The 101274-nt window shown below is 38.9% G+C and overlaps 4 protein-coding genes and 2 long non-coding RNA genes across 34 annotated transcripts; 3 read left to right on the top strand and 3 right to left on the bottom strand.

The window, feature by feature from the left end:
• Positions 1-2424: 2424 nt before the first annotated feature.
• On the bottom strand, positions 2425-13546 carry CLK1 (CDC like kinase 1). Of its 2 annotated transcripts, XM_026002586.2 has the most exons (13): positions 13081-13546; positions 10945-11105; positions 10401-10629; positions 9315-9405; positions 8850-8916; positions 6631-6747; positions 6376-6542; positions 5483-5577; positions 5258-5387; positions 3836-3918; positions 3274-3353; positions 2912-3002; positions 2425-2795 (listed from the first exon to the last, which is right to left on the bottom strand). In XM_026002586.2, the coding sequence occupies exons 2-13, from the start codon at positions 11103-11105 to the stop codon at positions 2652-2654; spliced, it is 1455 nt and encodes a 484-aa protein (XP_025858371.1). In that variant the 5' UTR covers positions 13081-13546; the 3' UTR covers positions 2425-2651. The 2 variants fall into 2 exon arrangements, with proteins under 2 accessions (XP_025858371.1, XP_072598811.1); XM_072742710.1 differs by lacking the exon at positions 9315-9405 and having other exon boundaries at positions 13081-13254.
• LOC140595983 (uncharacterized) lies at positions 13356-16440 on the top strand. The gene is made up of 2 exons (XR_011998006.1): positions 13356-13622; positions 15755-16440. It is a non-coding gene; the product is annotated as an uncharacterized lncRNA (long non-coding RNA).
• Positions 16441-16545: 105 nt separating this feature from the next.
• Positions 16546-30691, bottom strand: PPIL3 (peptidylprolyl isomerase like 3). 2 transcript variants are annotated; one of them, XM_026002584.2, is made up of 7 exons: positions 30571-30691; positions 29764-29845; positions 27687-27761; positions 26963-27056; positions 25285-25352; positions 20998-21116; positions 16546-18100 (listed from the first exon to the last, which is right to left on the bottom strand). In XM_026002584.2, the coding sequence occupies exons 2-7, from the start codon at positions 29764-29766 to the stop codon at positions 17974-17976; spliced, it is 486 nt and encodes a 161-aa protein (XP_025858369.1). In that variant the 5' UTR covers positions 29767-29845; positions 30571-30691; the 3' UTR covers positions 16546-17973. The 2 variants fall into 2 exon arrangements, with proteins under 2 accessions (XP_025858369.1, XP_025858370.1); XM_026002585.2 differs by lacking the exon at positions 27687-27761 and having other exon boundaries at positions 30571-30673.
• Positions 30679-53950, top strand: NIF3L1 (NGG1 interacting factor 3 like 1). 26 transcript variants are annotated; one of them, XM_072742711.1, is made up of 9 exons: positions 30682-30790; positions 31069-31208; positions 32123-32239; positions 32335-32795; positions 33642-33804; positions 35302-35428; positions 37422-37560; positions 47352-47435; positions 49382-51638. In XM_072742711.1, exons 4-9 carry the CDS (start codon positions 32360-32362, stop codon positions 49564-49566), a joined length of 1134 nt encoding a protein of 377 aa, XP_072598812.1. In that variant the 5' UTR covers positions 30682-30790; positions 31069-31208; positions 32123-32239; positions 32335-32359; the 3' UTR covers positions 49567-51638. The 26 variants fall into 26 exon arrangements, with proteins under 26 accessions (XP_072598819.1, XP_072598812.1, XP_025858368.2 ...); XM_072742714.1 differs by having other exon boundaries at positions 30740-30847; XM_072742718.1 differs by lacking the exon at positions 31069-31208 and having other exon boundaries at positions 30679-30790.
• On the bottom strand, positions 53079-99438 carry ORC2 (origin recognition complex subunit 2). 2 transcript variants are annotated; one of them, XM_026002570.2, is made up of 18 exons: positions 99240-99438; positions 95770-95850; positions 94329-94432; positions 93731-93874; positions 84929-85018; positions 79685-79774; positions 79017-79048; positions 76005-76056; positions 72957-73150; positions 72021-72119; positions 68201-68310; positions 65868-66000; positions 64962-65058; positions 61759-61905; positions 60989-61160; positions 58003-58064; positions 57073-57191; positions 53079-54801 (listed from the first exon to the last, which is right to left on the bottom strand). In XM_026002570.2, the coding sequence occupies exons 3-18, from the start codon at positions 94423-94425 to the stop codon at positions 54715-54717; spliced, it is 1725 nt and encodes a 574-aa protein (XP_025858355.1). In that variant the 5' UTR covers positions 94426-94432; positions 95770-95850; positions 99240-99438; the 3' UTR covers positions 53079-54714. The 2 variants fall into 2 exon arrangements, with proteins under 2 accessions (XP_025858355.1, XP_025858356.1); XM_026002571.2 differs by lacking the exon at positions 99240-99438 and adding an exon at positions 98385-98626.
• On the top strand, positions 56921-65588 carry LOC140595984 (uncharacterized). The gene is made up of 2 exons (XR_011998007.1): positions 56921-57320; positions 64743-65588. It is a non-coding gene; the product is annotated as an uncharacterized lncRNA (long non-coding RNA).
• Positions 99439-101274: the final 1836 nt, after the last annotated feature.

Below are 101274 nucleotides of genomic sequence, written 5' to 3'. Positions count from 1 at the left end.
GGGTGGCTCAGTTGGTTGAGTCCTGGCTCTTGATTTTGTCTTCGGTCATCTCAGTGTTGTGGGATTGAGCCCCCTTTTTGGACTCTATGCTCAGCATGATCTGCTAGTCCCTTCCCACCCCACTTTTTCAAATTAAAAAAAGGGGGGGGGGGCACCTGGGTGACTCAGTCACAGCTGGGGGTCTGACTCCTGATTTCAGCTTGGGTCCTGGGATCAGGCTCTAAGTGAGCTTTGTGCTTGTGAAGTTTGCAATTTTTTCCCTCTCTCTCTGCCCACCCCCTCATGCATACACACTGCTCTAAAATGAGTAGGTAAATCTTTCAAAAAAAAAAAAAAAAGTACTATCATTTAGGGTTTACTCAATAAAAAAATTCAGACATCCTCTGCACAGGCAACTTTTTAGGGGAATTTAACTGTAATATTCCTTAGTTTTACAAATAATATAGACAAGCATAGACTTAGGGGCATTCCAAAGGCCTGCAGCTAGTAAGGGCTAGTTTTGAAACTATGAGCTCTGGAGTTGAGATCCTCATTCTAGCAGCAAGAATTTATATTATGGCCACAAATCTGCTTAATTTTTAAATTTTTAAAAAAACTCCACACTCGCTTCATCAAACAGTATAGGAACTGGATATCCATATACAAAAAGATGAATTCTTCACAAAAATTAACTCAAAATGAATCAGACTTAAATGTGAACTACAGAACTGTAAAACTCCTACAAAGAAAACCCAGATGATTGATCTTGGGTCTTTTTAAAGACACCAAGGGCATAACCCATAAAGAATTGACCACTTCTGCTCTGTGGAAGACCATTTCAAAAGAACAAATCAAGCCAGACTAGAAGAAAATATTTGCAAGACATATCTAATAAAGGACTATCCCAAATACACAAAAAACTCTTAATATATTCTTAGTATTTGATCTAGGAATCACTCCTTGTTATCTACCTAAGGGAATTGGAAACTTATGTCCACACAAAAACCTGTCTACGGGTATTTTCAGCAGCTTTATTTATCTTGAAGCAAGTAAGATGTCCTTTAGTAGGTAAATGGATAAGCTGTGGTACATCCAGACAATGGAATACTAATTCAGAACTAAAAGGAATAAAGCTATGAAAAGATGGAGGAAACTTAAACACATATTACTTAAATGTGAAAGGCTAAACACTACAGGATTCCCATTATAGGACATTCTGGGAAAGACAAAACTACAATGAAAAAATCAGTGGTTGCCAGAGTATGGATGGGGAGTGGGATAACACGGAGAATAGCTTGAGAGCAATGAAAATGCTCAGGATACCGTAATGACAGACCCATGTAATTATCCATTTGTACAAACCCACAGAATGTAATGCACTAAAAGTGGACTAAAAAGTATTCTATGGACTTTATAGGACTATGTCAACATAGGTTCAACTTTAATAACTGTACCCATTGGTGAGAGATGCTGATAATGCAGGAGATAATACATGCACAGCAGTGGTGGTGGTGGTGGGGGAAATGGACGGGGATGACAGAATGAGGACAACAGGAGGTACACAGGGAATCTCTGTTCTTTCAATTTTGCTGTGAACCTAGACTCTAAAGAAAAGACAAATTAATTAAAAAAAACCTGCCGGAGCCTTAAATGGATCACGCTTAAATAAAACCATGGACAAACACCTCACTTACTTGTAACTTGATATTTCTGACTTGGCTATAAAGCATCCGGGAAGCTTTATCTTTTTTTTTAAAAAAAAGATTTTGGGTAGCCCGGGTGGCTCAGTGGTTTAACGCCACCTTCAGCCCAGGGCCTGATCCTGGAGACCCCAGATTGAGTCCCACATAGGGCTCCCTGCATGGAGCCTGCTTCTCCCTCTGCCTGTGTCTCTACCTCTCTGTCTCTCATGAATAAATATAAAAAATCTTTAAAAATAAATAAAATAAAAAGATCTTATTTGACAGAGAATGAGCTTGAGTACACAAGCAGGGGGAGGGGCAGAGGGAAGGGGAAAAGTAGACTCTCCTGCTAATAAGCAAGGGAGCATGACAATGGGGCTCAATCCCAGGACCTGAGATCGTTACCGGAGTTAAAGGCAGACCCTTAACTGAGCCATCCAGGTGCCCCTCTGGAAGCTTTTCTATCATTCGTTATTAGTCTTGAATGAGCACAGGACCTAAAGCCATTTGCAGTACCCTACTGGGGGGTGGGGGGCAGGTAGAGATAAATTTGAGTGGGAATAAAGGGAGAAAATAAAATTGGGGCCAATCTCTAGTTCTTTGTATCCTGTGAAATTTGGGTTTATTACATTTGGTTTTAAGAAGCAAGGCATAAAAGCCCCAATGTTGGCAATCCCTAAAGTGGAAACAAAGCTATCTTTCCAAAGACTTAAGGAAATATACAGGAAGAAAAACGGTGCTAAAAACAAACTGTACAGTCTTATCAATTTCATAAGCACAAAAATTTATTTTGAATATATCATTTTATACAGTAATTACTTGAAAAAATGTTCATTACTTTAGCTATTTAATGAATCAAATTATCCAAGCAAAATAAACATGGCAATACAAAAATGTAAGAAATTTACAAAAGCTATACAAAATAAATTATTTAAAATTAGACTGATACAGTCTGTAAAATCTCTTCAGGAGAACTATACACTTACAAATCTATGTAGCTTTCTTTAGGGGGTAAAAGAAAGGATGCTTTAAGGCTTCTTTGAGAGTAATCCTTTTAGCTGGATCATACTCCAACATTTTCTCAATGAGGTCAAAGAGAAGCTCATGTTCAGCATCCTGAGAGAGCATAAATTCCTGAAAAGAAAAAAGTCAACAGTCCTTTCAACCATCCTTCATTATAATTTTATTTCTCTACCATAAAGAGAAGGGAATCTCAAAGTTTTAATCATATAGCAATGGCTCAGGCTCACCTTCAGAGGTTTACAGCGCCGTGAAACGTATCTGCCAGCAGAACTGTGTTCATCCCAGTCTAATCGATCGTGATGGAAATATTTACGTTTCCTAAAAGTAAGTCAATACCCAGTCATTTTTATGTCAACCATGAAAACTTAAAACATCTAGTGAAAGTGACTGGTTTCATCATTATGCTTTTATAGATCAAAGATGAACACTTTACTAGAGACTTGAAAAGATTACCCTAGTTACTGCCTTCCCAACAAAGTAACTGGAGTGAAAAAGAATGTCTAACACTTCATTGTTTCAATGAAGTTCCAATCAGAATATAAGACCAAGTGGTATAAAGGATGGCACCTACTCTTAAATAAAAACATACCTGGTTTTCTGTATCATATGTTTTGGTAAAGGTCCAAGAATCCTTTCCATCATTGCCAAATGCTCCTTACTATCATGTGTCTAAAACAATAAACAAAACTTGTTAAGCACACCGTGTGCCTTGATTTCATTTACATAGCTGAATTTCTAGTCCATAGAGATCAAAAAAGGTGATCATAAAAAAGGGCAAACTCTTATCAAGTTACAGCTGCAAAGTATTAAGGCCCACAGAACAAGCTCACCAATGATTTCTCCCCATAAACAGAATTACTGTTTATATTTTAAAATGTTTTAAATAAAATGATAAATTATGAAGGAAATACCCAATAATAATAAAAAAAAATAATAAATAAATAAATAAATAAATAAATAAATAAAAAAAATAAAAAATAAAAAATACCCAATAGCATCAGTTACAGACTTATTTCTTTATACTTCACAAGTAAGTCTATAATAAGGGGGGGGAAAGCTGCTTAAGTGTGTATACTTTGCTTTTAAGGGCTCATTTACATAAACAAGCACCTTTTTTGAGCAAAGCCTTGAAACAAAGCACTGTCACTTACTGGAAATACTGTAAACCCAAGGTAGTATTCAATGAGAATGCATCCTATACTCCAGACATCACATGGCTGGGACCATCCTAGGGCTGTAAAGCAAAAGCAAACAAAAAACTTCAATATTTCTTAAAGACATTAAAACAACAACAACAAAAAACACAACAAGCCAGCATACAATTTAATGTCTGAGCTAGAAATACCCTAAGGAATCACTTAAAGTGTATCGTAATAGGATAACATGAATTAGGGCTCTGGAGACCTCTGGTCAAGTTCCAACTCTAGCCCACTCTTTTTGGGACTAGTGATTTGGGGAACTATTCCCACCCCCCCCAGTCGTAATTTCCTAACCAGTAAAATGAGAGTTACCTACACCATCCAAGGACTTGACAAGAAAAGTGTCTGAGATATAATAGGTGTGAATTATATTCTAAAATCTCATCACATTACATATATGCAAACTCAATTCCAGGAAAATTAAGACATTTAACTCAAAGTATTAGAGCTATCTGGAATAAGTATGAGCTTAAAATCCTCAATGTGTTTTATTTATCTTTTTTTTTTTTTTTTTAAAGATTTGAGAGAGTATGCATGAGCCATGGTGGGGTAGGGGTGGCGTGAGGGTGTCAGGGAAAGAGGAAGTAGAAGCAGGCTCCCTGCTGAGCAGGGGGCTTGATGTGAGGCCCCATCCCAAGACTCTGGGATCATGACCTAAGCTGAAGGCAGACACTTAACCAACTGAGCCACCCAGGTGCCCCAATGTGTTTTTAGACTCAGAGAGAGACATCATGCACACAAAAGCTAGAGGAAGGCAGAGGGACAAGCAGACTCCCCACCAAGCAGAGAGCCCAAAGAGTGGCTCCACCCCATGACCCTGAGATCATGACTTGTGCCCAAGTCATATGCTTAACCTACCAAGCCACCCAGTCACCTCCTATCCTTCATGTGTTTTAAGTTAAAATTTTTTTTTCGGTATTTTTTTTAAAAGATTTTATTTATTTATTTATAAATAAAGACAGAGGCAGAGGGAGGCAGAGACACAGGCAGAGGGAGGAGCAGGCTCCATGCTGGGAGCCCAATGTGGGACTCCATCCTGGGTCTCCAGGATCAGGCCCTGGGCTGAAGGCGGTGCTAAACCGCTGAGCCACCCGGGCTGCCCCAAGATAACAATTTCTTTTTTTTTAAGTTAACAATTTCTTAAAGAGAAAATTATTAAAAACAAACAAAAAACCACAAAGAATAAGACTAGAGCTATAAACTTTAAAGTTGGCTTCAGTAAAGATATATGCAGGTTCTCAAAAGCACAATTCAGAAGCAAGTTACCTAGCACCTGGGGGTGGTGGTGGTGTCTGCTCCCCGCCCCATGTGTGCAGGCATTTGCACACAATCTCTATTAAAATAATAGTAATAAAAAAAGAGAAAGTAACTTACCCAAAATAACTTCAGGCGCCCTATAATGCCTTGTAGATACCAAGGTACTGTGATGTTCATCATCATAGGTTGCACTTCCAAAGTCTACAACTTTAATATCTGCATTTATTAAGGTACGTTCATCACGTTTCTAAAATCACAAACAATGGGTTAAGGAGGCATGATATTAAGAAGGCACAAGATATTAACTTCAAACCATGAAGATAATACACTGAGAAGACTTACCATTTTGGGATTATAAGCCTCTGTGTAGTCAGATTGCACAAATAAGATGTTTTCAGGCTTTAAGTCTGTGTGAGTCAACTTGTTACTGTGCAGAACTGAGAATGAAACAGAAAAAGTTGCTGTAACCTGAAAATCAAAAACCCAACCAAACTCAAACTCAAAAGCCCTACAACAAAAAAACCTGATGCCCTTTCTACATGTCCAAAATTGTCAACATTCAGTAGCCTGCTAGAAAACCACCCACTACCCTCAAAGTTAGTCCACTGCCAGCTAACTGCTCAAAAAGTATAGTAGTATTTTTCTTCAGGAAGCAGAGATTTGCCAGTTTCCAATGACGGCTTGTAATATTTGTAAAATTGTGTGGATTTCTTCTGGTTGGCAAAGTATATAGTCTTATTAAGAATAGCATCAATGAAATTTACTGAGAAAAAAAGATTTACTGAGAATATGAGGATATTTAATATTAGCATAAAGCATTAAAAATATTTTTAGCCATTACTTAGAAAGCAGATACATAAAAGCGAGATTATCCTACTTGATACTACATTGATAAAGAAATGACTAGTCAAGGAAAGATATGAATCTAGACATCACCAGAGATCATGAAAACAGTTATCAGAACCATAGTAGCAAGTGTTCTGGAAGAAGTAGGATAGTTATAAATAAATACAGCTAAATTTGTCTTTCTACATGACAATGTATTATATCAGACAATATACTACTTAATGAAATGCGAAACTGACCAAGAGCTTATCATCTTTCTCATCCCTATTCTTAAGTCAGGCTTCCATAAGCTGTATGTTAGATCCCATTTTTTCTTAAAGATTCAAATTAGTCTGCATTAAATTAGTCCCAATAACCTCAAGTTTCTTAAAGATATGCCAAATACTTACAATTCACTGATTTGCATATCTGATATGCCATCTTCCTGATATGATCCAGACGAAACGGCAGAAAACCATTTTCTTTAATGAAGTCGTAAGTACTAAGTCCTAGTAGTTCAAACACAATGCAAATGTGACCATGATGTTCAAACCACTCCAACATCTGGACACAGCGGCTATAAACACATGAAAAATAACTGAGTACAGCCTCTCACAATTTAAATCTACCTGAGAGCATTTTCTGAGTTCTACTTTGATACTTACAATGTACTGCTGGGGTCTGTTGTATTCAAGTGTTCCAGAACTTGTATTTCTGAGCGAGCAGCTTCACAGTATCTATCCACATTTTTAACTATTTTTACTGCTACATGTCTACCTCCTCTGTTAGAGAAAGTTAAAAAAAAAAAAAAAAGTTAAGAATTATGTTCTCTCTGAAACGACTGATGTACTATATATTGGCTAACTGAATTAAAAAAAATAGGGGATTCCTGGGTGGCTCAGCGGTTTAGCACCTGCCTTTGGCCCACAGTGTAATCCTGAAGTCCTGGGATCGAGTCCCACATCAGGCTCCCTGCATGGAGCCTGCTTCTCTCTGTATCTCTCATGAATAAATAAAACTTTAAAAATAAACTTAAAAAAAAAAAAGACATCTTCTTCCACTTTTCTACCACTCTTTTCAAACTGTACTACTACTACCACCATTTTGTTTCCTTGCATTTACTGGCTAGCACTAGATTTTATCTAACTAAAACTAAGTACTCTCTTCTAATTGCAACTCAATGTAAGCAGTGATAATGATCCTCAGGTATGTGAAAGAATCAGTTAACACAAATACATGCTGAATGACCCAACTGCTTTTCATCAAACCACCACTCATATGAATTCTTTCTTGGTCGTTCAATTAAACTATATATTAATAGTCGAAATTTAACAAGAATATTGAGGTATCATTATTTCAATCTGTAGTCCAACTATAAGACTCAAAACATGTAAAAACAATTTCTTCTTGTATTATCTGTCACCAGCAAATATTTACTCAAAATTTTTCATTTTAGGGATGCCTGGGTGGCTCAGTGGTTGAGCCTCTTTGCCTTTGGCTCAGGTCCTGATCCCGGGATCCTGGGATCGAGTCCCACATCAGGCTCTCAGTAGGGAGCCTGCTTCTCCCTCTACCCCTCTCTCATTAAAAAATATGTAAAATCTTAAAAACAAAAAACAAAAAACCTTCCATTTTGTCTCAGTTACCAGAAAAGATGGGTATGGGAGGGGCCGTAGTAATGAGCTCTACTTCTCAGAGCTTCACTAATAGTAGGAAGCCTTTTCTAATTCACTCAGAAAAGCTCTGCCCTTCAGAAGGAGAAGTAATTCCAACAGGAAACAAAGCAAAGGAAAAAAATTTTTTTACACTATCTCAAATTTCTGTCAGTAGTTTAAAAGGCGTTAAGTAGGGGGATCCCTGGGTGGCTCAGTGGTTTAGCGCCTGCCTCTGGCCCAGGGAGTGATTCTGGAGACCCGGGATTAAGTCCCACGTCAGGCTCCCTGTATGCATGGAGCCTGCTTCTCCCTCTGCCTGTGTCTCTGCATCTCTCATGGATAAATAAAATCTTTAAAATAAAATAACATGCATAAGTAAAAAAAAAAAAAAAGGCATAAGTATTAAACATGTGATGCCAATTTAGAAAGAGTTCTCACCCGTGACTGTGTTATCAATTATAGCATCTGTATGTTATGAACTACAGTATTTTCTAAAAATACAGATTCCTAGCTAACTACTCTGTAGATGACATCAATATGCCTGGGCTAAGTGCCGTTCCAAATACTCCTAACATAAAAAACAAGATTGTGGGGAGTTCTGATTTAGATCACTCATCTGGGGGGTATGTGTGTGTGGGGGGGGGGGGGGGGGAAGAGGAGATAGTCACAACTGTGCCCAGTGGGACAACAAAAAAATACGCTCTAAAATAGTAAAATCTGCTCTCAACTCAAAATTAAGGGCTACATACACTATTGCCCTTTAAAAAAAATTTTGGGGGCAGCCTGGGTGGCTGAGCAGTTTAGTGCTGCCTTCAGCCCAGGGTGTGATCCTGGGGCCCCAGGATGGAGTCCCACATCAGAATCCCTGGATGGACCCCGCTTCTCCCTCTGCCTGTGTCTCTGCCTCTCTGATTAATAAGTAAATAAAAATTTTAAAAATAAATATAAAAAAAATTTTTTTTCATTTGAGAAAAGAGAAGGAGCAGCACATGGGCTTCATCCTAGGACCCTGAGATCATGACCTAAGCCAAAGGCAGATTAACCAAGTAAGCCACAGGCATCCCTAAAGGGTTGGTACTTTTTACTAGGAATTTCCTACATCAAAGAAAAAAAAAACCAAGGGACAGGATTAATAGTGTATCTATCATAGTCAGAACATATTCTAAAGCTAAGCAAGTTTTCTATTACTGCTGACAGCCCCAAATGCAATCACAAGCTAGGAAACTTACGCTTTATGATCAATGCACTCCACGACTTTTCCAAAAGCTCCTTCTCCTAAAGTATCAACAATTTCATCTAAAAAAGAGAAATAAATCTCAGTTATACCAGGAAGTGGAAACAGTTTACTTAACATAATAAATGCTACCAATACAGATTATTCTAGTTGATGCTACAAATTTCCTTATCACTAGACATTTTATTGGTCAACACTGTCAAAAAACATTTATAACTATTTTTAGGTCTAATTTCATTCTTAAGCTCATTTTATTAACTTGATTTACTGTTTTTGGAACTTCTGCTTAACAAATATTAAATTTCTAAAGAAAGAAAAAAAACACAATCCCCGCCCACCAAAAGAAATGGAAAACAAACAAAAAAACAGAGAAAGAAAAAAAGATTTCCAAATCCCTGAAATCTTTATATATAGATTATGTTATCTGAAAAGTTAATAAGTGTTGAAAAATATTCTATACATCTTGCACTTAGTACGTCTCCACTCTGACAGATCAGGTGACCCTCCTCATCATCCTCTACACTCCTGGTTCTTTTCCTTCGGTGACTCTTCTGGAAACGTCAAGTGGGCGGCACCAAGATCATCCAGCCAATCAATATACCCGAGTGAATTCAGGGCAGAATACGAAATTCATTCAGCGGGGAGATATTCAGGCATTCAGATACACGCCAGGCCACAAACGGTTGGCAGGAGCAATTTCAAATTCAGTCCCCAGAAATTCACAGGGCACATAGTTTATGTTAACAGGAGAAAAACATGGCAAGGAACAGATTTTCAGATAAGATACTCAAAGTGGCAAGGCAACAAAACATAATACAATTGTTTTTCTTAAAAAAAAAAAAAATGCTAAGTTGTAGCATTCACTGAAATATAATTTTAAGTTTCTAGTGTTCTAATTTAATGTTGCAAAATCGTAGGATGTAATATTTACTTGGTCAAAGTAGGCTGTGGCCAAATTAAGATTTCCTAGCTAATCTAAGAAAACAAATATCGAAACAGTAAATAAAATTAAAGTCCTAATTTTGGGGAGAAAAAAAGATTTGGCATACAAGAATAACACTATACCATTTAAAACGTCATCTGAAATGATCTGCAAATTAACCCATAAACTGTAATGTTCATATCTGTTAAGTGATTTGCTTAGTGAAAAAAAAATTAGAGCATGCTTTGCTAGAAAAAGGCATGCCTAACTAAACCCTCAACCATACAAAAATAAAATGCCTATTCTACTTTTGTGATAAAACTTCAATTTATTAAAACAAATCAGATTTCTTGAACTACCATAAAAATAAACTAAGTTAATTACTTCTACTGACTCACTGGAATAACAATTAGTTGCCAACTAGTAATAAAACCTGTTACTCTTAACTTAATATGCACTGTATTTCAGGAATTTCCTATTCAATGCACAAACACAGAAAGAATCCAAGTTAAATTGAGATGACTTCTTTTTAAACAGAACTTTCTCAAATGATCAAACACAAATCAAGTATTCCTGTTCCATGTGAGAAATAAACTTTAAAAAATATTTTAAAAGAGCTCATACCCCATGTGAACGATGGTGTGAAGTACTATGGTGATTCCTGTGTTTGCTTTTATAACTACTTCTTCCACTTCTCCCAGAAGACTTGCTACTATGGTTCTGATATCTGCTTTCATGGTCTCTATGGCGATGTCCAGGTTCACATCCTTGACTGTAGTCATTTCTGTATTCATCAATGTAGCGTCGACTATGATAATCTTTCTCATTTATGGATCTACTTTCCAAATAATGGCTAAAATATAAAAAAACCTTTTTAATGCTTTATGCTAATACCAAATATTCTTAAAATCGCAGTAAATCTCATCAAAACACTAATCTTAATAAAACTATGCTTTCACATGAGAAAAAATCCACAATTCCCCCCCCCCAAAACACAATTTTTACAAACATTACAAGCCATCATTGGAAACAGGAATGGGACTCATGGCTAAGTGATACTGTAATTTTAGTCACGAAAATAAACCCCTCCCCCTTTTACTGATATAAGGGACATACATTCTAATGAAATCTATTTTTATATGGAGACACTTTAAAATACCATCTTTACCTATCAGATGTTTTAGAGTGATTATATTTGCAGCGCTTGTTCTCCCGGGCACTGCTATGCGATCTCTTCCTTCTTTTATGACTGCTGCTGCTTCTCCATTTTCCGCAGTCCCAATCTTTTTCATCCCAGTCAGGACAATAAGTTCTCTTTGAGTGTCTCATCTGTATAAAAGACAAGTTTTCCCAGGTAAGTTGTATCCCACTTGTCAACACTGAGTTTAGTAAAACTCTTCTTCGCAAATTCACTCTAGCTATAACTTTTTCAATCTTAATTTTTTAAAAGATTTTATTATTTTTATTTTTTTAAAGATTTTATTTTTAAGTAATCTGCACACTCAGCATGGGGCTGAACTTACAACCCCGAGAAAAAGTCACATGCTTTGACTTAGAAAGGTGGCCCTCAACTGTTCTTTAAAATCAAAGTTCGAAAGTCGTTGTTAAACAATCTAAAAAAAAAAAAATCACTCAAATCCAATTAGTGCACTGTGCCAAAATGTGGAGTCCAAACTCTATTAATAGGCATTCTGCCATTATCCACCTTATTCTAAGATTTACTGAAAGCACTAGGAAAAGAAAAAAAAAAAAAGAGGTGGGGAGCCAGAAAATCCAATTTACCAACTTTGGTAAGATCTTACCCCTTTTCTGTCAGCAGCACAAAATTACTACCCGTCCACGTATCTAACTCGCCTCATTCAACTCCAACTCGAATGCAATCGTCAATGTTCTTAGCGACAGAACCCTCACTACTATTTCTCCGTGAAGAAGATAAACGGATCAAACTACCAAGGCCTTTTTTCATACACAGAAGTCAACGGTGGCATTTAAAAACCACAATATACCATCTTTTGAGGTACCCAGCACACGCTATACCCAGTAAGACCTAGCTTATTCCGAAAGCAATCTTACAAGATCAACTTGGGGGAGGGGAGCACCTTCCTTTCAATGTTTTGAACAGAAATTCCTAATAACTTGAAAAAACAAAACAAAACAAAACAAAACAAAACAGGGCAGCCCGGGTGGCTCAGCGGTTTAGCGCCGCCTACAGCCCAGGGCGTGATCCTGGAGACCCGGGCTCGATCCCGCGTCGGGCTCCCTTGCATGGAGCTTGCTTCTCCCTCTGTGTTGTGTCTCTGCCCCCCCCCACCGTGTCTCTTATGAATAAATAAATAAAATCTTAAAAAAAAAAAAAAAAGAATGAGGGAGGACATCCCTGGGTGGCTCAGCGGTTTAGCGCCGGCCTTCGGCCCAGGGCGTCATCCTGGAACCACGGGATCGAGTCCTGCATTGAGCTCCCCGCAGCCGCCTGCTTCTCCCTCTACCTGTCTCTGTGTCTCTCATGAATAAATAAAACCTTTAAGAAAAAAAACAGTAGATAGCATCTTTTCACCTCAACCACCGTTCTTAACAGTACTAACTGAAGGGACGCCACCACGTCTTTGCACATAAACTATAAACCAAAAGGCTCCAGCTGTTCCCTAGAGGTTGGGGGCAAGGGGGCGCAAAATTCTATAGCGCAAGACGTCTCATAACCTGACTCGTCTCCCACGCACCTCCGAATATACCCTATTATTTCTGCTTCTCCGGGCTCTGCGAAACCTGATTTTGGTTAACGCCACCGAGAGCAAGGACACTCGCGACCTTCACTCGAATCCTTTAAGACTCGACTAGACGTTAGGTGATACCGAGTCCTGTCAGGTCAACGTGATCTATTTGCTGCGAACACAGCGGCTTACGGGAGAGCGACACGCACATCCAGGGACCCAAGTACACAGCACCCTCAACAGGAAGCCTCGCCTCCTCCGCCCCGCCGCCATCTTACAGCTCCGCCGAAGCGGCCAAGGCCGCCGCCGACAAAATGGCGCCCGCGGGCCCCTGGCCCGGCTCTCCCCGCCCAGCCGTCAGTCAGGCGCTAGGCCCTCGCCAGCGTCCGGGGCGTTGCGGTTTAAGGAGAAAATCGCGGCAACAGGCTCGGCGGCGCTAGGAAGACAAGCAGGCTGCCTTCACGCAACCCCGGGAGGCGGCGGCGGGGGGGGGGGGGTCGTCGTGCCGGAGATTACAGGCAGCAAACAAGCGAGAGGGCATCACCAGGAACAGAAAGAGGGCCCTGACACCTAGCCCGCTTCGTCCTGCGTCTTACCGTCCCGGCCAGACAGTCCAAGCCGAAAGAAGCAAAGCTTGCAACGCGACAACGGGGAGGAGCTCAACTGGCTGCGACGGGCTCCGACAACAAAATGGAGGTGACAGCCGCAGCGTCGGGACTCGATCGAAAACACTGGTGACGCCGCGAGCGCGTCTCGCCGCAGGGCGGGGCGGGGCGGGGTGGGCGGCGCTAGCGCGCAGGGACGGCCGGAGGCCCGGTGGCCGACGAGTGCGCAGGCGCCGGGGCGGGAGCCCGAAGACCGAAGGGGGAGGTGGGAGGTCTCTCCCGGCGGCCCCGGCGGCCATGTTGGGCGCTCTGGGTCTGAGGCAACCGTGGAGGTGCTAGAGAAGACTCTCGAATGTGCTTGGTAGACGTGGCAAGGAGTGAGGGAAGCGTGCTACTAAATCTGTGACCTGAGTGCAACCACGCAACAATCCTTAAAAAAAAAAAAAAAAAAACCACGACGTCCATCATATAGTCATAAATGAGTTAATCGTCTGGATTTCGGCTTTTGCTAAGGTTCTGAGATTTAAAACTAGGTAAGTCTTTAGTAGCTGGGAATCAACATACCCTGAAATTAGATTGGAGAGATTTTTTTTTTTTTTTTTCATAAGATGTTTTTCATGAGACACAGGGACTTGATCTCCGGACTCCAGGGTCACGCCCGTGGCCCAAGGGAGATGCGCAACCGCCGAGCCCCCCGTTGCGCCGAGCCCCCCGGGCGACCCTCGTGGTGTTAAATGTTGCAGAAATGAATGGGCAAGAGCTTGGAGACAGGAAATGGGGACCTTTCACAGTTAAGCATTTTGGCATAGAGTCCGTCCTCTACATGACCTCTAAGAGGGGAAATGGAAGGGCTTGAAGAAAATGTCAGGAAACAACCTGAACAACAAAATCATCAAACTATACTTGGATAGACTAGTCACTGCCAGTCCTAGCCCCGTGCCCTCCACAATTTTGTGTTTTGCTCACTCGTTCCAAACTTAGTGGAAAATGTAAAAATTATCATTTTTAAAGATTTTATTTATTCATAAGAGAAAGAGGTAGAGACATTGGTAGAGGGAAAAGCAGGCTCCATGCAGGGAGCCTGATGCTGGACTTGATCCCAGAAGCCTGGGATCGTGATCCCAGCCAAAGGCAGACGCTCAACCACTGAACCACCTAGGCGTCCAAAAACGTATAAAATTAACTTACAACCAACCATAATTTTACTAGCTGTTGCACAGGAGAGCAACATAAGTAGCCAGCCCTACACAGATGCACAATTATTGGGTAAAAAGTGATGAGGAATATGTATTTCCAAAATTCTATGGTAGTTTGCATTTCTTAAGCCCCTTCATAAGATTTGAAGATGTTTTAAAACTATTAATACTTAAATCTTTATGGGGGCCAGGGTCACTAAATAGAAGATAAATATTTCTCAGAGGGAGGAATTCATCACTATTAACTTGTGAAATTCAGGATCTATTTAGCATTTTTCAATCTTAAGCAAACCTAAGGAATCCCTGCCTTTGGAGAATAGTAGCTAATCATAGTGAGCTGGTTATTGTGCCAAGCACTGTACATACATTCTCAATGCTAACAATCTAGGAGATGGGAGAAAGGCATCAACTATATTGTGCTTTTACAAGTTGTGAAGGACTGCAGAGAGAAATTTAGAAATCACAGATTACAAGGGTGAAAGATGATGAACATTGAAAAAAATCTTGTGTATACTACCAAAATTAGTTTTCGAAATGGTTTTAAATTTACTCATACCTAGGCAATTACTAATTTGATATTTACCCAAAATTTCATTTATGAACTTTTTTTAAAATTTTTATCCGTTTTTTAAAAAAATGTATTCATGAGAGACACAGGCAGAGGGAGAAGTAGGCTCCATGTAGGGAGCCTGACGTGGGACTTGATCCCAGGGCTCCAGATCAGGCCCTGGACTGAAGGCTGCCCTATTAAAATATTGTGTTCCTAGTGCATACTGTTGGTTTTGAGGTGGCACTGTCCCCCCGCAATTCATGTTTAGTCTTGACTCCTACTACCTCATATTGTGACTTATTTGTAGATAGGGCCGTTACAGACCTACTTAAGGTTAAAATGAGGTCACTAGGGTGGGCCCCAATCCAATATGACTGATGTTTTTCTTCTTGAAGAGATTACTACACACTCACTGAGGAGATTGTGTAGAAGATGGTCATCTACTAGCCAAAGTGAGACCTTAGTGTAAACAACCCTGCCCACAACTTGATTTTTTTATTCATGAGAGGCAGAGGGAGAAGCAGGCTCCACACAAGGAGCCAGACATGGGACTCCATCCCAGGTCTTTAGGATCAGACCCTGGGCCAAAGGTGGCACTAAACCGCTGAGCCACCCCGGGCTGCCCTAGATTTTCTTTTTTTAAAGGCAATTTATCCATCTGGAATTTTGCTGCATCACCATGTGAGTTGAAATTCTTTTGCTATTTTTCTCCATATAATTTACTGGTTATCTTAACACAATTTATGGGATAACTTTTCCCTTTAATGATTTTGGATTGAACTCCCATATACTATTCTAGCCATATCTCTTGCACCAATTTAGTATCTGGAGCTTTATAAAATGTTTGCAGCTAATCCCTTTTTCATTATAGCTTTATTTTTACTTATTTTTGAAGTTTTTTTTTTTTTAAATTTCACAGCGAGCATAAGCAGGGATAGAGGGAGAAGCAAGCTTCCCACTGAGCAAGGAACCGCATGGGAGGATGGATCCCAGGACCCTGAGATCATCATCAAAGCTAAAGGTAGACACCTAACCAACTGAGGCACCCAGGCACCCCTTACTGTAGTTTTATTTTTAAAGATTTTATTTTGGGGGCATCTGGGTGGCTCTGTTGTTAAATGTCTGCCTTTGGCTAAGTGTGTTTTACCTCTGGTTAATACATGGAACAGACTCAACTGCTAATGTGATGTGTGAACCAGCCAATTCTGTGAGTGGACAGAAAGCAGTGTTATGGATCTTGATCCTCATGATGCCTCTCAAAGGCCCAAGATGGGCAGCCAGTCTTTCTATAAGATCCTTATGGCTATCACTAAACAGACATTATAAGGATGAGCTCTAAAAACTAAAAACCCACCATATTGATAGCACGTAAAAAAACAAGAGCAGGGTTGTTTTTTTGTTTTGTTTTAAGAGCAGGGTTTAGAATTAAAATTGACAGAATGCCAGTCAGTACAAAAACATCTTGGCAATCAGTAAAAGCCTCCTAAGAGTAATGACAAAAACATTCAATGTCATTCAGTTGGGAGAAAAAAAAAATCAGGTATAAGAAAGTGTCAAAACAAATTTTGGCCCAAAAGAGGCTTTAATATGGTCTAGAAATCTAAATGACTAAATTAGAAGGCTGAATCAAAACGTGAGGGCATTAGGGGTGCCTGACTGGCTCGGTAGGTAGAGCATGCAATTCTTAATCTTAGGGTCATGAATTCAATCTCCATGTTGGGCATAGAGTTTATTTTTTTTAAAAAGTGAAGACATTAATATAATTGGCACATCAGTTTAGTAGAAGGTATAGGTGGTAATAAGAAATTATTACAAGCTAACATCCAAATTATAATTAAGAAAGAAAATATTAGTTAGATTAGCTATCTGTAGAAATGATACAAACCAAGAAATGCTTGGCATCAGTTTTAGTAATACCAAAATCTAATCAAAGTGATGGAAGCAGATCAAAGAATACGGTTTTGATGAGATCAGTGATATAGCCTGATAAATTATGAGGCCTGATTAGGTGAGAGCCTTATGGTGGAGATAAATGTTAAGAGAACAGCTTCTATTTACTCACTACAGAACACTTACCAGATGCCAGAAGCTTTACATTGTTTCATTAGTCCTCACAATAGTCTTATGAAGGGGATGAGTCTTTAGGGATGAGAAAATCTGGGAGATGGTAACCTGCCTAAAGTTACTAGTAGGAGGTAGAGTTGTGATTCAAACACAATCCAGGACTCTCCAACTGGTGCTCTTAGCCAATTAGTTGCATCTTTCAAACAGATCACCTGTAGAATTCTGTCCTACAATACTGTATATGATACGTTTTAAAAAAAGTTCTATGGACAAAGGAATTGGGAAATTGAGTGCTTACTGTACTCTAGGACTTCTCTGAGCCTTTACTGTAATCTAAAGACCACAGAAAATAGCAAATGGATTGGCTGGCTGCCTTTTCTAGATCATCTCTATCTTGTCCTTACTCTAACTGCACAAAGTGAATAATTAATGCAAAAGACTACCTCTAGGACGTGGACTAGATATGGCAGGAATATGCATAGTGCTCAAAAATGCCAGGATTTGGGCAGCTTGGGTGGCTCAGCAGTTTAGTGCCGCCTTTAGCCCGGGGCCTGATCCTGGAGACCTGGGATCGAGTCTCACGTCGGGCTCCCTGCATGGAGCCTGCTTCTCCCTCTGCCTGTGTCTCTGCCTCTCTCTCTCTGTCTCATGAATAAATAAATAAAATCTTAAAAAAAAAAAAATGCCAGGATTTGAGGCTCAGCATTTAAAAATGAATGTTTGTGGGCAGCTGGGGTGGCTCAACGATTTAGCTCCGCCTTCTCCCCAGGGCAATGATCCTGGAGTCCTGGGATCCAGTCCCACGTCAGGCTCCCTGCATGGAGCCTGCTTCTCCTTCTGTCTGTGTCTCTGCCTCTCATGAATAAATAAATAAAATCTTAAAAAAAAAAAAAAAATGAATGCTTGTATGTAACCAAAAATTAGAAGAGTTTTTAGAAAATTAAACTTAAATAAGATCTTAGCTATAAACAAGCAGAAGGATGATGTAATCTTTTGACATAATTAAAACTGGGTAAACCACAATAGGTGTGTTCCTTAAATAGTCTGCCAAATATTTTTCCAGATCTATTATAGCTATTGTGCAAATGGATTGGCATGAATAGTTATGTCCTTAATGTGTACGTCATTAAGAGGCCGGTAGGTCTTCTCATTTACTGGTAACTTCTCCAATTCATCTAGAGTTTCTAGACCATCTATTACCCTGAAAGAGAAATATAAATGTTTGAAAATTTCCATAGATTGAAACATAATATCCAAATACCTATAGCAATTACAGTTTCCTTAATTAAGAAAAAAGAACCATGTCTCATAGTTCTTTGCATTCCCTAGTTGAATATGCAATAAAATACTGATTTGATTTTCTACCATGGATATAAGCCAAAATTCAGAAACAAAAATTCATTTTTATGCCTTTAGACAATAGCAGTGACTAGGAATATTACCACCAAAGTATTCCCACAGCATAGCTACAAGTGGGTCTAATATAACCAGTCATAAGATTTTCTTTACTAGAGGAAATACTCAGAGAAAGTATGTAATGGTGACACTGTTACTAATTAGTATTGCCCTATACCCTACACTAAAGATCCTGAAGTGGGTGACCATTTTGCACTTTATTTAAATATGGTGTTTTTACTTTTTGCATCTGGGCAACAACAAAAAGCACTAACAATAAAAGAAGGAAAGATGGGAACTTAAGCCCATTTCCAGGAAGCGTATTTCCACGTTACCACAAATATAAGAAAATATAGAGAGCTATCCTTCTGGCAAGTGGTCTAAAACATTTGCTAAGGAAAGGTGGATTTATTTATATATTTATTTATTTTGGAGAGAGCAAGTGAGAGAAAGAGCACACAAATGGGGAGGGGGGGGGAAGAGGAAAGGGAGAGAGGATCTTGAGCAGACTCCTTGCTGAGCAGGGCATCTGATGTGGGGTCAAACCCAGGACCCTGAGATCATGATCTGAGTGAAATCAAGAGTCACACACTATGAACTGAGCCACTGAGATGCCCCAGGTGGCTTTAGGTTATATCTCTTAGTGCAACTCTAATCAATTTCCAAGACTTACAGCATAACTTACAAAGATAACATTTACATTTTATTTTGCATTTCTACCAACCTTTTGAATTCACTCCCAAATGTAGAACCAAGTATTTTTTTAAGATTTGATTTATTTATTTGAGAGAAAGAGAGCATAAGCATAGGGAGCAACAGACTCCCTGCTAAGTAGGGAACCTGACATGGGGCTTGATCCTAGGACCCTGCGATCATGATTTGAGCCAAAGGCAGATGCTTAACAGACTGATCCACCCATGTGCCCCCTCACTAAGGTCCTTAAATTTTAAGTTTCAAAAGCTTCCTCACCTTTTGGGTCAGAGAAACAGAGGACATAGGAAACAGATCTCAAGCAAAAAGGGCATGTAGAATTGAGTCAAGTTAAGTGTTTGGGACATGGGCACCTTTGAGAACAAATGGAAAGCTACATGCCATCTTCCAAAAAATTATGTGTGTATACACACAGAACACATAACTTCAAGGAATTAAGAAACCTACAATTAAGAATCTTTGTTCTTAACTGTCTAGTTGTCACAAATCTAGTGATATAAATCCTGGTAGTTAATGATTAATGATTCTGGGTTAAAGGAGAAAACAAAAGGAAGGGAACCTGAATTATCTACATCCAGGCAATTACTACTAGAGGCTGTAATATTTCACTAATTTCATTGATTATTAATCTGTAAATTAGACATTTATATAGAATGAAAACTAAGAGTTGCTGAGTCTTCGATTTTTAAAAAAATTTTAAACAGGCCCATTTATATCCATTTTTAAAAAAGATTTTACTTGAGAGAGAGAGAGAGGGAGCATGAGTGAAGCGAAGGGCAGTGGAGAAACAGACTCCTTGTTGAGCAGGGAGCCTGACTCAGGGCTTAATCCCAGGTCCATGGGACCACGACCCGGGTCAAAGGCAGACGCCCAACCAGCTGAGCCAACCAGGCACCCTGAGTCTTCTAGTTTATCTAACTTGACATCCAAACTGTTAAAAGAAACCCTACAACTGTGCCTTGGTTTATTGAGCACAGTAAATGTTTGTTGAATGAACATTTGACAGGTTGACATTTTGCTGATTTATAAAAGCAATTCCCAGGCATGGTGCTAATAGTGGATATTCTGGCACAGTCTGCTGAACAACTACCTAGAATCCAGTCTCCCCGCTTCTTCTTCGTCATAGAATCCTGATTTTATTGAGACTGGCAATGTGTTTCTGAAAAACATTTCCTACCCTCCCTTGTAGGTAATGAAGTCCACAATGTTAAGTTCTGGGTCTTCTAGGAAAGCTATTTAAGGGGCCGACTTGTGGAGCTTACTTAAAAAAAGAAAAAAATACATATAAATAGGGACGCCTGGGTGGCTCAGCGATTGAGCGGCTGCCTTCAGCTCAGGGCATGATCCTGGAGTCCAGGGATCGAGTCCCTCATCGGGCTCCTTGCATGGAGCCTGCTTTTCCCTCTGCCTGTGTCTCTGCCTCTCTCTCTCTGTCTCTCTCATGAATAAATAAAATCTTAAAAAACACACAAAAACATATAAATAAAGTAAAACTTAAAAAAAAGGGACTGACTCAGCTGGCAAGCCCCTTTTGCCCTTCCTCCTTCTTTCTGCCTGGAACACATGTTCTGACTGGAGCTATGCTGCCCATATTATGACCATGAGGTGAGCATGAGGATGGAAGAGAAAGGTGGTTGAGGAGAAAGAGGCGCCTAGAACACTGGTGACAGAAGCCCATCTTAGCCCATCTTGTTAAGGCCCCTATTTTTCAGATCTGTTCATTCCTGCAAAATGTGATTCATAAAAAATACATTACTGTTAATTTGCATAACAGTCCAAAGAAAGGGAAAAAAGTATTTGCTCCTATTTTACGAAATAAAGAAATTAAGGCTCAAAGAGGTTATACGTTCCCAAGGTCACAGTGCTGGTAAGTGGTGGGCTTACCAGGTGTATTTAGCTTTCATACTGCTCTTTCAATATTATGCTATCATAGTCTCTCATATGCAGCCCTTGCATTGAAATTCCAAAGAAAACTATAACCAAAATACTCACTTTCCAAATACTGTATATTTCATGTCCAAATGTGGCTGCTTGCCATAGGTGATGAAGAACTGAGATCCATTGGTGTTTGGGCCATTATTAGCCATTGATACAACACCCCTAACATTGTGCTGTGAAAGACAGGCCAAAATATTTAATTGTGTGGTTTTTTAAAAAAATTTTATTTATTTCTTCATGAGAGACACAGAGAGAGAGAGAGGCAGAGACACAGGCAGAGGGAGAAGCAGGCTCCATGCAGGGAGCCTGACGTGGGACTCGATCCCGGGTCTCCAGGATCACGCCCTGGGCTGAAGGTGGTGCTAAACTGCTGAGCCACCCGGGCTGCCCTGAATTGTGTTTTTATGTAAGTATTCCAAATATAGGACTGAGACAAGATCTGTACTTTTTAAGGGACCAAGAAAACATTTAATTACCTTCTATTAAGGCTAATCCAAATGTTCAGTTTCTGTATGATCTGTATTTCTAACACTTGTATGTGAATTGTGTACATATCAAATCATATGCCCCAGTTAATTGCATTTTCACTTTGGAGGAGTACAGCCACAGACATTTTTAGCAAAACCAAGGCATAGGAGAAGTCTTTACATCATATTAGGGAACAGTGTGCTGGCATGAAACAATCAGGAAGAGAACAAAACCAAAATCCCCATAATCTCTTCACACATACACTGGCCTCTGGCTAGTTGCTTTATCTGTAAAACAAGGGAAGGAGGTTGGACTAGTTCAGGGGTTTTATCCATAATTCAAATGCTCACCTGGGTCAGCAGATAATAAATGGGTTATTTGGACAGAATGTAGGAGTGATGGAGTCTGGCAAAAGGAATGGTATATCTGTTGCCTAAATAGTACTAAAACATTTTTTTAGACCACGGCCACAGAGAATGTATCTGTGGATCTTCCACCCAAGGGCAGGCAGCTCATAACCCAGGACCAGGTGATCTAAGGGAAGGTCTCCTATTGCTCTAATACTCATGATACTATTTGTTATACAAGGGACTGTATATAAGAATTATAAGGACATTACTGAGAAGATTGAAGACATGACAAAACTGCTATAAGGAGGCGCCGCAATATAAAATATATCATAAATAACTAGTGATTACTCTCTCTTAAGCTATTCATCAGCAGACACTAATGAGAAAGCAATAGAAATCTAGCTACATCAAGATACGAAAGCTTTATTTTCTTCTCAAAAGGTGACTCAAACGTTACATTTAACTTATAACTTAATAAAATACTTATTAACCTATTTCTAAGATTTAAGAATTCCAACTTACTTGGGATCTCTGGGTGGCTCAGCAGTTTAGCGTCTGCCTTTGGCCCAGGACGTGATTCTGGAGTCCCGGGATCGAGTCCCGCATCAGGCTCCCTGCATGGAGCCTGCTTCTCCCTCTGCCTGTGTCTCTGCCTCTTGCTCTGTCTCTCATGAATAAATAAAATCTTAAAAAAAAAAAAAAAAAAAAAAAAAAGAATTCCAACTTACCAAACTATTGCATATGCCTATGTACTCGTCATCTCTTACCTCAACCTCTCCCAAGAAAAAAACCCCACCATTCTACTATCTTTATACATGCCTAAACAATAGATTGTTCTCTTCCGGTTTCTGAGCTCTCTAAAATAGTATCATACTATTTGTAGTCTTCTGGCAAATGCTTTTTATACCATCATTATGTTTCTAAGACTTATTACACATAAATGTGTAGCAGTAATTGTGATTTTTTTTTTTAAAGATTTTATTTATTTATTCATGGAGACACACAGAGAGGTAGAGACGTAGGCAGAGGGAGAAGCAGGCTCCATGCAGAGAGCCCCATGTGGGACTTGATCCTGGGATTCCGGGATCACACCCTGGGCTGAAGGGAGGTGCTCAACCGCTGAGCCACCCAGGGGTCCAGTTGTGATTTTTTTTATTGCTGGATAATATTCAACCACTGAATATACTCTATTTGTCCATTTTATGATCAATGGATATTTTGGTTGTTTTTAGATTTTGCTATTAAAATAGCACTCTAGGAACACTCCTGTACTGATTCCTAATGCATATGTACAAGAGTTTCTATAAGGTAAACATTTGGGAATGGAATTGCTGGGTCAGAGTATGTGAATATTCAATACACACCTAACTCTGGTATATAAAGATGGTAGTTCTTAAGACTTTAGGAATCACTAGAGAGGATCCCTGGGTGGCGCAGCGGTTTGGCGCCTGCCTTTGGCCCAGGGCCCGATCCTGGAGACCCGGGATCGAGTCCCACATCGGGCTCCCGGTGTGTGGAGCCTGCTTCTCCCTCTGCCTGTGTCTCTGCCTCTCTCTCTCTCCTCTCTGTGTATTCTCATGAATAAATAAATAAAAAATCTTAAAAAAAAAAGGAATCACTAGAGAACCTTAAAATATAATCTAGGTCCTAATCAGTTTTATTCTTTTTTCCTATATTAAGGGGTATAAGGCCTTAATATTTCCTATTTTTAAAACTCCACAGGTGAGTCTATAATAGCCAGTGTTGAAAATCACTGGTATAGGATGGTGAATTAGTGTTACTGAAGCAGTTATTAATTAATGCTTAAAGTTGCTTTGTTTGTAATTCAGGAAAAGGATGACTTATAAACAGTTTATCACCTCCCAGCCCCAACTCCTATAACAAAAGTAATGATTCCTCATGAAGGAAAACAAAAAGAAAAAAATAAATTACTCCTAGTCCCATCATCCAGACTTAAACACTGCAATGAATTTTCAGAATTTTCTTGGATATATTTTATTTTTTTTAAAAGATTTTATTTATTTATTCATGAGAGACACAAAGACACAGAGGTATAAGGCAGAGGCAGAAGGAGGCTCCCTGTACGGAGCCTGATGCAAAGCTTGATCCTAGGACCCCGGGATGATGACCTGAACCAAAGGCAAATGCTCAACCACTGAGTCACCCAGGTATCCCTCTTGGATATACCTTAATGTGACTGAAATACGATGTACTAAATCACGTATTTTAGGGGCACCCAGGTGGCTCAGTTAGTTGAGTCTGCCCTCATCTCAGGTCATGCGGGGAGCCTGCTTCTCCTTGCTCCGCAGCTCCCCTTGCTGTGCACTCGCCTCTCTCTCTCTCCCTCTCTTAAAAAAAAGAAAAAAAAATACATTACATGTTCTTGTTGAGAATTTATCTCTTTTTAAAAAATTTCTAAAGTTGGGATCCCTGGGTGGCGCAGCGGTTTAGCGCCTGCCTTTGGCCCGGGGCGCGATCCTGGAGACCCGGGATCGAATCCCACGTCAGGCTCCCGGTGCATGGAGCCTGCTTCTCCCTCTGACTATGTCTCTGCCTCTCTCTCTCTCTCACTGTGTGCCTATCATAAATAAATTAAAAAAAAAAATAAAAAAAAAAATTTCTAAAGTTATCATTCTTTGCAGATACAAAGTTTAAAAGATCACATGATAATTGTCAGCAGATGTCATCTCTGGGAAGTAGAACTGATTTAATTTTAAATTTTAATAAAATTTTTTTTTAAAATAGGCATGTGTTGGTTTTTTATTTAAAAACAAAGGTTCTTGGAGTGCTTGGCTCAGTTGGCGGAGCAGGCAATTCTTGATTCTGAGATTGTAAGTTTGAGCCCCATTTAGGTGTAGAGATTACTTAAAAATAAAATCTTAAAAAATATATATTTTTTATTTGTTTTTTAAAAAAATAAAATCTTTTAAAAATAGGAAATTTGAAAAAATGTTCTTTAGAAAGTTTGAAAAATAGAGAAAAAATATGAAAAAAAAAAAAAAGGAAACAAAAATCTCTAGTTTTACTATGCTATGCACTTCTCTTTAACCTAGCTGGGATTTACCACAGAAATTAAGTTAACACAGGAATATTCAAACATCTAACAGATAATAATAAAAATTGGATATTTACCATGTGCAGTATTGCAATCAGGAGGTCTCATGGTCTTTCTTGCCTATCCTCAAAAAAGGCTAGTGATTCATGTCATTCAACATAAATTTTATAGTGAGACATTAAGCCCTTTTGGTACATCACTGATTAATAAACATTTCAGGCTGGACCCAAAGAAAAGCTCACTTAATGTCAAGATCCATGTGATTGCAAGATTCCAGAATATATTTTAGGTAAGAAATGTCATTTATATTTATATTTTCTCCCTGACATTTATCAAGTGTACTAAAACTACAAAAAAAGCATGTTTGTATACTAATGACATTACCTTGTGTTACTACAACATATGTTTTAAAGTTTTCAAGTGTAAACAAGGCATGAGAAGATAGATTTTGAAGCGCTCGAGATATACCTTAAGATATTCACTATATTCATCCTCAAATTTCTTGCCCCAGATACTGTTACCTCCTCTTCCGGTACCTATATTATGAGACAGACAAATAAAAAAAGTATCTAATTAAAAAAAAAAAAAAAAGAGAGAGAAGTATCTAATGTTGAAAAAGTTTCATTTTCTAAAACATAAGGGCTATTTTATAACTCTTTAAATTTGAAATGTCCTCTCTTCTCAAAATTCCACTTTATAGAGCAGAAAAATAAAGTATCTCTACAAAAAAACAAATCCCCTCACTATCAGTATTGTTCATATTTTGTTTTATTTATTTTAAAGAGAGTGCAAACACATGAAATGAGAGGAATACAAAGAAAGAACCCCATGCAGACTCTGCTCAACGTTAAGGTCTGATGCAGGGCTTAATCTCACAACCTTGAGATAATGACTCAAGCTGAAACCAAGAGTCCAACACTCAACTGACTGAGCCGCTAGGCACCCCGTTCATATTTTATTTTAAAACTAGATATAGGGATCCCTGGGTGGCGCAGCGGTTTGGCGCCTGCCTTTGGCCCAGGGCGTGATCCGGGAGACCCTGGATCGAATCCCACGTCAGGCTCCCGGTGCATGGAGCCTGCTTCTCCCTCTGCCTGTGTCTCTGCCTCTCTCTCTCTCTCTCTAACTATCATAAATAAATAAAAAAATTTTTTAAAAAAGCTAGATATAAATAATAAATAAATAAATAAAACTAGATGCCAGTAACTTCTACTTAAAATTTCTTTTCTTTTTTTTTTTTTTTTTAAGATTTTATTTATTTATTCATAGAGACATAGAGATAGAGGCAGAGAAAGAAGCAGGCATCATACAGAGAGCCTGACGTGGGACTCAATCCAGGGTCTCCAGGATCACGCCCTGGGCTGCAGGCGGAGTTAAACTGCTGTGCCACCAGGGCTGCCCTTTTTTTTTTTTTTAAAGATTTAATTTATTTATTCATGAGAGACACACACAGAGAGAAGCAGAGACACAGTCAGAGGGAAAAGCAGGCTCCAATGCAGGGAGCCCGACATGGGACTCAATCCTGGGTCTCCAGGATCAGGCCCTGAGCTGAAGGCGGCGCTAAACTGCTGAGCCACCTGGGCTGCCCTAAAAATTTATTGTTGTGGCAAAGTAGCCAGGTTATAAAAACTCTATGTGCTTATATCTTTATTTTATAAAAATTAATTTTATTTATTAAAAATTAAATTTTCACATATATATATTTTTTCTAAGTAGGTTCTAGGCCCAGTGGTGCTTGAACTCACCAGCTTGAGATCAAGACCTGGGCTGAAATCAAGAGTCAGATGCTTAAACTGAGTCACATACGTATTCCAAAAAATATTTTTAATTTGAGTATAGTTGACATACAATGTTACATTATATTTTTCTGTTCTTTGTCTACCCTCTTTTTCACACTATATACCCAATTCTCTAGATATTTTTTTAAAATTTTTATTTATTTATGATAGTCACACAGAGAGAGAGAGAGAGAGGCAGAGACACAGAGACATAGGCAGATGGAGAAGCAGGCTCCATGCACCGGGAGGCTGACGTGGGATTCGATCCCAGGTCTCCAGGATCGCGCCCTGGGCCAAAGGCAGGCGCCAAACCGCTGCACCACCCAGGGATCCCCCCAATTCTCTAGATATTAATAGAATTAACTTACCTGTCGGATCTCCTGTTTGAACCATGAAACCCTTGATATTTCTATGAAATATACAGCCATTGTAGTAATTACTGGCACAAAGAGCCAAGAAATTCTGAAAAGAGAGAAATGATTGGGAAATGATATAGCAAAAACACACTTATACATATATATATATTTTTAAAGATTTTATTTATTCATGAGAGACACAGAGACAGGCAGAGACATTAGGCAGAGGGAGAAGCAGGCTCCCTATCGGGAGCCCGACCAGGGACTCTATCCCAGGACCCCAAGATCATGACCTGAGCCAAGGGTAGGCGCTCAACCACTGAGCCACACAGGTACCCCCCAACCCCTCTATGTTTAGAGAAAAATTATCTGCTCTTTCCTTGATCCACCTTTAATATCAAAGGTAAGTGGAAATTAGGCCAGAAATTATGATGGCTAGTTTTTCCTGACAATGGTTTTATATACAAACTTTTATTATTTTTTTTAGGTTAGATGATTTAATTCCAAAATGGTTATCCTACTGCATTAACTCATTTTTTTTTTTAAGATTTTATTTATTTATTCATGAGAGGCAGAGACAGAGGCAGAGGGAGAAGCAGGCGTCATGCAGAGAGCCTGATATGGGACTCGATCCTGGGTCTCCAGGATCATGTCCTGGGCTAAAGGCGGGGCCAAACCACCAAGCCACCGGGGCTGCCCATTAACTCATTTTTTATATGGACATAATGGTACTCACCTCACAAGTTTTGGGTGTCCTCTCACAGAATACTTCAATTTTAATATCACCTACATCTGTATGCAGTGTCACTGACTAAAAAAGAGGAAAAAAAATAGAACAAATTAGATTTCTTTGTGACTTTATGTGCTATATTATTCTCAAACTAGATTAAAGATGACAGCCTGAATTAAATAAAACACAGAAAGAAATACCATTTCAGAGATGGTATGTCTACACACCTGAGAGTAAGGTGTACTTCTTCAAAATTTATTTCAACAGTAGAAAAAACTCCAGAAAATAAATATAAATGTTAATGTAAAATGGTACGTATCATAAAAATTTAACAGTAGGGCAGCCCCGGTGGCGCAGCGGTTTAGCGCCGCCTGCAGCCCAGGGTGTGATCCTGGAGACCCGGGATCGAGTCCCACGTCAGGCTCCCTGCATGGAGCCTGCTTCTCCCTCTGCCTGTGTCTCTGCCTCTCTTTTTGTGTCTCTCATAAATAAATAAATAAAATCTTAAAAAAAAAATTTAACAGTAAATATACTGTGATGGAAATACTTATTTTAAGTGTGAATTTGTCATCAATAAAAATGAAAACAATGGTTATATTAGTATTACTGATTTAAATGGCAATTCACCAACATCATTAATATATATTGAAAAATAGTAAGAAAATGACTTTTCAAAACAGAGTCTCCACCATTTATTTCCCTATGTAATTTGAGAGTGTTAAAAACGATTCTTCACTGAAGACAACAATCTTAAATGTGCAGAGGTAATTATATTACTCCTTGTTTGCTTTTTGTTTCTCTGATGTTCGAGTAACTTGCATATTCCTTTTGTTATCCCATTGTGGGGTCAGGGGTTATTCTGAGGCTTCCTTTTTCATTTCTCCTCTTCCAGTAGTATCTGATGTAGGAAAAGACTTTAGGGTTGCAAACTGACAGCCAAGAAAGAATTCTTGAAATGCCTTTGGTGCAAAAAGGTGATTTTATTAAAGCGTGGGGACAGGACTCATGGGCAGAAAGAGCTGCACTGGGGTCACGGCGAGTGGCCCATTATATACTCTCAAGTTGGGAGGGGTGTGGGGAGAGCATAAATCTCTAAGGAATTCTGGAAGCAAGGTTTCCAGGACTTTGGTGGTGGTGGCGTGATAGCTATTGTTGGGCAAAGATCCTTCAGATATATATCAGTGGGCCATATGCTTGGGGGATGATTGCCAACAGGTATCTTGGGGGAGATAAGGGAATTTCTTTCTTTTCTTTTTTTTTTTTTAAGATTTTATTTATTTGAGAAAGCACAAGCAGGGGGAAAGTTAGAGGAAGAAGCAGGTTCCCCGCTGAGCAGGGAGCCTGATGTGGGGGCTCAATCCCAGGACCCTAAGAGCATGACCTGGGCGGAAGGCAGACACTCAACTGTCTGAGCCACCCGGGTGCCCCGAGATAAGGAAATTCCTAAAGGAATTTTTATATGTTAAAGTAGATTTACAACATCGTGGGAGTTGGGGTAAGACTGCCTCTTGCCCTTAGCAAAGTATTGACATTGAGGCAGTTAAGTCCCTAGAGGAGCGTCACTCTGCCTGTTTCAAGGACTTGTCAATGGGCTGTAGGTAGTAAGGAAATTTAATAATTTGTCTTCTGCCTCTGTTTCCCACATCAGAATCTAGCAGTCGGAATATGGTCAAGCTGACAAGGGCAAGAGTGTGTGAGTTGGGGTAGGGTGGGAGGAAACAGGGTAGTATTCTCATTGCTTTTCTTCTATTTCAAGCTCTAGTTGCCTACCTTAGATCCAGAACAAAAGGATCCAATCAAAATGATCACACCTGGGTATACTCTGCAACTCCTTTCCATCTATATGCTGTAATAAATCTTTTTCTTTAAAAAAGTTAAATTCTGTGCATTTGAAGTGAGACCATTTAAGAATTTATTTTTTTTATTTTTATTTTTTATTTTTTTAAAATTTTTTTTCCACTGAAGAATTTAAAAGTAATTTTGCTTCAGGTTTTGTTTAGCCATCATACCAGTTTTATTTTCCTTGACTGAATTTATAAAAATTATCTATAATGAAAGACAACAAGAATTGAATCAAACTTACCATTTTCCTTCTTGATGTGAGTTTCAGGAAGTACTATTGTTCAATTTCTCAATCTCACCAAGAGAAGTTAGAAAACGTGTCTCTATCCCCAAAAGAGAAAATTAAGTTCGTTTTCCTCTCTTAACTCACACTACCCCATATTTAAAAGAAAAAGTCTGGAACAGCACCCCCCAACTAATAAAAGTCTAGTGATGGAAATGATGAGAACCTATCAATCTCCTACTTCCCCTGTTCACTTCTTCACTCCCTGCAAGTCCTCCAACAAGTCGCGTATATTTCCGCCTTGGGGTCCAGGCGCTGGGTGCTCTGTCTGGAGCCCTTACACCCAGACGTCTGGCCGCTTATTTTCCTCGAGTCCAAGTCTCTGCTCAGAAGTCAGTTCCTATTGGCCTTATAACTCTCCTTAAAACTCCTTCACTTTAGTACCTGCCCGATTATCTTTTCCCATAGCACTTACCAATAATACGCTATATATTTTTCTAAATAAGTCTGTTCCAATACTACCCTCCCGACCAGGATGCTCACTGGATGGAACAGCCCAAACACCAGAACAGAGCTTAGCAAGGGTCTCGATAAGTGAATGAGAGAATGAGGGATGTGACGGGCCGCTTCAGTTAGCACACCTGTTGTGGCAACCGAGACGATGCCCTTGCATTTACCCAGGTTTACAAATTAGGGTCTTCGGGCGACCGCAGGCCGAGCGCGGGGCCCGTTAGAACGCTCCTCACCTGCTCGCCTTTTACCTCCCGCTTCCTATTTCAAACCAAAGTGACTAGAACTTACGAAAGCAATGGAATTTACCCTCACCTGGGACGCTTTTGACAGGGAGAGGGGGCTCGCTTAATAATCCTACAAGCACGCGAAACGCAAAGCGGAACTAAGGCGGGCAACCCCGGCGAGCGGCTTGAGGTCACTTCCGCCCGGCTCCTCCTCAGCCCGTCCGACCACGCCTGGAGGCCCTGCGCAGGACCGGAAGTGGCGAGTGCGGGCCTCGCGTGGCTCCCCGCCGTCATTGCGCGCTGTGGAGGTTGTGAGGGCGTTTCTGGGAAAGGAGGCAGAGGGGGGAGACACGGGCCGGAAAGTGGTGTGTGGCTGGGGAGCCTAGGACCCTCGGGGGGGAGGGCCGGAGTGCTGACTGGGAGCTTCCGGCCGCGTCTGGCCTCTGCCTTGCCCTGGAAGCGGCCTGAAGTGGGACGGAAGTGAGAGGTAGCGTGGGAGGGTGGTGGTATTTTCAAGGGTTCTTTCAAATTTAGCCGTGAGTCTCAAAACTGTGTTGGCCCCCGGGGCCTGTTTCCCGCCCGCCAGCCTGGGTGAGTGCAGAGCGCAGCGTCGGTGCTTGGAATCCGGAGAGGGAGAGTGGTATGAGGACCTCGAGCTCTCAGGCGACCCCAGGCTCCAGGGGGTTTCGGAGGCCCCACGTCACTTCAGAGCAGACACTGAATTAAGTGCGCACACCTCATAGTAAACTTTTTTTTTTTTTTTGCTGAAAACATAATTTTTTTTTCAACGAATTTGTTGAGCATTGTTATTGAAAAAATTGTTTTTGAAATTAGGTCATTAATATTTGATTAGAAAAAAAAAAAAGAAAAAATATTTGATTAGATTTTCGATTGGCTGTGCTATACCTTGTCAGTTATTATGCATATTATGAATGCTTTTCTTCAAAAATAGAAATATTCCTGGATTTTAAATTTTCTCTTTATTTGTAGGACAGTGGGTGAATTCCCTTTTTTTTTCCTTTTTTTTTTAAGATTTTATTTATTTACTCATGAGAGATAGAGAGGCAGAGAGAGAAGCAGGCTCCATGCAGGGAGCCGGTCGTGGGACTTGATCCTGGGTCTCCAGTATCACACCCTGGACCGAAGGCAGGCGCCAAACCGCTGAGCCACCCGGGCGTCCCTGTACCTGGATTCTTTTTTTTTTTTTTTTTTTTAAGACTTTATGAGAGACACAGAGAGAGTGGCAGAGACTCAGGCAGAGGGAGAAGCAGGCTCCATGCCGGGGGCTGGACGTGGGACTTGATCCTGGGACTCCAGGATCACGCCCTGAGCCAAAGGCAGATGCTCAACCGCTGAGCCACCCAGGCATCCCCTGTACATGGATTCTTAACTGGAGTTGACTCTTAGTTTTGTATAGGGCCTAGACACTGGAAATGTTTGTCAAGAAAAGCTTTACTTAGGACTTGGAAGGAAGGGTAATATTTAGAGGACTGGAGAAGGGAGGAGGATGATTAAAGCAAAGATGAGAAGAAAAGAACCAAGGTGTGTGTGGGGTGGAGAAAGTGGGGATGAACATTTGTGTATTATGTACCAAGCTCATGTTAGGTGACTTACACGTATTCATTTGCTCCTGTGGGTAGCCTCTGTTGTAGGCTGTAGCGTCTCCCGTTTTGTAAATGAAAACATAACCTCAGAGAGGGTAAATGACTGAGATACCACGTGCTGGTAGGTGGCCGACTCTGCATTTGAACCCAGGGGTATGTGACTACAGCTCTTTTGCTCCTATGCTTTGCTCCCGCAAAGGTCCAGGCCTAAGTATGTACCTGTACCATTTTCTGTGTTTTGGCTTCAGATACTCAGTGTTACCTGATTTCTGTATGTTGTCATCTCGTGTACGCCTCATTCCCAGAACAGTCCGGCTTGTTCATTCCCTCATCTACAATTCTTGCCATTCCTCCATGGATTTAAAGGCGCTCCTTTGCTCCTTGAATGACTTTGCATCCCTCTCCCTTGCTGAGAGTTGGGACAATGTTGGCTTACTGGTGGAACCAAGCCCACCACACACTGTAAACACACTCTTCCTTACCAACGACTTGACCGAGGAAGTGATGGAGGAGGCGCTGCAAAAAAAGGCGGACCTCATTCTCTCCTACCATCCACCTATTTTTCGACCCTTAAAGCACATAACCTGGAAAACCTGGAAGGAGCGCCTGGTGATCCGGGCTCTGGAAAACAGAGTTGGTATTTACTCTCCTCACACAGCCTATGATGCTGCACCCCAAGGAGTCAACAGCTGGTTGGCTAAAGGGCTTGGTGAGAAGCCTTTTATTTTTTCATGTTTAATATTTTCCCTACAAATGCTTTGAAATTTTAAAGTGTCTTGAATAGAATGTTAACTGCTTTATATGTGGGTACCATTATTTTATTTTTACCTATTTAAAAATAATGTGAAATCTGGCAGTTGTATTTGATAAGTTTTTATCCTTAATGAATAAGGAAAGCATAGGAAATCGTCATTGCTGTGAGTCCTCACTCATGGAGCAACGTGCCTAGCACCCAGAAATTTGAGAAGTGCTTGTTAAATTGAGTCAAAAGCTCAGACGTCTCCAGAATCTACTTCATATTGTTAGTAAAATAGATATCAGAGGTTTTTTTTTTTTTTTTTTCTTAAGATATCAGAGTTTTATTGCTTACTCGTGCTCCGTGCAATGGAGGACTTTAACTTATGTGTTTTAGCTTTATTTTTTAGTAAGTTATTTTAGTTTACTCATTTGGAGCTGAAGCTTTTGTGATGACATATCTGGATTAATGTGGTCAAGTAGATTATGAGCATTTGCAACCTGAATGATGATTTACATGAAGAAGTATAGGAAGCAGTCACAATTCTGTACATCCTCTAAGAATTCGTGAGTGAAGTTTTTGTGATATTTAAGAGTTCTGGAAAATAATTTTGAAAGTAAATTTGATTTTGTATGTCTGTGCTAAATCCCTAGAATATGGGGGCTGTTGGATGTATAGGTAAGAGATGTGTGTGTGTGTGTGTGTGTGTGTATATTATATAAGTATCTGAGAATCAGTCTTTAAAAACTCACTTTTTAAAAGTTGTGCCCATAATGGTTTCTCTTTTTAATTAAAAAAAGCACACAATTTTTTCCCCAGGAGTTTGCACCTCCAGGCCCATACATCCTTCCAGAGCTCCCAACTACCCTACAACGGGAACACACAGAGTAGAATTCAGTGTTAATGGTACTGAAGACCTGGACAAAGTTATTTCTGCAGTGAAACGAATTGCAGATGTTTCTGTCACTTCTTTTTCTACTAGGTACGATATGTTTTCCTCCTTTTTTATGTGTATTTGTATGAATCTTCCTTATAAATTCTATAACCCCAGGATTTAGGTCTGAAACAAATTGTTTTCCCCCAGGGTGGGTTTCTAAGGCAGCCTACTTCTCATTTGCATGTGGGTGCTCCATGGGACCCTTTCAAAACAATAAAAATGACAAGTAACACTGTTTTCTATGTGGGAGGGACTATGCTACACCTTTTACTTAGAATATTTCTAATTCTCCTGATAACGTTGAAAGGTGGTGGTTTTTACTTGAGAGGATATAGATAAACCCTACCTTAAAACAATTTTTGTTTTGAGATTTTATTTATTTATGAGAGACACAGAGAAAGGCAGAGACATAGGTAGAAAGAGAAACAGGCTCCCTGTAGGGAGCCTGATGTGAGACTTGATCCCAGGACCCCAGGATCACGCCCTGAGCCAAAGGCAGATGCTCAACCACTGAGCCACCCAGGCATCCCTAGATAAACCCTACTGGTAACACATTACATAGGTTTACTCTCTCTCTCTCTCTCTCTCTTTTTTTTTTTTTTTAATATTTATTTGTTCATGAGACACACACAGAGAGAGGCAGAGACACAGGCAGAGGGAGAAGCAGCCTCCCTGAGGGGAGCCTGATGCGTGACTCGATACCAGGACTCTAGGATAATGCCCTGAGCCAAAAGCAGATGCTCAACTGCTGAGCCATTAAGGCGTCCCTATAACAGTGGTTTCAAAGTGAGGTCTCTGGGTCAGCAACATCAGCATCACCTGGAACTGTTAGAAAGTTAAACTCTCAGATCCCTAATAGACCTACTGGTTCTGAAACCCTGAGGGGAGAGTTCAACAATCTGTGTTTTTAATAAGTCTACAAGGAGATTTTTGTGGTGCCTGGGTGCACAGTGAGTTAAGTGTCCAACTCTTGGTTTCCGATCAGGTCATAATCTCAGAGTCATGAGATTGAGCCTTGTTGTCAGGCTCCCCACTGAATGCAGAGACTGCTTGAGATTGTCTCTCCCTTTCCCTGTGCCCCTCTCACTTGTGTTCCGTGTCTCAAATCTTAAAAAGTCTACAAGGAGATTTTGATGCATGCTGAAATTTGAAAAATATTATTCTAGAAAATAGTTTGATTTGGGATTGAATCCTAAATTTCATGTAATCTAATCTCTCTTATAGAAGGTTGTATACCATAGATCGTTCAAAATATGTTTCACAGGGTGCTTGGGTGGCTCAGTTGGTTAAGCATCTGATTAAGCATTCGAGTCTTGGATTCAGCTCAGGTCTCAGGGTTACGAGATTGATCCCTTGTGGCAGTGAGGCCCAAGTTCAGCACAAAGTCAGTTTGGGATTTTCTCACCACCACACCCATCCCATTTTCCGTGAGCACACTCTCTCACTCTCTTTTTCTCTCAAGTAAACAAAATCTTTACCAAAAACTACATCTCATTTACATTTATCCTAAAGCAGCAAGTGATTTTTTTTTTTTTTTAATAGGACTGATGATGAAGAACAAACAAGGATTAGTCTGAATTGTAGTCAGGAGGCTTTGATAGAGGTGGTGGCATTTCTTTCCCAGAGCAGACAATTCTATCAGAAGACTGAAATTCTGTCACTGGAGAAGGTAATAAAAATATATTACTGTGCATTTTTATTGATCATTATCAATTGTTAGATTGACAGGCCATTGACTTTTACATAAAGAAGCACAAGGTGGTGTTGAGGGGTAAAATACCCTGGAGAATATATTGAGAAAGGAAGACATGCCAGGAGTGGGAAAGTGTTGGTAGATGTTTTAGTTCATTCAGGCTGCTGTAACAATTTGGGACAAAATACCCCAGCTTCTGAATAGCTTATGAACAACAGAAATTTATTTCTTATAGTTCTGGAGGTTGTGAAGTCTAAGATCATGGTATCAACGGATTTGGAGTGGTATCTGGTGAGGGCTCACTTCCTGGTTGACCAGCATTGCCTTCTCTGTGTGTCCTCACATAATGGGAAGGACTGGGATCTGTCTTGGAGCCTATTTTAGAAGCAAACCCCAGTCATTTCAGCTCCCCTCTCATGACTTAAGTACCCTCCCCCAAGGTCTCTGCCTCCTAATACCATCGTCTTTGGGGGTTAGGATTTCAGCATATGAATTTGTGTGGACAGACACATTCAGGTCCTAGCACTGCAGTATATGTGTGTGTGTGTGTGTGTATTTTTTTTTAAGTTCTGGTTTTGGGGGTACCTGAGTGGCTCAGTACATTAAGTCTCTGACTTGATTTTGGCTCAGGTCATGATCTCAGGGTCATGAGGTAGGGTTCTATGCTGGGCATGGAGCCTGCTTAAAATTCTGTCTCCCACTCACATGTGCACTCTCTTAAAAAATAATTTTAAAAATTCTGTTTTTTTATTGAAGTGTAGTTGATACCCAGTATTACATAGCAGTACTTTTTAGGGTTAGAGACTCAGTTACAGGTTCTGTCCCTTTTATACCCTCTGCCTGGACCATTTTATTTGCTCCTTTTACCTGACTACAATTCATAAGATGATTCCTGTATCTTGATGTTCTGGCTCAGAATGCTTTCTTAAGATAAAAAGTTTAAAAACCCATATTTCCAAGGACTCTCTGGACATTTCCACTTAATGGATCCCACAGGTACTTCAGCACGTAACAAATATTGACCTCGTCCTCTATATATTTTATTTATTTATTTATTTATTTTTGAGAGAGAACGTACACACCCGTGAAAGCCGGGTTTGGGAGGAGGGGCAGAGAGAGGGAAAGAATCTTCAGCAGGCTCCACCCTGAGATTATTACCTGAGCCAAAATCAACAGTTGGACACTTAACTGACTGAGCCACTCAGGTGCCCCTACATCAACCCTTTACATATTTTTTCTACTTCATTGATGGCATCATCATCTACCTTATTTTCCAAGTTTCTGCAACCTGCTTTGCCTCTCCTAAATCCAAGCCCTGCTTAGTTTGTCCCCAAGTCTGAACTGTTTCTCTTCTTTATTTGCTTTGTCACCATAGTACTTGAAATTCTGATCTTTCATCATCTGGGACATGAGTAGTCTCGCTAGTGAGCCCCTACAAGAGACAGCCCATGATTTTTAGCATAATGTATAAAGCCCTTCATGACTAGCTATGGCTTCTGTCCCCATCCCTTGCTCTGCACACCAGCTATAGTGTCTGAGCTCATGCCTTTACACATTTCACCTATCCCTTTCCTACCACACTGCACCTGACATCACTCCTCTTTTTTTTTTTTTTTTTAACTTTTTTCTGGTCTTGGAAACACAAGTCCGTAAAGCCTTTGATTCCACTTCCTCCAAGTACTCCCACCTGAACTCCCAGCTCATTTATTTTGTCATTGCTTTGGCTCCCATAAAATAGTACCTCTCTTGTATTTAAGCACTTTTATTTTGGTTAGTTAACTAAACATTTGCCTTTACAGAACACTGAGCTCCTAGAAATCAGAGAATGTTTTTGTCATTTTTGCATGACCAAACTTTAGCCTGTACTGGGTATAGTAAGCTCACAGTGCATATTTTATTGTCCTCAGCATTTGCTGTTTGTTTTCTAGGACTGAAATGGACAGTTTTTCTAACTTCTGTTTCTCTTCAGCCTCTGCTTCTACACACTGGAATGGGACGGTTGTGCACACTGGATGAATCTGTTTCCTTGGCAACCATGATTGATCGAATCAAAAGGCACCTTAAACTATCTCATGTTCGCCTTGCTCTTGGGGTAGGAAGGACTTTAGGTAAATATGTACTGTTTATTTGTCCAGTGTACCTACTAATGTAGTATTATGTAGTATTTGGGCCAAATAGCTCTTGGTTATATTAATATAAGTGACAGGAAACATTAGTTCACAGAAGATGGATGGTTTATTTTATCAATCAGGGTGGGCTCGGTTATCTCATTGGCTCAAACAAGATTTATGTCTCTCATATTTGGTGTTCATTTCAAGTCAGCAGAAGTCTCCTCACCATAGGCTGATCAGTGTTGCAGAGGAGGCATTTCGGAGGGTCTTTTTTTTTTTTTTTTTTTTTAAGATTTTTATTTATTTATTCATAGAGACACAGAGAGAGAGGCAGAGACACAGGCAGAGGGAGAAGCAGGCTCCATGCAGAGAGCCTGATGTGGGACTCGATCCAGGGTCTCCAGGATCACGCCCTGGGCTGCAGGCGGCGCTAAACCGCTGCGCCACCAGGGCTGCCCCTCGGAGGGTATTAAACACCTCAGTTAAACATTCTAGCCTGGAATGTTTTCTGTTCAACTCTTGTCCAGAATTAATCACACTGCCAGTACAAGTCAAGGCATGAAATGTAGTCCTACCATGGGCCACGAAAAGACCTGTTAATTATTATTGCTCTAATTATAATGCAAATATTATATTTTACAATACTGGTGATATTTTATAGTGAGGTGATAAATAGTGATCCACTACAGTTTGAGTCTTGTAGCCAGTGTCTTATCTTTTGGCTTTTCCCAGTATCTTGGGGAACAGAAGAAAGGAACAGAATAGGGCAGCCCGGGTGGCTCAGTGGTTTAGTGCCTACCTTCAGCTTGGGGCGTGATCCTGGAGACCCGGGATCAAGTCCCACGTTGGGCTGCCTGCATGGAGCCTGCTTCTCCCTTTGCCTATGTCTCTGCCTCTCTCTCTCTCTCTCTCTCTCTCTCTCTCTCTTTCTTTGTGTGTGTGTGTGTCTCTGTGTCTCTCATGAATCATGAATATCTTAAAAAAAAAAAAAAAAAAAGGAACAGAACATTTGTTGGGCCTAGCAACATACTGACTGTCCTAAGTATGTGAATTCCTACTGCAGAGGCAGTGAGTGGAGCATAGTTGTTATGAGTGTAGATTCTGAATGACTTGGGTTCAAATTTATCTGTCCTATTCGCTGCATGATTTTGACAAGTTATTTAACACCCCTGTGTCATGGTAGTCTCATCTGTAAAAACTGCAGTAATAATAAAACCTGACTCATCAAGGTAGTATAATCCATGTGACAGGGCACACCGACTGGCACACATTAAGTATAGTACATGTTAGCTGTGTGGTAGGATTATTATTCCCATTATATTACACGTGAAAAAATTGACATTCAGAAATATAGGTAACTTAGTCCACAACAACTCATGGGAGTTACTTTCCAAAGAAAATGGATGGTAGAGATTTGACTTATGATCCAACTCCAAAACTGCTTTTTTGATTATTTTCTTTCAGACTTAAAATTTTTATCTGATTAATTATTTTTAAAGATTTATTTATTTATTTAGAGTGCATGGGCATGTGTAGAGGGGTGGAGAGGGATAGAGGGAGAGAGAGACAATCCTAAACAGACTGTACCACAGGGAGCTGGGAGTTAGGCTTGATCTCATGACCCTGAGATCATGACCCTAAGATCAAGATCTGAGTTGAAACTCAGAGTCGGATGCTTAACTGTGTCACCCAGGCGTTTCTGTTTTATTATTTTTTTAAATTAAAGTGTAGTTGACATATAATGTTTCATTAGTTTCAGGTGTACAACATAATGATTCAGCAAATGCTCACTAAGTGTGGCCACCAATCTGTCACCATACAATGCTCTTAAAATACCATGAACCATATTCCCTATGCTGTACCTTTTGTCCTCATGACTTATTCATTCTGGAAGTGTCTCCTAACTCCCCTTCACCTATTTTGCCCATTCTCCCTCCGCTCTGGCAACTGTCTGTTCTCTGTATTTATGGGTCTCCTGCTTTTTGTTTTATTAGATTCCATATATAATTCCTCATATGGTATTTGTCTTTCTCTCTCTGACTTTTATTTCACTTAGCATAAAACCCTCTTCGTCCATCCATGACAAGATCTGCTTTTTTGTGGCAGAGTAAATGTTCCATTATGTCTGTTTACTGCATCTTTGTCCATTCATTTATTGATGAGCATTTAGGTTGCTTCCTTAGCTTGGCTGTTGTAAATAATGCTGCAGTAGACATAGGAGTACATATGTCTTTTCATGTTAGTGTTTTTACTTTCCTTGCATAAATACCTAGTAGTGGAATTATTAGGTCATGTGGTATTCCTATTTTTAATTTTTTGAGGAATCTCCATACTGTTTTCCACAGTGGCTGTACCAGTTTGTATTCCCATCAACAATGGATGAGGGTTCCTTTTTCTCCCCTCCTCAGCAACACTTGTTATTTCTAGTCTTTTTTACTTCAGCCTTTCTGATAGGTGTGAATGATACTTTATTGTGGTTTTGATTTGCATTTCCCTGATGATGAGTGATATTGAGCATCTCTTCACATATCTGTTGGCCATCTTTATGTCTTTGGAAAAATGTTAGTTCAGGTCTTCTGCCCATCTTTAAATCAGATTATTTGAGGGTTTTTTTTTTTTTCTTAGAGTCTAGTTGTGTAAGTTCTTTTATATATTTTGGATGTTAACCTGTTATTGGATTCATCATTGCAAATGTCTTTTTCCATTCAGTAGATTGCCTTTTTCATTTTGTTGATGGTTTTCTTTGCTGTGCAAAAGTTTTTTTATTTTGATGTGGTCCCAATAGTTTATTTTTGCTTTTGTTTACCTTGCCTGAGAAGACCTATCTAGAAAAATATTGCTAAGGCTAATGTCAGGGAAATTACTGCTTATGATTTCTTCTAGGAGTTTTATGGTTTCAGGTCTCACATTTAGGTTTTTGTTTTAGTTTTTTGTTTTTTTTTAAGATTTTATTTATTTATTCATGAGAAACACCAGAGAGAGAGAGAAAAAGAGAAGCAGAGGGAGAAGCAGGCTCCATGCAGGGAGCCTAAAGTGGGACTCGATCCTGGGTCTCCCAGGATCACGCCCTGGGCTGAAGGTGGCGCTAAACCGCTGAGCCACCCCAGCTGCCCTCACACTTAGGTTTTTAAATCGTCTCGAGTTTGTTTTTGTGTATGGTGTAAGAAAGTGGTCCAGTTTCATTCTTTTATGTGTAGCTGTCCAGTTTTCCCAGCATCACTTGTTGAACAGACTTTTTCCCATTGGATATTCTTGTCTCCGTTATCAAAGATTAATTGACCAAATATAAATGTGGGTTTATTTTTGGCTTCTATTCTGTTCCATTGATCTATGTATCTGTTTTTGTACCAGTACCGTACTGTTTTGATTATTAAACCTTTGGTATATCTTGAAATCAGAAAGTGTGGTGCCTCCAGCTTTGTTGTTCTTTTTCAAGATTGCGGTATCTATTCAAGGTCTTTTATGATTCCATACAATTTTGAGTATTCTAGTTTTGTAAAAAATGATATTGGTATTTTGTTAGGGATTGCATTGAATCTGTAGATTGCTTTCAGTAAGTATGGACATTTTAACAGTATTCTTCAAATCTATGAATCTCTTTCCATTTGTGTTATATTCAATGTTTTCTATCAGTGTGTTATAGTTTTCAGAATAGAGAACTTTGACCTCCTTGGTTAAGTTTATTCCAATTTTATTTTTGGTGCAATTGTAAATGGACTTGTTTCCTTAATTTCCCTTTTTGCTACTTCATTATTAGTGTATAGTTTTGCTACTTCATTATTAGTGTATAGAAATGTAACATATTTCTGTATATTAACTTCGTATTTTGCAACATTATTAAATTCATTTATTACTTTTAATCATTTTTTGGTGGAGCCTTCAGGTTTTTTATGTATACCATTATGTCATCTACAAATAGAGTTTTATTTCCTTCTTATCAGTTTGGATATGTTTTGTTTTTTGTTTAATTTCTATGACTAGGACTTCTGGTGGAAGAGTGGGTATTCTTACTCCTGATCTTACAGGAGAAGCTCTCAGTTTCTCATCATTGAATATGATGTTAGCCATGGGTTTTTCATATTATAGCCTTTATTATGTTGAGGAATGTTTCTTGTAAACCTGCTTTGTTGAGCAGATGTTGAATTTTGTCCAGTGCCTTTTCTGCGTCTCTTAAGATGATCATATTATTTTTATCCTTTGCTTTGTTAATGGGGTAAATTACATTGATTTTATGACTATTAAAGCATCCTTGCATCCCTGGAATAAATGCTGCCTAGTCATGGTGAATGTATTGTTGGATGTGGTTGGCTAATATTTTGTTGAGGATTTTTGCATCCATGTTCACCAAGAATATTGGCCTGTAGTTTTGGAGTGTCTGGTTTTGGAATCAGGGTAATGCTGGCCTTGTAGAATGTATTTAGAAGCTTTCCTTCCTCTTTTATTTTTTGGACTAGTGTGAGGAGAATAGATACTAACTCTCTTTTAAGTTTTTGTTAGAATTCATCTGTAAGTTCATCTAGACTTGTATTTGTTGGGAGTTTTTTGATTACCAATTCAGTTTCTTTACTAGGAATCAGTCTGTTCAGATTTCCTATTTATTCCTGATTTAATTTTGGAAGATTGTGTATTTCCAGGAGTTTATTCATTTCTTCTGGATTGTCCAATTTGTTGGCATGTAATTTTTCAAAGTACTCTCTGATCCTTTGTATTTCTGATGTGTCAGTTGTTACTTCTCTTTCATTTCTGATTTTTTAAATTTGGGTCCTCCTTGTTCTTGATAAGTCTGGCCAAAGGTTTATCAATTTTATCTTTTAAAAGAAATGGCTCTTGGTTTCATTGATCTTTTCCTTTTTTTTTTTTTTTTAATCTCTTTCACTTATTTCTGCTCTTATCTTTTATTTCCTTCCTTCAGCTGACCTTAACCTTGGGTTTTGTCCTTTTTCTAGTTCGAGTGTAAGGTTAGATTGTTTACTTCAGGTATTTCTTGTTTCTTGAGGCAGGCCTTCATCACTAAATTTTTTTTAGAACTGCTTTTGTTGTGTCTCAGATTTTGGACTGTTGTGTTTTCATTTTTATTTGTCTATATGTATCTTTTTATTTCTTCTTTGATTTCTTTGTTAACCATTGGTTGTTTAGCTTTCATGTGTTTGTGGTTTCTTCCAATTTTTTTTTTCTTGTGATTGCTTGCTAGTTTCATGTTGTGTGGTCAGAAAAGACCCATGATACGATTTCAGTCTTAAATTTATTTATTTATTTATTTATTTATTTATTTATTTATTTATTTATTTTGTTCAGTCTTAAATTTATTAAGATTTGTTTTATGTTCTCATGTGCATGTGCTTTATCCTGGAGAATCTTCCATACACCTTCCATTGGAAAGGTGTATTCTGGACTTTTTTTGGATAGAATGTTCTGTGTGTATCTGTTAAGTCCATCTGGACTAATGTGTTGTTCAAAGACACTGTTTCATTATGGATTTTCCACCTGGATGATTTTATCCATTGATGTAAATGGGTGTTAAAGTTCCCTACTATAATGGTATTACTGTCAGATTTTCCTTTTATGTCAATATTTGCTCTATGTATTTAGGTGCTCCAATGTTGGATGTAGATATTTATAATTGTTATATCCTCTTTTTGCATTGATTTTTTAATTGTTATGTAATGCACTTCTTTGTCTCTTGTTAGTCTTTGTTTTAAAGTGTATTTTGTCTAAGTGTTGCTGCTTCAGCTTTTTTTTTTTTTTTTATCTTTTGCTTCCATTTGCATGGAATATCTTTTTCTATTATTTCTCCTTCAGTTTGTATGTGTTTTTAGGTCTGAAGTGAGTCTAAAGGCAGCCTATAGTTGGGTCTTGTGTTTTATCTGTTCCACCACCCTAAGTTTTTTGATTTAGACCATTTACATTTAAAGTAATTACTGGTAGTTATGTATTTGCTGTTATTTTGTTCATCCTGGTTGTTTATGTAGTTCTTCTCTCTTCCTTTCTTCTTCTCTTGCTCCCTTTTCTTACAATTGATGATTTCCTTTAGTGTTATACTAAAGGTTTGGTTTTCTTTCTCTTTTTGTGTATGTGTTATAGGTTTTGTGATTACCAGGAAGTTTATTTATGGGATCCTAAGCATATAGCCATTTATAATTTTTTAAAAGTTTTTAAAATGAAATTTATTTATTTGACAGAAGCAGGGGGAGCAGCAGGCAGAGGGAGAGGGAGAAGCAAGCTCCCTACCCAGTAGGAAGCCTGATACTAGGCTTAATCCCAGGACCCTAGGATCATGACTGGGGCCAAAGGCAGATGCTTAACTGACTTAGCCACCCAGGCACCCAGTCATCTATAATAATTTGATGGTCACTTAAATTGGAACACTTTTTTAAAAAAGATTCATTTGTTCATTTTCAGAAAGCAAGCAAATGAGGGGAGGGGCAGAGGGAGACAGAGAATCATAAAAGCAGACTCCCCACTGAGCACAGAGCCTCATGTGGGGCTTGATTCGAGGACCCCAAGATACGACCCAAGCCAAAATCAAGTATTGGCTGCCAGGGGATGCCTGGGTGGCTCAGTGGTTGAGCATCTGCCTTTGGCTCAGGGCGTCATCCCTGAATCTGGGATCAAGTCCCACATTGGGCTCTCTGTGGAGAGCCTGCTTCTCCCTCTGCCTGTGCCTCTGCCTCTGCCTCTGTGTCTCTCATGAATAAATAAATAAATCTTAAAAAAAAAAAAATTGGCTGCCCAGCTGACTGACACACCCAGGTGCCCCAGTTGGACCACATTTTAAAAGGACTTCTTTTTTACTCCCTCCTTCATATTTTTTGTATATGTATTTTATATCTTTTTATTTGTAACTTTCTTCTAATTACGGATTTTTCTTTTCCACTTAAGGAAGTTAATATTTTTTGTAAGTCTGGTTTAGTGGTGATGAGCTCCTTTAACTTTTGCTTGTTTGGGAAACTCATTTTATATCTCCTTCAAATCTGAATGAATATCTTGCCAGGAAGATTATTATTGATGGTAGGCTTTTTTCCATTTAGCACTTTAAATATATCATGAACATTCCTTTTTGGCCTGTAAGATTTCTCCTGAAAATCAGCTGATAGCATGATAGGGTTTTCCTTATATATAGCTTTGGCTTTTCACTTGCTTCTTTTAAAATTCTCTTTTAGTCTTTGACATTTCAATTATTATGTGTCATGGAATGGACCTCCTTGGGTCCATCTTTTTGGAACTCTCTGTGCTTTCTGAACTTTGATGTCTGTTTCCTTCTCTAGGTCAGGGAAGTTTTCAGCTATTATTTTTTCAGATAAGTTTTCTGCCTCTCTCTTTCTCTTCTCCTTTTGGGACCTACATAATGCTAATGTTTGTTAGCTTGATGTTGAAGAGATCCCTTCACGTGTCCTCATTAAAAAATGTTTTTCTGGGATACCTTGGTGGCTCAGCAGTTGAGCGTCTTCCTTCAGCTCAGGGTGTGATCCTGGAGTCCTGGGATTGAGTCACGCATCAGGTTTCCTGCATGGAGCCCACTTCTCTCTGCATCTCTCATGAATAAATCAATATTCTGTTTTATTCATAGAGACAGAGAGAGAGGCAGAGACACAGGCAGAGGGAGAAGCAGGCATCATACAGAGAGCCTGATCTGATGTGGGACTTGATCCAGGGCCTCCAGGATCACGCCCTGGGCTGCAGGTGGCGCTAAACCGCTGCGCCACCAGGGCTGCCCTAAATCAATAATATCTTAAAAAAAAAATTTTTTTTTTCTTTTGCTCTTCAGGTTGAGTGTGTTCCATTACCCTGTTTTTCAGATTGCTGACCTGTTCTTCTGCATGCACTAATCTGTTGATTTCCTCTACCTTTTTTTCATTTAAGTTATATTCTTCAACTCTCATAGAGAGTTCTGTCTTTTATATTTTTTATATTTTCTGTCTCTTTGTTGAAGTTCTCACTGAATTGTTTTACTCTTCTCTCTAGTCCGGTAACCATCTGTATGACCATTATTTTAAACTCTTTACCTGGCAATATTGTTTATTTCTGTTGCATTTAGTTCTTTTCTGAGGCTTCATCTTGTTCTTTCATTTGGAATATATGTCTCAGGCTCCTCGTTTTGCTTGACTTTCTATGTTCATTTCTATGAATCAGGCAGAACAGGTACTGCTCCTAAACATGAAGGAATGGTCTTGTGTATGGGCCTTCCTGTATAGTAGACTGTGTGTGATTTTGGCTGGCAGCAGCAGTGTCTGGCATGGACTGGGAGTCTCAGGGCACTCTGCACTAGAGCTGTCCTAGTGGGATGGCGGTAGCTAAAGTGGGTATTGACTGGGATGGTCCCAAAGCTCTCAGAGAATGCCGTGGCAGGACAACTGAAGCTAAAGTGAGTGTAAGCCAAGTGTCTCAGGGTGTTCTGTGCAGTGGGTGCCTCAGTGGGGCAGCTGGAATGGAGGTGGGGCATGGGCTAGGGAGGTCCCTAAAGCACCCTGGCAGGACAGCTATAGCTGAAGGTGGGTATAGGCCAGGGGGTCCCAGGGCTCTCCATGCAGAGGGTGCCCTCAGCCTCTTTTAAAATACCCCCAGGTGTGCCTGGATGGCTCAGTCGGTAAAGAGTCTGACTTGATTTTAGCTCAGGTCGTGATCTCAGGGGCCTGGGATCAAGCCCTGTGTCAGGGTCTGTGCTTGGTATAGAGTCTGCTTGAGGATTCTCTCTCTTTCCTCTTCTCCTAATCCTGCTCACACATGCACACACTCTCAAATAAATCTTTAAAATATTTCAAACAGAGTAGTCACTAATGAAGTGCCCATTCTAGAAGCCTTAAGGGCTAAATAATTGTTGGATTTGGGCTTCAGAGTTTCTGTTATTTTATTCTTCAACTCTTCAGATGGTCTTTTTTTTTTTTTTTCTTTTTTAAGATTTAGTATTTATTCAAGAGAGTCACACAGATTGAGAGAGGCAGAGACACAGGCAGACGGAGAAGCAGGCTCCATGCGGGAAGCCTGATGTGGGACTTGATCCCAGGACTCCAGGATCACACCCCAAGCCAAAGGCAGATACTCACTTGGGTGTCCCCTATTTATTTATTCATGTCTTTCTTTCTTTCCTTTCTTTCTTTTCTTTTCTTTCCTTTCTTTCTTTCCTTTCTTTCCTTTCTTACTTTCTTTTCTTTCTTAAGATTTTATTTATTTATTCATGAGAACACAGAGAGGGGCAGAGACACAGGCAGAGGGAGAAGCAGGCTCCATGCAGGGAGCCCATCACAGGACTCAATCCTGGGACTCCAGGATCACGCCCTGGGCTGAAGGGAGGCACTCTACGGAGCCACCCAGGTGTCCCCCAGATGTTCTTTTAAATTGAATATGATATTTAAAAATATGTGTTATATTAATTTGTAACATACTTTTAACTAGCTCTTTTTATTTCTCACCTGAGAATAGAGATAGTACCTGGCCCACCTCTCAATGTTGCCTGGAAACCCAGGAGAGGTCACTCTACCGAGCAGCAGGGAGGAAGCCTAGAGCTGCACTGTTAGCACTCTTTGGTGGTACCTTGTGTGGGCTGTGCAGCCACATACATCTGAGAAATAACAGCCCTGTGCTGGACTACTTATGCAATACCAAAGAATAATTTGCTTGTTTATATGAAGACATGTTTTGTTATTTTTTAAAATTTAGTAAGCAAAGTTCATATACTGTTGATGAGACCAGGAGTGATACCTGCATTACATGAAGTATTTTTGATACAAATTGTAATATTAAAATGAAAGGAAATTGTAAAGTATTGGTCTCTTGTTTGTTTTATCTTGAAGAGTCTCCAGTCAAAGTTGTGGCCCTGTGTGCTGGTTCTGGGAGTACGGTGCTACAAGGGGCAGAGGCCGACCTTTACCTCACAGGTAGGACAGCCTTTGGGTCTCCCTTTCTTTTTTGTGTGTATGTTTTCTCAACCTTGGTTTATTTTTTACAAGATAAAAAATAGAATTTAGGATAGCACTTACTATATAAATGGATCTAACAACTGTAGTTAGTACTGAACTAAACAGGAACTACAGTGAAATTGGAGATAGACCATAATCTTTGTAGAGGGGGAAAAATCGGACAGCCCGGGTGGCTCAGCGGTTTAGCGCCGCCTTTGGCCTAGGACCTGATCCTGGAGACCCAGGATCGAGTCCCACGTCAGACTCCCTGCATGGAGCCTGCTTCTCCCTCTGCCTGTGTCTCTGCCTCTCTCTCTCTCTCATGAATAAATTTTTTAAAATCTTAAAAAAAAAGATTTATTCAACAGAGAGAGTGCACAAGTGGGGGTGGGGAGCAGCAGAGGCAGAGGGAGAAGCAGGCTCTCCACCTAGCTTGGAGCCCAATGCAGGGCTGGATCCCAGGACCCCAAGACCATGACTGGAGCAGAAAGCAGACACTTAACTGACTGAGCTACCCAGGTGCCCCTGCCTTCAGCTAGTATTGTAGAGTCTTTGCAGGTTCCCCCATGTCCATCAGAGCATGTGGAATCGTTCACCACCAGACTTGTCTTTCCTGAAGCATGGCTTCTAACAGAGCCCATTAGGGTCTTTCCTTCTATTATAGATTAAAATATTTTGCTGTTATAGATTAAGATATTTTAGGGGTTCCTGGGAGGCTCTACTAGTTAAGCATCCCAACTCTTGGTTTCAGCTCAGGTCATGATCTCAGGGTTCCAGGGTCAGATTCTGTGCTCAGCAGGAAGTCTGCTTGAGATTCTCTCCCTCTGCCCCTCCACCCAAGTGCTCTCTAAAATAAATAAGTAAAATCTTAAAATATACACACACACACACAACTTTAAAAAATGCTTGAATAAAAACTGTCCCATATATGAAATGACATGTACTGGGGAGATGGGAAAAATGTAAGGGATTGAAAATTTTTCAGGGGAAAAAACTTTTTTTCCTTATTTTTTTTATTAGAGCTCTAAACAGATTTCAATATTATGCTTGATATGAATAAGCCAAATTGTACAGTATATTTTTGCTGGTAAATTAGAAGTCATCAGATTCACAAGTGGGGTTTTTTAAAAAATGCAAAAACACTTGAGTTTTCCTAAAATCTTTTTCCAAAAGACGGGAGATCCTCTTGTACTTCAGAATTTCTAGAAATTTTGCCTAAGTCAAAGGAAAATAAATGCCATGTTTTTATTTTTATTTTTTACCTTGTCTTTAATTTAGAAATAACCTTAAATTTATTTCATCCTTATGAATTAGACTAGAGCTGATACTGAAAATTTTGGTGTTCATAAAGCCAAAAGGAGTCTTTGGGAAGTACACCCAGGATTTTCTATACCTTTTAATATTTATAGGAGTTTTTTGTTTGTTTGTTTGTTTTTTTATAGGAGAGATTTCTGAAAGCCCCAGTTCACTTAGTTTTTAATTTTATAATGGAAGCATTTTGGGGTTTTTGTTTGTTTTGAAGTAGGCTCCATGCGAGGCATGGAGCCCAGTGCAGGGCTCAAATTCATGACCCTGAGATCAAGAGCTGAGCTGTGATTAAGAATCACCATCACTCAGGCGCCCCAATGGAAACATTTTGAACGGGTGTTCTTATAGGTCTAGTTCTGGCAGTATTAGATACTGTTGTATATGTGGGTTTAGATACTTGACTTGAGTCTGCCAAGGAGAATTGGGAATTCTCAGTGGGATGGTCTGTCTCTTTCTAATTGGAGAACATGTAATGAAGCGTGAATATAACTTTCTAGATTTATGTGTAAAGTTCTGCTTTTTACACAATGAGAACTTGGTATTTATGCAGTTATGGTTCAGCATTCTACAGACTCCGTGTTTAATATTTAAATATTTGCTCCTTCCTCTGTTGGCAGGTGAGATGTCCCATCATGATGTTCTGGATGCTGCATCCCAAGGAATAAATGTCATCCTCTGTGAACATAGCAACACTGAACGAGGCTTTCTTTCTGATCTTCGAGATATGCTGGGTGCTCACTTGGAGAATAAGATTAATATTATCCTTTCAGAAACAGACAGGGACCCTCTTCATGTGGTATAAAGCATATAGAAAGGACAGGATGACATTCTACAAACCGGTTGGCTCCAACTTGAATGCATAACACAAATCAGAGTTAGACTCCTCCTGGAAGAATGTCTTAAAATGTATATTATTTCTGGTTTGTAAATCTGTTCACCAAATGTTCTGTAGCTCATATGGTGAAAACCATAACTACCATTCAAGAATATGTATTCATTATAAGATAATTAAGATTATAAATGTAAAGCATATATTCATTATAAACTCCAGGAAAGATCCACTAAAATCTGTTTACTTAGCATTCTGGTAAGTTGCTTGAGCAACTCCTTTGCTTAATTATAGATGGGATGTGTCATTCTAGATCTCTCTGCCCTTGGCTAGTTTAAAATGTACTTTAAAAAACTTGAGATTGGAATACTTATTTGTAGATAGTAACCTGCAGAGGGTTATATGGTCTGTCTCTGTTCCCATTCCCAGATCACTAATCTCTCAGCTGAATTTCAGAATCAGGATGAGGTTTTATTTGTTTGTTTGTTTTTTTCTTAATATACATGGTCATTATTCATGACTGTTTTAGTGCTTTTTAGGTAACTCACCTGGAATTTTATTAGTATTATAAAAAGATGGTTAGCTTCCAAAATATTCCCAGTTACCATACGATACTAATTTTGTGCTGGGCACTCTCAGGTATGTTATAAACACTTTTAATCTTTAGAAACAAGAATACAGGTATTATTATTTCCATTCTACAGATGAGTAAACAAACAGGTTATGGAGTCTGCCCAAGGCCACATAGCTAGGAAATGATGGGAGTTTGGACACAAACTCAGGTAGTCTGGTTCCAGAGTCTGTTCTTAACTCTTTTTTAATGAACATTGATAATAAACCTGATACAGGAGGTATGTAAGAAAGTCTGAAGGAAAAGAAATCCATTTTAACTGGGATTTTCTCGGATGGTATGGGAGGCTTTTCTTTTGAATCCTTCTATGCATATTTCCAGTTTCTCAGCAGAGAGCTTTTTCCTTTGGAATGACAAAAGCAAATCTTTTAAAATACTGTCTAAGATGAGAAAGGAAAGAATTTTACATTTCTTTTTTTTTTTCATTTGTTTTTATTGACGTTCGATTTGCCAACATGTAATACCAGTGCTCATCCCATCAAGTGCCCTCCTCAGTGCTGTCACCCAGTTACCCCATCCCCTCCTCGCCCACCTCCCCTTCCACAACCTGCATTTCTTTTGTGGGATTCTTTTCCTACCAATCATCTTCTGGAAGACTTGGGATCCTAATTTACACATTATTCTCGGCGGTTCACCTGTAATATTGATTCACTACAGAAATAACCAATAGGACTGAGCCTTAGAAATGACCCTGATTCCAAGGTTAGAGGAGGCAAAGGGTCAGAAGCCAAGGAGAAAGCTTTGATGAGGGATGGTCGAGGTCAAGGTCTAGGGAATGGGAGAGCAGACGGCTTGGAGATGATGCCTGAGAGGCTATTGTAATTACATATATGCTGAAGATCCGCAGGGGGCCTACAGAGGAGGTTTCCTGGGGGAAGGGTAGGATGCAATCAGGCACAGCTTGAACAAACACTGGAGAAGCAGCACAATGCATTGAAAAAGCCCACGATTCACTTATTACTGTCAGGGCAGAGAGCAGGAGGCAGGAAGGGTATGGTCAGAGATGATGCTTCGGAAATAGCTTGGGGACAGGGATTCTTAAACCTTTTTTTTTTCTTTATGGCACTGAAGGTAAGACGTGATCTCACCTAGAACATTTATTCACGCTGAAGGTTGTAGATTAGTGCCTTTTGCTGAGTTTCAGAAAGGATCTAATGGATCAAAGATTTTGATGATGATTAGACATTCTATTGCCTTTTTTTTTTTTTTTTTAAAGAATGCCATTGTTACTACAATTTTTAGTTTTGGGATGCCTGGTGGCTCAGTGGTTGGGCATCTGCCTTGGGCTCAGGGTATGATCCCGGATTCCCAGATAAATCCCACATCGGGCTCTCTGTGGGAAGCCTGCTTCTCCCTTTGCCTGGGTCTCTGACTGTAAAAAAAAAAGTTTCTAAATAAAATATCCTCAAATATGTCCCTCTGTAGTTTTGTTTTTAAGTATCACCAAAGATGAATTATTTTCACTTGTCAGATTTTCTGAACTGTTAACTTTAAGGTGTTAATTGTATATATCATTGCTTTTCTTTTTCTTTTTTTTTTTTTAAGATTTTATTTATTCATTCATGAGACACAGAGACACAGGCAGAGGGAGGAGCAGGCTCTTTGCAGGGAGCCCGATGTGATCCTCCGTCTCCAGGATCACACCCTGGGCTGAAGGCGGTGCTAAACCACTGAGCCACCCAGGCTGCCCCACTGCTTTTCAAATTTTAATGTGCAGAATAATGTATGGAGATGGAGTTTTAAAATGCAGATTCTTAAAATGCTGATTCAGATACTTGAATGGGGCCCAAGCACTTCAGTTCCAGAGAGAGAATGCTGCTGTTGCAGGATGTTAGGTAACAAAATAAGGGTGGTGACCTAAATATGGGAGGGCTCAAGGCCGAAGTGTGGTAGATGCCAAAATGGTTATGAAAACATGGTAATTAGCTTTCTATTAAACTCAGTTTAAAATATAACATTTTCCATAGCATCAGTTATTTCAAATTTATTTTCGGCAAATTAAGAATACTGTAACTTAAAGCTATTAAAACCTCATAATATTTCTTCCTTCATATTCCTTACAACTCCTCTATCTAGCATAGAGCCTTCTACGTAGTGTTCAATAAACATGAATTAAAATGTTTTAACAGCAGTTTGAAATACCAAAAGATAGGAGACCCTCCTAAGGGAGAAGTAATTACAGGAAGCCTGAGAATAAAGTCCTTTGCGTAACCCATTTTTATCCATCAGTTTTAGGAGCCACACTCTGATAACGCAGGCCCTCTGATGGCTCAGGACTAAGCTGCAAGAGTCTCCTCGCTTCCTAGAATGTAGGAAAATACAGTGCTACGGCTCCACATTTGAATTAGAAGAAATAGACTTCTAAAGTAAGTTTTTTTTAAAAAAAGAGATAAGCAAAATCTATTCCCTAAATTCACTGATCTTTTATATGAAATGCTCATTTATTAAAATGACAAACATGCTAAGAAAATCAGTTTCTAGAGTATCACAGGAACAGATTTAGCACTCTGCATCAGGAATCCAGTGGTGTTTAATCAACTCTTGTAGAGTGTAAGAATGCCTGTTCTGCATCCCCTATGCCGTTTTTGGACCTGTTCATTTGGCCATTTTATTAAGAGCAGCCAGAAAAATCAAGGTTTTGAGGTCTGTTGACCCTTGTCAGAAGCAAGTGATGTAAGTTGGAGCCTTAGCAGTCAACTTCTTAACTGATACAGTGTAAGGAACATTGATACTGAAACAAGTTAAAGTGTAGGATAATTCTGCTAAGATATTCAGATTTGTAAGACGCACTTAGAAAATTTTTGAAGGACTTAAAAATATTTTTAGTAAAAAAACCAGTACTATAAAAAAGTGATTCTATCCAAATTGGCTTTTTATTTATTAATAAGACTGTTGATACATACTGCTTGCAAATAGTATGGACACAAAAATTATAAAAATAAACCAGTAGATATTTAAGGGTGAATGCAAAATTTGCATATTAGGTCATTTAAAGATTTTATATACTTTGTTATAAGTTATAAACTAGATATATGAAGCAAAAAAAGCAAGGTGCGAACGAGCACGTATCATATGCTACCATTTGTGTTTTTAAAAGGAGATATAGACACACCCTTCCATGTGCATAGAATACCTCTGGAGGAATAAACTATCACTGGTTGTGTAAGGGACTGGATCGGTGAAGGGGAAGGAAACTCACTTTTCATTGAATATCCTTTGGTAACAATTTTAGAATCAAATTTATGTACTAGTTTAAATATTTTGATTATATGTAAGACTAAACAAACCCTCATATATGGACTTAACCAAATTAATCATATGCCACAAAGAGAAATGACTTAAATTCGGAGCCTTTTGGGAAAGTTTCATGAAAGGGGTTTACAAGATAAAAGTTTACTGCATCTGCAGCTCTCACTTATTTTGGTGATATTTTAATGAATTTCCAAGTATGAAGTATTTTAGAGAGTATGTGAAGACTATAAGCTGACCAGTACCCAAGGTTAGCCTTTTTCTCTTTCTTCAGGAAAAAATCTTGGTAAATATGTAGAGGGCTTAAAAAAAAATGTAGAGGGCTTGAAACTGTTACTTTAACAAAAAAAAAACTGAAATGTCTTACAGTGAGTTTTGGGTCTACTTAATCTAGAGAAATCAAGATTAAAATCAGCCATTAATATGCTACTCGCACATTATTGAAGAAAAACTGTCAATACAAGAAGTAAAATTTTATTTTCTGTTGTCTTCAAAACAACAACTAAAATGTAACTCAGGACTGTGTTTCTGTAGCCTGGCTTGTGTCATGAAGGTGATGGCACAGATGTTAGCTGTTCCAGGGATCATGATTATTGTTCATGCTTTCTAAGGTGGGTATGCACCCTCTACACTCATTATGCTTTTCCCTCTATCTCCACTGAACAGGGTCATGCCCTCTCCTCCCCACCCTACCAGGATATTGTCTAAATCCAAAAGGAGAAAGCTAGATCACCTACTCGTACGCATCCCTTTTGTTAAGCCCACCAAAAACAGTAAGATGATCTGCCCTCATCAGCTCAGACAACAGCAAATAAAGTAATAGGTTTATGTGATGCCAGTGTTTTTGTACTTCCACACTCTGGCACAAACATATCTGCAAACAGCTCTGGGAGTGTTTAAAAGGCCCTCAAAAAATTAGGAATAATATCCTCTCTAGTATAAAATAATTCAAAAACATCCAGCTCCAAATAGTCCCTGAGCACGCGGTTCATTCCAGCCCGAAGTCTCCAGAGAGGTAATGAATGAAAGGCACGTTTTCTCCAACTCGAGGACCAATGCATAGTACTAGAGATGATACACCAGCCAGGCTAATCAAGGTTCTAATTGATAACATTCCCCCCTCCCAACTTTAAGTCTTGTACACTGGAAAAGAGTCTAATGTTAGATGTAAACACTTTAGACTAGAGGAGTGGCAGCTGGGGTACACCCTTCCACAAAAGATTCAAGAGAAACCGATAACTTCAAGACTCTTCTTCTTCCCTTTCCAGGAAATCACTCAGTGTTCCATTGTCCACAGGAATTAATAAATATTCCACTCCATCAGTTCCCTACAAGAAGTGACAATAACCTGGATGTTAGTCATTTGTAAAGCGATGTATGTGAATCCTGTTGTAGGTCAGGCAAAAACAATGGATTTAATATAGAAATACAGAAATGTAAAGATTAAGGCAAAAGGCACAAAGACATATCTATTTAAATACACTGAGTTTATAGTTAAACCACTTCATAGTGGAAAAGAGGGTGAATAGATCTCTTTACCCTCCTGTTCCTCTAGCATCTTACACTGTTGATTTTTCTGTTCTTTTATCCAGGTATCTCTACCCCATCACACCCATTTTTTTAAAAGCAATCTCTATACCCAGTATGGACTGGAATTCATGACCCCGAGATCAAGAATGGCACGCTCTACTAAATGCGGCAGCCAGGTGCTGCCCTTTTTAAATAACTTGTAGGCCGCCCAGTGGCTCAGCGGTTTAGCGCCGCCATCACCCCAGGGGCGTGATCCTGGAGACCCGGGATTGAGTCCCACACATCGGGCTCCCTGCATGGAGCCTGCTTCTCCCTCTGCCTGTAACTCTGCCCCTGCCCCGTGTCTCTCATAAATAAGTAAAATCTTAAAAAATAAAAATAAAAAAAAAAAAACTCTTGCTAGGCTCTCATTACTATCAACTGTCAATAATTGGTGGTCTCCATTTCCTCATCTTTTACTCAACCCAGTCCAACCTAGCTTCTACCACCCTTATCATGTCATTAAAAGAGCTTTTCCTGGGAATACCAGGAATTCCTTATTCCTATATATCCAATACATATTTTCAGTTTTCATCTTTTTGGCCACTCAGCAGAACCCAACACTGCTGACTACTCTTCCTAAAAACATGATTCTCGGGGGGATCCCTGGGTGGCTTAGCTGTTTAGTGCCTGCCTTCGGCCCAGGGCGTGATCCTAGAGTCCCTGATTTTCCCTCTGCCTCTCATGAATAAATAAATAAAATCTTAAAAACAAACAAACATGATTCTCTTGGCTTCTATAACATCATATTCTAGTTTTCTTCCTGGCTATTTCTCCCGCCTCTACACGTTTATCTTCTACTTGGCCATTAAATGTCACACTTCTAGGCTTAGTTCCTGGCCTTCTCACTGTATGTCCCCTTTCTAGATAGTCCCACCAATGCCTGGTTTGTTGCTACCTTAATACACAGGGATTAATCTTCTGTCTCTAGCCCAGATCTTTCCTCTGGTTTCTTGTCCCAGGAAACCCAATTGCCTAGTTGACATCTCCATTTGGAAATCTCAAAAGAGCCTCAAACATAGTTAAGACCAAACATATTACAATCACGAACTCATGATCTGTCTTCCTCAAAAATGTTTCTCATCCAGTGATCTCACCACCTCTCTGGCTATGCAAGCCAGACACCAGAAATCATTCTTGCTCACTTTTCCTTGGCACTCATGCCCAACCTATCACCAGTTCTTGTCAGTTTCACCTCCCAAGTGTATCTGAACTCCAACCACTTTTCTCCAAGTTCCTAGTCAAGTTCCCTACCATCAGCTCACCCAGACTACTAACACACCTTCCTAGCTGGTGTCTCTGTGTGCTGACATTTAACAATCCCCATCCCACTCTCCACATTCAGAGGACAATTTTTTTAATGACTTCCCTTTATTTTCAAATGAAGATTAAAATCCTTGGCCTAAAAGTAGTGTGTGGGCTAGCCCTTAGGTCATTGTCTTATAAACCTCATCCTAAGCCATGCTGGCCTTGGTTTATTCTCTCTGACCAGTTATCTCCTAGTTTCCCTCTAGATCTCAGCTCAGTGATCTGATAACCATAATTAGCATAATATATGAATCTGACGTCTTTTAGAACCATGTACCTTTCTGATCATAGGACTTATTACAGTTAACGCTTTAATGTGTGATTATTTGACAAATGTCTATCTTCTCCATTAGACTAAGCTCTATCAGAAAGGAATTAGGTTTTTGCTTAATACCGTGTCCCAATACTTAATGCTCCATATACATCCAATTACTGAATGTGGTAGAAGGGAGAGAGGGAGAAGGGAATAGAATTATTTGACTTCTATTTCTAATGGCCTATTACTCTGGGCTAGAACTCCTACGTTTTCTGCTCTGAAACTGAGTACTTGTACTTTATCTCTTTCCACAGAACTCAGATGGCATACTGCCTAAATGGATCCTTGTGACCCATCATGGAACTTGCATTTTATCATTGAAGTTGAGTCAGAGGCATACTTGTCCTTAAGTAAACAGGAGATAAAGTATTCTTAGTATATAATGCTGTAATAGCAAAAGTCTCACCTTCTTTGTTCTTATAAGTTTGTGGTCCCTAAATTCAGTTAACTGGGCCCGAAGTGTCAGATCACTATTGACCAGGAATGCCTCTCGACACTGTTGGTAAAAGTCTTGAAAAGAAAGTCCTAGAGAATTCAGAAGGAGATATGAAACATAAGTCATCATTTAAGACCTGACCCCATATATGGATACCCATACCAGAGAACACAAAATGCTGTTGCCATCGTATGTCAAAGCAGTAAGTATTGATAAAGGTGAGTATTATACACTGTGGCTTATATTTTAAATTAAAGAGAACTGACTGGTTAAAAAGTAGTCAACTATGACCAAGTAGAACATAAATCTTGTGGGTAGCTTTAAACACTATGAATAAAGTTGACCTTTAAAGAAGGAACTAGGGGCACCTGGGTGGCTCAGTTAAGTGTCTGCCTTCAGCTCAGGCCATGATCCCAGGGTCCTGGGAGCGAGCCCAGCATTGGGCTCCTTGCTCAGCGGGGAGGCTGCTTCTCCCTCTCTCTCTCTGCCTGCCACTTCTCCTGCTTGTGCTCTCTGCCAAATAAATAAATAAAAATCTTAAGGAAAAAAAAAAGGATCTAGTAAGTCATAAGAGCTGAACTATTAAAATATTTGTCCAAATTAACACATTATTTTTACCCCAGGGGAAGAAAATCTGATAAGATGTCCAGCATGTGAAATGTATGTAGTTGGCAGACACATGTCCAGAGTTACCATAGGAAATTTAAAAATAGGCCAGACGTGTCTTTGAATGTGCCTTGGCAAACAGCCTGTTCAAGCAGTGTATCTGTGGGACTTCTTGAAAATATGCCACGTGGCAGACAAACTGATCCCAGGGCAAACCATTTATTTGCTCCTGTGAAACATAAAGGAATTTATGGGGTGAAACAAAAGACACACAATATTATAAATAGTGGATACCAATGTAAGAAGGGTTATCCAGGTTTTCCAGCTGATACTTTATTAGTAGCCTGAAAATCCCCCTAAGGGAAAAAAACAAAACAGGAATTCAAATCCAGAACATTAACATCAAATGAGAACAGTAAATCTGGACTATATAATACAGTGTAAAGAGGAAAATATTAATCCCATAAACCTAAAATAATAGTCACTAACATTTGATGTGCAAATCACATTCCTGTGTGCTGCCTTCTCAAGTCTTTGTGGAATGAAGCAAGGTCAAGACACATGAATTCATGCATTTATATATAGTACACATCATTTTACATCTCATCTTTTCACTTTGGTTTTCACAGGTCATTAAAATCTTCCTAAATTTTTACTGGCTGCTTGCCTGTCCTATCATGTACCACAAACTTACCATTGCCCTACTCATTTTGGACGTTTACATTATTTGCCATTTTAATGATTAAAATCTCCACATTAAATTATACATGATTCTTTCATATCAATTTCTCCAGGAGAAGTGTACAAAGTGGAATTATGGGGCTGGAAGCACACACACTAAGATTTCCAGGACTCCCTGGGTATGGCAAAAACTTTAAACCTTTACATTTTCAAGATTACCTAGAAAATAATTAGTATAAGCATATTTAGACTGACTGAGTGGCCACATTATAAGTAGACCTTGCTAGTGACTCCACAGCTAAATGTTGGTCAAAGGTTTTGATCATATTCACACCAGGTAAAGACTAAATGATACTGGAGTTTGCAGAATGAAAAAAAAATTTCACAGTATATAAAAAAAAAAAAAAAAAGGCAGCGAAGGCTAGTGCACAGACGTTGAGGGTACCCCGAACTAAAAATTACTTGCATTAGAGCAGTGTTGAGAGTACTTCTATTGCATGGATTCCTAACTTTATATGCAGCAGCTTGTGCTAGTCCATTAAGAGTAAGCATAGTAAGACTGAATGAGACTTTGTGAGACTTTTTCTGTTGCAGATACATAGAAGTTTAGATTAGCTACCCAATGCACATTTCAGTATTAATGCAATGATAACCTTCAGGTGTACAGTGCAGCTTTATAGAGTAACAAAATTCATTAAATTACTAGCATGAGGAAGTCTTCTGGTGAGGACACAGATGAATATCTTGACTGTGGTGGTAATAGTTCTGTAAGGCTCTGCATGTGACTAAACTGCTCAGGGCTATAAACACGCAAGTAGCTACACGTATCAAAGGTAAATATGAATAAGCTCTATGGATGGTGCCGATGTCTGTTTCTTGGTTTTAATACTGCACTGTGATGGGAAGTAGTTGGGAAAGGAATGCTCAGGATTTCCCCGTACGTTTCTGTGTAGCTTCTTGTGAATCTAATTACTTCATAACCCAAAGTTTTTTAAAAAGCAAATACATGTAGGGCGGCTTGGGTGGCTCAGTCGGTCGAGCATCCAACTCTCGGTTTCGGCTCAGGTTATGGTCTTAGGGTCGTGAGATCAGCCCTGTGTCGGGCTCTGCACAAAGTCTGCTTGGGACTCTACCCCACTGCCTTTGCCCCTTCCCCTGCTCTCTTGCTCTCCCTTGCTCTAAAATAAACAAAATCTTGAAGGAAAAAAGCAAACAATGCAAAAGAAATTGCCAGAAGAAAAAAAAAAGATTTGAAAAGTTCCTGCATGCCCCACCCCCTAGCTAGTCTCCACCCTTCTTTTATAGGGTGAGTGCCATCCTGAACAGGTTATTTTCACTTCCATGCACACTTTAAAATGTTAGCCATACTGCTGTATGAATTTGAGCACTATAAAATATACATGGTATTGTTTTACGTGTTTGTTTGTTTTTTTTTTTTTTTTTAATCTACCATCCTGTCTGGTTTGGCATTTGTCCTGAACAAAAGTATCTAGAGGTCTGGACAATAAGTGGTATTGTCATACCACTGTTACCCTACATAAGTGAAACTCAGCTGCCAATGCTACTAGCTAGATCCAGAACGTAGCTGGGCTTTGCCTTCAGCTCTCTCACTGCTTTATGATGGTTTCATTGAGATGTTCATATTTTTCAGCCAGGCTGTATCTATGTTTTTTGGTCATTTTATATTTTATCTGTTATGGTGTGTGTTTGGAACAAAAGGCGATGAATTAAAGAGTGAAAAGTATTGTACCATCTTGACAAGTGCCACTGCTCTTGGGAGAAAAAGATTTTGCTAGTCACATCTGCTTCTTTAAGAAACTTTACATTTTGTGTCAGATTTAAAACACAATCATTGATGTTTGAATTAATTTATAGGTCTAATACATGCTCAGTCCACTCATCCAAGAACATAGTATTTTCATCTTTTTTCAAACTTTACTTATTCTCAACAGGGCTTGTTATTTTTAAATATTTCATCTTGTTAAAAATTGTTCTAGAACTCTATGCTTTGCGGGAGGGGGGGGATCTGCTACTCAAAGCCTTTTTCAACAGGTTAATTATCATGCCCTTTATATTTTGCCATTTTATGCTGTATCCAGCTTTTCTTAGCTTTTATTATTTCAGATACGCCTCATAGGGAGGCTGCTGAAGGAGCTTCACTGGAGGTATTACACAGAAATGTTTAAGAGCAAGAACTTCGGAGCCAGGCAGATTTGGATCAAAATCTCTGTGCCCGTTGCTATCTACCTTAGAATGGTAGTGAGGATCAAAGGAATTATTTCATGTAAAGGCCCCCATGTTTGCACCACTGTGTTCAATAAAGTTAAAAATTACCATCAGATTTAAGTAAAATCCATGAAAATTCTTTTTCTTCCAGTGACCACTATCTTGAGATGCTCTTATTTGGAAATATAAAAAGAAAAAAATGCTAACACTACTGTTAAGGAGTCTGCCTTAATACTGCCAACATTTTTTTTTTCTTAACCATTTGTCTTAATTCTGCAAACTAGAGACGTTAAAATTGCCATTAAAAGCTATTCATGCGTATCATAAAATGTAGAGCTTTTTTAAAAAAAGAAACTATAGTTTTCATTCTTACCTTGCATTAGGGGTAAGGCTTCGTAAGACATGAATTAGGGAACTAAGTGGTAATGATCCAGATTGTTTAACCAGAAGTGAATTCTCATAGGAGGTTTCTTCAGTATAAGGACTATATGTAGTAGTTTCATACCAGAGCCAGTTATAAAGGCTCTGCTTTGCATGATCCCACACTGTAACATATGATTAAAGAAAACAGGAGTTACTAATTATCATAATGTCATGTTACTAGATTCTATTCTAGGAAAGAATCAGAAAGTATTAAAAAATGAATCCTGAAATTTTTCATTTTTGACATTTTCCCATCCAAATCAGTACCTCATAATCTAATTTCATTATCAATCAACATATGAAGCTTTATTTGTGTATTAAATATAATTTAAAATATATTAGTGCTACCAAAGCATTTTTTTAAAACAATTTAATAATTTAACATTTTGTTCTATAAGGATTATCACAAAATCTCTGAATTTAAATGCATTAAAATAAATGTTGCAATACCACAAAGAGTAGAAAGAGACCAAAATAAGAGTTGGGTCTCTTCTTCATGAAACTTTAGTAGGTGTAAAACACCACCTATAGAATCTTAATTTTTATTTCCAAGAATTATATTCTGAATCAGATTGAGGACACTTTTATTTTTAGCAAGCTGTGTCTTTTAAGTATGCAAACAAAAAAAGTGTACTGAAAAACAATAAAAATGTTGTGATTTACAATATTTAGAAATTTTTTAAGACTGGTATCCCAAGAAAGAAAAATGGTAATACATACTGAGAGGAGCATTGAGGTGATCGATAGATGCTATAAGGTATATGTTACGTAAAGACGACAACTGTCCAATAATTTGCTGGCTTTTGTCTCCTCTCAACATCTGGCTATCCAAGTTGTGGATGAGAAGGAAGAGTTCTAAAGAAGAATCTAAAGGAAAGACAATTCAATTATTATTTACAAAGCGTATTTGTGAAGTTCTTACCACACACAATGCTTGTGTATTAAAAGATGTATCAAAGTAGCATAAGACAAAGTAAATATTGCATAGAGATATGTAATTTATTTAAGAAGATATCAGTCTCAAAAGAGGCAACATATTATTAAAGTCTTAAGGAAATTCATTGAAAATCAGTAGGGATTGGGTATTAGAGACTTAACTGGAATGGTTAGCACCTGAATCGGATCATAAAGCAGTTTCAATAAAGCACAGGAAATAAGGCAAGATGCATTTTGGGTTGGAGGTAAATCCGTGCATGTTGCATTGTAAGGTGGGAGTGGAGAGGGGACAAAGAGACACACACACACACACACACACACACACACACACACACACACACACACACATAAAGGTCTCACTAGGCATTAAGAGATAGAATGCCCTGATTAACACAAAAGCCAAAGGAAACAAAAAAAGTGGTGGGGGAGGGGGGGATTTAGGATATTGCTCAAGGCATCAGGAAAGTCAGAGAGGTAAAAAAAAATATATAAAAGTCAATGAAGGAGGAATTTATGGATGGGGCTGTCAAAACCATTAAAATACTGCAAAAATACAGAAAAAGGATGGGCCAAGGTCAACTGTGGTTTAGTAAGAAAATTACAGGTGATCTTCAAGCATATAGTTAAGGTAGCACAGAAGTAAGAAATTAAGGCAATAGGTAAAAAGTAGAAAGCAGAATATGTCTTCAAAAACTCTGAAATCATTGAAATAAGAAAGAAAAATAGTGTGGAAGGGCAGTAGAATCAGGTAAGCCTTTTCTTATAATGGAAGAAGTCCTATACATGTTTAAAAGTCATTGATAAGTTTCTCAGGAGTTTGTAAGAAACAGAACATTCAGCATTTATAATGGAGGATGAGCTTTTTAGAGTAAATTTCTCTCTCACTGGGACAAGAGAGACAATATAACAACAAAGATTCTGGTAACATTCTGAAAGTCTAAGGTTCCTTAAAATTCTAGAAGCCACCATAATCAACAGTATTTAAATTACATATAAACATCTATTTCTATTTTTTTTAATGCCTGTACTTTTTTTTTTAAGATTTTTAAAAAATTTATTTATTCATGAGAGACACAGGGAGAAAGGCAGAGACATAGGTAGAGGGAGGAGAAGCAGGCTCCATGCAAGGAGCCTGATGTGGGACTCGATCCTGAGAATCCGGGATCAGGCCCTGAGCCAAATGCAGACACTCTGCTGCTGAGCCACCCAGGCATCCCCATATATTTCTATTAATTGAATTATACTTAAATGTTAATATATTGACATTTATATCACATGCATAATATATATTTAATTATGAATGATGTAATTATATACATTCAAATTATATACCCATATGTAAATACTTTTATATAACTTATGTAATTACAATTTATATAATTACAACTATATTTTATATAAATAATATGTAAAATAGGCATTATATATGTATATATACATACAAAATGACTTCGGCATGCATTCTCTCATGAGCATATAAACAATATTAAAATTCTCCATCAGATCAAATTAAGTTATACCTTTTATTTATCTTTTTTGAAGGTTTTATTTATTCATGAGACATACATGTGGGACTCAATCCTGGGACTCCATGATCACGCCCTGGACTGAAGCCAGGTGCTCAACCGCTGAGCCACCCAGGGATCCCAACCTTTTTTTTTTTTTTTTCAAAGTAGGTTCCATGCACAGTGTAGAACCCAGTGTAGAGCTTGAACTCACCACCCGAGATGGAGACCTGAGCTGATACCAAGAGTTGGACATTTAACTGACAGCCACCCAGGCACCCCACTCCTTTTAATTCTTTAGTGACTAAGTGGCAATTGTTTGATTCTAAATAATTTTATTTTTAATTTCTTGAAATGCTCACATAGCCAAAACATTCACACAAAAATAAAAAATGGTTTTTTCCATTCCACAGATTTTAATGTATGAAACTATTCAAATGTAGTGATACTTATTTCAAATAAAGAGATAAAATGTGTTATAAAAATATGCAACTATAACAATACCAAAGATGCACCTATCAACTGGGGGCATTTCATATGGGCCAAGTAAAACCTGATAACTATTCTGAAATAAAGGCTTTTTTGGTTATACAAATTCAAGGCGTATGAGCAAATCATTCCTGTTAGGTATAAGTCAAGTTCACAGAAAAACTTCATGATAAAAGAAAGGACAGGGATCCCTGGGTGGTGCAGAGGTTTAGCGCCTGCCTTTCGCCCAGGGCACGATCCTGGAGACCCGGGATCGAATCCCACGTCGGGCTCCCGGTGCATGGAGCCTGCTTCTCCCTCTGCCTATGTCTCTGCCTCTCTCTCTCTCTCTCTCTCTGTGTGTGTGACTATCATAAATAAATAAAAATTATTAAAAGAAAGGACAAATTATTTCAGAGAAATCTAAATCAGCATTGAAAGAAGTGTTATTACTGATATAATCCAGATTTTTGTATACAATAATACAGATCTTCATTGGTTTCAGATGGGGATATGTCCCAATAAAGCCATTCTAACTTGAAAATATAATTTGAAAATGTATTCAATACACTCAACCTACCAAATATCATAGCTTAGCCTAGCCCACCTAAACACACACAGGAAGCTTACATTAGCCTACAGTAGAGCAAAAACACAAAGCCTATTTTATAATAAAGTGTTGAATATCCCATGTCATTTACTGAATAAAATACTGAAAATGAAAAACAGAATGGTTTTAAATTTATCGGTTATTTACTTTCATGGTCATGTGGCTGACTCACTGTTGCTGCCCAGCATCATGAGAAGAGTATATACCACATATCACTAGCCCAGGAGAAGATCAAAATTCGAAATATGGTTTCTAGTGAATGGATGAATACTGCTTTTACACCATCATAAAGTCAAAAAAAATGGTAAGTCAATCCATTTTAAGGGGACCGTTGATCTGTACATGAATAAGTAGAAGTGTATGCTTAGCTTCGCCCTAAAACTAGAGCATCTATTTCATGTTACCTTCTTTAAATTTGTTTACTATCCAGTCTAGCTGGTCCAGTACACTGCGGAAAGTACCCATATGATTGAGGACTTCTTCTGTTATAGAATTCAGGATCTGTATCATAAAAGTGCAAGAGATATATCAATTACTACTTATTCTGTCATATAGGATAAATACAACTACAATCAGTCCTTTTTTATAAGTTAAAAATGCATTTAGATTTCCCATCAAGTCTGAAAAACCACTTAAAAAATTCTACTGGTAAAAAAAAAATTCTACTGGTACTTAAGTATACCTAATTCATTTTTTTGGCATAAGTTATATCTAAAATGAAACATGGAAGAATGGCAAAGATGTATAGATAGGAGGGTAGCAAAAATATACCTCCCCGATTATGGAAAACATTAGAAAACTATAGATCTACCAATGAAAATAGGATACAAACATTAAAGACACTTTAAAAAAAGGAATACTGCATTGGTTAATAGCCAGCACCAAAAGGTTTAGTTTTCAAATGATGAAACATGAGTATTTGCACTGAAAATGATCTATAATAAATGTATTCTAAAACTACAAACTATTAACTTACTACTTTTAGAGTACCAAAGTGTCACTGAGCATAATAAAAGTAAAATCTTCCATAATCCTGTCCTTCAGAGAAGTACTGTTGGTATTTGGTATAGTAAACAAAACTAACATTTCTCTAAGATTTAATATATTTATCAGTTACAAAGTAGGAAATTCAGATGAGGACTCAAAGCTAGAACCCTGAGTTCAAACACGATCTTAAGTAATATGTAATCCTACTAGTGTAAAGGCTAAAAAAAACTGAATGTTCCAGAATGAGAAGTAGCATCCTCATTAAGGGGGTATGGATTGGCAGGAGATATAATGTTGCTTCTTTTAACATTTTTGAAACTTACTGATTTCACACTTATTCCAGGAAAGAAGCCATTGATGACAACATGTATGGAATCTTGCAGCACAGTGGTTCGAAACCTTTCTAGTAAATCTCTCTTAGAACCCAAACCATAAAGCACAATGTTGAACCCCAGGCTGTTAGGAAAGATAGCATTCATGAAATTAAAGTTCGGCACCTCCTAATTTATTATAATCAACTAGTTTCTTTAAGTTGATAAAGAATATGGAAAGGACTAGGATGACTAAGTAATTACATTGATTTCCAGCTCATACACTGTAGAAGCACAATTTTATTATCTGTACACCAGACTTCAGTAGCTTTCTCTCCAGCTCTTTATTACCTTTCAAGTGATGGCTGGCTGGAGGGAAAGGAGAACAGCGGGGACAAGGCACTAGCGATTCCACAGGCTCAGGCAGATTTGAGATTAAATAGGAAAGGTAAGCAGAGGCCAGGTCACAAAGGTTTTGTTAAGGCAACCAAGACATTGATTAGATTTTATTTCAAGGACAATGACCATTTAAAACTAACTACTCAGGTGTTAATTGAAAGGTTTTAAGTAGGAAAGTAGCATGATATTTTCAGGAAGATCATCCTGGCTAAACAGAGGGAACAGACAGGAGAGAGAAGTACCAACGACTACGGCCCAGAATTAGGTGTTGTGTAGAAAAACAAGTTGTCAAGAGCTTTACATGTCCGATCAATTTGGAGAGTGGTTAGATGTGGAAGGTGATGGAAAGGGAGTATTTCAGAATACCTCATTTTTTTGGCATAGGCAACAACACAAATGGGACATCCATTGTGCCAGGTTGCAGGGGGCAGGTGGGAATGATGGGTTTAAGAGGAGTTAAATTTTATGTATATTGAATTATTTACAGGACATCCACATGGAAACCTCAAATATACACTGAGATATCTGTATCTGCTGCTGAGGAGTGATATCTGGGGTGGGCCAGAGATACAATGGGTGTTACTCACATGCAAAAAGCAACCAAAGCCAAGCGATTAAGAAGATCCAGAACACCAAAGCACTAAGGCTAAAGCTAAAGCTCGATTCCATGATTGTTTATAGAGGTCAATCAGAAATAGTATTTACGTGATGCTCAGGGGAGCCTAGAAATCAAAGAAAAGCAATAACCCCCACGTAGCACATTCTGCTGCAAGGTGGCAGCAGCAGAAAAAAAGGGAATTCAGAGAGTTGGCAATTTCTATTGAAGTAGCTGACTAAAGTCTAGGCTGGGAAGCAAAGCCCAACAAATTATCAGGGTTGACAGATGGAGGAACTGGACTATAGAGGATAGGATCAGAGTGAAGAGCTATTTTGCCAATTTATAATGAACAGATCTATCTATAAATAGTTATTGAGAGAAGCTGAGCTCCTAGCAGGGAAGATAAGCATAACCCCTTTGATGTATTATTGGCAAAGCAAAACCAGCATCAATGGGGAAAATTGTGTCAATTTGTTTTTACTGCTTGGCAGACCTGCCTTCTTATTTATCAGTGACTGAGTACACATTTACGATAGTATAGCTTTTAAGCACTAAGATCCTTTTTAATAAAAGTATAAAAGTAATTATAGTGGGATCCCTGGGTGGCGCAGCGGTTTGACGCCTGCCTTTGGCCCAGGGCGCGATCCTGGAGACCCGGGATCGAATCCCACATCGGGCTCCCGGTGCAAGGAGCCTGCTTCTCCCTCTGCCTGTGTCTCTGCCTCTCTCTCTCTCTCTGTGACTATCATAAAAAAAAAAAAAAAAAAAAGTAATTATAGTAAAAATAAAAAGTTATTCTTTTAGTTATTTTAATGCGAATTTAAATTTTAATCTGAGTTATCTGAAAAACAGTAAAATTGAAAATATAATCTAAGAAATAATTTTAAAATGGTAAAATAATGTTTATCGGACAGACATCACAAAATTTTGAAGATCTGTAGTACATGAAAATAGAATGAGATTAAAATAAATATATATATTCTTTTTAGGAACTTTGCTGCGGAAAACTGGACTCAAATATAATTGATATATCTTGTCAATCTTGACAAATCAGATTTCCAAATACTTTAATAAGTAATAACTTGGAATTCTAAGATGGGCTATTTATTTTACCAATGGCTTTCACATCTGATAAATATAGACACATTTCTTGAAAACTAAAATTTCTGAGATGAATCTTACAATATGACATTTCTACATGTGAGTCATATAATTAGGATTTTTTTTCGAATATTTATATATGAAAAATATATCTGGTTGGTTGCAAAAAGAAAATTAAATTGCTTTGATTTTAACACAGGCATATCCATGTTGTTATTTCACAACCGTATGCAATAATAGTACGTACCGTAACTGCAACATCCATTTATGAAATAATTGTTCATATTGTTGACTTAGTTGTTTAAGTTCAGCAGAAAAGGAAGGAGAAACTTTGCTCAACAAATTACGCAAAGTTTGCTTTTAAAAAAAAAAAAAAAAGAAAGAAAATCATTCTCAAACCACATACATCAAAATCAACCCAAACTAAAAATTTCATTAGAGGTAGAGGTTAGAAGAGGCAAACTAGTGGAAATATTACTTTAATCAGGTTTGGTAATGAGTGCATCAACTGAATACACATAATATTTCAAGTATGATTTAAATATTTGTTTTCTTAAAAAAATTTTTTTTTTGAGAGTGTGATAAGAGAGCGAGTGAGTACATGTGCATGAGTGCAGGGAAAAAGGGAGAGAAAATTCTAAGCAGGCTCCATGCCTAGTGTGGAGCCCGACACAGGGCTCGATCCCACAACCCTGAAATCACAACCCCAGCCAAAACCAAGAGCTGGAAGCCCACCAAGTTACCCTGGCACCCTTGTTTTCTTAAAATTTTTTAAACATCATTTTTAGTACAAATATGTAATAGTAAAGAATTTCCCAGGTTTTGTCTAGAACCATTTCTGTGATTATAAATTTCAATAAGGCTTTAATTTCTAAAAAGATCATTACCATAAAGAGATTAAACCTCCCTCCCAGCTTTAACAACAAATCCAGACAGACTTTTAAAAACCTATTGAATTTGAAGAAATGTGAAAGCTGATGGTAACTGTGAAATATGAATTCTCAGAAAATATTAAAGGTTCTTTATAATTTACCATAGTCACTAGTAAAATAAACTTGAATCACTGCTCCTTTTCCAAAAGCTACCTTTTTTTTTTTTTTTTTTTTTTTTTTTAAATAGGCTCCACGGCCAACATAGGGCTTGAACTCACAACCCTGAGATCAAGAACTGAGATCAAGAGTTGGGACATTCTACTGACTGGGCCACCCAGATGACCCATTAACTTGATTTTTTAAAAAAAAAACTTTTGCTTACTAAGTGCTCTCCGCCCCTGGCATGGGACTAATGACCCTAAGATCAAGAGTCACATGCTTACCAACTGAGCCAGCTAGGTGCCCCCCAAAATCTACTTCTGACAAATCCATCTTTGATAAGTGCAACAAAGTTTTTTGATTTTTTTCTTTAAGATATTATTTTTAAGGGGCGCCTGGGTGGTGCAGTTGGGTAAGCATCTAACTCTTGATCTCAGGTCTTGATCTTAGGGTTGTGGAAAGAGCATGGAAAGTACTTAAAATAAAAATAAAATTTTATTTTTAAGTAATCTCTACACCTAACGTGGGGCTTAGACTCACAACTCCAAGATCAAGGAGTGACATGCTCTACTGAGCCAGCCAGGAGCCCCAGTATGGCAAAGTTTTGTGTTTTTTTGTTTGTTTTTTTAAGATTTTATTTATTCATGAGAGACACAGAGAAAGAGAGGCAGAGACATAGGCAGAGGGAGAAGCAGGCTCCATGCAAGGAGCCCAGTGTGGGACCCAATCCCGGGACTCCAGGATCACACCCCGGGCCAAAGGCAGATGCTCAACTGCTGAGCCACCCAGGCGTCTCATGACAACATTTTTTAAACAATAATGTAAATAAACTAAGGAGGGTACATTGTACCTGTACCCAAAATTTGGAAATTCATGCTGGTGAATCAAACATAGCTCACTTTTTGAAATGAAAACTCTAGCAAAAAAGCTGTATATGCATTTTGCCCTGGCGCTACCATGTTTCCATGATTCTGGCCGTTAAGAAAAATATTTTTTTTACTACTAAAGGGTAGAGTTGTAGTCAACATCCCAGGCATTCTGGCTTGTATAGGTTTCATTTATCCACACACTTAAAGAGAAACAGGACACGTACACATTTCCCTCATTCCTTCTGAAGTTTAGAACCTGGCAAAGCAGATGAATATCATTTCCAGTAATCATTTATACTCAGATCTAATCTCAGATTATCAGAGCATACTCCCACTTGAGTGTGAACTCGATCTGGGATGTTATCTATAAACTTTAATGTTAAACTTTCGTGTCTGCAGAGAATCGTGCTATCAGCCTCAATACTCGACATATCCATATCCTCTGCCCTGTGACTTTGCCTCCTCCTAGAGAGGTGGAGTCTAGTTCCCTGATCTTTGACTTTGTTTTCGGCCACATGATTTGCTGTGACCACTAGAATGAGGTAGAAGTGATACTGGGCCAATTCTGAGCCCAGGCTGTAAGAGGTCGTATGTTTTTCCACTTTTTACATCTCTGCCATTGCAATAAGAACATGCCTGCTGGTCCAAAAAGGAAGGGAGACAAACGGAGCAAATCTTTGATCAGCCAACCCCCGACTGACCTGTAGACACAAGAAATAAATGCTGAATGACATGTGCTACTGAGATTGTGCTGGTTAGCTATGTCCAAAATCAGTGAACGACCTTCCCTTCTGTCATTATTGGTAACAAGTGTTCCTTTCATTTTAGAGGTCTTTCTGCATCTCAGTCCTATGAGTCCTGCTTTGACCCTAGATCCATTTACCTTTCTCCCATGTTGCTTATATAGAAATATATGCACTAAGCAGATGTTAGTGTCATCTCCTTCCTGGAATAACTTGGCTTCTTGACATGTTTTCAGCCAATCTCTGCTCTGAGTCTCAATACCAAAAAGCCAAGTGACAAAAACAAAAAACCACATAGCATCATGTCTTCCAGGTCATAGCAGCTTACCCTATATTCTCTCCTCTTTTCTGTATCTGCAAAAAGCCCGTGTACCTTGGAAAATTACAAAAATTCTAGTTTGCAAGGAGTAAATCTCAATATTCTCCGAGCCAATAATTTTTTCCTGACTCAGATGATCATTCCACTTTCTTTTTTTATTTTTAAAGATTTTATTTATTTATTCATGAGAGACACAGAGAGAGAGAGAGAGAGAGAGCAGAGACACAGGCAGAGGGAGAAGCAGACTCCACGCAGGAAGCCCAGTGTGGGACTCGATCCCAGGTCTCCAGGATCATGCCCTGGGCTGAAGGCGGCACTAAACCGCTGAGCCACCCAGGGATCCCATCATATCACTTTCTACTCGAAGATTTTCTCAAATAGGTCTGTCTTCCCGCTTAGGGTGGTATCAGTCAAAACCCTGAGTATAACAGGTACTTTTTATAAAATGAGATACGAGAACCACAGTATATAGTACCCTTCTTATGGCACTTGAGCAGTTTCCCATAATATCAAGAAGATTTCGGGGATCCCTGGGTGGCGCAGCGGTTTGGCGCCTGCCTTTGGCCCAGGGCGCGATCCTGGAGACCCGGGATCGAATCCCACGTCAGGCTCCTGGTGCATGGAGCCTGCTTCTCCCTCTGCCTGTGTCTCTGCCTCTCTATCTCTCTGTGACTATCATAAATAAATAAAAATTAAAAAAAAAAATTTAATATCAAGAAGATTTCCTCTGCTCTTTGCAAGGTTTCTAACTAAAAGGTCACAGTCCATTTTACGACCAAGGTACAGTTCAATGAAGATGTGGGTTAAAGAATAACAGATATTAATGCTACATGGATATCAAAGAAACTATGGCCCTGATGATTATCCTGAAGAAATGATAAAGTAATTAGAGAAAAAAATGTAATTATAGTATGTCAAACAGAATTCAAGTGAACCACTTACCATTTTATAAAATATTTAATAGTTATTATGTCACATCAATTTGTGTTTTATTTTATCAGGACAATAATTCTATTTGTGTAAACTCACTCAAATCTGTTTATGAAGTATGTTTTCTAGCTCATAGTAAAAAAAAAAAGTAGTAGTAACATTCCTTGCAACATACCTGATCCAGTTTAGCTCGCTTTAGTTTCTGCAGTGTTCTGTCAGAGGTTAAAACTTTTGAACTGCTATGAGCTTCAAAATATTCTTCTACCAAATCACTCTGAAAGTGAACAGAGCAAAAACAATTCTTAGTTTCAAATATTTGTTTTATATCAAACTAGACAGTAACATTAGCATAAAATAGGATATGTGAAATTCCTTATTTGGCAGTATTTTCCTTTTGAAGCAACAATACAGATTAAGCACCAAGGATATTTAATTCTAGCAGTAAAACTAAGGAACTCTTAAGACCATGAAAATCAAAGAAATGACTCGACTGAAGTAGTCTGTTTACAAAAACGATTACTCAGTTCCAACTAAGTAATGGAACTAAGTTCCATTTAGACTTCAAAAAAAAAAAAAAAGGAGTTTTACCTATCAGGACCTTCATGTTGCCTCACACAGTTCTAACAAATCCTTTAATATTAGTACAGTAGAAAAGCTGAAAATGAGGAAGACATCAACAGCAAAGTAAAAGACTTGCCTACTAGTCCGGTAAAATGGCTCACTACTTATTCTGCGGACTTGAGGCAGGACTACTCTCCATGGTAGTAAGGGATGCAAAACCTTACAAGCAGTAGGGTTCCTCGACTACTCTGAATCTTTACACACAGAACACCAGATAATTAGCTTTTCCTCAGGCCATAGTCTTACAAGGTTCTTCCAAACAACTCCATGTGGATTCACAGCCACTTCACTTACTACTTATACTGACTTGAATATATCAACAATGTTACAAAAATGAAACTATATAGACACAAATGGGCATTTATGTGAAAGACTGAGAAAACAAAGAAGAAAAAAAATTGTTGATTCCCCTACTTGAATCTCTTCTCTTAGGGTAGCTTAGCTTTAAGATATTATACAATTTTTCTTTAAGGCTAAAGCCTCCACTTACTGTTTTATCTCTTTTCATTTTCTTAGAAGGTGTTTCTTTGCAAACAGGAGCTGAAACAGCTCTATTCTGTGATGGAATCTTTTGGTTCAATATGACTTTATTAGTGTCCTCTTCATTTTCTTGTGCAACCCCATCATCATCTTCTGAGTTGGAAGTAGAATATTCACTTTCACTGTCAGAATGAGACCTCGGAACTGTGGGGGAAAAGCAATAGGGAAAAATCTGACAGTTTGACAGGAGAGGCACTGAAGGGTAATGGAAAGAAAGTAGACTTTGAAATAAGAGCCTTTCACTCCTGGTTTTGTCATTACTTGCTGATGATTTCCCCAGAGCTAGTTAAAGTTTTCTGAGCATCAATTTCTTCATTTATCACATGAGGATCACAGTGCCTAATTTAATGAACCATTGTGAAGACCACACTGAAAGTATATAAAGCAACTGACAATGCCTGACACCCGAGGACCATGGCAGAAACTGCCAATCATACTTAGTATCATTTCTTGCCCTCTTCCTTGCTAACAGTACTCCAATTTTGTAAAGTGTGGCAATGTGTCTCAACCTAAGGGATAAATAATCACAGTAATTATCTTTTCTTTTGTTTGCCTGATACTTGGTTTCCAAGCCTCTTTTGCAACTAGGATTGGCTTTGTAACCCTCTGACCAATGAAACTTGAGGGGAAATTTGCTAGAAGCTTCTGGGAAAGATTTCTTGCACTTATGGAAGGAAAGGCCCTTATTTATACCAAGAGCTTAAAGGCAAAGAAGCCATTTTGCAATATGAAGCATCAAACCTAAAGATGAAAAATGCTGGTAGCAGAGCCAAGAAGATAGGTGACCTGTTGAGTCACCTCAACCATGGAACTGTGCATCCCTAGACTTTTCATTATGTGAGATAACTAAATGTCTACAGCTTAAGCCACTGTTGTAGAATTTTCTGTTGCTGCCTGCACAGAAAATACCCTCATAATTGACTCAATAAATGGTAGCTACTATTGTAAGTACTACTAATACACAGGCACATTCCATCCCATAGCTCATTTTTTACTTAAAAAAAAAAAAAAAAAAACCCATAGCAACCTCCACTACTCCCCAGAAATATTAAAGCTAGTTTTATACTCATAAAGGATAAAACTAATTTTACACCCAACACAGTAAGTATAAAACTATTATAAAAAGTTAACTTCCAATATGAGTGAAATAACTTTAACAAATCAGTTATTAATTTTGAACAACAGATATATTTCAGGATATCTAGGGTCAGCATATAATAAATGTAGATCTAAAGGAAGAAAAAAAGGGGCCTGATTTTGTGGGCACATATACCTTAGCAGATTCATATTTGCACTGACTGCTGCCCATGGTAGATGCAGGAGGAACCAGAAAATGCTTCTACCTCATTTACATGGATATTTCCTACTTGTATGGTGGTAACTGAGAAGGACAAGGAAGTTTACATCTTCTCTCACAAAAGGATAAGTCTTTGGGGTAAGGAGGGAAAACAGGATAACTGTATGTGATGCAAAATAATAAAACTGCATATATCATCTTTTATTGCTTCAGATATCTAATCATTTAGTATTACATTTTTATGTTCATTAAAAATGTAATTATTAAATGCTCTCTGAAATCTATGCCTTGAAAAGAAAAGGCTACTGCATATAGATTTAACAATGTTGGCTATATTACTGTCAAGGGTCAACCTCAAGAAAGGAGTTGACATCTTTCTGAAATATAAAAAGTAAACAAGTCATTTGCTCTAGAGTTATATATTTGAAAATCTAGAACTATTTTTAATTTCCCAGAAGGCAGGATGGACCATGTCTATTTACTTGGCTTGGTATCATTTAGTATAACTGTGAATATTTAAAATGGTTTCATTATAAAATTTTTAAGTAAATCAACAGAACCACTTACAAAACTGTCTCAGAAAGAAAAACCTAAAAGGCATGTTATTTTATTAGACATTTTAACTAACTTCAGTACCCACTTACTATAATGTATTTTTTCTTTTTTTTTTAATTTTTATTTATTTATGATAGTCACAGAGAGAGAGAGAGAGAGAGGCAGAGACATAGGCAGATGGAGAAGCAGGCTCCATGCACCGGGAGCCCGACGTGGGATTTGATCCCAGGTCTCCAGGATCGCACCCTGGGCCAAAGGCAGGCGCTAAACCGCTGCGCCACCCAGGGATCCCCCCACTTACTATAATGTAAAAGATAAAGTGCTATCCTTTCTTTCATGAAAAGAAGTAGTGATAATAATAAAAGATAATAATAGGGGGCCACCTGTCTGGCTCAGTCAGTGGAGTATGCAACTCCTTGATCTCAGGGTCATGAGTTTAAGCCACATGTTGGGCCTAGAGCTCACTTAAAAAAAAAAAAAAAAAAAAAGGTTTGGGCACCTTAAATGGCTCAGTGGGTTGAGTGGCTGACTTACTCTGGATTTTGGCTCAGGTCTTGACCTCAGGGTCATGAGATCGAGCCCTGCTTAGCAAAGTCCGTTTCCTCTTTTCCTCTCCTGCCGCCCCCCACCCCCATGCACACTCTGTCTAAAATGAACACATCTTAAAAAAAAATAATAAAAGATAACAGCTAACACCTGTGAAATATATCAAGGTCAAGCACTACACTAAGCACTTTGACATCTTTTATTTCCATTAGTCTCAGAACAATTCCAGGGCTAGTACCATTATTATCCCTATTTTGCAAATGAAAAACCTGAGCCACAGACAAGTCTCTGGAAGTGGCAAGCCAAAGAGTAAAAAAAAAAAAAAAGCAGTCTAGGGGCAGCCCTGGTGGCTCAGCGGTTTAGCGTGGCCTTCAGCCTGGGGTGTGATCCTGGAGACCTGGGATGGAGTCCCACGGCAGGTTCCCTGCATGGAGCCTGCTTCTCCCTCTGCCTGTGCCTCTCTGTGTCTCTCATGAATAAATAAATAAAATCTTAAAAAAAAAAAAAAAGCAGTCTAAGACTAGAACCTACACACTTAACCATTACTGCCCGTGGTTTAGGTGCTTTTTATAAAGATTCAGTTTAAAAAGAAATACATACCTATTAATCTTTTCTTTAGACCACTAGGTGCTGTTGCACTTTTATCATTGTTCTGTTTAAAAATAAAGCAATACAGTTTCAATAATTAAATAATAACGATGACATGGAAATTAATGATGGATGAGTGAAGAGGCTAGGAAAGAAAAATATTTTGTTTTCATTAGATTAATTTTGAATCAGAAGACAATGACAAATGGCCCTTAGGAAAAAATAGTGGAAAGCAACAAAAACAATACAACAAATTTCAAAGCATTCCCAAAGTGATTCTAGAAGTAGTATTCCACACATTTATAAAGTTTTATTATGTAAAGAAAAAGCATAAGTATATGAATGTGCCTTTCACATTCTGATGACTTTCACCCATCAGATTAGAATATTTCTTTTTTAAAAATTGATAATATCCATTGATAATGAGTAAGGGAAGATATGGGCACTCCTATGCATATGGCAGTGGGCCCTTTAATGTGCTTGAAATTTACTGGCGTTGATGTATTACCCTATGTGAAGATGAGAGAATGAGATCTACATAATTTTTTTTTTTATTTTTTTTTTTTTATTTATGATAGTCACAGAGAGAGAGAGAGAGGCAGAGACACAGGCAGAGGGAGAAGCAGGCTCCATGCACCGGGAGCCCGACGTGGGATTCGATCCCGGGTCTCCAGGATCGCGCCCCGGGCCAAAGGCAGGCGCCAAACCGCTGCGCCACCCAGGGATCCCTAGATCTACATAATTTTATTCCATTATTTTAAAATTTTTAAACACTTTACAGAAGCATAAAATCTTTTTCTTTTCCTCACAGAATATAATAATCTAACACCAATACATTTCTAGCACATTAAAATGCCCAATGTTATTTTTAATAGTACTGATAAAGAGATAAAGTACCCTTTGTGATTTTGGCAGTGTGAAATTATGATGAAAAATTTAAAATTTTTTGTGATAGGTTGTTGGTGCTAGTTTCAAATGTTAATACATTTTGATTTGGGATATTAAGAATAGTACTATAATAAATGAACTGAGCCCAATAGGTTTATAAAGTATATAAACTTTTTTGATCCAGATCCTTAAAAAGTTTTTATATTTTGTACATCTTGATCGACATATGCATGTAGTATATAATTGAAACAAATATAATTGAAACAAATTATAATGAAATAATATGAAACAGACATTTTCAATTTTATTCTATCTGATTTTTAAAACTGCAGATCATCAGGACACCTGGGTGGTTTGGCAGTTGAGTGTCTGCCTTCACCTCAGGGTGTGATCACAGGATCGAGTCCCACATCGGGCTCCCTGCAAGGAGCCTGCTTCTCCCTCTGCCTATGTCTCTGCCTCTCTCTCCGTGTCTCTCATGAGTAAATAAATCTTTAAAAAAAACAACTGCAGATCATATCCTACTAAACTCATCTCAAGACTGAAAATCAAAACAGCCTGTGTTCATATAGCTTAATTATCAGGTATAAGAACAATTGTATCAAAATAACCATTTAAGAAAATTCTTGCTCAAAAAGGTAAGGCTATAAACAAATAATTAACTTCAGGGTTTGGTACAGAAATTTTTGCAAACTAACTTATCTAGACAATTCGCTCATTTGGGCAACCTTTTCTCCCATCAGAATAATAGATTACTCAGCAGGGCAAACAATAATTCATTCATCAGGACTCGGTTCAAGACCCTCTTTTTACTATGTCCACCAATCCTCAAGTATCATGTAATGAATTTTGTCTCATATATATCAGTTTTCCATCTGCCTTAATTTAAGCCTTTTGAGTCCAGATCCCCAAGCCCTATACATATCCTCTCCTGAACTCTCCCTTCTAAGACAGTGTACTAAAACTGCCACTTTGATATTGCCTCTTATTGTGGTAGGTTTTCTGATGGTTTCTTGGGGGAACTGACAAAATCCACTTATGTGTTATAATTCACATCTTGAAAAACAATGTATATTAATATATCTATATTCTTGACTTGATTATGGAATGAGTTTTATTCTTTCATAGTGATACAGTATATAAGATATAATACAGGAAAAATGCATTATTAAAGACAAAAGAGGCTCTATCTAACATGTCTAATCTCACATCTAGACTTGCCTAAATAGGACATCTGTACACAGGCCATAACCATGGCCCTGAATGTCTATACTCACTTTCTTATAAGGGGTTCCCCAAACTTAGTCTATGAACAATTCCAGGCAAGTCTAAGTTTATGCCACCAGGCCTGGACACACTCATCACTCACATACTCATTGTCCTGGATTCATCCATGCCCCTCTGGGTTTGCTCATATCCAGATAGGGCCATTTGACAAAGCATAAATGAGAAAACAAAATCACAAAAACACAAAGGAGAGGATAAAAATGGTCAATTCTCCTCAGCTACCCTAGAAGAAACTTACCAAAACCAACTTTGTTTTCAAATGTAAATTATGAAAGGCTATATTAATGGATTTCTCTCAAGAAACAATAAAATATTATATATAAAAGCAAAACAAAACAAAACCCATAAAATTTCCAGGCCAGCACTACTGAGGTGAAAATATCCAGGATAGTTCTGACAGAACTATCTGGCACAGCAGGGGCGTCTGGGTGGCTCAGTGGTTCAGTGTTGCCTTTGGCTCAGGTTGTGATTCCAGGGTACTGGGATCTAATTCCACATCAGACTCCTGCAGGAAGCCTGCTTCTTCCTCTATGTCTCTGCCTCTCTCTGTATCTCTCAAGGAAGGAAGGAAGGAAGGAAGGAAAGAAGTGGGGGAGGGAGGAAGTGAGGGAGGGAGGGCTTAGCAGTTGGGTGTAGGAGACCTGGCTTCATTTTTCACCTTTTGTCCTTCCCAGTTAGATGAACTTAAGTCACTTCACCTCTCTAAACCTCAGATTCTTCATCTAATGTAAGGTGTCTAATTGGCAAATACCTGTAAATTATAAAGCACTATATAAGAGATGAAGTGACTATTTTTCATCATATCTTTGTAGCACTAAGGTTTTTGCTTGTTTTCAGTGAATAGCTTACCTTCAACTGAACGTTGTCTGAAGCAGAATGCCCTAAAGAATAAAATAAAGAGGCATTACTTACCAGAAGTACTTCAGTTTTCATCATGGTATAGTTTCATTTAACTGCTCCACAATTCTCTACAAACTGTGACTTCCAAACTCCCAAAGCCTTAATTCAAATAGAGTGTAGCAAAGCAAATCCTCCACGAACATTTGGCTAACTTAAGCAAATGATAATAGCAGTTTAAGTGTTTCTAGTTGGCCCTATTTGCACAACTTCAATCAGCACAGACATTTCTCCCCCCACCCCCTTTTTTCTTAAAGATTTTATTTATTTATTTATGAGAAACACAGAGAGAGAGAGGCAGAGAGGCAGAGACACAGGCAGAGGGAGAAGCAGGCTCCATGCAGGGAGCCCGACGTGGGACTCGATCTCAAGTCTCCAGGATCCACCCTGGGCTAAAGGCAGCGCTAAACTGCTGAGCCACCGGTGCTGCCCACATTTCTCCCTTTTATCAATAGCTAAATATGGGTATACTAAGGCACAAACTGGGTATGAACTGCGTTTTGTTGAATGAATTTTCACAACAGAAAAGAATTATATACTAATGCATTTAGACAAGGAAAAGAAGCATAACTTGAAGCAACTATGAGAACTCTATTCAAAGAACTGAGGTAAAATCTTACCCTTGCTACACTGAGGAATGTTCATAATTTCAGGATCATTCTTCAAACTCAACGAAACATTTTTTCTTGGTGTTTTTGCTAGTTCTGAAGCTGTAAACAGACAATAGTAGTATAAAAAACAATCTTTAATGGATGACAGCACATAAAGGGGGGAAATAGCTTTATTTCACTTAAATTCTTTTTTTTTTTTTTTAAATAAAGATTCATTGACTTATTTTAGAGAGAGAGCGCACGCTAGTGGGGGGCGGTAAAGGGTAGAGGGAAAGAATCTTCAAGCAGACCGAACTGAACACAGAGCCCAAAATAGGGCTCAATCCCACAACCCATGAGACCTGAGCCGAGATAAAGACTCATCGCTTAACCAACTGAGCCACCCAGGTGCCCCTCAATTACATAAATTCTTAGGGGAGCGAAAAACAAGAAACCTGCCTACTCTGTTACCAGGAAGATAATAAATCTACCCATATTAAGAGTACTGCCTCTTTTATCTTTATTTGCTGTATTCCAATCATCTTAAGTCTTCTTTCACTATCTACAGGTGTTTCAAGAAAATACAAATAAACAGTTTTGACCTTACTGGTTTCTTTCTTTCTTTCTTTCTTTCTTTCTTTCTTTCTTTCTTTCTTTCTTTCTTTCTTTTTTAATATTCTATTTATTTATTCATGAGAGACACGGACTGAGAGAGAGAGAGAGGCAGAGACACAGGCAGAGGAAGAAGCAGGCTCCATGCAGGGAGCCCACCGTGGGACTTGATCCCAGGACTCCAGGATCACACCCTGGACCGAAGGCAGGTGCCAAACCGTTGAGCCACCCAGGGATCCCCCACCTTACTGGTTTCTATAATTGTCATTCTCTCTCCCTCTCCTATCCATCACAATTTTACACTCTTTGCATTTCTTTATCATAAGTATACTTGAGGCATATCTTTACTAGGGGTAAGAAAGAATGGCCAGAAAACAGGGTCTAAAATCAAATGGAAGCTATGTATATTTAAAATTATGCGTTAAAAACTCTTAAATCTCCCATCACCTGTGGTATATTTTGTGTCTAAAACTCTGTAATATGTGTGAACAATATGTAATATATAGCACTGAACAGAGGGCTGTTTCTTCAACTAAACATCAGATTAAATAGTTGGCTTCTAAACACAAGGGGGCAATTTTAAATGAAAACTATAATCTTTACCTTTAAAGATACTTTCTCAACAGTGTGAGAAGCCTGTGGAATGGCGCCTAACTAAGGAATAGATTTGCATTTCCTAAGTTAACACACAAAGGCACACTGTTCATGGAGAAAAAAGTTATATGCTATTCAAATTATGTCCCCCCCCCCTTTAAAAGATTTTATTTATTTATTCATGAGAATACAGAGAGGAGAGAGAGGCAGAGACACAGGCAGAGGGAGAAGCAGGCTCCATGCAGGGAGCCTGACATGGGATTTGATCCAGGGTCTCCAGGATCAGGCCCTGGGCTGTAGGCGGCGCTAAACCGCTGAGCCACCCAGGGCTGCCCGTCCCCTCCCCTTTTAAAAGAGTTTATTTATTCATTAGAGAGAGAGACAGACAGAACACAAACAGGGGGAGAGGCAGAGGGAGACGCAGACTCCTTGCTGAACTGGAGCCCGGGGCAGGGTTTAACCCCAGGACCTAGAGATCAAGACCTGAACTGAAGGGAGAAGCCCAACCATCTGAGCCACCCAGGCACCTCACCCCCCATCTTTTGTAAAGGAGAAAGTATAGCTGAATTTGTGTTATTTTTTTTTTCAATTTTTATTTATTTATGATAGTCACAGAGAGAGAGAGAGAGAGAGAGAGAGGCAGAGACATAGGCAGAGGGAGAAGCAGGCTCCATGCACCGGCAGCCCGACGTGGGATTCGATCCCAGGTCTCCAGGATCACGCCCTGGGCCAAAGGCAGGCGCTAAACCGCTGCGCCACCCAGGGATCCCTGAATTTGTGTTAGTTAAAGCCAGTTTACTGACTCAGACTCTTCCTAACCCGTTTCAGTTTTACCTTCCAAACTTGAAATCGATCTAAAATACTCCTGACAGCTTCCATGAAAGTACTGCCCTCTTTTTTCTTAACTAACCTCCTTGGTCTTCTGTATCATTCACTGGGAGGTTTTTTTTTTTTTTTTTTCATCTTTCTTTGAAATTATTCCTCCATTTGGGTTGTTCTATGACATTATTCTGGCCCCCAGCTACTGTTGGTAGTTATTCCATTTCTTCTCTGCTGTCTCCTCTGCAACATTCTAAGTATTCATGAAGATCAGGCCTTCCATTTCTCTTTATACCAGAAGAATATAGTACCTTTGGATTAAAGGCTACTGATCCAAAGGACAGGAAAAAAACTTCACATCAACAAAAAGTCATGTAAACACAAAGTAATTTACCTGGGATCATTTTGTCTATATGCTGAAACATGGAAAAATTCTGTTTTTAAATAAACTACAAACCTCAAAAGGAAAAAGAAAGGAAAAGGAAGAATTAAAGAGGAAAAAGAACATGAGACATTATCCATGTATGGCTGTTGAATCTACTAATAAAAAATTGAGGCATATATTCTGTGGCTTTTCATTTGTATTATATTTTACACACTGGTCTGCAATATATCAGAAATTTTAAAATAAAATTTTAAAATCTTGTCTGCCTTCTCATTAGGATATTATTTATCCTATCAACCAATCTATTTTTAATTTCCCTAAAGTCATCCCTTTCTACAAGTTCGTTGAACTCCTTACTGTCCTCTATTTGGTATTGCTACCTTTGTTCTTTTGTTTGCATTCATTTGTTCATCTCAGACACGTATTTTTAAAAGCCTCCCAATCTAACTCCGAGTGTATTTCTAGTCCTATGTCTTTGTCAGCCCAATTATATCTAATCATTTATACACAGTAATATATGATTTATGGCATATTAGAGTTATTTTAAAAACACGAAGGCTGTGGTGCTGGGATGGATCAGTTCATTAAGTGTCTGACTTCGGCTCAGGTCATGATCTCAGCCACCCAGGATCAAGCCTTATATTAGGCTCTGTGCTCAGTGAGGAGTCTGCTTCTCCCTCCACCCCTCCGACACTCATGTGTGCAGGTACTGGTGCTCTCTCTCAAATAAGACCTTTAAAAAATATACTAAGGCCTTCTACTTCATTGATACAATTAGATGCAAACACAATTAGCAACAATACTTAGTAAGTGAAAGAAACTCTTTAAAAAGCATCACAACTAAACAGAAGTCCTAACTAAACATAAATTTTAGAAAGTATGATCAGTCTCAAATTATCCAGAAAACCATCTTTTCATGACTATATATTTCTTTCATTTATGATGATAATGAGTAAGGGACAGGCAGGGCTGGGTAGGAGGGATAGATAGGTAGCTATGTGATCAGGCTCACAGAAATCCCAAAAAATGCAGAGGTGTAAGCAAACCAGAGATAAGTGAACACATCAGACCACTCTGCTCTAGGTGTTCGGGGGGTGGGGGGGTATCTTTTTTATGACAGTCACCTATGGTCAACAGGAAATACAAAGAAGTAAGCCAATAAAGGTGTTATCACTAGTATTACTAAGTTATCACTAAGTATTATTGCTTACATAAAGATGCTGTCAGTAGAGAATAAGTTTTAAGTTCCCTGGTTAGCCTTCAATCAAAGACCAACCCTAAAAGCCCTCAGTGGCAACCCTGTTGGGACCTATCTCACTCCTAAGAGCTTTGTCTGCATTTTTGCTTAATAAAACTCTATCACTATACTCACTCTCTTTTGTTTGTTTGTTTGTTTGTTTTTTATTTATGATAGTCATACAGAGAGAGAGAGAGGCAGAGACATAGGCAGAGGGAGAAGCAGGCTCCATGCACTGGGAGCCTGACGTGGGATTCGATCCCGGGTCTCCAGGATCGCGCCCTGGGCCAAAGGCAGGCGCTAAACCGCCGCACCACCCAGGGATCCCACTCACTCTCTTTTGTCTCCAAGATTTATTTTTCAACTCTGTGAGACAAGAACCTAGGTCTCCCGCTTCCAAACAAATGCACAACCTAACAATACTTAAGTTTCTTGCAGCCCATACAATATAAGACATACATCACGGTTTTTATATGCATGTTGATTATCTACTTGGAGAATTTCTACTTGATTACTCCTCTGGGGCTCATCTCTTCACTATGAGTTCTCTTTCTCCAATGTTCTTTGTCCTACTTTCCCTAATAATCGTTTTAGCATTTCTTCTCTGGTTTCTCAGAGATCCTACACAGAATGCAGTCATTTTTACAGAAGGAAAGCTTTCAAGGAGATTATAAACACTAAGAAACAGATCAGTTAATGTAAATTATTATATGTACCATATTAATTTCAAAATTAATAAATTTCATACTATACCTTTCAGAAAAACTGAACTTTGCAAATGATTAAATATTATTATGTTCTGTAACATAGGTCTTATAATTACTCTTCTATGTTCCTCATCAATGTCAACACCGAAGTTTTTCACTTGATCTTGAATGCTTACCTGGTTAACCAGAATGACTGCATAAAAATATACCACTTCAGAAATATATGTTGGTATCCCATAATTATAGACTAAAACCCTATTAAACAACTGTTACATTTTACCAGGTAGCTAATTATTATTCCCTTGCTCTTAACATCTTGGTGTTCCCGAACCTTATATACTTAGACTTCCTTAATTTTCAAACTGCTTTTACATATTATTTCCCTTCCTCAAAGCTTTTAAATCTGACCCTTCACACCCCACAGGACCCAAATAAAGTGCAATCTGAATTTTAATTTTAATTGGATTGACGGTTTAATTTTAATGCTACATGTAATTCATTTTAGTTTAGTTTTCTAAAAATTAGTAATTCATGTATAATTAGTGTAAGTGGTAAATTGAGTAAGAAAATGTTACAAGAGCCCATTAGTAACAATTTTATATAGTTTTCTATAACACAAACATTATTCTATATATAGTATAAAATTCTTATTCAATAAATTCAGAGTATCTGTGACTTAAGTAACCCATATACTTAAAAATTTGTTCAGAACCTAGGCTACACGTGAGAAGAAGACAAAGACAGGATTCCTATGAGAGGCTTAAAACCTAGCTGGGAATAGAAGACACATCTGAGGATGAAACACTGACTTTATGTATGCTTGAAAACATGATAAAATGACATCTCCTCATTCTTTTCAGGAATGTAATAACATAATTGTGGGGCATGTGGTTAAATACACCTTAGAAAAAGCAACATACCTAATTTAGCCATCTTTTCAGAGTGTTTTCTATTCTGAAAAGAATAAACTTTATTCCCACCATCTGCAGCAGAGCCATTTTTCAAGGATTCTGAAAGAGAAAATCCAATGCTTATTTTAGAAAAATAAGCAAAATCAACAGAAAAAAAGATAAAATCTTAACTAAAAACTTAAAACACACATACAAAGCCCCGCCCCGCCCCCCCCCCCAAAGCCTCTTCAGACTAGAGGAATATACATGATAGTGTTGCCCCTGAGGAGGGAAAACAGAAGGAACTCTATTATGTTTTCTTCTTGAAGCAAACATGCAAAGTACAATTGAGCTATTTGAGGCTGAGATTTAAATAGTTGTTACATAGTGGAAGCTCTCATTCTCGATCAAGATGATTTCATTTCCCTTCTTTAAAATCATCCCTTTAAATAACAACTGCTACCTACAACATACTAGATACCCATGGCTAGTAGCCTACTCTCTGGCACAGCAATTCTCAAAGTGTGGCTAAAGCCAAAACTATTTAATAACAACACTTAGACATTGACTTTTTCTCAATCAAGAGTGGATAATGAGCTATTCCAGAGACTACATGATGTGTGATGACAGCACCGCCCTGTGGATTAATGGAATATGTGAAGCAGATATGAAAATTCATCTTCTACTAAGTCAGACATGAAAGAGATTTGTAAAAATGTGAAACAATGACTTCTTCACTAATTTCTCTTTGGAAATAGTTTTCATCTAAACATATGTAATATATGTTAATATGTAATGGGTTTATTACTGTTATTACAAAACAGTACCAGACTTTCCCTGAATCAGTGTTCACTATCCTTACTGTTTAAGAGTCCCCATTATATATGCACTAATACCTGGAATTATCAAAACTCCTTAATCTTTGCCAATCAAGTGGGTGTAAAATGAATCTTATGGGGAGAGTTGTTTTAATTTCCCTTTCCCTAACCACTAATGAGGCTGAACATCTTTTTACATGTTTTTTATTTCCAAGGAAGAAATATCTTCTCCATTCTGTGACTTGTCTTCTCTCATTTTTATGATGACATTTGAGGAAGAGAAGTACTGAATTGTTTTTCAAAGACTTTGTTTTAAAAGCAGTTTTAGGTTCAGAGCCAACTTGAATAGAAGATACAGAGATTTCCTATATACTCTACTTATTCATACCTCCCATCCCGATGCCTGGCAACCACTTCTCTCTTCACTGTCTCCAAAGTTTTGCCTTTCCTAGAATGCCATATAGTTGGAATCATAGCCAGTAGCCTTTTCAGATTGGCTTCTTTCACTTAGTAATATGCATTTAAGGTTCCTCCACATCTTTTCATGTCTTGATAGCTTTTTTAAAAAAGTGCTGAATAATTCCATTGTATGGATATATCAATTAACTTATTCTTCATGAACTTTTTGGTTGCTGCTAAGCCATGGAAATTATAAACAAAGCTTCTATAAACATCTTTGTGCAGGTTTTTGAGTGGACATAAATTTTCAACACCTGTGAGTACCATCAGGACTATTGCTATACCATATGGTAGGAATATGTTTAGTTTCTAAGAAACTGCAAAACTGTCAAAGAGCTATACCATTCATTTTGCAATCTCAGCAGTAAATGAGAATTCCTGTTGTTCCACAGATTTGCCAGCATTTGGTACTGTCAATGTTTTGCATTTTGGCCATTCTAATAGGTGTTAAATAATATCTTATTGTTTAATCTGCAATTTCCTAATGACATATATTGCTAGTAGATTTTGATGTGCTTACTTGCCATCTGTATATCTTCTTTGGTGAGATGTCCAGTTCCTCTGTTCTTTTTTAAATCAGGTTATTCATTTTCTCACTGGTGAGTTTTAAGAGGTCTTTGTGTATTTTGAGTAACATTTCTTTAAAAAATGTCTTTTGCAAATATTTTCTTCTGATCTGTGGTTTGTCTTCTTGAGAAGCGTTAATTATAATTAGTTAAATATGTCAATCTTTTATTTTTAATTAAAGAAATTCTTCTATAATCAAGTCAAAACCATATTCTCATATTTTCTTGTAAAAGCATTTACATTTGCTCATATGTAAGTCTTAAATTAAGGTAATTAATTTGTTTATGACCAGAGGTAGAGATCCAATTTCTTTTCTTCATAAGGATACCCAACTGTCCCAATGCTGTTTACTGAACCTTAGCTGAGCAATATTCAATGCTACCTCTCTCATATATCTGATTTTCATGTATGCATGAATCTGTTTATGGCAAACCTCTATTTATATAACTTAAATGTCTGGCACAAAGACAAAATATTTAAAGATACTGAGTGGTTTCTATGTAAACTAAATTAAATGGTTTAGAAGTATCTGATAAAAGTTATTAACTAAAACGAATGGTTTCATATTAGGTATAGATGAGAAACCATAAAAGATTTTAAGAAAAAATTTGAAAAAACAGTAACTATACCAAGACTCCATTTAAAGTGTGTTTAAACGTGCAATCTAATGGAGGGAAATGATACCTGAAATCCCAGGTGATGCATTATGGATATGCTAACAATGTCCAACATCAAAATCAAAAGGTGATGCTGTTCTTCAACCAACTGACCTCTAGGCAACTTCTAATTAAAGAAAAGACTCTGGTGTGTGTGCATGCTTATATATATATATAAGTGGAGGAACCTTAAATGCCTATTACTAAGTGAAATGCGTATACATATATAATAATAAGCATAATAAAAAAATAAGCATAATGCATGCTTATATATAATAACTCAAAATATTTAGAGCATAGTAGTTATTTTGTGATTTTCTGGTTCTGACATTTTGATTGACTAACAATGGTTCTAATCACAAAGGCTAAGAAGGTTTTACTATAATACATATAAAACTTTTAAATAGAAAAAAAAAAGACTTTTGAATAGGTTTTAAATTACTTGAAAAGCACTAAACCAAAAAACTACGACTATACAAACTACGGAAGAAATTAAAATGGGAATAAAGTCTAAATAAATGTAAGAAAAAAATGTTTAATGCCAATGAGAGATCTTAATACTAGTTGATATAATCTTTCTAGAAACAATTTGGCAATATGTATGCTTTATAAAGTTAGGAGACTTTTACCAGTAATTCTGCTACTAGAAGTCTCTTTTGAAGAAATAAGATTTCTAAACAAAGATTTATGTCCAAGGATAATCACTACTACATTGGTTACAATAAAAATTTAGAAACAATCCAAGTCTAATAGAGGCCAACTATGTTATTTATAAATCTGAATGCAATATTACAGAAATAGCACTACCATTTCACAACCATTAGGATGGCTATTAAAAAAAAAAGTGTTGGTGAGCATGCAGAGAAACTGGAATGCTTGTGCACTGTTGATGGCAATGTAATTTGGTGTAGCTGCTGTGGAAAACATGGCAGTTCTTCAAAAAATTAAAAATAGAATCACATATGATCCAGCAATTCCATTTCTGGGAATATACCCAAAAGAATTCAAATCAGTCTCAAAAAGATACTTATACACCCATGTCCACAGCAGTATTATTCACAGTAGCCAAAAGGTTGAAGCCACCCAAATGCTCATTGACAGATGAATGGATAAACAAAACGTGGTATATACATACAATGCACTAATATCTAGCCTCAAAAAGGAAGAAAATTCTGACACGTGCCAAAACATGTATGAGGCACGTGTCCTTGAGGACATTACACTAAGTAAAATAAGCCAGTCACACATATATGAGGTACCTGGAATAGTCAAATTCAGAGAGAAAATAGAATGGTGTTTGTTGGGCTGTGGGGAGAAGGGCTAGGGAGTTTTTTAATGAGTAGAATTTCAGTTTTGTAAAATGAAGAGTTCTGGAGATTGACTGCAAAACAATGTGAACGTACTTTTTTTTTTTTTTTAATTTTTATTTATTTATGATAGTCACACAGAGAGAGAGAGAGAGGCAGAGACACAGGCAGAGGGAGAAGCAGGCTCGATGCACCGGGAGCCCGATGCGGGACTCGATCCCGGGTCTCCAGGATCGCGCTCTGGGCCAAAGGCAGGCGCCAAACCGCTGCGCCACCCAGGGATCCCTTTTTTTTAATTTTTTTTAATTTTCTTTTCTTTTTTTTTTTTTTTTTATGATAGTCACACAGAGAGAGAGAGAGAGGCAGAGACACAGGCAGAGGGAGAAGCAGGCTCCATGCACTGGGAGCCCGACGTGGGATTCGATCTCGGGTCTCCAGGATCGTGCCCTGGGCCAAAGGCAGGCACTAAACCGCTGCGCCACCCAGGGATCCCAATGTGAACGTACTTAACACTGAACTATACACTTTAAGATGGGAAATTTTATGTAACATTTATTTTACTACAATTTTTATTTATTGTTTATCACATTATTTTTTAAAGATTTATTTTAGAGAGAGAAATCGACAGAATGGGGGAGGAAGAGAGAGAATCCCACAAACTCTACACTGAGCCCAAAGCAAGGCTCATTCCTACAACCCTGAGATCGTGACCTAAATCAAAACTAGGAGTCAAACACTTAACTGACTGAGCCACCGAGGCACTCCTCTCATAATTTTTAAAAAGAGATTTTATTTAACCACAATTAAAAACCTGACATAATCCTTAAGTTCAAAAATGGAACTGTGAATAAGGCAACATTAAATATACTATGAATGGGGCCCTGGGTAGCTCAGTAAGTTAAGTGGCTGATGGGCTCAGGTCATGATCTCAGAGTCCTAGGATGAAGCACCAAACCAGGCTCTGCACTTATGGGGAGTCTGCTTCTCCCTCTCCCTTCCCCCACTTGTGTGCATGCGCTCTCTCTCAAATAAATAAAATCTTTAAATAAACTATAAATAGACCACATATTTGTCACATAATTTTCTAGCATTCAACTTATAAAGAATCAAGTATAGAATTATACTGTTTATAAGACTAAAAAAACCACACCAATTGCTCAAGAGAAGTATCAATAAGACAAATTGCTCTTGAGGACACCTATCTACTTGCTTTGGGAGATCTTTGGGAAAAATCTTCTATTTAAGGCTGAGATCACCTAGCATTTCCATGCAATAATTGTTCTCCAGATTAGATGGATTAATAGACTATGAGAATTATGCCAGTTATGTCAAGATGTGTGCTGATTATAAGCAGAAGCTTACACTTTGATAGTAAGTAAAGGGATTAATCAATAAAGTATTAAGAGGTCCTTGTTGAAAGGCTGCTTTCTAATTATTCCTAAAGATTCTTTACCAAATGTCCTCTGTGTCTTAAAAATAATGCATATATGCTTTTTGTTATAATAAAAGATTGGGCAGAACTTATTGTTCATATCTAAAAAAGACTATAATAAATGTCACCTTTTCTCTCTGAAGAAAACACGGAGAAAAAACTCCTTCTTATATCTTAACTGGAACAGCATTCTCTATCCCTATCCACATTTTGGCAAACAAGAAAAAACAAATCAAAACAGAAAGAGTCATGTCTGTGAGACTCAACTGCAAGTTTTAACCTCATTTGTTGTACATACCCGTAGCCAAATGAACAGCACTATTTCCTCGACTTAGAGACTGCAACACAAGCTTATGTATGTGCTTAACACCCAACTGTTAACAGTTCCATGTTCTCTAAAGCATGCATTCTTAACAGGAATATATTGCTCTTAATGGGTTAAAAATTAGCTTTTGGTGTGGGAGGAGGGAGAATGTGAAAACATCCTAGATATTATAAACTGGTCTGTGGTCTTCACAAGGGCAACAGATATGTAAACAGATACATACGTGTGGTATTAAAATTTTGTGAGTGGGGGCAATTAGGAGAAACTGTCTAAAAAAAGGCTCTTTAGGGGATGAGAGTAAAAAACAGGTTGTAGAACGCTGCTCTAAGGCAAAGTTTCCCAGTAAGTGTGCAAAATTAAAGACATAGGTTACAGGTGTGCTGAGTAATAATCCTCTCAGGCTTTTGAGGACGCCAGACAAGGCTTCCAGAAGGGGCAGGAACACGGGTCAGGAGCCCTAGGGCATCTGTCCTGGTCTGGAGCATTCTCCTCCATTTATTCCAGCATGCTTCCAAATATAATTTGCTGTGAATGCTACTATGTGACAAAGCTTGGAAGCACTGAGTTTTTATTACAAATATGTATTACCCTTTTTTTTTAAAGATTTAATTAGGGGCACCTGTGTGGCTCAGTGGTTGTGTCCACCTTTGGCTTAGGTTGTGATCCCGGGGTCCTAGGATTGAGTCCTGCATCAGGCTCCCTAAAGAGAGCCTGCTTCTCTCTCAGCCTGTATCTCTGCCTCTTTCGGTACGTCTCTCATGAAAAATAAATACAATCTTTAAAAAAAATTAATTAAATTTTTAAAGTAATTTCTACATCTAACGTGGATCTTGAACTTACAACCCCAAGATCAAAGAGTCACATGCTCTACTGAATGTGCCAGCCATGTGCCTCACAGATATGTATTTTTTGGGGAAAAAAATAATTTTGGGGAGCCTTGGTGGCTCAGTTGATTAGGTGTCTGCCTTTGACTCAGGTCATGATCTTCAGGTCCCGGGACTAACCCCTGCATCAAGCTCCCTGATCAGTAGAGAGCCTGCTTCTGTCCCTCTTCCCAATCCCTGGTACCCTACTCCCCCAACTCATCCTTCCTTTTGCCGTCTCTCTCAAGTAAATAAATAAAATCTTAAAAAGAAAAAAATTTTTAGGGCCACCTGGGTGGCTCAGTTGGTTGAGCATCTGCCTTCAGCTCAAGTTGTGACCCCAGAGTCCTGGGATCGAGCCCCACAGAAAGCTCCCTGCTTTGTGGGGGGCCTGCTTCTCCCTCTCCACATACCCTACTTGTGCTCTCTCTTTATACTCTCTCAAGTAAATAAATATCTTTAAAAAAAAATTTAGGGGTGCCTGGGTGGCACAGTTAGTTGACCCACCAACTTGGTCCTGGTTCTGTGGGATAGACACCTGAGTTGGTCTCCGAGCTCAGCAGGGCGTCTGCCTGAGATTCTCTCTTCCTCTCTCTCTCTGCCCCTCCTGCTCATGCTCTCTCTCTCAAATAAAAAGTAAGTCTTGGAATGCCTGGGTGGCTCAGTGGTTGGGCGTCTGCCTTCTGCTCTGGGAGTGATCCTAGAGTCCTAGGATTGAGTCCCACATCGGGCTCCCTGCGTGGAGCCTGCTTCTCCCTCTCTGTGTCTCTCAGAAATAAATAAAATCTTTGAAAAACAAAAAGTCTTAAAAAAAAAACAATTTAGGGATCCCTGGGTGGCACAGTGGTTTGGCGCTTGCCTTTGGCCCAGGGCGCGATCCTGGAGACCCGGGATCGAATCCCACATCGGGCTCCTGGTGCATGGAGCCTGCTTCTCCCTCTGCCTGTGTCTCTGCCTCTCTCTCTCTGTGTGACTATCATAAATAAATTAAAAAAAAAAAAAAAAAAAAACAATTTAAAGACAAATATGTTGTTTTCAATCTTAGGTCTACCGTAATAGGAGTCAAGAATGCAAAGTTCTGGAGTGCCTGGATGAGTCAGTCAGTTAAGTATCTGACTTTGATTCAGGTGATTATCTCAGGGTCTTGGGATCAAGCCCTATGGAGAAGGGAGAGGGGAAAAGCAGAGGGAGAGGGAGAAGTAGACTCCCCGCTGAGCAGGGAGCCTGATACAGCTTGATCCCATATCCCTGGGATCATGACCTAAGCTGAAGGCAGATGCTCAACTGACTGAACCACCCAGGTGCCCCTGGTCTTTATTTTATTATTTTTTTAAGGGTTTTATTTATTTATTCATGAGAGACACAGAGAGAGAGGTAGAGACATAGGCAGAGGGAGAAGCAGGCTCCCTGGAGAGAGCCCGATGTGAGATTCAATCCAGGAACTCCAGGATCACGCCCTGAGACAAAGGCAGACACTCAACCGCTGAGCCACCCAGGCGTCCCTTATTTTTTTAAGTCAACTTAAATTTTATTTTATTTATTTATTTATTTATTTTTCCAACTTCAATTTTAAATAAATATAATCTGGCAGGAATCTGGCTTAGGTGTAAAAAAACCACAACACCAGCATGCGAATGTTGAAACAACATTACTTCTTGGAATTTTCCTTCTTATTCTTTTTTTTCTTTTTTAAAGAGAGAGAGAGAGAGTGTGTGTGTGTATGTGTGTGTATGTAAAGCAGCGGGGAGAAGGGCAGAAGGAGAGGGAGCGAGAGAACTGCAAGTAGACTCCATGCCCAGTATGGTACCCAATCCCAGGAACCTGGGAAAATGACCCACGCTGAAATCAAGAGTCAGATGCCTACCCGACTGAACCACCCAAGTTCCCCTTTCTAACTAATTTTGTAAAGATTACAGTCATAACAAAGTGACTTGCTTTATGAAATTATTTCAAATTAAACAAACATAACTTTAGATTGGTTTGTAGAATCTAAAAATAATTGAGTGTAGGACTGGTTGCTTGTGGGAAAAAATAAAACTAAAGAAAAAAACTGTATTGGAAACTCAGTGCTTCCAACCTTTCCAACCTTTCCAATTGTACATAAAACCCTGAAGCAAATGCTTTTCTGATGAGGAACATAATAATGTAGTATGCCTGATGAAAACAGCTCTGGAGATGGATGGTGGGGATAGTAGCACAGAATCATGAATATATACAACTGTGAAGTATACACTTAATGTGTTAAAGATGGTAAAGTTTATATTACATGTAGTTTACAATTAAAAAATAATAATATAGCTCGCCACTGCCTAACCTACCAGACTATGGTTATGTATCCTACAAAGCAATTTCAGCTACTAGCAGAAATTTAAGTGTAGTTTCCCCAACTCCAACCACCAAAATACCTTGAATATCTCGTCCTAAAACTTCTACATAGTTCTGATCTTTTAAGACTTCTTGGTCATCTTCTTCCAAATCATATTCTGGCTTCTTTATTATTTTCTTTGTGTTGACCAAAAGCTGAGTTCTCTCCTTTTTTAATTTAGCTCCTGTAAGAACATCCAAAGAATTACAATGTGACAGGCATAAATTCTTTCTAAACATTACAGTTAAATAAGTAAATAAACTGTACTACTTAAATTGTCATTATTTAAAATCTGGGGAAAAAATTCAGTGTTTTTGATGAAAACATGCACCACTTTTCACCACACTTTATATAGTTTGAAGCAAAATCTTGAAAGTTTATTATTTTGGGGGGCGACACATTTTAATTACAATGGGTAGTTATCACTTACCCCTATTATTAAGCATTTCATATCAAATAAGGCTTTATTATTTTTAATTTTCAAAAATTTGAGTGGAATAAACTTAAAAAAGTAGTTTTTATTTAGTCTTAGTAGATGAAATATTTTGTGCTGTATTTTCAAAATAGTTTAAAATATTTTAAAAGTGAAGTAATCTGTAACCGTCACATAAACATCTCTACAATTATATAATCAGTACCTGCTTCTCTATCAAGAATGTGATTAAGGACATCATCATCTCCCACAAACTGAACCTCCAGCATCCTGTCTTCCTTTAATTCCAGTTTACTCATCATTGCCAATCTAAACAAAAACAATAAAGCACTCAAAAGTGATGAAAAATTGATATCAACAGCCAAATAAACATTCACATAACAAATACATGTATTTGTATGACATTTTAATAAGTCTTAAGTATAAAACACATATTATGGATTTTTATATTAGTATTATGTTTCTGAACATAGGTAAATCAACTCTTTATCTGAAAAATGGAAAAGACAGGAGGTGTCTGAGAGTTGGAAAAAGCAAAATTCAATCAACGCAACTAAAATATAATAATAGGAAAACAATTCTTCCTGTAAAGAAAGCCCTAACCAATCTACAGAATGATAACATTACCAGAAAGGAGTGGTTAATACATGAATTTAGAGAAGGAGCAGACAAGCAAAGAATAATGGTTTGGTAGTATCTATTCACTAAAAACAAATAGTTTACTTCTAGTGGGGGAAGTCTATGCATTTCATTGGTATACCAAACCTGGATCAAATAATCCTCAAGCACCTCCCTTTACTATTATTGTATGCTTACCAACAACTTTACAGTTATGAATATGGCTTTCTGCGTATCCTGGTAACTAAACAGTACTTTATAGTAAGTTCTTCACTGAACAGATTTCAGAATCTGGCAAGCAAAAACTTGATCAACTCTGTCTAGTTTGAAAAATTTTGTTTTGGAACTTAAAATACTAATGGCCTGAAACTAAATAATGATGATTCCAACTGGCTCCTATCTAATCAGTTTACTCAAAAAAATGAATTTTTTCTCTCTTCTACTATAAATCCTATTTTTGTTTTTTCTACTAATAATGGGAACTGCAGGCTATGTCACTCATAAGTCAGTTATTCACATGCAGATAACTTACTAAATGTCAAGTTTTCCTTCGTAACCAGCACACTTTAAAAAAAATAAAAAGCTTATTTATTTATAATCTCTATAACCAACGTGAGGTCGAACTCATGACCCTGAGATCAAGAGTGGTATGTTCTACCAATTGAGCCAGCCAGGCAACCCCCACTGATTTTTTTTTTAATGACATTTTTTTTTAAGTTTTATTTAAATAATCTCTACACCCAACATAGGGCTCAAACTCAAGACCCTGAATTTTTTTTTTATTGGTGTTCAATTTGCCAACATATAGAATAACACCCAGTACTCATCCCATCAGGTGCCCCCCTCAGAGCCCATCACCCAGTCACCCCCACCCCCACCCCCCGCCCACCTCCCCTTCCACCACCTCTAGTTTGTTTCCCAGAGTTAGGAAAAACCCTGAAATTAAGAGTCCTACGCTCTTCGGAATAAGCCAGGCAGGTGCCCCTGAAACTAGCACATTTAAATGACTTGTCTTAATTTTCATTTACCTTTAAAGGCCCTACACATTCTGCAGCTGGAAAATTCAGAGTCACCTTCAATTGGAAAAAGAACTTGGTCAAGGTCGGCTTCTAGGAAATGAAAACAACCAAACAAGTTCCTGAGTTTTAATAAACAAGATAAATCAATAAATGCAGTTCTTGCAAAGTTACTATGATGGCATAGTAAAGGGCAAAACACCCATCAGTATTTTGGCCAGGAGTACTAGAGACTGAGAAGATTCAATCGCAGAAGCAAGTGGCTGGAGAGAGGAGGCCATGGGAGTATTTACTATATGCTAAACACAGTTTTGAATATTCTATACATATTTTCATTTAACCTTCATAACAATCCTCTTCGGCTTATGCTTTGTGTATAAATATAATATTTCATCTATAATTTATAAGACCATTGCTAGCAGAATATATACTCCTTTGGGCCATCTTTCTAGTCATGATGATGCTTTCTATTATGGGGAATTCAAATGTAGAGAAAAAAATTAATGTATCTACGTGGTATTTTTATATAATAAAGAAACATGATTTCTTTATATCTGTATAAATAAAAGCTTTCCGAGGGGCTGCTTGTCAGGCACTCTATTGGGTACTTTTATGCATAGCAAATCATTAAGTCCTCATATTCTTTGAGGCAGGTAAAATATATATATTTCCCCCAATACATATAGGAGTAAATTGAGGTTAACTATTAAATTACTCATGCAAATTTATACAACTAGAAAGTGTGTTAGGGCTAAAACCGAAGTCTGACTGATTCTAAAGACCCTAATCAGTCTGTCACACACTTTTCTTGCCATTAAATACAAATTTGTAATTTTTTTTAATTTACTTATTTTAGAGAGCAAGAGATAAAGAATTGAGGGAAGAGGCAGAAAAAGACAGGAGGTGTCAGGAGAGGGAGAGGGAGGGAGGCAGGGGAGGGGTGAAGGGAGAGGGAGACAGAGGAGGAGGGAGAAAGAGGAGGAAGGAGGGAGAGATATTATCCAGCAGACTTCCTGCTGAGCGCAAACCTGGAATGGAGGCTGGATCCCATGATCCTAAGATCACATCCTGAACCTACTGAGCCACCCAGGTGCCCCCAAATCCATTATCTTAAACGCTTGTTCGGACTTCTGGATACTGTTTATATCTATTTTTTAAAAAAAATTATGTATTTATTTGACAGAGCAAGCACAAGTAGGGGGACTAGCAGGAAGAGGGAGAAGATGATGTAGGGCTTGGTCCCAGGACCCTGGGATCGTGACCTGAACCAAAGACAGATACTTAATTGACTGAGCCACCAGGCACCCGTATTCCTAATATATCTAATCATTTTCCCACCTGGTAAGTTCAAACATCCAAAGACTTCTACAGTTTCTCTACATTTCCAGTTCATTAAGCTAAACATGCCTTGTTCTAACAAGCATACTTTTAAGAGCATGGCCAGATTCAGTCTATTTTTTTTTTTAAGATTTTATTTATTTATTTATTTATTTATTTATTTATTTATTTGAGAGAGAGAGAGAGAGAGGCAGAGACACAGGCAGAAGGAGAAGCAGGCTCCATGCAGGGAGCCCGACATAAGACTCGATCCCGGGGCCCCAGGATCAGGCCCTGGGCTGAAGGCTGCCCTAATCTATCACTTTAAAATACAAGCAGCTATGTTCTACAAAGGATTTGAAGTAGTGACAATAAGCAAATGCAATAAAACAAATAACAAACTATAATACTAATAGGAAGTCTGGACCTAGGAAAATATAAAGAAAACAAAATACATCATACAAAGAATTCTCTCTCTGAGCTAACAATTGGCCATCAAAGTGAAAAAGGAGTAACGTTCAGTTACATGATTCTCTTTAGCAGAAGTTCGGTGGTCCTTCAGGAAGAGATTTTTCAAGAAAATTTAAAAACAGAAATTCCAGACAACTGAATATTGCCCTTTGCAATTTTCCTATGGTATTTTACGTAAGAACTGCCTGGACAGAGGCACCCTAAATAAATCTTGTTTGTAGCCGAATGCATTTATATCTAATTTCTTTTTCCAGATTTGAAGGCATCTTATTACACAGTACAGAATCACCAAACTGAAGACACTTCTACAAAGCTGAAAGAAACCTTTCCTTCCTTCTTCTCCAACAATTTCCGGAAAACAAAACAGACACAAGAAAAACACTACTTGACAACTACACAATAAAAATATACCTTTTTTTAAGTGACCATTTACTCTTCAAGGCACTGTTTCTGGGTGCTTACTTTTAAGTGGATTCAAGGAGTCAGCAAGGCAGGTAATACAGCAGCACCAAGAGTATTAACAGCAACATACCCTCCTCCTTTGAGAGCAAATAAAGGATTTGCTACAATTTTAAAAAACATAATCCTTGGGGATCCCTAGATGGCTCAGTGGTTTAGCGCCTGCCTTCCGCCCAGGGAGTGATCCTGCAGTCCGTGGGATCAAGTCCCACATCAGGCTCCCAGCATGGAGCCTGCTTCCCCCTCTGCCTGTGTCTCTGCCTCTCTCTCTGCCTCTCTCTCTGTGTCTCTCATGAATAAATAAATCTTAAAAAAAAAAAAAAAAACCATAATCCTTTTTTTAAAAAAAAGTTAAGCACCAATTTTAATAACAGATAAACCTGGGTTCTAATCTGAATTCCACACTCCTGTGTGACTCTGGACAAAACTGTGATGATTCAGTGAGATCCTGTGCTTGGCATCTGAGAATGGTAATTACATGTTTCCTATCATCAGCTTCCTCAACCTTCACCTTGAGCACGCAGACCTCACATCTCTACGTCTCATGTGACAGTCAAGGTGCTCAGTGAATGATGGATGAGGGACACCTATTTCACGGGCAGCGCCAATACCCAGGGGGGTAGGGGCCACGCGGTTTTTCTTCGGATCGCAACTTAACTAGGGGAAGTATAATGGTTTTTATCGGGATTTCAGTTGTAAGGCGAGAAGTCACGCATCCACATCCTCTCCACTTGAAAAGCGCCACCGGAGGAGCCCGGTTCATGCACGCGGCACAACCACTGTCCCAGGGTGACTGCTGGCTTAGCGGGATGGCATCATGATTCTCGCTCCCGTGCTAGCTCCTGGGGAGTCTCTTCCTCAGCCCTCCCCGTGCCGCTCTTCTCAGGTCACTCCACACGCCGGTTACCGATTTCCAGTTTTCTCTTCACAAGCACGAGGCTCCTCACGCCGAGAAACAGGCGTCGGTGACGCGTCGCTCGCCCAGAAGGCCCATCACTGGCTGGAGAGGGCGGCTGACCAACGGCGTTCCCCGAGGAGCCTCTCGCCCCAGCGTTCTCGCTTACGGACTCCGGCCGGGGCCTCGCGCCGCCCGCCGGTCGCCGCGCTCCGCCAGCCGGGGGTCCCAGGGCCCGCGGGGGCCGGCGGCCGCGACCCAGCCGGCGGCGCCGAGGGGAAGCCCTCTCCGAGACGCGGCCCGCAGCTCGGCCACCGGGGCTGGGCGCCCCCGGACTCACCTCACAAACCCCAGGGAAGCGGGAGAGGGAAGCGGGCTGGCGCGTCGTCCCACCGCGCACCGCTGGGTCTCCGCTCCCCGCTCCCCGCACCCCGCTCCTGGGCGCCGCGGGGAAGGCGGCCCGGTCCCCGGCAGACAGGACCAAATCCCCGGGAAGCAGTCAGAGGCGGCCGCAGGTTCGCAGAGTCCGGGGGGGCGGTGGGGGGGGAGTCCGGCCGCGGGCTGGGGGATGGGAGGCCTGCCTGCTGCACACCGAATCTCCCGCCCTGCCCAGGGGGCGGAGTCCGGGGAAGCCAATAGGAAGCGAAGTCAGCCTAGAGCGACATCTCTGCCCGCCAATCGGCTTCGGCCTACCGGCCCCGCCCACCAAGGGACCTGAGGAAAACGCGTCTCTAGACCCTGAGCGCCGGGCCTTTCCTGTCCTCCTTCCGTTTCCGGGGGAGGGGGAAGGAAGTGTTGGTTACACCTGGGGAAATTGGCCGAGATGTGGCAGGTGTGTTTTGAGTCCATCTTGAAAAGTCTTCATAAGTCTCTCGAGGCACTTTCTTTTGAGGAAAAAGATAATGGGAATGAATCTGCGTTTGTGTTTTGTTCTCTAAAATGTATTTCATTTGGGGTGAAAGGTTAGGATTCCGTACATCTCAAGGGTTTGGAACAGGGAAGAAGGGAGACCAGATAATTGGAGCGCGGGCGCTGAATAGGGAGATGGGACCAGACTGCGAAGCGGATGGAGAGACTGGGAACATGGAACGAGTAGATGCACAAAGAGCTGATGAAGAAGAAAGGGATGGAACCTACTAGGGTACGGTATTATCCACTAACAATACTATTTCATTTGGATTCATTTGTTCCAAACAAGACTACAGAACCCCCTGCGTACCAGATAATGATGCACCATTCAGTGGGAAACACCATCTCTGCCGTCACGGTAGATGTTACAGGGGAAGATACTGACCTGGCAAGACTAGGAAAAATGTTACACATGAGAAATTCAGCGTTCACTGAGCACGTGGCACAAGTATCTATCTAAGGGACGGGAGTTCGGAGCAATTTCCTTGGAGGAAGAAATGTTTAAACCGAGAGTTGAGTAGATTTAAGCCAGGCAAAGAGGAAGGGTAAAATTTTCCAGGTAGAAAGCCCAAATCAATACAGCAGGTGCATAAAGGGCCAACAAGCAAGTGCCAAAGTGGAGTCTGTTGTTTTGAGGACTAGTTTGGCCCTTGGTGCACTAGTCAGAGTTGTACCGAATAAAGGAGGTAAGAGTGGGAGCGTAAGGAAGGAAGAGGCGAAACCACCATTTTGGAGGCTGTTTAGGAAATCCCCTGGAGGGCAGCCCGGGTGGCTCATCGGTTTGGTGCCACATTCCGCCCAGGGCGTGATGCTGGAGACCTGGGATCGAGTTCAACGTTGGGCTCCCTGCATGGAGCCTGCTTCTCCTCTGCCTCTGTGTGTGTGTGTCTCTCATGAATAAACGGATAGAATCTTTAAAAGAAAAAAAATTTTTTTTCTAAAAAAAAGAAAGGAAATCCACTTGAGAAAGAAATGAGGGTAGCCTGGATCCCTCAATATTCCATTTTGGTTAGCAGAATTTAAGAAAACAAAGGATAAAGATAATTTTCTCTACATTGGAAATAAAAACAGAATCTGGGGAAGAATGAGCAAAGAAGAGGAAAGAACGGATGTCTGGGTGGTTCAGTGGTTGAGTGTCTGCCTTCAGCTCAAGGTGTGATCCCCGGGTCCTGGGATCAAGTCCCACATGCGGCTACCCAAGGGAGCCTGCTTCTCCCTCCGCCTTTGTCTCTGCCTCTTTCTCTGTGTCTCTCATGAATAAATAAAAATCTTTTAAAAAAAGAAAGAAGAGGAAAGAACATAGTCAACAGTTAACAATAAAGTGCTTGAAAATTTCTTAAAAATCTGAAGATCCAGGCCTACTGAATTTTTAACTAGTATGTTTCTATGATGTAAACTCTCATCTCTTCAGATCTACACAAAATCTATGGACTCAGAGGCCTTGGTTTGAGTGGTGTTTTTTATGT

This window comes from Vulpes vulpes, chromosome 16, assembly GCF_048418805.1.
Source record: "Vulpes vulpes isolate BD-2025 chromosome 16, VulVul3, whole genome shotgun sequence".
Classification (NCBI taxonomy): Eukaryota; Metazoa; Chordata; class Mammalia; order Carnivora; family Canidae; genus Vulpes; species Vulpes vulpes.
This window is presented reverse-complemented; position numbering and strand designations above follow the sequence as displayed.

What these genes read in the sequence shown, in the direction of transcription:
- CLK1 (XM_026002586.2), bottom strand. Translation starts at nt 11,105, where the DNA reads ATGAGACACTCAAAGAGAACTTATTGTCCTGACTGGGATGAAAAAGAT. An exon ending in GATATGCAAATCAGTGAATT is followed by an intron (nt 5,578 to 6,375) that starts GTAAGTATTTGG and finishes TTTCATTCTCAG; the next exon opens with TTCTGCACAGTAACAAGTTG. An exon ending in CATATGATACAGAAAACCAG is followed by an intron (nt 3,003 to 3,273) that starts GTATGTTTTTAT and finishes ACTTACTTTTAG; the next exon opens with GAAACGTAAATATTTCCATC.
- PPIL3 (XM_026002584.2), bottom strand. An exon ending in AATATAGTGAATATCTTAAG is followed by an intron (nt 21,117 to 25,284) that starts GTATATCTCGAG and finishes TGTCTTTCACAG; the next exon opens with CACAATGTTAGGGGTGTTGT. An exon ending in AAATATACAGTATTTGGAAA is followed by an intron (nt 18,101 to 20,997) that starts GTGAGTATTTTG and finishes TTTCTCTTTCAG; the next exon opens with GGTAATAGATGGTCTAGAAA.
- NIF3L1 (XM_026002575.2), top strand. Translation starts at nt 32,186, where the DNA reads ATGACTGAGATACCACGTGCTGGTAGGTGGCCGACTCTGCATTTGAAC. An exon ending in GTCACTTCTTTTTCTACTAG is followed by an intron (nt 33,805 to 35,301) that starts GTACGATATGTT and finishes TTTTTTTAATAG; the next exon opens with GACTGATGATGAAGAACAAA. An exon ending in TGGGGTAGGAAGGACTTTAG is followed by an intron (nt 37,561 to 47,351) that starts GTAAATATGTAC and finishes TTTATCTTGAAG; the next exon opens with AGTCTCCAGTCAAAGTTGTG.
- ORC2 (XM_026002570.2), bottom strand. Translation starts at nt 94,425, where the DNA reads ATGATGAGTAAACTGGAATTAAAGGAAGACAGGATGCTGGAGGTTCAG. An exon ending in TGAAAAGATGGCTAAATTAG is followed by an intron (nt 79,775 to 84,928) that starts GTATGTTGCTTT and finishes GTCTGTTTACAG; the next exon opens with CTTCAGAACTAGCAAAAACA. An exon ending in CAGACAACGTTCAGTTGAAG is followed by an intron (nt 76,057 to 79,016) that starts GTAAGCTATTCA and finishes ATTTTTAAACAG; the next exon opens with AACAATGATAAAAGTGCAAC.